At 55.4% G+C, this 142,638-nt stretch overlaps 1 protein-coding gene across 2 annotated transcripts; it reads right to left on the reverse strand.

Annotated features, from left to right (window-relative positions):
* Positions 1-21,484: 21,484 nt before the first annotated feature.
* Positions 21,485-118,352, reverse strand: TUSC3 (tumor suppressor candidate 3). Of its 2 annotated transcripts, XM_029076407.1 has the most exons (10): positions 118,223-118,352; positions 94,648-94,817; positions 86,027-86,144; positions 81,384-81,524; positions 80,061-80,201; positions 72,444-72,533; positions 51,031-51,094; positions 37,012-37,086; positions 33,137-33,227; positions 21,485-22,183 (listed from the first exon to the last, which is right to left on the reverse strand). In XM_029076407.1, the coding sequence occupies exons 1-10, from the start codon at positions 118,349-118,351 to the stop codon at positions 22,168-22,170; spliced, it is 1,035 nt and encodes a 344-aa protein (XP_028932240.1). In that variant the 5' UTR covers position 118,352; the 3' UTR covers positions 21,485-22,167. The 2 variants fall into 2 exon arrangements, with proteins under 2 accessions (XP_028932240.1, XP_028932241.2); XM_029076408.2 differs by lacking the exons at positions 21,485-22,183; positions 33,137-33,227; positions 37,012-37,086; positions 51,031-51,094 and adding an exon at positions 54,223-54,399.
* Between the last annotated feature and the right edge of the window lie 24,286 nt (positions 118,353-142,638).

Raw genomic sequence — 142,638 nt, forward strand, 5'->3', positions numbered from 1 at the left:
ACTTCCAGGAAAATGGAAAAAGTCACTCTTCAGCAGAATTTTTCATCTCTATAAAGGCAATTTGCATCATTTCATAGGTAACTGCAAGCGTGAACTCTTCTCTTCCCTTTATTTGTTGAATAATCCATAACATGCCACACTTTCAGAAATCCATATCCACTTTTCTTCATCTGCAAGATGAATATGTTTAATACGAAACTAGAGCTTAAATTATCAACAGTTTCAGTTAACATGCTAACCTATAAATATCCCTAGAAAGAATATTGATCTCGAAGCAATGCGCACGGGCCCCGTGGCAGGACGGTGACAGACAAACTAATATCGCTGACAAATGTTAGAGCCTGAAAGGAGGGAAGAGTTTTCCCATTTTCTCGGATCAGATTCGTTCATTCCGTCGTATCGAGCGCTCACGGTGTGCAGAGCACTGTATTAAGCGCTTGGGAGTGTACGATATAGCATTAAGTAGACACAGTCCCTTCCCAGAATGAATTTACGGTCTGAACGGGGAGACGGATGATTATGTGCTACAGTGTCGAGTTGGTTTTTCCACACGTAGGTTAAGTGTGTCTAGACTGTAAGCTCTTTGTGGGCAGTGAATGTGTCCTTTTGTTGTTATATTGTGCTCTCCCAAAAGCTTAGTACACAGTAAGTGCTCAATAAATAGGGTTGAATGAATTAATGATGACCAGCTGCTATCTGTCCCCTGTAGCCGACCACTGCCGGAGTTCCAGCAGCCTGGCCAAGCAGTCGATCACTCAATCTATCGATGGTATTTATTGAGCGCTTACTGCGGGCCGAGCACCGATTTAAGCCCTTGCGAGAGTTGGTAGACACGTTCCCTGCCCACGGGGAGTTTGCAGTCTAGAGGGGGAGACAGACATTAACAGTGCTTGGCACATAGTAAGTGCTTAACAAATACCATCCTTATGTCCATATCCATGATTTATGTTCATAATAAGTGCTGGGGGCTGAGGGTGGGTGAATGCAGGTTGCGGATCCAACTGCAAGAGAGGTGCAGAAGAGAGAGGGAGTAGGGAAATGAGGAAATTAGTTGGGGAAGGCCTCTTGGCCTCAGCCCCACAGCACTTATGTCTGTAATTCTCATTTATATCTATTAATGTCTGTCTTCCCCTCTAGACCGTAAGCTTGCTGTGGGCAGGGAACGTGTCTGTCAATTCTGTTATATTGTACAATCCCAAGTGCTTAGAACAGTCTTAAGAATAGTGCTTGACACATAGTCGATGCTTAACAAATACCGTGGGGAAAAACAAGAGTTCTGCACACAGCAAGTGCTCAATAAATAGGATTGATTGATTAATTGGAGGAGATGTCCCCAGTTTGAGCGTAAGTTCCCCGTGGGTAAGGAACAGGTTGCTTTTTGGCTGTGTGACTTAGAGTCAATTATTTAATGTTTCTGTGCCTCAGTTTCCTCGACTCTGAAATAGGGATTAAATACCTGTTCTCCCTAAGACTGTGAGCCCCATGTGGAACAAGGGCTGTATCCAACATGATTAACTGATATCTACCCTAGTGGTTTAAAAGAGTGGTTATAACATAATAAGCATTTATTTATTGATAATTTATTATTGTTATTATTATTTATATAAATTATTTATTAATTTATTCGATTAGACCGTAAGCCCGTCAGACGACAGGGACTGTCTCTATCTGTTGCCGACTTGATCATTCCAAGCGCTTAGTACAGTGCTCTGCACATAGTAAGCGCTCAATAAATACTATTGAATAAGCATTTAGCAATATAACAATGATAATAATAATAGAAGCTTAACCTGAAGTCTTGCCTTTAGCACTTGTGTTTTCTTTTTACCATACAAAGATACTATCGCCAGACCAAAAATGAGAGAGGCGGTGGCTCTCTTCTGAAATCCAGATCTTCCTGAAGTGTCCTTCAAAACTGAAAAATATTATCTAGGGAGAGCTAAAGTTGAAGTCTCGGTTGTTAGGAAATCAAAGCGATGTCATTTTGGAGGCCCCTGTCTGGGGAACGTCAACTAGCCAATTTTGCTAAATGTTGTAGTGTCCCACAGTCCACTTCTTCAGCACCCCATCCATTCACGGGCCAGGATAATCACTTGTGGGATTCAGCCGTGAAAACCATCTACTGAAGGAAGAAGAAATATCTTAATTAGGATGAATTGACCCTCAACATTAAATCCTTCACCAAACTCTACAGAGCATTAGTTGGCTTTCCTTTCTCCCTTTTCTTAGGGTCAGACATCTTCTTTTCTTCCACTCTGTGCTCGTGGCCCGAACTTTCAGCCTTTCTCCTCTTTTTTTTTTTTTCCTACTCAACCTGCTATCGAGAAACAAGACGGCTTTAGGGAACCCAATTTATAAACCCTGACAGCTAGTGAATGATAGTCACGACTGCCCGTAGCATTGTCCATAAAAGAAGCTGGAAAAGAAGGCCGAGGTGAAATTAACTAGCACCTCCTAGCTTGTGAGCCCCAGGCTAATGGGATTTTCAATAAGATCAGTTATGATCCACTAGTGCCAGAGAGCGAAGAGCTCACTTCCCATATGATTTCCCCCTTTTCACCCTGCAATTTCCTTTCTTTACCACTGATTCTTCTGGGGTTTTCTTTATTTTTGGAATGGGCAGAAAGTCTAGGTTTCTTATAAGAAAGAAGCAGCAGCGCGGCTCAGTGGAAAGAGCATGGGCTTTGGAGTCAGGGCTCATGAGTTCGAATCCCAGCTCTGCCACTTGTCGGCTGTGTGACTGTGGGCAAGTCACTTAACTTCTCTGTGCCTCAGTTCCCTCATCTGTAAAATGGGGATTAAGACTGTGAGCCCCCCGTGGGACAACCTGATTCCCCTATGTCTACCCCAGCGCTTAGAACAGTGCTCGGCACATAGTAAGCGCTTAACAAATACCAACATTATTATTATTATTATTATTATAAAGAAGCAGCGGGGTCTAGTGGAAAGACAACGGAACTGGGAGTCAGAGGACCTGGGTTCTGATATGAGACCTCACATCAGGTTTGACTGTTTCTCTTAATGAGACTTTTCGGGGAGGGGGGGAGCGGTATTTTTTAAGCGCTCACTCTTGCCAAGCACTGACTAAGCGCTGGAGTAGATTCAGGTTGGACACAGTCCCTGTCCCACATAGGACTCACAGTCTCTATCCCCATTTTACAGGTGAGGTAACGAGGTACAGAGAAATTGAATGACTTGCCCACGGTCACAGAGCAGACGAATGACAGAGCCAGGATTAGAAACCGGATGCTCTGACTCCCAGGCCCAGGGTCTTTGATCTAGGCCACGCTACTTCGCTTGGCCAGGGAAACCAGATTCCTGATTCCACTTTACCTGGAGAAGTAAGCAGCATTACCTCTGATAACTAACATTCCCTGCGACCTCGGCCTCCTGCCATTCATTCAGTTGTATCTGTTGAGTGCTTACTATGTGCAGAGCACTGAACTAAGCACTTGGGAGAGTACGATATAACAATAGGCAGACGCATTCTCCACCCACAATGAGCTTCCAGTCTAGAGTCCTTCACTAAAAAGGCGGTCACTCCATCTGGATGTGTGAGAAGCAGCTCGGTGTAATAATGTTGTTATTTGTTAAGTTCTTACTATGTGCAGAGCACTGTTCTAAGCGCTGGGGGAGATACAGGGTAATCAGGTCGTCCCTCGTGAGGCTCACAGTTAATCCCCATTTTACAGATGAGGTAACCGAGGCACAGAGAAGTGAAGTGACTCGCCCACAGTCACACAGCTGACGAGCGGCAGAGCCGGGAGTCGAACCCATGACCTCTGACTCCGAAGCCCGAGCTCTTTCCACTGAGCCACGCTGCTTCCCCAAGAGCCCGGGCCTGGGGGTGAGCGGACCTGGGTTCTAATTCTGCTTCTGCCACCTCCCTGCTGTATGACTTGGGCAAGTTATTTAACTTCTCCAGGCCTCAGTTTTCTCATCTGTGGAATAGGTATTCAATGGCTAGTATCCCTCCTACCTAGACTGCGAGCCCCTTGTGGTGTGATTATCTTTTATCTGCTCCATTGCTCGGTGTAGTGCTTGGCACATGATAAGCAGTTAACAAATACCGCAACTATCATCACTGTGGGTGCAGTGGGCAAATTCCCACTACTTAAGTTCTCTGCCATTTCCACCGTGGAGGAAAGGTTGCTTTGAAAATTCCAGCCCTGCGTATGAGAATATGGCAGCGGAAGAGATTTTTACCTAATAAAGTGAAGGATCCAGAGATAGTTCGGTCTTGCTTCGGGTTATTTATCTACCAATATGTTCGGTTCAAGTCAGCCCCTGACTCTCCAATTACCCTCGTCCCTTGCGCTGGGAGCACGATTCTGAATAAGAAGAATATTCACTGTCGACTTTGGCCAGAAGAGTTGCCAATTATCCCCCGAGAATCTGAGCATAAAGTAGACAGGTAAAGTGAGAGTCTGGAGCCACGCTGCCCAGTCATTTTTGTCTCGTTCAATAAGAGCTATTTTGCAATTTATAAGTCACTCCGGGCTCCGCCAAGGCCGGGCTTGTCTCTGCTTGCCTTGGCAGGCTAAAGTCCCGGTCGGAAGCCCAGCTGTATTTGAATCCGGGTTCTTGGTCATTAGCGTTAAAATGGTCCTTAATCACAGCCTTGGCAAGGAGGGGGCAATTCTAACCTCTCCTAGGGTCGATGTGTTTTTTTCATTTCTTAGCTTAGATTTGCATGGCGTAATGGAAACAACACAGGCCCGGGAGTCCGGGGACCTGGGTTCTAATTCTGGCTCTGCCAGTTGCCTGCTGTGTGACCTTAGTCAAGTCTCTTCATGTCCCTGGGCCTCCGTCTCCTCATCTGCAAAATGGAGATTCAGTACCTGTCAGTCAGGCAGACTACTGTATGAATTGAATGGTTACTGTGTGCAGACCACCGTACTGAGCACATGGGAGGGTACAAAATAATTATAAATGGATACAATCCCTGCCCACAGAGAGCTTACAATCTAGAGGGGGAGACAGACATTAACAGAAGTAAATAAATTACGTATATGGACATTAGCGCTGTGGGGCTGGGAAGAAAGGGAGTAAGTCAGGGCGATGCAGTCATCCCCCCTCCCAGCCTCACAGCACTTTTATGTCCAGGTCTGTGAAGTATTTATTTCTCTTAATATTTGTCTTCCCCTCTGGACCGTAAGCTCATTGCGGGCAGAGAAGGCGTCTGTTTATTGTTATTTTGTACTCTCCAAGCACTTAGTACAGTGTTCTGCACACAGTAAGCGCTCAATAAATACGATTGAATGATTGAATAAAATACCACGGTGATTATGATCAGCGGGGTTGGCAGAAGTCAAAACCAAAAGTGACTCAAAAGGCTATTTTCTTTCTGAGACGGTGTAGAAGGGGGGAATCTAAGAAGAGTCACTTGGGATTTGGCTTTGCAGAGGGGTTCTACTTCAGAGAGAGCGGAGTTGGGGCGGATACGGGGGCGTTTAAAGTTGCCTCGGTGGACGCGGAGATCATCACCACGGTCCTTCCGGCCGCTGAGGAGAAGCGCCACAGTGGGAGGCGAGCGTAGGCCCATCTAGGGGTGAAGGAATGCTTTAAAGTCTCTGGAGTTTTTCTACCCTTACGGAGAAGCGACTGATTTAATTGAAAGGCTGAGCCAAGCCAGGGAGGGAAAAAAGCATCTCTTCGTTACTTTTAATCAAAGCAATATTTTCCAAGCAGACCCAAGTGGAGAAGACAGCCGTAGAAGGCAGTGAGTTCCTGAGAGATGATTTGCATTTAGAATTAGGACTCCTAAGCAGATGTCCACCAGTCACCAAATCCTGTGGGCCCCTTACTGACTCCTTAGGAAACCATAACTTTGGCATAACTTTTTTCTGTGTACATGGGAGGCAATTCATTTGTGTCCCTGAGGAGAGTTATTTATGCTTCTGTTTTTTCTCCTTTCATCGTCCTCACTCAGGGTCATATATAGACTTAAGAGAGTTCCTGCCTTCTCTCGGCTTCGTTTATGTGAAAGTGGAGGAGAGCTCCCATGAAATAATAATGATTGTGGTGTTCATTCGGTTGAATTTATTGAGTCCTTACAATGTGCAGAGCACTGTACTAAGCACTTGGGAGAGTGCAATGTAACAATAAACTGACACATTCCCTGCCCACAACAAGCTTACAGTCTAGAGGGGGGGACGACAGAAGAAATATATGGCTATTTTATATGGTAGTGTGTGTTAGATGCTTCCTCTGTGCCAAGCACTGTACTAAGCACTGGGGTAGGTTCAGGACATGATGATGGGACACGGCACCTGGCTCATAGGGGGCTCATGTTTTATTTTCTAATCTATCAATAGTATTTATCGACCACCTACTCGGAAGCGGAGAGGTGTACTGAAGACTTGGGAGAGTTCGGTAGAGGTAGAGGAGATGATCTTTGTCAATGCTGTGTACCCAGTAAATGCTTAATAAATGTGATTGCAGATTACTGCTCTGGGCCTCAGTGTCCCCATCTGTAAGCTCATTGTGGACAGGGAATGTATCTGTGGTATTGCACTTTCCCAAGCACTTAGTACTGTGCTGTGCACACAGTAAGCGCTCAGGAAATAAGATTGACCAACTGCCCACAAAGAGCTTACAGTCTAGAGAGAAGAATAATTGTGGAATATAAGTGTTTATCACATGCCAAGCAGTGTACTAACCGCCAGAGTAAATACCAGATAATCCAACCCCATAAGGGACTCCCAGTCTAAGTAGGAGGGAGAACAGGTAATGCATCATCATTTTGCAGATAACCGAGACCCAGAGAAATTAATTGACTTGCCAAAGGTCACAGAGCAGACAAGTGGCAGGACGGGGATTAGAACCCAGCTCCTCTGATTTCCAGGGCCGTCCCGTTTTGTCTCCGGATCCTCCCGAGGCTTCCACTTAGTAACAGCTTCTCCTTTTCAGGTCGTGCCCTCCGTGCAGTCTGTTCCTTTTTTCGGCTGAGATGCAGCCTCCTTTTCTCCTTAAACGATAATGATGGTATTTGTTAAGCACTTACTACGTGCCAAGCATTGTTGTAAGCGTCGGGATAGAGTCAAGGTAATTAGACTGACCCACGTGGGGCTCACAGTCTTAATCCCCATTTTACAGATGAGGGAACTGAGGCACAGAGAAGCTAAGTGGCTCTCTCGAGTTCACACAGATAAGTAGCGGAGCCGGGATTAGAACTCGTGACCTCTGATTCCCAAGCCTATGCTCTTCCCACTAAGCCAGGCCGCTTAAAGCATTTCCGCGGTCCTGTAAGGTCCTGGTGAGCAGGGAATGAGTCGCTTGTATTTTCCGAGCGCTCAGTCCAGTGAGAATTCTGCCCAGTGGACCCTCAATAAGAGCCGCTATGGCGACTACTATTTCAGAAATTGCATCTTGGTGTTTTGAACAGCTCGGGGATAGCGAACCTCTCAATCAACAGTACCGAATGAGCGCTTAATGTGTGCAGAACACTGTATTAAGCACTTGGGAGAGTCCACTATAAGAGAGGCATTCCCTGCCTGCAAGAAACTTACAGTTTAGAAGGGGAGACAGACATTAAATCAATAAATACATTAGGGCATATGTGTTATAGAACTGAGAGTAGGGGGAATAAAGGAGCCAAATCCAAGAGCAAGAACAATCCTCTACTCTCATCCTGCTAGGGAGCAGTGCGGCCCAGTGGAACAAGCCCGGGCGTGGGAGACAGAGGACCTGGGTTCTAATCCCGGTTCTGCCACTTGTCTGCTGTGTATACTGGGACAAGTCACTTCACTTCTCTGGGCCTCAGTTACTTCATCTGTAAAATGGAGATTAAGACCGTGAGCCCCGTGTGGGACGGGGACAGCGTCCAACCTGATTATTTTATATCTACCCCAACACTTTGAACAGTGCTTGACGCACAGTAAGCGCTTAACAAATATCATTATTATTATCCTCCACCACTTATAGAATTTCCGCAGGTTTGGGGTCTTCTATCAAGGTGTCTGGACATCTTGGGGTCCTGCAACAACCTTCCTTCCCCACCTCACAAAACCCCAAACTGCTCCCTTCTAAGCTTTCCGGCTGAGATAAGCCCTTCCTTCAGCCAGAGGGTGTCGAGGTAAACCGAGAGCCAAGTTTTTTTTCCCGAAAGGAAGGAGGTGATCTTTTGTTTGTTTCAAAGTGCTCCTCTCTGTTCTCTTCTCTTTTAAGGAGGATTATGCATTAAAGGGATAAAAGGAACTGACTTTTCTAATATTCCATTCTTTTGGTATCTATAGAAGCTCCTTCCAACCTATGGGGCCCGCTTAACCTTGCAAAATGCCATTTTTAGGCCATGGTCATGTTTCTTAAGCCACCTGTTTTATCCAAGACCTTTATTATGCAAATTTCAACATAGATTTGATTTTTTTTTTCTTCTTCCCCCGGCCAAATAGGAAACAAAACCTCTGCTCCACACTAACGGTAGGGGAAATTCCTAAGATCGGATAAAGTAGCCACGACCTCTCTCGTGAAATATGTTGTGATGCGGGTTTCCTTGTTTGGAGTCTTCATCGCCGTTCTTCTGGTTTCCTTCGATCAAATCTTGGAAGGTGGTGTTTGCTTCTCGTTTTACTGAATTTAATCTTTTGGAGGAGGAGTGTGGCCTAGGGGAAAAAGCGTGGATCTTGGAGTCAGCCGACCTGGATTCTAATCCTAGGTCTGCCACTTGCCTGCTGTGTGACCTTGAGCAAGTCACTTGACTTCTCTGGGCCTCAGTTTCCTCATCTGTAGATTGGGGAGTAAATACTCTCCGTCCTCCCTCCATCTTAGACAGTGAGCCCCATGTCACTTGACTTCCCTGGGCCTCAGTTCCCTCACCTGTGAAACGGGGATTGAGGTCGTGAGCCCCATGTGGGACAGGGACTGTGATCGGCCCGATTTGCCTGTATCTACACCAGCGCTCAGTACAGTGCCTGGCACATAGTAAGCGCTTAACAAGTACCGTCATTATTATTATTATTATGTGGGGCGGGGTCCGTGTTGTATCCATCCAAGTGCTAGTACGACGTTCGGCACAAAATAAACCCTTAAGGGATCCCGCAGGTATTGTGATTATGATTATTAATTATCATTTTTCACCCCTTGCGGCATTTCACCTCTTGCATTACTGCGTTACCCAAAGAGACGGGTACTGCAAAGGGCTGAAATTGCTGCCGATATCCCAGGCAGCGGCTGTCAGGCAGGCAGGCGCCGGGCCAACCCCTCCCAAGAACGATCATCATGAAAAAAGCCCACCCTGCAACTCCCGTCACCGTGACCTCAACTTAATTTTTTTTCGGTCCTCCTGCGCTTAACCGAGACGGAACGTACCAGCAGCAGATTCCCCTATTGTTAGCCGACTAATGAGCCCGAGAGCGTTAGGGCCGTTAAGGAACATGTGGATTCTGTAATTTATTTGCACGCAGATGGGCTTTCTTGGCCCTGGCAAACTTGGCCGTCAGGAGCAAAGCGAGGGGCCAGTGGACCCGAATGGAACAGGAGGGGAGGGGCTGTGGGAAATGACTTCAACAGGAAGGACTTGGTGAGGATGAGACTTTTGTGAGGTGTGAGAAATAAATGGTGGTATTTATTAAGCGCTCACTCTGTGCAAAGCACCGTTCTAAGCGCTGGGGGTTACAAGGTAATCAGGTTGTCCCACGTGGGGCTCACAGTTTGAATCCCCATTTTACAGATGAGGTAACTGAGGCACAGAGAAGTCGAGCGACTTGCCCAAAGTCACACAGCTTCCTTGCGTGCCTCTTGAAGACTGTCGTCGTACCTAGTAAAGCGCTCGGCAAATGCCGCCGTTATCATTCCGTGAAATAAAGTGCCCAAGAAGACAAACTACCCAGCTCACGTTTTCTGGGGGATGAACGTCGCCGTGGGGTGAGGGCAGAGAAGGGTCGGCGGACCAGAGAGTGAATGTGGGTAAAGGCGCGGTGGCGCGTGGAATAAATCACTGACGGTGCCTCAGCTCCGCAGGTGAAAAAAGCAGTCCCCGCAGGAAGCAGAGGCAGCCAAAGATGGATGATGGCAAAGGGGAATTTTAATGGGAAACGGCATGGACAGAAATGCTCCAACCCGGCCGGGTTCTCCATCACGCTTCCTTTGAAAATGAGGCACTGCCTCAATAACAATAATAACGTTGGTATTTGTTAAGCGCTTACTACGTGCAGAGCGCTGGGGTAGATACAGGGTCATCAGGTTGTCCCATGTGAGGCTAACAGTTAACCCCCATTTTACAGATGAGGTAACTGAGGCCCAGAGAAACTGTTTCTCTGAACAAGTACTGTCATTATTATTATTATTAAATGGGACGGGGACTGTGTTGTAGCCGTCCGAGTGCCGGTACAGCATTCGGATGTTGTACAACCGACAAACAGAGAAAATGAGCCAAGCCGTAGTTTCCACCTTCTTCCACAGGCAGCCCCCGACCCATTGTCCTCGAGAAGCAGCGTGTCCCAATGGAAAGAGCCCGGGCTTGGGAGTCAGAGGTCATGGGTTCGAATCCCCGCTCTGCCACTTGTCAGCTGTGTGACTGTGGGCAAGTCACTTCGCTTCTCTGTGCCTCAGTTACCTCATCTGTAAAATGGGGACTGTGAGCCTCACGTGGGACAACCTGATTAACCTGTATCTACCCCAGCGCTTAGAACAGTGCCCTGCACGTAGTAAGAGCTTAACAAATACCAACATCATTATGATTGCCCATTTCTTCGCAACCAGCTGGACGTCACCAAGCGCTTCTCAAAGGCCGGGGCACTGTGCCCTGGTGGAAGGAACACGGGCCTGGGAGAAAGGAGACCGTGGTCCTAGTCCCGGCTCTGCCCCTTGCCTGTTGTGTGACCCTGGGCAAGTCACTTGACTTGTTTTTTTAATGGTAGCGTTAAGCGCTTACTATGTGCCAGGCACTGTACTAAGCGCTGGTGTAGGTACAAGACTGTCAGTTCGGACTCAGTCCCTGGCCCGCCTGGAGCTCGCGGTCTTAATCCCCGTTTTACAGATGAGGTCACCGAAGCACAGCGAAGTTGAGATTTCATTCATTCATTCAGTAGTATTTATTGAGCGCTTACTAGGTGCAGAGCACCGTACTAAGGGCTTGCAATGTACACATCGGTAACAGATAGCCCCCGCCATTTGACGGCCTTACGGTCTAATCGGGGGAGACGGACAGACGAGAACAATGGCAACAAATAGAATCGAGGGGGAGAACATCGCATTAAAGCAATAGCAAATAAATAGAATCAGGGTGCTCCGCGCCTCGATTTCCTCATCGGCAAAATGGGGATGAAATACCTGTTCTCCCTCCCCCTTAGACCGTGAGCCCCGTGTAGGATGAGGACCGTGTCCTCTATGATTTTCATTGTGTCAGTGCTCGGCACACAGCGCGAACAAGTATCGTTATTAATATTATCATTATTCTGCTGTTGTAAGGCTCTCCTCGTGAGTGCTGGGCTGATATTATATTAGGAGCGACGCCATTTACTCGCGCTTCAGCTGTTAATCCACTTGCTGCCTTCTTCGAAGGATCGTTTAGGGTCCTCGTGACGTGACTGCTCTCACAGTCGCTACGGATCTGTGTTTGTTAGCGTGCGGATCCGGTGCCGTTGTTTGGAAGTTGAATAGAGTGCAAGAAGAAAGAGGCATTAAAGGACTAAAAGTAGTTCCCCGGGCTGGAATTTATAGTAGAACGCGGAAAGGCTGGGATTCGCTGATAAAACCGAACGAGCGTCTTTGTGGCAGTAGATATCTCCAGGGAGAAATGAGCAATAAAAGGATGTAAGATTATTTTTCTCCCCCAAATCATGTGATTTCTGTTACTTTGGAGAGGCCCCAAAGAAGGGGAGGTGAAGAAATGCTGTCGGAGGCGGGGGAAAGAGCAGAGACGGGATTTCGTTACCGTGGTACCATCCAGGACTGGATTTTGAGTTCTGTGGTACTGGATCCCATTCTGGACACCGTCTGTGTTTGGATTTAATTCACTGTAAGCTTGTGGTTGGCAGGGAGTGTGCCTATTTATTGTTATTTTGTACTCTCCCGGGCGCCCAGTACAGTGCTCGGCACACTGTGAGTGCTAAATAAACACGAGTGAATGAATAGTAGAAATAGCGGTATGTCTAACAACTTTGTTTTATTATAATAATGATAATTTTTAAAGGCTTACTATGTACCAGCCACTGTACTGAGCCCTGGCACAAGTACAAGATAATCAGGCGGGACACAGCCCCTGTCCCACATGGGGCTCACAGTCTTAATCCCCATTTTACAGAGGAGGAAACTGAGGGACAGAGAAGTGAAGCGACTTGCCCAACGTCAGAGCAGACGAGCGGCGGAGCCGGGATTAGAACCCAGATCCTTCTGACTCCCAGGCCCGGCCTCTTTCCATTAGGCCAGGCTGCTCCTCTAATCACGTAGTACAATGCTGTGCACACAGTAAGCACTAGGAAATATCATTGCTAATAGTAGAAATAATAATAGAAGTATCTAGTAAGCTTCTACTCTGGATAAAGCACTGAGGAAAAAAAAGTCCAAGGAGAAAATTAGACACGGTCCGTGGCTCTCCAGGGGCTCTAGGGCATCTCATCGATCAATCAAACAATCGGATTTATTGACTGAATACTGTGTGAAGAACACTGTACTCAGCGCTTGGGAGATTACCGTATAATAAAATCGGTAATAATAATTGTGGTTCTTGGTTAAGCACTCACTATGTGCCAGGCACTGTACTAAATGCTGGGGTGGATAGAAACAAATAGGGTCTCTGTCCCACAAGTGGATTACAGTCTCAATTCCCATTTTACAGATGAGGTGACTGAGGCCCAGTGAAGTGACTTGCCCAAGGTCACATAGGCAAAGCCCAGGATTATAACCCAGGTCCTCTGACTTCCAGGCCCCGGGTTCTTTCCGTTTGGCTGCGCTGCCCCTCTACTTGAAAGAGAAAACCGGCTTCCAATTTCGGTAACTTCCTGCCTCTAGAACTCGGAGACATTTGGATGCTGAAAAACGGTCTGCCCAATCTTGGCCCCGGTCAGAAATCTCCCGGGTGGATTTATGACAGCTGGAGAGTGGATGAACAATAAATTAGGAAGACTGACTGCATGGCCACGGTAGCAAATGTTCAAACTGGGAACACAAAAACAGAAGAGTTAATTGGCCTCAGGAGACGCCGGGCCCCACCAGAGAGGTGGGCAGAAACGCGTGCGACAAGAGGAGGTGGCTAAAATGGAGGCCTGGGATGGAAGACTGGGCCTCGGTGGTGACCCTGGTCCTTGGATTCACTTTTCTGCATTTGTCTTCAAAACTGGCCTCGCTCCCGTTTGGCTGCTCATTACATTTTTAGCCAAATGTGGGAATTTTTAAGTTAAACAGTCGGGTGGACATTTTCCTTGAGTGGCTCCGTCACTTTTCAAAGTTGGGGGTGTCTGACATCGAGAGAAGGAGAAAGGGAGAGATGAGAGGGGAAGGGGGAAAGAACATGCGTGCGTGGGTGCCGGGAAGGAGGAAGGAGATGAGCACTGCCAAGTCTGTGGTGATTGCTGACAGGCAGGCTTTTCATTCAGTTATTTAATCGCATTTATTGAGCACTTACTCTGGGCAGAGCACTGTAGTAACCACTTGGGAGCGTACGACGACCGATAAACAGACCTGTTCTCTGCCCACAATGAGCCTACAGTCTAGAGGGGGAGATGACATCAATAGAAATAAAGAAATGACAGATCTGGACATAAGTGCTGTGGGGCTGGGAAGGGGTGATGAATAAAGGGAGCAAGTCAGGGTGACGCAGAAGGGAGTGGGAGGAGAGGAGCTGAGAACTTAGGGAAGGCCTCTTGGAGGAGATGTGCCTTCAGTGAGGCTTTGACGGGGGGGGGGGCAGAGTAATTGACCATGGCTCCTCAAATCTATTTGACTTTCCCTCAGGGCCGCTGGGTTATTCATAATATTATCATTATTTTGGTGTTTAAGTGCTTACTATGTATCGAGCACTGTTGTAAATGCTGGGGGTAGGTACAAGTTGATCAAGTGAGAAACAGTACCTGCCCCACATGGGTCTCACGGTCCATATTGGAGGGACAGCCGGTAGCGAATCCCCATTTTACCAATGAGGAAATTGAGGCAAAGAACAGGTAGGTGATTTGGCCGAGGTCACACAGCAGACGAGCGGAAGAGCCGGGAATAGAACCCGGGTCCTCTGACTCCCGGGCTCGGGCTCTTATCCGCTGGGCTGGGCCGCCCCTCTTGAGGCGAGAACGTAGACGTACGACGCGCACGCAGACACTCACACGCCTTCTCGGTCTCTCTCTCTCCCCCCACCCCAAATTGGTTCCGATTATTCCATCCTGCTCGAGTTGAAAGGAAAATGCTCCGTATCCCAGAGGGACACATACAAAAGACTCCAAACAGCCCAAGGGTTGATTAATGCTCTTTACATATTGTGCTTATTCCATTACACTCCATTTCCAAGTAACAACCCGGGAGAAAGCCGGACCGATCCTTTTAAAGAGTCCGCCACCACGGGAGCCTTCATTATTGAGTCGTCCCCAGCCACCGAGCCCCGCTTCTACATAATGACAAGATTACACCGGAATTACCGCCGGGCTTCTTCATATTTTTCTTCGAACAGCAAGTTCCTAATTGTTAATCAGTAATTTGGGTTGCCGAGCCTCACGTAAAGGGGCTCGGTTCCCCCAGCACGGTAATGAGAAGGATCCTGTGGAAGCCCAAGAGGTGGAAATGCAAGATTCCCTCTTTGTCTTTCGGGTCTGAAAGGGCGGCAGGGTTAGAGGGTAGATTGCCAGCTGCGGCTGCTGGATTCCACTGGTTCGGGGGTGGGGGGTGGGTCATGTGGGCTGTAGGAATGTGTCCAGAGTCCATGCCAAGGGGAGGTAATAATTCTAATAATAACAATCGTGGTATTTGTTAAGCGTTTATTATGTGCCGAGCACTGTTCTAAGCGCTGGGGTAGATACGAGGTAATCGGGTTGTCCCGCTCCCAGCCTTAATCCCCTTAATCCTTCATCCCGTTTTACGGACGAGGTAACTGAGGCACAGAGAAGCGAAGCGGCTCGCCCAAAGTCACACAGCTGACAAGCGGCGGAGCCGGGATCAGAACCCGGGATTAGAACTCTTTTATTAGAAATAGTCCAGGTGATTTCAGCCATTGTAATGGAAGGTAGGAAGGTCCTGGATTTGGTGTTTTTTGGCAGAACTCGGGCTCGTGAAAGCAGTCTCTGTGCTAAGGGTATTGATAGAAGGTTCCGAAGTGTTTTGAGCGGTTGCCAATATATTAAGCTTATGGCTAAATTAGTGAACTTGCCACTACTGCATTGACACTACTGACATTTCTCCTCGGGTCTCCCCACCGGCTGGGGCGGAGAAGTCAAAGTTAGCCCACATTCGCACTCCCTGACCTGGGATTTTCAAAGCACTTTGCAGCAAGTTTGAGAAGTGCGGTATCCGGCTTCCTCGTCTGCGCCCCAGCCGTGGCCCAGAATAGCTCTTGAACAAGAAACACGGAGAACATAAGGGCAGACACATTGTCTTCTGACTCTCCGGCTAGTCCAAGGAAGAAATCCCTTTAAACGTTCAGCTGTGGGTGTCTCATTCTCCTTCCCGGTGCATTATGGCCCAATCCGGGGAAAAAGGTGCCTTCGCATTAAACTGTCCTTATTCTTTGGATTTAGTTAGGCCCGAGGTTAAAGAGCGCCGAGCCGATCTCTTGCTCACCTGCTCCTCGCTGCCTGGAACTTCCTCCCCCTTCATATCCGACAGCTCGTTTAAACCCAGCTTTCAGCAGGTTCATTCATTCGTTCAATAGCATTTATTGAGCGCTTACTATGTGCGGAGCACTGTACTAAGCGCTTGGGATGGACGAATTGGCAACAGATAGAGACAGTCCCTGCCCATTGACGAGCTCACGGTCTAAGCGGGGGAGACAGACAAAAACGATAGCAAACAATAAAGACAATAGGTTGCGTGTTTAGCGAAGCAGCGTGGCCTAGTGGGTAGAGCACAGGCCTGGGAATCAGAAAGACCTGGGTTCTGGCTCTGCCACTTCTCTGCCGTGTGATCTTGGGCAAATCCCTTCACTTCTCTGTGGCTCAGTTACCTCATCTGTAAAAGGGGGATTAAGACTATGACCCCCATGTGGAACAGGGACTGGGTCCAACAGTATACACACTAAGTGCTTAAAAATAGCACGATTATTATTATTTTATCATTATTGTTATTATATGCCAAATCCAGAAACAGGGCAGGTAGTCAGAGAGCAGAGCCGAGAGGCTGGAAAGCAAGTTGGGGATGGGCACGGTAGTCGGATCGCTAGGCAGAAACTCGCCTGGATAATTGGTTGTGGATGGATTTCGATTTCAGGGTAGGGTGAGGAAGTAATTGGTTGTTATTTGGAACCAGCTGGACTCCAGCGATCTGTGAAGGGAGGAGATGAAAGCCTTCCACTGCCCAGGGAGAAGGGGGAAAGATTATGGGATTGGCCAATGCCGAGGAAAACGCGTGGGAGGAAAGGCCCAACTTTCAAATATCGAGAACATCCCTTTACTGGAAGAGCTTTGTAGCTCCTCCTGGGAGGACATTTGGTCGATGGAGAGTTACTGCTGGGAGGAATGCCTTCTCCCCACGTTTCCTTCTTCTAATTCTGTCGTGGGGGACGGGGCGGCTCCCAGGGTGATTGACCCACAGTGAGATGGGGAGGTTGAGGAGGCTGAATTTGAACAAGGGCTCTTGCCTACTGGCTCGCTGTACCTTTCTCTGAACTACATCTACCTCTTCCAGATTCCACCACGCTCCACCTCTTGCTTGCTGCGTGACCCTGGGCGAGTCATTTAACGCCTCCATGCCTATTTCCTCGTCTGTAAAATGGGGATGAGATCCCCACTGACCCTCTGACTTGGGCCGCAAGCCCGCTGAGGGGCAGGGACCGGATCCAACCTGATTATCTTGTACCTACTCCGGCGGTTAGTACAGTGTTTGGCACATAGGAAGCGCTTCACCTCCGGTCCCACCACTGGAAGAGGATCTCGTGATCCAAGGAGTCTTCCTAAGCAGATCGAACGGAGCTTTTAGGAAAGGAGGGTGAGAAACTGGAATCGCTCGTGCTAAATGTGTATTTCCGGGACAGTTCGGGGGCATTTCCAGATTGCTGACGATTCCTTTAAAATCCCAAATACGTAGTTGGGTCACTTGCCGCTTTAAAGCTAGCAAGCCGTAACTCACTGTTCATGAACTGAGTCCTGTTAAGTGGCTAGGCTGGTTTAACCCCGTTTCTCTTGTTTGCGAAGGAGAGGAATCTGAGGGCTAAAGCCTGGGATCGAAAGTCTTGGAAGGGACCGTTCGGATGATTTCTTGCACAAAGGCAGCCCCCGACGGTACCGGATCATCGAGCAACCTCCGAGCCGGAGAGGCTCAAGACGGGCTCCCTTTCTTAAATCTATTCAGTCACTCCCCGGGAAGGAGGAGGCTCAGGGATGCACGATGCTGAGACACGATCCTTCCTCCCCAAGGAGTCTTGCAAAACGGTTGGCTCCCAAGGGAAAAAGTTGAAAAAGGTACTGGGATGCTAAAGAGAGCGGGAGAAGTGGAGGTATCTAGCTCCATTGTGAAGGAAAAGGTTAGTTCTTAATGGGGAATCAGTCATCCTCCGTGCTCATGGGTGGATAATGTCCCGTAGCCATGCTGGAAAAACAAAATGGGGAGAAAATGGTTCCACGTGGCAGAATAATGGCTTCCATCAAGTAGCATTGACTTTGGGAGTCAGTCAGAAGTGTGTGTATATATATATATATATAGAGAGAGAGAGAGAGAGAGAGAGAGAGAGTCTAGAGGGGGATCCAAACATTAATATATTTAATTATAAATGTATCTAATAAACATGCATATTATATGCATTTATAATCGTTTATATTAATGTTTGTCTCCCCGTCTGGACTGTAAGGTCGTTGTGGCAGGGAATGTGTCCGCCAAGTCTGTTGTATTGTACTCTCCCACTAGTGCAGGGCTCTGCATGTAGTGAGTGCTCGATAAATAGTCGTATTGTTGAGCACTTACCGGGTGCAGAGCATTCGTTCATTCGATCGTATTTATTAAGCACTTACGGCGTGCAGGGCATTGTACTAAGCGCTTGGGAAAGTGCGGCACGGCAATAAAGAGTGACCATCGCTGCCCACCACGAGCTCACAGTCTGGGGGGCGGGAACAGACATCCACACAAATAAATGGACATCACTGAACGGACAAATACAATAACAGATATGTACATAGGTGCCGTGGGGCACCGTGTTAAGTATCTGGGAGAGTACGGCATAATAGGCACGTTCCCTGCCCACCTCGAATCACCACCGATGGTGATGTATTTATACGCGCATGTGTCTGTGTAGATATATAGGCACCATCAACGGTGAAGATCACCTACACGAGTGCGTGGGGAGCTGAAAAAGCCGATGGGGGACCCACAGCCCCGGCCACATTGGCCGTACAGAAAGGCCGTCTTTTGTTGTGCCGTGTTTCATGTTGGCAGCGCCCGGGATGGTTTGCTATTTTTCTGCCCGTCTGGTTCCTTACAGAGTTTTCACTGGAGAGGAGCGGCTGTGTTGTCGCCGGCCGGGATGAGAACCCAGGTCCTTCTGCCTCCCGGGCCCGGCTCTAGCCGGGAGGCTGGGCTGCTTCCCTGCTGTAAGTTTGCCGTGGTAGAAGCCACCCCCGGTTTCCAGCGGGAGACGTTCAGAACCGATTGCCGTAGCCAAGGTTAGAAAGCCATGCAAATGGGCAGGCGTCGCAGTGGGCATCCCAGCTGAGTTTTCAGCTCTGGGGCACTGACCTGCCTATAGCTCTTCTAATAACGACTTAGCCGGAGGGTCGCTCGTCTCTCCCGAGACGTTTTCCCGCCCCGCCTCCCGCAACCAAATCGGCCCCGGGGGAAGACGCGTTCTCCGCTCCCGAGAAATCGATTTAATCATTGCCCCGTCGTTCGAGGTTTGCCGTTTCTTTCCGACGGCTTGGCCCTGGGCGGACTGAGGATGCCCAGATTGGATCAAAGCAGTCGTGAAGACAGAAGGGGTCGGCTGGCTAAGGTGGAGATTTCCCCACACGCTGGGGGAACGGGAAATGGATCTTGAACGTTGATCACGTGCGGAAGGAAGAAGTGGGGAGCTTGGCGGGAGTCTGATTTGAGGGGCTTAAGAGCAATCGGTCGATTATATTAAGCATCTGCCGTGTGCAAAGCGCTGTACCGAGCGCTTGGGAGAGTACAACCGAGTTGGTCGACAAGTCCCCTGCCCACAGTGAGCTCACAGTCTAGAAGGAGAGACAGACAAGTACAAAGCTGTAATCTATTTGTATTAATGAGTGCCGTGGGACCGAGGAAGGGGCGAATAAAGGGTGAGAACCCAAGTGCAAGGAAAAGACAGAGGGAAGAGGAAATGAGGCTTTAGTCAGGGAAGGCGTCTTGGAAGAGATGTGCCTTCAGTGAGGCTTTCAAGGTGGGGGAGTGATCCGTCTGCCAGAGAGTAGATCTCATTTACGTAGGCCAAAGAATGGAGGAGAGAGCGAGCTACGTAGATGTCCTTTGGTGGGCCGGGAACGTGTCTGTCGTATCGTACCTGCCCCAGCGCTTAGTACGGGGCTCTGCCCACGGCGCTCAATAATTCGATCGACTGTCATTGCATTAGAAGAAAAAGCCCGCCTCCAAGAATAAGCTAACGAGGGACTCTGCACTCTGTGAATGTGCAAAGGTTGTCCTTTATCGTGCTGGAGCGTTTGAAGTTTTCAAAGCCTGGAGCTGTTTTCAGTGTCACCTCTTTTCTCGATACGACCGTCTAAAGACCGTCTAAAGCCCACAGCCGTCTCCTAGGTTTCAGCTCAGGTGCTCCATTATTCATCCGATCGTATTTATTGAGTGCTTACTGTGTGCAAGGCACCGTAGAGCTGAGGCTTTATCCCACCACAACCTTAAAATGCCTCCTCTTCCCTCCCGCCTCGCTCTTGGCCACCCAGTTTCATCTCGCCGCAGCAGTGACGGTACCCGTTGAGCGCCTGCCTTGCGCGGTGCCCTGTGCTGAGTGCTTATGCCCGGAGAGAGGCGGTCAGGGTGCCTCGCTTTGCCTTTTCCGCAGCTAGCCTCCTCAGCCCCACTAGCGTCGTGGGCAGAGCGGCTCCGGCGTGTTCGGGCCCAGATTCCCACCGTGTTGTCCGTCATCAGGTCTGGCCGCCCGGCGTGGAGTTGAGTCTGTGAGCGACCCCGGCGGGACCGTCCGAAGGTTCAGTTGTGCGATGTCTACGGGGCGATGGGCGGTGAGGGGAATCCCGTTTTCCCTACCGTAGGCAAGTTCCCCAATTAAACCACCTGCCTTACAGCTCCCTCGATCAGTGGTATTTATTGAGCACTTACAGAGCACTCTTCTAAGCCCGGGCGGGAGAATACAAGCGAATAAGCAGACGCGTAGCTCCTTTGTGGGCGGGGAACGTGTCTGTTACTTCGTACTCTCCCAAAGGCTTAGAACAGTGCTTTGCACCTAATAAGTTCTCAGTGAATACAGTTGACTGACTGAGGGACTGACATGTTCCCCGCCCTTAATGAGCTTACGGTCTCGACCCCCTTTGGCTGAATGATGCCGGGTTTAAGGCTGGAAACTGTGGGCAGGGAATGTGTCTGTTTATCATTCTGTTGTTACGCTCCCAAGCACTTAGAAGTACAGCGCTCTGCACACAGTGAGCGCTCAATAAATACAACTGAATGAACGGCTTGCCTCTGAGTCATCGCTCACTACCGTAGAGGGACGGGGTGTGAGGAATTATGCCCTTCTGGTGGGTTAGTCTAAGGATAAGGATGCCCTGCCTTCCAGGCGTAACTAAATTGGTGCCCGTGAGACTGTACGTTCCTTAAGGGCAAGGCTCGTGTCTTCCGACTCATTCAAACTCTCCCAAGCACTTAGCATTCTGTACACTGGAAGCGTTCGATAATTCCCACTGATTGATTGCTTACCCTATCTTCGAGGCTCGCCTGACCTGAGCGAAACAGGTCAACACCGTTGTTTTAATGATCGTCTTGCAGTCGGTGAAGTTTGTGAGTTTCTGAAAATATTTACGGTTACTGGGGTTGAACTGTGAAGGCAGAGGCAGGACTTTGGTTTCTCGCGAGAAAGATAATTTTTTTGATTGTCAAGAAACAGTATGGTCGACGGGAACCCATAAACCCTTTAGGAGTTTGAGAAATAATGGAAATCTTTTTCGCGCGTTGATTTCCATTCCTGGATTGATAATTATTTTTTGCTTTCCCTGAAGCTTTAGAAGTCAGCCATTTCCCTTTCTTTGATCCCCAATACTTAATGGCACCATTTTTTGGAATTACATTGCCAGGTTTACAGAATTCGAAATCTTTGATTTGGTATTTGATGCATTTCAATGTAAGTCATTCCCAAACTGGCCATGCGTCAGTGGAAAGTTGTTCGGTTAGTCCCTCTGAGGGAATTTTCAGCTTTACGATTCCTGAAAAAACAACCACCTTTGTAATTCTACTCTTTATTACTGATCCCGTAGTCATTATCAGCATCGACAGAATTTACCGATCAGTTGCTATGCACCGAGAACTGCCCTAAGAGCTTAAGGGCTGTACGGAGAAAGTAAAAAATAAATGTCGTCCTTCCTCTTAAGGAGTCTAGTCTACTGGGGAGAACAAGCAAGTAGACAAGATGACTTTAACCGTCAAAAGCAACCAGCATAGATCAAAATAACAAACACATTTCCAAACCAGGAGTCTATTACAGAAGTCATGCATATTACTAAGTTTGCCTGTCCAGGCTAAGAACCCTCTAAATACAATGGATCAGCATAAAGTCTTAGTTTCTCTTACTAGCATTTGGTTTCCTCTATCCATCGTATAAAGCGAATTCATGACGATATTGCAATTCAAGTCGTACACAACTGAGTAGACCGTAACGAACTAATGCTCCTCCGTACGGACTTTTAAAAAATCTACACATGAATGTCTATAAATTAAACTGTGAACGGTTTTCACCGTTTCAAGAAAACTCCCAGTTACTTAACGAGCCACCCTGAACATCTCACAATCACCAGTCGGAACAATTCGGGGATTGGGAATAAATAAATACGACGTTCGAGAGGAGATGGGATCGGGAACAGTTTATCTTCGGGGAGAACATCTTTCGTATGCAAATCCCTCTTGCCTTCATTTAATTAAGAAGCTGGAAAAGAAAGGGAAAAAAGATTAAATGATTAAACGATGAACAGGATGAGCGAGCATAACGCTTAGCCTTCCTGAAAGCTCAGGGAAACAACAAAAACTAGACCGTAAATATTTAAATTCCCTTTTATAAATTATTCAATATTTTTCCGATGGATGATACACTTAAAAAATGCCAAAACAAACCCCGCTTTCTCCTCTCATTCCTTCCCCTAACTTAAGTCCACCGACATCCTTACAGCAGCTCGTTCTCCCTAACACAGTGAGAGGGTTCCGGTCAGCTTCTCCCTTCAGAGCTTCACGGCTTCCTTCCGAGTCCAGAGCGTTTTAAAATTTAAAACACACCACCGAGTGCCTCTGCCTCTTTCCTAAATGCAGCCACTGGCATTCGTTTCACAGGGAAGCTGCTCAGCAGGGCGCATTGCGCTAAGCACTCGGCACAGCCAAGTGTGATAAAGGAGCATTTCTTCATTTTGAAAAGCTTTCATTCCCTTGTCCTGAATTAGTTTTTCAGCTGAACAAGTGGGTTTTTTTTTTTTTTTTTTTGTTGCTGTTGGTGGTTTTAAGGCGGAATAAAAATAACTGGTTATCGAAAGTCGCGTCTTTAAACTGGGCACAGGGCGGAGTCTCGAGATCTTGTGGCTTTGGTTGGAGCTCATTTTGGGCAGGGAATGTGTCTTCATATTCCGTTGTATCTCCCAAGTGCTTAGAAGAGTGCTCTGCACGTAATAAGCACTCAATAAATACCACTGACTGAATCTTGTATCATTCAGTTGTATTTTCTGAGCACTTAGAATCTGCACAGAACACCGCACTAAGCACTTGGGAGGAAACACTATAACAATATAACGGACACATTCCCTGCCCACCACGTGCTTAGAGTTCAGAGGGGGAGATAGACATTAATATCAATGAATTGCAGAACTACGGATATGTACGTAAGTGCTGCGGGGCTGAAGGAGTGGTGAATAAAGGGAGCAAATGAGGGCGACGCAGAAGGGAGTGGGAGCGAGGGCTCAATCAGGGAAGGCCTCCCGGAAGAGCTGTGTCTTCAACAAGGCTTCGAAGGAGGGGAAATTAACTGTCAGATACGAAGAGTGAGGGCGTTCCAGGCCAGACGCAGGACGTGGGCGAGGTGGGAGGTGAGACAGACGAGATGGAGGTCCAGGGAGTAGGTTGGCATTAGAGGAGTGAAGTGCGCGGGCTGTTGGAGAGGAGCGAGTGGTCTGCAAGAAGCGCTCGGTAAACGCCACTGATGGATGGATCGACTGAATCGTGGGACGGGGCGTCACTACTGAGATCCAAATATGAGCCTGGGTCCCCTCCATCGCCCACTCCGCATTTCCCCAGGTAGCGCCGAGACTAGGCGGCAGTGACAGAGGAGCTTCAGAGAACGGAAAGCCCCGGTTCTCTGGAGAGGCGACCTGTCGCTCTCTCGGCCAGAAGGTCGAGGTCGGCTGTAAGGAGGGGGCGGAGGGTGTATCTTGGGGTCGGGGTAGCTAGATAAAGAAACGGTCCTATCGAGGGATAACGGCCCAAGTGGCCTATTCTTCATCGGCACCTTCCTAATTTGGGGCTCCTGCCCGGTCTCTTGACTCCGGGCTAATCGAGGGCAAGGATGGTGTCGCCTCAGTGTTCTGCGGGTCCTCCCTAGAGCAGTGCACCACCTATACACTCAGGACCCCGGCTGTCTTTTCTCCTCTGAGCAGGGGAGGGCGCGGTCATAAATAATCGTTTATTTATGTGTCTGTTTATGGATATTAATGTCCGTCTCCCCCCTAGACGGTGAGCTCGTTGCGGGCAGCGAATGTCTGTCACTGTACTCTCCCAGCGCTTCCTACGGTGCTTTGCACGTAGTTAAGTGCTCCAATATGTGCCGTGGAGTGGATGAAGGAATGAACGGCACAATGAGGAGAACTGGGCATACCGGCAGTTGGAGGGTTGCATTCGCGGGAGAATTTTTAAAAGTTTTGAAGGACAAGGGGCAACCTTTACGAAGTGATTATGGCACTGAATGTGCACCAGCTATGTGGTAAGTGCTGGCAGGGATATGAGATCATCAGTTAACGGTATCTGTTGAGCGCTTACTGTTTGCAGAGCGCTATACTTAAGTGCTTGGGAGTGTGCAACGCTGGAGAGTCGTGTCCACCAGGAGCTTACAGTCTAGAGGGGGAGGCAGACATTAAATTATGGATGTGTACGTTAGTGCTGCAAGGCTGAGGGTGGGGTGAGTAAAGGGTCCAGATCCAAGCGGCAAGGGTAATAACGATAATGACAATAATAATAATAATGTTGGTATCTGTTAAGCGCTTACTCTGTGCCGAGCACCGTTCTAAGCGCTGGGGGAGATCCAGGGTCATCGGGTCGTCCCACGCGAGGCTCACGGTTAATCCCCGTTTTACAGATGAGGGAACTGAGGCCCAGAGAAGTTAAGTGACTCGCCCACGGTCACCCAGCTGACAAGTGGCAGAGTCGGCATTCGAACTCATGACCTCTGACTCCCAAGCCCGTGTTCTTTCCACTGAGCCACGCTGCTTCTCAAGGGTGGTGTGGAAGGGAGTGGGAGTAGAGGAGACTAGGGCTTAAGTGGGGAAAGCCTCTCCCAAGGACTTGAAAGTTGGGAAGAGTGGTGGTCTGAAGCCGGAGAGGGAGGTCCAGGCCAGAGGTGGGACGTGGATGAGGGAAGCAGCGCGGCTTTGCGGAAAAAGCCCGGGCTTGGGAGCCAGAGGTTGTGGGTTCCGATCGGCCGTGTCAGCCGGCAAATGGCCCAACCTCTCTGTGCCTCAGCGACCTCATCCGTAAAAAGGGGATGAAGCCTGGGAACCCCACGTCGGACAACCCGATAACCTTGTACCTTCCCCAGCGCTCAGAACAGTGCCCGGCATGTAATACTCCAGGCTAATCGAGGGCAAGGATGGTGTCGTCTCAGTGTTCTGCGGGTCCTCCCTAGAGCGGTGCGCCACCGATACACTCGGCACACTGGCTGTCTTTTCTCCTCTGAGCAGGGGAGGGTAAGATATTATTATTACGAGGGGTCGAAATGAGCAAGCTGGGTTGTAGCAGGCAACCAGCTAGGTAAGACCGGAGGGAGCGCAATCCGAAAGGAGCAGGGATCGTATCCCCATTTTCCAGGTGAGGAAACCGAGGCAGCGAGCGGCTCGGTGACCCGCCCGAGGCGACCCAGCAGACCCGTGGGAGGGTGGGGACAAGAATCCGGCCTCCGTGCTCTCTTTCCGCTAGGCCAGGCTGTCTCCCGTTCCCCTCCTCCGGGCAAGGAAGTATTGCCGGCTGGAGATCCTTTAGATGATTGGATTTATTCTGTGTCCGTGGGCAGCTCCTTTCAGCGCTAACGGTCGAGATTCTCGTTTTCCACTTGAACCGCGTGGGGAGAGGTGTTCGGTTCCCCTGGTAAAAGCCGACAGTCGGGCGTGCGGCAGACCAAGGCGGCTGTCGGCCGAATGTAGTCCCACCTGCCCTAGAAGCCGCCGTCAGCTCGCGCAAGGGTGGCTTGGAAAGGGATTGTTTTGACCTACGAAGAATGGAGAGGCTAAGGAGGAAAGCGGAGCGCTCATTAAGAACGAATGCTCCGAATGGGGAACGACAGCCGCAGCGGGACAGGAGCGAAGGGGAAGCGCACGACGGCGTGGAACGCGGGAGGCTCCGTTCTTGTCTCGGGAAGTTCATTAATTTAGAAGAGCGGAGAGGCTGGCTGCTACTGAGAGATTTCGCGGGCGGGCACGGTTCTACGAGACACGGGATGCCCGGAGGAAGCTTTGCCGAGACCCAACACCCTTAGCTACTGGCCTGGTCGTGCCCCCTTTGGTTTTATGGTATTTCTTAAGTGTTTACTATGTGCCAGACACTGTTCTAAACACCGGAGTAGATGCAAGGTAATCGTGTCCCACCTGGGGCCCACAGCCTGAATTCCCGTTTTACAGATGAGGTAACTGAGGCCCCGAGAAGTGAAGTGACTGGCCCAAGGTCACCCAGCGGACGAGCGGCGGAGCCGGGATTACCGCCCGGGTCCTCCTGACTCTCGGGTCCGTGCTTTAACCCCCGGCACACACTGCCTTCCGAGAGAAGCAGGCGGCAACCGATCTAGGGGACTGCCAGGCTCGACAGACGGAGGGGCACAGGCTGGGTGGAGATTTTTTTCTTTCAGAGGAACTACAGGAAAGGCAATTTATTTTTTATTTTGAATTAGTTGCTTTTGTTAGTTGAATTTTAGTTGAAATTAGTTGAATTCTGCGCGTCAGGGGGATTATGGACTGTGTGTCTCTTTGTTTTCCCCAGAACTGGATTTGATGTTATTTCTTGGGGCAAGACTAAATTCTCCCACCCCCCCCCCCCCCCCCAGCTGACAGCTAGGTAGACCTATGCAGGGAGTGAGAAGCCGCATGGCCTAGCGGATAGAGGCCGGGCCTGCCTGGCAGTCAGAAGCTGCCTTGGGCAAGTCACTTCCTTCTCTGTGTCTCCATTACCTCGGCTGTGAAGGGTGGATTTCGATGACCTTTGGATATTTGCTATTCACCCCCACCCTGCGACACTTGTGTATCCTCGCTTTAAATTCTGTCTTGTACATAATTAATTTTTATTCACGTCTGTCTCCCCCTCTATAGTGTAAGCCTGTTACGAGCAGGGAACCTGTCCAGTAATTCTGTTGTATGGTACTCTCCCAAGCGTTTAGTACAGTGCTCTGCACGTAGTAAGCGCTCAATAAATGCCGTTGATTGGTGGCTTGATCGAAAGCCAAAGCAAAATCACTTGGTTTATAACATGAAAGGACAATCTTGTTCGGATAGGGAGGGGAGAAAATGTGTGGTTCTTTTATCATTTTGAGGAATTAGTGGCAAGTCGCTCGGTGATATTTGAAAGAACACGTTTGGGGGATCCAGTCGTGGAATTGAATAGATTGATGTTGATGAATTAATCCTCGCAATAATAAAGCCTAGGGAAGGTTTAAGGGAGCGGGGTGAGAATATCAAATTACTTCCTTCCTCTTTTCCAAACACTTGAACCGACAGAGGAAAAAGAAGAGCTCCTCGGTTGGGCTGAGATCACGCAGAGACTAGGATGAGAGGCAAAGTGATCTATGAATCCGTATTCTCGGCCCTGCTAAGTTTAGGAGTAAAACGTAAGACGGTTGGAAAAGCCATAGGGAAAACTAATGAGGGAACGTGGGTTGGCCACTATTTATTGCAAGCTGGAAGCCAATCAATGGAATGCTTCCTGTGTGCAGAGCACCGAGTAAAAAAGGGCAAAAATGCAGATAGTCATTTGAAAGACTAAGGAGCAGCATGGCCTAGTGGCAAGAGCCCGGGCTTGGGAGTCAGAAGTCGTGGGTTCCAATCCCGGTTCTGCGCCACTTGTCTGCTGTGTGACCTTGGGCAACTAACTCACTTCACTTCTCTGTGCCTCAGTTACCTCATCTGTAAAATGGGGATTGAGACTGTGAGCCCCATGTGGGATAACCTGATTACCTTGTATCTACCCTAGCACTTAGAACAGTGCTTGGCACATAGGAAGTGCTTAACTGTAAACTGCCTGTCGGGACCGACGTTCTCCATGGGACCATGGCTTCCGCCGGGCCAACCCGAGGATTAGTTGGGGATGGAAAGCTGGGGGAGACTTTGGGAGACCACCTCAAGGCTACAAGCACCCGGGGAGGGGCTAAGCCAGGCTCAGCTCCTCAAGGGATTGGGGTCAAAGAGGCAAAAAGACTGTACGCTCACCGTAGCCCACCTGCACTCTTGCGGCATACTCCCCCGAGCGCTCAGGACAGTACTCTGCACACAGTCAGCGCTCACTCAGGACACGTCAGCCCCCTCCTCAAAAATCTCCAGGGGCTGCTTAGCCACCTCCACATCAAACAGAAACTCCGCACCGTTGGCTTTAAAGCCCTCTATCGCCTTAGCCCCCTCCTACCTCACCTCCCTGCTCTCCTTCTACAACCCAGCCCGCACACTTGGCTCTTCTGCGCGCTAACCTTCTCACTGTGTCCCCATCTCGTCTGCCTCGCTGTCGTCCCCTGGCCCACATCCTGCCTCTGGCCTGGAATGCCCTCCCTCCTCAAATCCGAGAGATAATTACTCCCCCCGCCCACCCTTCAAAGCCTTAACGAAGCCACATCTTCTCCAACAGAAACCCCACTTTTCCTCATCTCCCACGCTCTTTTGCATCACCCTCAATTGCTCCCTTTGCTTCCCCACCCCCACCAGCCCCTATGTATAGATCTCTAATTTGATTTGTTTGTATTGGTGTATGCCTCCCCCGCTCTAGACTGTGAGCTCGTGGTGGGGAGGGAATGTCACTGTTTACTGTTGTGTCGTACTTCCTCAAGCGCTCAGTACGGTGCTGTGCACACGGTAAGCGCTTAATGAATACGACTGAATGAATGAATACCACTGATTGATAGAGGGCTAACACCCACACTCAAAGTGACACAGAAAAGGAGCGCCGTCTGAAGGGCAGAGAGCTCACCGTACGCACTGAATTTCATTAAGATAAAGCCGCTGTGAAGAGGAAGTGGAAAGAAATCCTGTAGGACCCATCGAAGAAGCCAGAAGGGATCGCCATTAAGGATGTAACAGAAGGCGGGATTCCCAGATGACAGGGAAATGCGTGAAAACCTAATGGATCATTCGCAGAGGCGGCGGATAGGAAGAAGCCGGGCGCAATGGGTAAGGTTTACCAGAAGTTGAAAGGAAATATTAGAGGGAATCGGGAAGACTTGGGAACGGTTAATTAGGCCGGGAGAATCATTAAGGAGAGATGAAGTCAGATAACGAAATCGAAAGATTCTGGAAAGGACAGGAAATAAAACACTACACTTTGCGGGCAATAGTTTTGTGAGTTCAAAGAGAAAGCACGACAGAGGATGGCACTGTCACTAATTGGTTCTGCTTGCTCTTTTTTTTACGGTGTTCGTTAAGTGCTTCCTATATGCCAGGCACTGTACTAAGTACTGGGATAGATACAAGGTTGGAGCCAATCCATGTCCCCCGTGGGGCTGACATTCTTAAACCCCATTTTACAGATGAGGTAACCGATGCCACAGAAGTGAAGCGACTTGCCCAAGGTCACACAGCAGACAAGTGGCAGGGCTAGGTCCTTCCGACTCCCAGGCCCGTGCTCTATCCATTAGGCCACGCTGCTTCCTCCAGGGGATGCCAGGCGGCCCAAGGAGAACGTCCTGGTGAGCGAGGAGGGCCTGAGACTCTGGGGGGAGGTGGAAGGGAACAAAGGTGGAGGGGAAATTCGGCCTCAAGTGCCTTGATCAGAAAGGAGAATCAGCCCATCGCCTCTATGTTTTATAGGGGGAGAAGCAGCGTGGTGCAGTGGAAAGAGCACGGGCTTTGGAGTCAGGGCTCATGAGTTCGAATCCCAGCTCTGCCACTTGTCAGCTGTGTGACTGTGGGCGAGTCACTTAACTTCTCTGTGCCTCAGTTCCCTCATCTGTAAAATGGGGATTAAGACCGTGAGCCCCACGTGGGACAACCTGATTCCCCTGTGTCTACCCCAGCGCTTAGAACAGTGCTCTGCACATAGTAAGCGCTTAACAAATACCAACATTATTATTATTATTATTATTAGGGGGACGAAACACAAAATTGCATTATCCTTTGGTCTCCCTGTCCTTAGATGGATAACAAATACCACAAAAAAAAACAACTCCAAGCAAATTGGGTTGGATTCAGCGCCTGTCCCCAATTCGCAGATGGAGGTGGAATTAGAGTTATTAAATTAAATGTCTTCTAATACGTTTGTCATTCCGAGGGCCCTGTCAGGTGGTTCCGGAGAACTGACCATACCCTTTAGAGTGTCGGTTCGTTGTGGGCAGAGAATGTGTCTGTTATATTGTTGTACTGGACTCTCCCAAGCACTCAGTCCAGTAAGCTCACGGTAAGAACAGTTGCAACCATTTCCCCTTCCAACCGCCCCGTCCCTTGAGTTCGGCATCCTCAGGGATGACGGTGCTGATCGGAAAAAGAAAAGTGACACGAAATTTCAACTGCTCTAAGATTTGTTGTGCGGCGTACCAGAGAGTGAACTAGTTCCATCTGCATTGCACAGACAGCAGCGTCGATTCAGGTTCTGCTGTGGCACGAGCTGAACGGCACATTCCAGGCTCACTGAGTATCTGGACAAGTTTCATCTTCAAACCGTTGAAACATTTCTAGAGCAGTAGGTTTTCAGAGTCTGCTAGACTCCAAAGCAACGCGTCGAGTGGAAAAAGCCCAGGTCTGGGAGCCAGAGGACCTGGGTTTCTAATCCTGGCTCTGCCACTTGTATGCTCTGTGAACTCGGGGAAGTCATGGCATTCTCTGGGCCTCAAGTTACCTCATCTGAAGAATGGGGACTAAATCTTCCTCTGACGCAGACTGTGAGTCCTATGTGGGACAGGGACTGTGTCCAACCTGATTATATCCACTCCATTGCCAAAAAAACAGTGCTTGACACATAGTGCTTATCCCGCCTCTGCCACTTGTCAGCTGTGTGACTGTGGGCGAGTCACTTCACTTCTCTGAGCCTCAGTTCCCTCATCTGGAAAATGGGGATGAAGACTGGGAGCCTCTCGTGGGACAACCTGATGACCCTGTATCTACCCCAGGGCTTAGAACAGTGCTCTGCACATAGTAAGCGCTTAACAGATACCAACATTATTATGATTATTATTAACAAATACCATTAAAAGATTTATTATTAATAATGATAATAATAATACTCTGGTATTTGTTAAGCGCTATATGCCAGCACGGTATTAAGTATTGGGTGGATACAAGCAAATTGGGTTGGATTCAGTGCCCGTCCCCAATTGCAGATGGAGGTGGAATTAGAACCCATGTCCTCTGACTCCCAGTCCCATGCTGTATTCACTGGGCCGTGGATTTCTCCCTCCGTCCCATCCACATCCCACTCCCCTCAGGACTGAACCTCCACTGCTCTGCCTCATCCCCAACCTGGGCTCCCGGGCGCTGACTTTAGCTGAGGAAATGCTTTCAGGCCAGAGATCCCTCTGGCCAAGACACTCGGGCTACTGAGGCCACTCGCGTGGCTACGGGCCTGTCCTTATAAGAAGCTCGTGCTCTCCCCTTAGTCGCTTGACCCCTTCCCATCTGGAACAACATCACAGATCTTATCCTCTTCCTCCCCAGCCTTCCTACGAGGTTCCCCAATGTTGGCGGGAGATTCCTCTAGAGGCGTGAGCAGACAGACTGGGGACTAAGTGGAATATGCCAGGTTAAAGCGGGGAATGTCAGGAGCCTCTAGAATACCGAACCCCTCTGGGGCTTAAGAATCAGCCTCTGGCTGGAGAGAGGGTGCATGTGAGGTGAGGAAATTTGGGATCGAGGCTTTAGAAGGAAGGCATTTCTGACTTAGCTACTGTTCAGACTCCGGCGTTTTCAGGGTTGCGCTTAGAGACCCTTGGCACTCTTTGGAAAATCTGTGAGCTCTTCATGTCCCCCTCAAGCCTCGCGAAGTGTCATTTTCCAATCCTTCCCCGTAACCCAGGTTACTCGATTTTCATTTACAGAACTATCCAGCTTTGCACGACTTCCGACGCCTTCTATTTCCCAGTTGTCACGATCCTTCTAAACAACTTTCTTCCCGGGGTACTTAACCTCCACCTAGATCTCTGTCATCAGCAATATCTGCGGTCCTTTGTGTTGCCTCATTTTAACTCGGTGGATAAATTTTAGTTCCATTATTCTCGGAGAACCTCGGGTCACGAGTGCCGAAAACTCTATGCCGAATTCAAAGATGACAGAGCGGTGGGCAAGGTGAGGACCGTAATTGTATTGGACCCCATTTTCCTGTTTCATTTTATGTTCCCGGTTCTCTCCTTATTGGCTCTTTCAAGCGGAAGCCAAGTTTCCCTCTCTGAACAAAAGTATACTATGTGTTCTGCAGCTTGTAAACGGACTCGTCTGTCCTGGTACTAATTTATTCTACCCTTCTTGCCACTGTCTTGAACAAGTTTCCCAAGTTTCTCTAAGGCCAAGATGTGTAATTTACTCCTCTGGAGTAATTTAGGAGGCGAGTTCTGTTTCTCTTCCAAAGGGGCTGGGCAGGGGATATTAAACTGCTAAGGACAGCGAAGAGAAACCATTTAAAACTGACCGATAAAGCCTCGAACAACCTCTGAATCACCCATATCATGATGTAGCCCACATCAGGTAGGATGCTATGGCTAGATCAGTAAATTTTGTTGGAGGAAAGAGTAGGAATCTTGCTAGCTCTGTGCTGAATATGTTATTTTTTAGTAAAGTCAGAGGTTCCCAGGTCTTGAGCTATTCATATGCAGAGTAGGGAGGACAATCGTTCCTACCTTTTAGGTCTGATGTTCCTCAAATAAATGAGTTAATTTTTAGAAAGGGCTCTGAGAATCTTGGTTTGAAAGGCACTTTGAAATTACAGAGTATTCCCATTTCCCTTGATTTATAGATTCCATTAGAGCAGACATGCACTTCAAATAAGACTCCTGAAACACCCAGAGAAACAGGATATTCGCCCCCGGAGAAAGTGTCTCATTTTTCTTTGCTATTTCTGCATCTCAGATCTGATTAGCCGGGCAAAGCAAACCATGTTTTTAGGGGGAAGATGAAAACGCCTTCATAAACAAAGACGGGATGTTAGTATGCTTTAGCTGAGTTGAGTGGAGCACTGGTGGCCTAGTGAAAAGAGCTTGACCCTGGGAGTCAGAGGACCTGGGTTCTAATTCTGCCTCTGCCACTCATTTGCTCTGTGACCTTGGGCAAGCCACTTCACTTCTCTGGACCTCGGTTACCTCATCTGTAAAACGGGGATTTAAGAACGTGAGCCGGGACGGGGACCGTGTCCAACCTGATTAGCTTGTATCGACCCCAGCAATTAGTACAGTGCCTGGCCTGTGGCCCGATTTTGTCTTGGTTTCATTTCTAAACAGTCCCACTAGTATCACAGAAAATATTACCTGTAAGGGTAGCCGTGGTATTTGGAGCGAAATATTGACAGCAGAAAACTAAAGAAGAACACCACGAGTCCAAGTCCCACCAGGCAAATGACTGAAAAGTAAGGAGAAAAGACAGGGAGGCGTGAAACAGATCATTCCTTAGTTTTCCCTCCAGGAGACCACCAGTTCAGAAGATTAAAGGTCCCATTCAATTATCTATTCCCAAAGCTGGCAGATCTCAGAAAAAAACAAACCCCCCTCCACCCCCCACCCCCCCCAAAAAAAAAACCATGGATAATGTAGGACAATCTTAAACCAACAGTATCAGTCAAAATTTATTTGGCAAATGGCAACACTGTGTACATTTCCCTTTCTGTTTATCTGTTCTCACAGGAAGAGGTGACGATGAGTAATGAAACTGCCAAAAGCAGCAGCAGTAGGAGAGCAGGTAAAATTAGTCCGTAAATAATCAGGAGTGGCGGTTTCCTTTCATTTGTTGTGGTACTCTCAGATTTTGTGGGAATGTACCACTTGGGATGAACCAGCTCCCCACGTCTCTTTGGAAAATGGCTCTTTGGCAAATGCAGCTATTCTGAACAGGGTAGCCGGTGACTGAGAAAAAATGAAAAATCTTCCAGCGTTTCTGGTTATCGGATCTAAATCGGCTTCTTACCAGAACTTACAGGGAGGATGTGTAAAACACTTTATGTCCCGAGGCTGAAGAAACAGTAATGCTCCTGAAACCAGGGCTCATTCTTGTTTTCGCACCCAAAGGAAGAATTTTGTACTCCAAACTAGTTAAATAAGGAAAGGTATGTGGATCCTTCATCAGAATGTGCTAGGAAGAGTTTTAATGATTGTGATACCTATTTCATTCACTGCACAGTGAAATTTCCTTTTTGCTGGCTTCAATCTAATGTTCGTAATGTTTCAGCCAGATGCTGATACAATTCAACCATCTTGGTCCAGATAGCGCTGGAAAATTCCCGCCAGTGGAAAAGGTTTCTGAGCTCCACTGTATTATCTTGGTAAAAATCAATTTTGTTAAAATACATGGCAGAGCTCTGTAGAAATGACTATGGCCTGCAAATTCTATTCTCTCATTAGTTTCGGGCATTTGCCTTAAATCCAAAAGCATGACAGCCACAAAGTGGAGGGGAGAGAGAGGAAATTGAAGGCAAAGGAGGAGAAAGACAGAACAGATAAACTCCAAACCCCACTCCGAGCGACAGCACAGAAAACTTGATAATTTCCCCCCCTTTCGCTTTGGCTTTGTGACGGTTTAAATCTCTCGCCGTTGAGGACGACAGACCCGAGGACAGCCTTTCTGACATTTTGTTTCAGATAACATCCCTGAGAGGAATTTGAGGTGCACAATGGCAGGAAGTCAAATAGCCCCAAGGAATAATACTTTCGGATGGGCCATCCCAGGAATAGAGAATTATTAAAGTTCTGTTCAGGAACAAAAAACACTTAAGGGTATAATAATTCATAGCTCCCGAGGTCAGAGACCCCCGTCTTTAACTTCTATTGTGAAGGCCCAAGTCTTAGTACCCCGGGGGGAAGAAATACAATTGATGATTTGGCAAGGTTTCTTTTTACAATTGTTTTTCTTAAGGAAACACTCAATGCCGTGCGCACTTAGGGGAAGAAATCCGCTGCCTCGGATTCTGCGAGGTCCAGGGACCGTTTTCTGGATAAAGTCGCTCGTCTGGGCCTGCGGGTTAGCCACCCGGGCCTGAAGGGCAAGGAGACCCTCGCGGAATAGAGTGAGTAAACCAAGCAGGTGGTTTACGTGCTGTAGAAACCGGAGGGCTCCGCTTCCTTCCCTGCCCGACAGCGAAGCCCTACGTTAACAGGTAAATGAGTGCCCCATGAGTAGCTGAGTCACCATGATAGACAGCGGCTTCCAGGGGGAACGGTGCTCCCGCCAATCCCCTGCATGGACACAGGGGACTGACCCCAATCATCCACTCGGGCGGGTGGTGGGGTACGGGGCAGATGTTCTTCCTGTTTCCCGAAAGAAACGGTGAGGCCCGCTTCCCGCGCAGAGGTGATGGTGGCTATTCTTTTTATTTTTCAGTGGTACCCATTAAGCGCCTACCGTGTGTCAAGAGCTGTTCTGAACACTGGGGCAGATAGGAGCTCGTCAGGTCGGACACAGTCCCTCACGGTCTGAGTATTGAATCCCCATTTTACGACTGAGGAAACGGAGGCCCAGAGAAGCGAAGTGACTTGCCCAAGGTCGCGCAGCAGGCAAGGGGTGGATCCGGGACTAGAACCCAGGTCCTCGGACTCCTAGCCCGTGTCCTCTGGGCAAGGCACTGCAGTGAGTTTTCAGGAGCCCAGCCGGCATCTCGGTTTATGGCTGGGCTTGGGCAGGGCACGGAGGGATGGTGTGCCCTTAAGGTGGGGCATCCGCTGTCCTGTTTCAGAGATCTCCGCAGAGAGGCTGGACCGATGCCCAGCCAGCGGTTCCGGGCAACCGCGTCCCTACAACAGGGCAGGGGATTAGCCCGGCTGGGCCGGGATCCCTTGCTCGTTGGGGGGGCAGGAGCCCCAAGGAGAGTCTAGGCCCAAGGCCAGGCTGGAGCGTCAGGGGTCAGTTTAATGAGCTTGTAGCTTCTCTGACCGACCCCCTCTCAGGATCACACCTGGAAAGTTTCCGGTCCTCTCCCAGTCTCGGCTGCGGGAGGGAGAGTGAAGCAGAGGCCTGTCCGTTCCATTCCTAGCTCGGGCAGTGGCTAGCGAGCGGCAGGCCATCTGCTCCAAGTCAAAACTCCCCCTTGCCGGGCAGCAAGAAAACATTTTTCCTGCTAAATATTTTTACCAAGAAGACATTATGGATCCACTACCCGAACCACGGCAGGTGGAGGTGGGGTGTCCTGGAGTAGCTGCGTCCACGGAGTCGCCAGGGGTTGGAAGAGACTCGACGGCATAAGACAAGACGAGCGTCTCTCAAACCTGCTGTGTAGACTCCGGACTGCCGCCGGAGGATTAATTCAGAACAGTCAGGATCATCTGGGATCACGGCAAAAAGCCGCGGGGCCCAGGTGAGGAAACAGCATCTGGGCTCTCGTCTCGCTTTCCAGATTCTCACTGAGAATACAGCACTGAGAAGCAGCGTGGCTTGGTGGAAAGAGCCTGGGTGTGGGAGTCAGAAGTCGTGGGTTCTAATCCTGGCTCCGCCACCTATCAGCTGGGTGGCTTTGGGCAGGTCACTTCACTTCTCTGTACCTCAGTTACCTCATCTGTAAAATGCGGATCAAGACTGTGAGCCCCACGTGGGACAACCTGATGACCTTGCGACAACTCCAGTGCTTAGAACAGTGCTTGGCACATAGTAAGCGCTTAAATACCATTATTATTACTATTATCACCACCACTGGGCAAAGATGTTACCTGAACTTGCTCTCCCGGGGGCTTTAGAAATGCAAAAGGAATCGAATCAACCGGCTCGATCTGCCAGGCTGGCTTGAATAATAACAATAATGGCATTCGTTAAGTGCTTACTATGTGCCAAGCACCGTTCTAAGTGCTGGGAAGAAAAGAGATTTTACAGTGCCGTCTGAAAGACTTTTGCGTTTGGGCACTTGCCTCGGTTAAACAGTCGTCCACCGTCTAAGCTTCCCTTTGGAAGGTTCCATGTAACAGTTCCCAATGATACTTCCCCTTAGTACAACTTTCGGGAAATTCAAAACGCTCAGAGGCCATGTAGCAGAATAGGCTCAACGGGGCCCAAAAGAAGACCGAGAGCCTGGTAAAGACACCCCCAAATTTAAGGTTTCTTTGAAGACTTAATCCACCGGCTTTAAGGAAAAGCGTCTGAACGGCGTCTCCTATAAGTCCTAGAGATTTCAGTACAATTAAAATATAATTGGCTGTGGGTAACTTACTTCTCCTTTTTCCAACATCCCCTTTGGAGGTTGCAGCTTCGTTTAGGAGAACCATCCCCATGGTGATAGCAGCATCTACGGAGGTTGTCAAGGAAACGGCAGAACTGTGGAGATCAGGGTGAGCCTGTGTAACCTGATTTCATGTGGTATGAACCAAAAACGTCAAAAACGTCCCCGTCCGGCTTGCAGAATATGGGTATTACAGACCTTTAAATATCAAGGTAATTTCCTCCGTCTAATATACCCGGTTCGGGTGCGCACGACATACCTGCGCACACCTGACTTTTTTTCAGCAGTTATAACCCGAGATCGGCAAAGTTGGAAAACGTTTAGGAAAGCCTGTCGATGTTTCAGTTTTAAATGAAGCCTTACGAAATCCTACGGTGGTTGGGAACTGTGACATTTCAGAGAGAACACCCAGGTCCACGACTGTTTGTTCAGACCTTGACTTCAGGGCAAAGCATTTAGAACTAAAAGGCAGCACGGTTTTTCCCTCCCCGCTTCGCGATTCCCGGCTTAAACGTCCCCGCGAAAACAACGCCCGGGCATTCGTTTCTTCTTTTCTGGAAAATATCAAGGAGAGAGAGACTTCTGATAACGGATAGCTTTACAAAGGCACACATGATGATCAAAAACAATCTAATATATCGTGACCCAGAGCTACTCAGTTGATTGAAATGGTGAGAGAGAGAGAGAGAGAGAGAGAGAGAACGGTCACTGCCGTACTTAACGTCCGTTCTGAAGGGGAGTGAGGAGGGAGTGTGCCATATTGGAAGATGGAATGAAGAAAGAGTCCTCCCCCTCGAGACTGTGAGCTTTCTGTGGGCAGGGATCACGTCTACCAACTCTACTGTACCGTTCCCTCCCAAGCACTCGGTAATAATCATAACGGGACTCGTTAAGCGCTTACTTTGTGCCAAGCGCTGCTCTGAGTGGTAGGGTAGATACGAGCTAATCAGGTTGGACACAGTCCCGGTCCCCCACGGGGTTCACACTCTTAATCCCCATTTTCCAGATGAGGTAACTGAGGCCCAGAGAAGTTAAGTGACTTGCCCAAGGTCACACAGTAGAGATGTGGGAGAGCTGAGATTAGAACCCAGGTCCTTCTGACGGTCCCAGACCAGTGCTCTATCCACTAAGCCATGCCGCTTCCCGGTAGCAGTGCCCAGCGAATACTACGGGCTCAATAGATGGGACTGATCGAAAGTCAGGCTTGAGATTTTGTCCTGCGGGATTTTTTTGAAAATTTCTGGTGGCGCTAGCAGTTAGATCACTTTCTACCCCGTCACTTCCGGAAAGGGCTCGGAAGACCTTCCTTTAGGTGTTAACTGCTGCTTTGATTTTTGCCTAGCGTTTCCCAATTGACCTGTGCTGTGTATAAGGTTGACATTCAGTAACCTTAATTGCCCTGAGTATTGATCTACTGTTAAGAGCCAAGACTGTCACGCCTGGTAGCACCTGCCGGCCCATTTCATTTCAAGGGGTTCTACAGTGCTGACATCCATCTGACAAGGGCTGAATGGGGCAGAGCCTGGGCTTTTTTGAAAGGACAAGAAATCCGCGGAACCGAGACGTTACCCGGCGGCGGAAATTCCAAATTTTGGGGGTAGGTGTTAAGCGCTTGCTAGGTGCCAGGCGCCGTACTAGCTGCTAAGGGAGATGTCAGCTAATTGGGTTGGATGCAGTCCACGTCCCATGAGGGGCTCAGCGTTTTCATTTCCATTTTACAGATGAGGGAACTGAGATCCAGAGAGGTGAAGTGACGCTCCTGAGGTCACACGGCATACAAGTGGCGGGGCCGGGATTAGAAACCAGGTTCTCTGACTCCCGGGCCCGGGCTCTTTCCACGGGGCCACAACTGCTTCCCTAAATGAAGCTCATCCCTCTCCCATGGGCTCGAACTGGCAACACCAGCCCTCGGCTGAGACTGTAGAATCGATCTCCTTCACTGGAAATCTCAAACTGCAGCCCCAGCCCTTGGTCGGAGTTGAACGAGATGAGGTCTTGGATTCTTTTGGTGACATGAAAACATCTGCCTTTAAAGAAGCATGCCGAATCGTCACCGGGCCCGCCACCGTAAATGACTTCCCGGAGCCGGAGGCCCCCATCGGACACGGCAGGCCTTCCGCCTTCAGCTCCGGAGATTTCTTAGTTTTGTTTGCGGACCGGGCCCAACTCCTCCAAGAAGCCTCCCCCCGCCACGACCACTGATTGACACCGAATTCCACTCCTGTTCAATTTCTTATCTTGCAAGGATTCGACGCTGCTTTTCTTGCTGGTTGGCTTTTCCGGTATAAATATCGGGCGGCGGCGGATGGCAGTGGAAGAGAAATGAACTTTTGAGAGAGCAGAAGTCTCAAGAAACTTCAGACTGTCTCCAGCCTATATAATGCGCTCATTCCCACCTCATGCCCCTGTGGCTTGTAATATCAGGATCAGCAAGTAAGGAGGAGATGGAGAGGAAGGCGGCGGGTGGTGATCTGACAATTTAAAGGCCCCAAAGACCTCTGACGTTATTCTAAACCTAGATGGAAGGATGGGAGAGTCACTTCGGGGGGCTAACTGTGGCAAACACAACTGTTGGTTGGCGAGCACGACTTGGGTCATTCGGCTCGTCCGATCCACGCGAGCAAACTGGTAAATCCCTCATTCACCCCACGATGTCTGGGTAATTAACTTCTGCTTTTCAGCGTCCTCGAAAATAACAACACTGCCTGTCTCTCTAGTTAGATGACCGTGAAATCGGAGGGGCTAACTGGGGCGTTTGCTAGGAAGCCAAGTGGCTACCTACACCGAAACAACCGATAACGAGGAAATTAACTGGCGAGTACGAAGTACCTGGCCGGACACTGGCATCGGGAAGGAGAAAAGCCCAGGTGGGCTTCCACAGTTCTTTCAGCTTCCCGGCTCTCACCTTGTGCTGAAACCCGGGGCTCCAGGGAGAGGAGCACAAGAGCAGTGCGGCCTACTGGATAGAACGGGGGCCTGGGAGTCGCCACTTGTCTGCTGGGCGACTTTGGGCAAGTCGCTTCACTTCTCTGGGCCTCAGTTCCCTCATCTGTAAAGTAGGGATGAAGACTGTGAGCCCCATGTGGGACAGGGACCGTGTCCGACCTGATGAGCTTGTATCTAGCCCAGCGCTTAGTCCAGCGCCTGGCGCCCAGTAAGTGTTTACCAAATACCGTTAAAAAAAAAAGTTGCAGAACCTGATCATTTCTCAAGGAGGAGCTACCCAAGATCCCTTCAACCCAGCATCGGACCTGCCTCCCTTGGACCCAGCCCCACGTGGTCTCGGTTCATTCGGTCGTATTTACTGAGCGCTGACTGTGTACAAAGCATTGAACTAAGCACTTCTGAGAGTACTACAGCACAACAGACGGACACGTTCCCTGCCCACGACTAGCTCACAGTCTGTGGATCAAAGGAAAGCTCCATGTCTGGAAAATCAGAAAGCATTAGGGAATGGTTTATGCTTCTTCAGAGCTATTTTATCACCTCCGTCTCTATGCTTTTATTATTCAGTTCTAATACTGAAGAACCACTTTACGCCATTAAGTCTCCAATATATCGCCGTCCCCATCTATATCATTATATTCTCACTAAATATATGGTTTCGCTAACTACTCCCCAACGTATTCGGGCAATGCAGAGTCCCCCTTATCTATCATTTTGCTTAACCTGCACAACTTGACACTTGACTGTCCCATAAAATCCTCATCTGGAAGATTGAAGTGCTATGGAAAATGAATATCTCCTCTCCTTTGGGATTAAAAATGTATAAAAACTTAGTGAATTTAGGTTCCTGGTTTAAGGTGCATTCCAACCATAAGAGGAGGTTTCTTAAATCTTTCTGTTGTCTCCAGTAAAATGAACTGACTAGAGAATGGAAATGATATTACTCTCAAAAATTCAGTCTACCTTCTGAGAGATTTAACTGGGGTTAAATTACATCTCTGTGCCTCAGTTTCTTCCTCTAAAATATGGGGGTAAGATACCTGCTCTCTCCACGACCGTGAGAGCCCCATGTGAGACATGGACTCTGTCCAATCTGATTACATTGTGTCTACTCCAGTGCTCTGCACATAGTAAATGCTTAATAATAACTGTGGTATTTGTTGAGCACTTTCTACGTGCTGTTCTAAGCGGTGGGGCAGACATAAGTTAATCGGGGGCCACGTGGACACCTCACAATTTAAGTAGGAGGGAGAACTGGTAGAGAAGGGGAGCAGTGTAGCCTAGTGGGTAGAGAGCACAGGCCTGGGAGTCAGAAGGACCTGGGTTCTAATCCCAGCTCCGCCACTTGCCCGCTGTGTGACCTGGGGCAAGTCACTTCACTTCTCTGTGCCTCAGTTCCATCATCTGTAAAAGGGAGATTGAGACTGCGAGTCCCGTGCGGGCCAGGGACTGTGTCCAACCCGTACCCGCCCCCGTGCTGTGCTTAGTACAGTGTCTGATACTTAGTAAGTGCTTAACAGATACCATTATTATTATTATTATTATTATTATGCAGATGAGGTAACTGAGGTAGAGAGCAGTGAAGCGACTTGTCCAGAGTCACACCACAGGCAAGTGGAGGAGCTGGGATTAGAACCCAGATCGTCTGACTGACAGACCCGTGCTCTTTTCACTAGGCCACGCGACTTAACAGACACCCCGCAGATTAGAGTGGTTAACCTATGCTCTACGTGAAGGAAACTTCCAGATAAAGGATCATTTCTTTTTTCTCCTCCTGCAGCACCGGCGCTTAGAACAGTCCTCGGCGCTTAGAACGGTGCTTGGCACATCGGAAGCGCTTAAATACCGCAATTATAATGGCATTTGGGTTGGAAATCTGTCAGTACCTGTCAGGCTTGGTCTGCAGCCCCGAGATCCAGATCTGTCTCGGCTCCACCGGCTCTCGTTCTGGAACTTCTTCCCTTCTGGGCTCTCGGCATCCAGGCGGCGCCGGGGAGAGGGCCGGAACGACGCGCTCAACCTCTCCCACGTTGCATTTCTGAGGCTGTGTCCCCAGACTGCGACTTGAAAAACAAAAGGAAAAAGCAACCAACCTGGACGCCGACTCTCCGGTTCAGCTTTGAATGCCCGGCCGACGGGGAGCCGTGGGGAGCCTGACACGCAGACACGCCTAATCTGACTTGACGGAAGTAACTGCCGGCTGGGAAACGAGGGCCCTCAATTTCACAGGCAGGAAGGGAAAACAGGATGAATGTCAGGTATTTACCACCTTCGATGCATTTCCGTTTGGCTTTTCTGTCAGATCGACATTCCCTTGCGGATATCAGTCGATCGATCGTATTTACCACACAGAGGACCTCAATCAAGCGGCGTGGCCTAGCGGAGAGTGCCCCAGTACAGGAAATACTATTTAAAACACACACACACACACACGCACACGCAAAGGAACTGTAGGTTCCATTCCCATTCTACTGCACCTCTGAACTGGTGGGCTCATTTTCCTTTCACAGAGGAAGGAGCGTGGCCTAGGGGCAAGAGCACGGGCTCAGGAGTCAAAGGTGGTGGGTTCTAATCCTGCCCCCGTCGCCTGTCTGCTGTGTAACCGTGGGCAAGCCACTTCTAATTCTTCTCGGCACGAATCTGGCTAGATAGGAATTTCAGTTCACGTTTCTTTTCGGGGGAACGTGCGCGCACACGCATAGCTTTTAGTGAAAGAAAGCTTCGAACAGATCAGTCAAGAAAAACCAAGTTCGGCTAATCGCTCAAACGTTCACCCCACAGACAGGTTCCGCTTTAGGAAAGGCGGCTGTATCGTGAGCATCTAATTATTCCCGGAGTAAAATATATTTCTCCCGTTGAGTACATGGCGTGGTTTCTCCACTGATTTTGTCCATCACTTTCCTGCTGCTTAGAGTCAAAATATTGACGTGAACTGCCATATGCCAGAAGCTGTTATTTGTGGAAATTGCCCACGATACCCAGAGGCGCTGAACATCTTACTGAACTGTTGACAAATATGTTTACATTACATAAAACTCCATTCTAAATTGCACATGATAACAGGCTACAGTGGCTGCTGGCAAGGAAATGGTGACTTTGTCAATTTAAAGATAAATGAGAACAGCTGTTAAAAATGCTAGTCTATTACAGAAGATTTAAAGGGATCTAAATCTGAATTGACTTCACCCTTCGCATCCGTATTTAGCTTCCTCCTCTAGTATGTCCGTCTGTAGGTTCTGCGCGTTAAAAGAAAACCACCGGCGGCTCTCTAGCGCTGATTGGCAAGGAACGCTGCCGGGCTGCCGTTTCCTCTATAAAGCGTATAGACTAAGCCCATCTCTGGGCTGTAAACTTGACGTCGGCAGGACATGTGTCCGTTTACTGTTATACTGTACTCTGCAAGCACTCGCTATGGTAATAATAATCATAACTATGGTATCTGTTAAGTGCTGTGCTAAGCGCTGGGGTAGATACAAGGTAATCGGCTTGTCCCTCGTGGGCTCACGGTCTTCACCCCCCTTTTCCAGATGAGGTAACCGAGGCTCAGAGAAGTTAAGCGGCTTGCCCAAGGTCACACAGCAGACACGAGGCGGATCCGGGATCAGAACCCATGTCCTCTGACTCCCAAGCCCGGGCGCTTTCCGTTAAGCCACGCTGCTTCTCTGCACCCAATACTCTGCAGCCAGTGAGCGCTCAACAAATACGACCGAACCCCCGAATGACTAGAAAACAAATGTGTCTTTCTCCCAGAAGGGAAGCCCAGGCTGTTGCTCAGATGGAGAGAGGCAGGATCTGAACTGTAGAAAGATTTTCCTTCTGCTGCTATTTTGCATAAAACGGAGTCTTCTTCTAAATCGCAGACTTGTTCTTTTTCTTTGATTTTTTTAACCTAGTCTTTTCCCTACGAGGAGGACGCCGGCAGCTATCAGAGGTTCTAACTTTTCATCTTGAATGACGGCGCGGGGCGAAAGGAGGCGGAGAATCTAGGGGGTGTGGAGACAGGAAGGGGGCAGCTTTCGTGGTCCCTAAAAGCTAGAGAATTGCCACCTGGCGACTCAGCAGCCTCGAGAGGAAATCCTCCGGTGAGAGACCTTCCCTGAGGGACGCTGAGAGCGATGGCTCCCTTCACCCTTCCGGAGTTGGCACCTCTGGCATCAGCTGTGGTTGTCCTCATGGTGCGGAAGGGAGACAGAGGCACAACGAGGCATCGCCTTCCTTCAGGGCAGGGCCAAGAGGAGACCCAGTACTCCTGCCCCCGAATTCCGGTCCATCCGCTCGAGCGGGTGGGCGGCGGCGCCTTGGACTGGGCCGCTGGTAAACGGGGAACGTTTCCGCCTGTGTTGGGACAGAGATGCTCACGGACATGGAGCGTGACAACTAGAATTTAATTTGGGTTTCCAGTGGACTTGGACTCCCCCCGCTCCACCGTGGGAGGCGTGACTAAGGAGAAAAACTCCAACTGATGAAATCCCACACCTCTACGAACTCCCGGACCTGTGAAAGCTCCAAGAGATGTTCCTGTACGGAATCACAGTTTCACCCGGAACTTCATAACAGCTTCGACTGCGTCACTTAATAAGACTGTTGTGGGGTTTTTTTTAAGGTATCTGTTAAGCGCCAACTCTGTGCCAGGCACTTTACTAAGCCTCTAGCGAAGGTACTGATAACTGTGGTATTCGTTAAGCGCTTATTGTGTGCCGGGCTCGGTACTGAGTGCTGGGGTGGATACAAGGAAATTGGGTTGGACGTTGTCCATGTCCCACGTGGGGCTCACACGCTTAATCCCCTTTTACCGCTGAGGAGACTGAGGCCCAGAGAAGTGAAGTGACTTGCCCAAGGTCACACGGCACACAAGTGGCCGAGCCGGAATCAGGCCCCAGGTCCTTCTGCCTCCCAAGCTCGTGCTCTACGCGCTAGGCCACGCTGCTTCTCAAGCTCGAGGTAATAATGATGATGATAATGTCGGTATTTGTTAAGCGCTTACTACGTGCAGAGCACCGTTCTAAGCGCTGGGGGAGCTACGGGGGAATCAGGTGGTCCCACGGGAGGCTCACAGTCTTCGTCCCCATTTTACGGGTGAGGGGACTGAGGCACAGAGAAGTGAAGCGACTTGCCCCCGGTCACACGGCGGCCAGGGGACCGAGTTGGGATTCGAACCCATGACCTCTGACTCCCAAGCCCGGGCTCTTTCCCACTGAGCCACGCTGCTTCTAAACGTAAATCCCAAGCAGTAGCTGGGAAGCAGGAGGCAGAGGGGAGGCCTGAAGATGGGGGGGGCTTACAGTTACTCATTCGCTACTTCAGTTGTATAGCCTGAGCGCTTACGGTGGGCGAAGCACTGTACCGAGCACTTGACAGATGAGACTCCTCTCCATCCGAATGCTGGTCAACTACCGGTTCCGTCTGTTGTGATGCTCATCTGCAAAAGTGGACTAGGCATCCGTGCCCAACCCCGCAAGGGTGAAACCAACTCTGTTTTGGAGCTGGGCTTTGGAATATCCACTGTGCTGAAGGTTTTTCTGAGGAATCTCGGGCACTGTCACACCAGAATATAACATTGAATTCCACGACGCAATTGGAAATAGGACACAGACTCGAGGACAGTGAGATTATTAAGAAGACCACACAGATGGGCGTTTCAAGGAGCAGTAATAATAATCCTCTCTGAGGTAACTGTAAGTGCTTACCTCGTGCCGAGAAGCAGATTAATTGCCGGGGTAGGTACGGGATAATCAGGTTACGCATCTGGGCCACACAGCCTAAGTGGGAGGGAGAACAAGGCTTTAAATCTCCATTTTGCAGCGGAGAAGAGTGAGGTCCAAGGAAGGGAAGCGACCTGTCCAAGGTCACACAAGCAGGCAACAGGCAGAGCCGGGATTAGAACCCAGGTCCTTCTGACTCGCAGGCCTGGGCCCTACCTACGCTTTCCCCTCCCAGACGGGCCTCAATCCTCCAGATCTCTCTCCACCTTTTCCAAATGTAGGGGTGGAAACGACAGTAAACCCAGTAAATTTAGAGAAGCCCTTATCCTTTGGCAGTATAAATCCAGAACGTTTAATAACCGGCCAATACTGGGTCTTAAAATAGGAAACTTCAAATTTCTTTCGCCTGAAAACTGCAAGCAAAGGGGGGAAACACTCTTTCCCCTTTAAAGGAGTAAACCCTGTCTGCTAAAGTGAGAAACATGTAACGGTTCATTTTCCCTGTTATCACAGGGCAGAGGGAAAGAAGCAAAGTGCCAGTAAAGATGCATAACTAGTAAATGCTCATACAGATACACACACGCACACATCTATCTACAGGTTTAAAATTTTGTTTCTTTTGAAATTTGATGAGACAGACCACCGTCACCTGGACGCTTTTCCCACCTTCCCTCTTCGTCGTAAATGCTCCCTGAATAAAACAATGCAATTAGGCCGCAGCTAATAATTACGGCCGGCAGGAAGGGGGGAGAGGGGACGGTCGTTTGTTCGCGCGGAACTGTTTACGTGTCCGTGTCAGGCTTCACGCCGCTGGTGAAATTTCCTTCCGACCCAAACCTCAGCTTGGCTGTACTGAGCCGTGAAATGAAACCGCCGCCGGCTCTCGCCGCGAGATGGAATGAGCGCCCCCCCCCCCCCCCCCGACCGTCCGTTCCCTCGCCGGGGGACCTCCGCCGCGCTCCAGGGTGCTCGCCGCCCTAAACGCCGGACGCCCCAGAACGTCCGCTACGGCCCGAAGCCCGCGGACGATCCCAGCTACCGCAGACGGAGCAACGGGCGAGGGGTCGTTCCCTTCGGCCCGAGGCACTGACCTTAACTAAGCGCCTTCACCTGGGAACTCGATCCTCTCATTTCTTTTCAAATGGGGGCTTCCAGGGAGAGAGACGAAAATCTAGTCCGGGAGCTGGGGCTTCCCGTCATCACGAGGCGCATTCAGGGGGCGGGGTGTCGTTCTCAATGCCCAGAGCGTTTTCTACTTCGCCTCCGTCATTCCGGTGAACGACGAGACACGCGGTGGGAATCCCATTCTACGGATGGGGAGATGAAGGCCGGAGAGGAGGCTCTTAAGTCCCCGGTGGGGAAGTCGGACCGTCGGGACTGGTACCCAGATCTCCTCGTTCTAATCATCACGGTCTTTATGGGATTTGCTGAGCGCTTACTGTGTGCCAGGCGCTGTCCTAAGTGCTGGGGAAGATACACGGTAATCAGGTTGGACGCGGTCCCTGTCCCACGTGTCTTCACCCCCATTTTCCAGATGAGGTCCCTGAGGCCCAGAGAAGTGAACAGACTTGCCCAAGGTCACACAGCAGACATGTGGCAGCGTAGCGTAGTGAAAAGACCATGGGCTAGGGAGTCAGAGGTCATGGATTCTAATCCTGGCTCTGCCGCTGGTCAGCTGTGTGACTTTGGGCAAGTCTATTCACTTCTCTGGGCCTCAGTGACCTCATCCGGAAAATGGGGATGAAGACTGTGAGCCCCACATGGGACGACCTGATCACCTTGCATCCCCCATCCCCCCGCCCCCAGCACTGAGAACGGTGCTTTCCGCATAGCGAGCGCTTAACAGATACCACCATCATTATCAATCCCGACTCCGCCACTCGTCAGCTGTGTGACTCTGGGCAAGTCACTTCACTTCTCCGTGCCTCAGTTCCCTCCTCTGTAAAATGAGGATTAAGACTCTGCGCCCGGGCGGGACAACCTGACTACCCTTTCCCTCCCCCAGTGCTTAGAAGGGTGCTTGGCACGTAGTAAGCGCTTCACAAATACCATCGTCATTATTATGACGACGATGGTGTGGCGGTGCCGGAATCAGAACCCGGGTCCTCCTGACTCCCGGGCCCGGGCTCTTTCCGCCAGTCGGGCTGCTGCTTGGATGGTGGCGGGTGAACTACAGCGGTGGCTCCTCCCTCTCTCACGACGTTCTCCCACGACTCCCTCCCTCCTAGTTCAGGCCCGTCCCCAACAATCTCGTGTCCGTACGGCTATTTCCCACCCGCTCCGACACGTTCTCCTCAACTAATTCCCCAGCCGCCCCCTTCTTATTACCCCTCCAGCCCCCTACTGCGCTTATTTACGTCTGTGCTCGGCGCTCGTGCGTACAGGCGCTTACGTCCACACCCGTGGTTTATTTACTGCCCTTCAGACCCGTCTCCCCCTCTAGACCGAAGCTTCCCCGGCGACGACCCCCGCGTCTACCGATTCTGTTGAACCGTGCTCTCCTCCCAGGCGCTCAGGGGAGTTCTCCGCGCAAGGTAAGCGCTCGTTAAATATGACCCACTGATATTGCCGGGTCGGTCTCCCCGGTTAGACCCGAGCTCCCCGTGGACGGGGGATGTGTCTTGCAGTTCCGCGGCACGTCTGCTGATTCTGTTTTGGACTCTCCCAAGTGCTCAGTACCGTGCCCAGCACATAGTAAGCGGTCCTTAGATACCACTGATTGATTGATAATGATTAAAACGACGATGGTATCGATACCACTGGTGATATCTGTAAGCTCTTACTACGTGCCAAGCGCGGTGTCGAGATCTGGGGTCGGCACATGTGAGGCTCACCTCCTCCGAGAGGCCTTCCCGGACTGAGCTCCCCCCTTTTTCCCTCTGCTCCCTCTACCCCCTTCACCTCTCCGCATCTCTAAACCCTCTTCTCCCCCCCTTTCCCTCTGCTCCTCCCCCTCCTCCCTCCCGTCCCACCCCCTCGGCGCCGTCCTCGTCCGCTCGACTCTATAGATCTTCCGCACCCTATTCATTTTGTTCAGTGAGATGTCCGTCGCCCCGATTCTATTTATTTGCCGTTGTTTTTACGAGACGTTCTTCCCCTCGACTCTATCTGTCGCCATCGTCCCCGTCCGCCCGTCTCCCCCGATTAGGCCGTGAGCCCGCCGGAGGGCGGGGACCGTCTCTATCGGTTGCCGATCTGTCCGTTCCAAGCGCTCAGCACGGTGCTCTGCCCGTAGGAAGCGCTCGATAAATACTATCGAATGAATGAATGAACGAACGTATAAGAAAACCAGGTCGGCCCCGTTCCCCGTCCCGTCTGCGACCCGCCGTCTTAGTGGGAGGGAGAAGAGGGATTTAATCCCCGTTTTGCAAATGGGAAACGGCGTGGCCTCGTGGAAAGAGCACGGGCTTAGCACAGGGGACGTGGGTTCTTATCCCGGCTCCGCCACTCGTCTGCTGAGTGGCCTTGGGCAAGTCGTTTAACTCCTCTGGGCCTCAGTTCCCTCATCTGTAAGATGGGGGTGAAGACCGTGAGCCCCACGGGGGACAACCCGAGTACCTTGTCTCCGCCCCAGCGCGTCGAACGGTGCTCGGCACCTAGTAGGTGCTTGACAGATAGCATCACTGTTACGATTAAATGAGGAAACTGATGCCCAGAGGAGTGATGTGACCTGCCCACGGTCACACAGCGGGCAAGTGGCAGTACCAGGATCAGAACCCAGGTCCTCCCGACTCCCGGGCCCGGCCTCTTTCCACTTGATCACGCTGCTTCTCGATAAAAACCGTTCCCGTTACCTCCTCCGTTCCTCGGCCCGTCACAGAGGGGGGCGCGCGACCTCACGTCAAGAGCAGCTGTCTGCCTCGACCCCGTGGAGCCCTACGGGGTCCGGAGACGGGGTCTCAGCGTCCGGCTGCGAGGGTTGCGTCGCGGTGACCGTCGGACGGACGCCGGGTCGGCCAAGAACCTGTCCCCTTGTCTCCGGGATCCACCTTAGCCAGCTCCGCCACTGGGGAAGCGGGCGACATTTGAGGCCGGACGTCCCTAAATCTCCTCGCTCGCAACACCGGGGAGGACCTAGTCTCCCTCAGGAATGGATCCCAATCCCTCCCTCCTTGAATCCTCTATCTTTCAGCCTTCCCGGCTTCCCGAGGGAAGGAATTTCATACGCTCGACCTCTTCTACGGCTCGATCCGAACCAAAGGTAGGCTCATCCCTAGGTGGTAAGCGCGCTAAGGGCGGGGAACGTGACTGCCGATTCTGTTGTTCTGCAGTCTCCCGAGCGCCTAGTACAGTGATCTGCACACTAATGAGTGCTCAATAAATACCACTGAATGACCGCCTCCGAGGTTCGATTTTCTTTCTTTTACGGTATTTATTAAGCGCTTACGGCGTGCCCCGCCCTGTATTAAGCGCTGGGGTAGATACGAGCCGATGAGGCTGGACAAAATCCAGGTCCCGCGGGAGGCTCTTAGTCTTAACCCCCACTTCACAGGTGAGGTAACCGGGGGCCAGATAAGTGAGTCGCCTTGCCCGAGATCACCCGGCGGACAAGCGGCGGAGCCAGGATCAGAACCCAGGCCTGCCCTCCCATGTGCCAACTCTGTGGTACCGTGCTCTCCCGAGCGCGTAGGACGGCGCTCAGTACCACCGACCGAGCCGACGCAGCTGCGGGGGACCGGGTCGCCACTGAGTCGGCGATGGCCTTGCCGGTACCTTCAGGGGCCGGGGACTTGAGTGGCGTTCCCTCTCGGCCTCCCTGCGCCACCGTGCCCAATGTCGTTCCGAGTCCTCTCCGTTTCCGGGCGGGTCAAGCGGGAAGATTTCTCGGACTTCCCGGAAAGGGGCCCTGGAGAGTTAATGAGACGGTGAGCCCTTCCCCAGGCCGAAGGGTGTCCGTTTTCCTTCCCTTCACCGGTTCCCTTTGACTCACCTCGACCTCTGCGGAAGCACAGCTCTCGAGCTGCGATGCTGTGCCTCCTCTCTTCTCACCGCGCTACCCGCCCTGCAAAACAGTGTTATTTCCGCCCCCGGGAAGACCTCGTACGCTTCTTGCAGAGAAGACCGACGCGGGCTGAGGGAAAACGCTTTCAAACATCAATAGTCGGGGGGAGAGAGGAGAAAATTACAGTGGGCGGCTGACGCAAAAATCAAAGAAAAATCAAACAGCGTTTCACCCCGGAAAGAGTTGGGAAACGACATTCTCTCCCGACCGGTCGCTACCCGCTTAATCACAGAGTAAGTAAACGGAAAATGGAATGCCGTTTCTAAGCCTCAATAACACTCGCTGTCAGAAAAGAAATGGATTTGAGAGCGCCGGTGGTGAAGCTCGCCTTTCCCCATTGACCGGCCCTTTAAAGGATACTCAGCAGCAGGATAATGTGAGATTCTGCCACAAATTGAGCCTGACTGCTCCCGTGTATGTAACTCTGCAGGGCGAGAAAGGAAAAAAAAAGAGAGAGAGAGAGAGAGAGAGAGAGGCAGAGAGAAAAAGAAACAGAAAACGAGAATTACAGGGTGAAAACCAAATTCCTTTCTGCCGTGGAGTTTACCAACTTTGGGCTCCAGGACTAGCCTCGTGCCTTCGGGAACGTTTTCACTCATTCGGCCGTATTCACCGAGCGCCGGGAGATGAGATGATAATACGACAGACCCATTCCCTGCCCACAACGAGCTTACAGTCTAGAGAGGGGCAACGAATCTCTTCCGAGGCTGACGCACGAGGACGGGAGATTACAGATGTCCGTCAGATCCTGGTTCGGGCCCTTAACGGAGTCCCGGTTTCACCGTCAGGGATCCCGGTGCTAGACGGTGGCTCGATTCACTGGGAAGCCGGAGGGCCGAGATGCCAGCGGGCCAGGCAGAGGTGGATCGGCCAATGGGCCCAAGCCCGGATGCCAAGAGACCTTGCGATCCTCGCGGAATTCCCGAAGGAGTTTCCACCGTGGAGTTGGTCCTGTAGCGTCTCTCTGCTGATTTCCCTACGGCTTCTACCCCTCTGCTTTCAAACATGCTTATGTGTCCCCTGGCCTTAAAAAAAAAACCCCTCCCTTGACTGAGCGCTCACTGTGCGCAGAGCACTGTACCGAGCGGTTGGAAAGTACAATACGGCAATGAAAAGAGACAATCCCTGCCCACAACAGGCTCAGAGTCGAGGGCGGGGAGACAGACAACACAAGTAAACAGGCATCAATGTAAATAACTATAGAATCATAGATATATACACATATCCGGCAGCACCATTATCCTCCCTATCTCTTAAACCCAGAACCTTGGCGCTGTCCTCGACTCATCTCCCTCATTCCACCCACATATTCGACCTGTCACCAAATCCCGTCGGTTCTATCTTCACAACGTTGCTAAGATCCGCCCTTTCCCCTCCCTCCAAACTTCTACCATCCTGCTCCAAGCACTTATCCCGTCCTGCCCCGACCACCGCATCTGCCGCCTCGCCGACCGCCCGGCCTCCTGTCTCTCCCCATTCCAATCCACGCTTCGTCCCGCCGCACGTCAACGGAAACGTTCGGTTCACGTTTCCCCACTCCTCGGGAACCTCCGATGGCTGCCCGTCCACCTCCGCATCCAACCGAGATTCCTTACCGTCGGCTTTAAAGCCCTCAGTCAGCTCGCCCCATCTTACCTCACCTGACTGATCTCCCACTCCGGCCCGGCCCGCGCACTCCGCTCCTCGAGCGCCAGCTTACTCACCGTGTCCTGCTTTTGCGTATCTTGCCGCTGACCCCTTTCCCAAGTCCTCTCCCTAACCTGGAACCTCCTCCCTGTCCATGTAGGCCAGACCACCGCTCTGTCCACCTTCAAACCATTTTTAGGGTCATCTCTCTTCTCCAAAAGGCCTTCTGCAATTAAGCCCCCTTTTCTCCGGCTCACTCTCCCTCCTGCGACATCAACTTATGATGTCTGGACATTGGATATTTGCCCCATCCCCACAGCACTTACGAACACACCTTTAAATTATATATTATAAATGATTTGTTCACTCATATTGTCTGTCTCCCTCCTTAGATCCTAACTTCAATGTGGGAGAGGAACGTGTCTGCCAATTCGGTTGGACTGTCCTCTCCCAAGCGCTCAATACGGTGCTCAGCACATAGCGAGCGCTCAATAAATACGATTGGTTGGGAGGTGGCAAGGAAGGGAGGAGAGATAAGGTGAGAGAGGTGAGTGAAGCCCCATCTCCTCCAAGAGGCCCTCATCTCCCACTCCCTTCTGCGTCTCCCTGACCTGCTCCTTTCGCTCTCCCCCGTCCCTGCCCCACAGCACGTATGTCATTTTATTTATTTATATTGATGTCTGTTTATCTGTATTAATGTCTGTCTCCCCCTTTCTAGACCGTGAGCTCGTTGCGGGCAGGGACTGTCACTCTTTATTGTTGTATTGTACACTTTCCTGGGCGCCCAGTACAGTGTTCTGCCCACACTAAGCGCTTAATAAATACGACTGGGTGAATTAATGAATGAATGAGCGTCGCCGGATGAAAACGGGCCTCCCGGATTGGCTCCCAAGCGAAGGGACCGCCGGTGCTTGCCCTTCTGGCCTTTTGGCCTCGAGGCCGTTCTCTGGGGGTCAGCGGCACCGACGACCGCGATGGTCTTTGAGGCGACCTGGGCCCAGCGGAGCCAGAGGAGGGCGGCTGTGGACAGAGGGAGCGTCCTGGGCAGTGGGACGACAAAAATCCGCCCTATCGGGGGATCGAGAGAGCGTAATGGGCACTGGCTGACAACACGGAGGACGTGCCGGGCGGGAAACTCTGACGGAGTTCTCTCCCGCTGTTCCTCCTCTCTTTCCCCGCCCGTCGCCACCACCTCCGGTCTTTCCCTTCCACCCCCACCGAGGCGCCTCACCTTCCTTCTCTTCCGCCTCGTCTCTTCCCGTTTCCGGGGGCCGCGCCGTTCCTCTTCCGTCCACTTCCCCCATCCCGACTCTCGAGGCCCTTCCGAGATCCGGTCTGTCCGGAGACAGCCGCGGAACCACGGAGCGGTGGCGGCGCCTCTTGGAAGGAAGAAGAGGAAGAAGTGGGCGGAGGAGGAAGCTGCGAGTCTTCAGGAAACAGAGGAGGAGGTGGGGGGACAGAAGGGGAGAACCAAGGGAAGAAAAGCCAGAAGGGCGAAGAGGTGAGAAGCTGTGACGCTCCGGAGAGGCTAGAAACAGAGGAGGCCCGGCCTGAGGCGCGGCGTGGCTAGGGGAAAGAGCCCCGACCTGGGTTCTGATTCTGGCTCTGCCAACTGCTTACTATCTGACCTTGGGCAAGTCGCTTAACTTCTGTGGGCCTCGGTTTCCTCAACTGTAGAACGGGGACTCGATACCTCTCCTCCCTCCTGCTTAGACTGTGAGTCCCGTGGGGAACAGGGACCTGATTAGCCTGTAAGAACTCGAGTTCTCAGAACAGTGCTGGATGCATATTGATGAGCAAATGCCATCTAAAATAAAAAAAGAGAGGAAAAAAATATACAAACGAAAGAAAGGAGGACTGAGGAGAGGGAGCCCAGGTGAATCGGCCTCATCTCCTCCCCTGCTGGGTTTAGCTCTGCCCCGTCCCTTGGGCCTTCCCTCCCTACCAGGCAGGTTTCATAACGCTAATAATAATATCTATGGTATTGGTTAAGTGCTTACTATGTACCAGGTACCGTACTGAGTGCCGGCATGGCTGCAAGCAGACTGGGTTGACGTGCGGACGCCGCGGAGGGAAGGGGAGCATCTCGCGCCACGGCGTGATCTTGTTCGCGGCACAGGGAACACAAGAGAGACCCCGAATTAGACCGGTTCATCTTCACGATTCTGAGCATTTTTTAAAAAATGAATGAATGGCCTATCGGAAAAAAAAAAAAACCATAAAGCCTCTCCCTTCCACGTCAGCCGGGCTCCTGCTACGGGAAGGGGTCGGCTTTATTAATGCACCACGGCTTTTATCTTCACCATTAAGGCAATTAAAATTGATTTCTAGAAATGCGAGAATGATTTAAAATGCCCCTACCTCACGGAGGAGATTCATCCCCCTGGAAAAATCGTTACGCGGCCCGACGCCGAAAGTAGCTTCCCTCATCTGGAGGCCCCGGTGAGAGACAGCGGGCCTCCCCGCTTCAGTCCTAGAGGTTTCTTCGTCTTGTCCGAAGCCCGGGCCCATCTCCTCTAAGAAGCCTCCCCCGACTAAACCTTCATCTCCCCTTTTCCCACTCCCTTCCACGTCACCCTCGCGCTTGGATATTCCCCTTTATTCACCCCTCCCTCGGCTCCACGCCACTTGGGTACATATCTGTAATTTTTATTTATTTATGTCTCTTTCCCCCTCTAGATTGTAGGCTCCCGTGGGCAGGGACCGTGTCTACCGACTCTGTTATCGTGTACTCTCCCAAGAGCTCGGTACAGTGCTCTGCACACGGTAAGTGCTCAGTAAATACGACCGACTGACTGAACAGGTTTTGGGGCGTGAGACCCTGAGGGGGCTTCTCTCGCTCCGGCCCTAGCCAACGAGCGGTTCGCCTAGCCGTTAGGCGGGCTGGGACCGTCCCTCAACCCCGTGTCTCGCTCCTGCGGGGTTCTGCCGAGGGCTCAGTACAGGGTCTGACCCTTAGCGGGTGCTCAGTAAACGCCTCTGATTAATCCAAGGATTGAATACCTCTCGATAGAGAGGGGCTCTGCCAGAGGAACAGGTGGAAAATACCCCCCCCCCCCCGGCCGGTGAGACGTTAAATCCCTGGGATTTAAAAAACAAGCTTGAGGACGCGGTATGGCCTGGTGGAAAAAAAACAAGGGCCTGGGAGTCAGAGGATGTGGGTTTTAATACCGGCTCTGCCAGTCGCTCTTGGGCCTTGGGCCAGTCGCTTCACTTCTCGGTGCCTCAGTTTACTTCTCTGTAGAATGGGGATCTAAATACTTGTTCTCCTTTCTACTCAGACTGTGAGCCCCACGGCGGACAGAGACTGCGTCCGACGTAATTAACCTGTACCTGCCCCAGTGTTTAGAACAGTGTTGGACGTCAATAAGTACTTAGCGAATACCATGAAAGCCCCCCCCCCCCCCCAAAACAATGGGGTTACCTTTAGAGGCTCTCTGGCATTGAAATTGTAAGCTTTCATTCTCCTCTATAAGCTACAGGAGACTAGCTTCTCTGCATTAGTGCGTTCTGACATCTAGAAACAGCCGTATTAAGTCATTTGGAAAGGCAGCTTCATTTAACGCTCGCGCGATACTTTCCACTAACGAGAAAACGGATCCAAATGGATTTAAAGTTCCCCAAACTGCCCCTCGCCCTCGCCAAGAAGCCGAAACCGAATTCCAGCGCAGACTGCTTCGGGCCGCCTCGTCAATTCAACTGATCCGCCGCCTAACCAGCAAGGAGATGAACAGCACAGACAATTAATCGACGGTATTCACTGAGAGCTTACTGCGTGCGGAACCCCAAACTAAGCGCTGGGGAGAGTACGATATAACTGGGCGGGTGACACGACGAGTATGTCAGTGAATGTTTTGAAGACATTTGGGATAACTGCAGTGAAGAAACGGTAAACCCTTACCGTGTTACTACAATTCTAGGATACAGAGCGGGGTTTTCCAGGGAAGGATTTCCTCAGATTATAGGTGCATTATAATGGCACGTAAGTGCTTACTATGTGCTGAGCACCGTATTAAGCGTTGGGGTAAGATAAGCAGGGTCTCACGTGGGGGTTACACGCTGAGTGGGAAGGAGGACGGGTCTTGAATCCGCATTTTGCCGACGGGGAAACGGAGACACAGAGGAGTTACGTGACTTGGCCCGGGTCACCCAGCAGGTGAAGGGGGAAGTCAGGTTTGGAACCATTCATTCAATCATACTTACTGAATGCTCACCGTGTGCAAAGCACCGTGCTAAGCTCTCGACCACATCCCCTGACTCCCAGGCCCGGGCTCTTCCCGCTAGGCCACGCCGCTTCTCGTTGAACCGCTTCAAGCCAGGCATCAGGAAACCCAAATACACCCAGCAGCTCTGCCGTGGCCCGTGTCGAAATGGCTGGCGTTTCATTAGGAGACCCATCCGTGCAGTCCGTCCTCCGCTGGGGCCCCTAACGTCTGCCGAGCCCGCCGCCTCTAAATCCTCGCTCCGGGGGACTTTATCTTGACGCCCGCCGGGAAATACGGCCCCACGGCGTCATAAATGAAACTCGTCCGGGAGACAGATGCGGCAGCGACGGACGACTCGGATCTCACGCCCGTACGGAAGGCTTGACGGCGCCCCGGCTCCCTTGACCTTGAGCGGGAGTCGAAGCTTGACGGACGCTCGGTGCCCTGATGCCCGAGGCTCCTAATCTACCGAAAGGCACCCGTTCTCTTTTCTCGAGGCCGTCGACTTCTCCGGCCACAAGGGTCCGGCCACTCTAGCGGGTGGGACTCTCCCAAGCGCTTCGGCGTCACTCGCGCGTTCGTTCGATCGGTCGTATCTATTGAGCGCTTACCGTGCGCAAAGCACTGTACTGAGCACTTGGGAGAGTATGCTGCAACGACAGACCCGTTTCCTGCCCACGGTGAGCAAGCAATCCAAAGGGGGAGATGGACATTGACGTGCATAGTAAATCGGTCGGCGCCTAATGCCCACGTGAAACGCTCGATAAATTCTATCGGCGTTCTCCCACCAGCCGATATCGCTACTACTGATGATGATGATGTTGGTATTTGTTAAGCGCGTGCTGTGTGCCGTTATTACCATTAATGATGATAACCGTGGCATCTGTTAAGCACCTACTAAGTGCCGGGCACTGTCCTGAGCACTGGGGTAGATACAGGCTCATCGCGTCGGACCCGAGGTCACCCGGCAGACGAGTGGCGGGGCCCGGGGTTAGAACCCGGGTCCTCCTGCCTCCCGGGCCCGGGCTCTGACCGTTAGGCCCGCTCTGCCTCCAGGGTTAGTGCTGGCCGGAGAGGAGAAGACGGAGGGTGGGGATGGGAGGGGGGGAAAAGATAGAGCAGAGGCCCCGGTCCTCTCATCCTTGTTTCATTCGCTGCCGGACGGAGACGGGAATGAGGGGAAGGGTGGGGGGGGGGGGGGGGAGGGGGAGCTCCCCTCGGCCGTTCTGGGGGCGTGATGCGGGAGCCGCCCCCGCCTCCTCGGCCCGCACCCAAAAACCATTCCTCATCGTCGACGACGACGAGGTGAGCTCTAGACCGTAGGCCCGTTGGGGGCGGGGAACGGATCTGTCGACTCTGTCACATCAGACTCTCCCAAGCTCTTACTGCAGCGCTCCGCGCCCCGTAAGTGCTCGACACGGCCGACCGAGTGACTGACGGTGACGAAAACGGAGTGGCTGGCAGAGTTTATAGCTAGGTGGGAACTCTTTCTCGACCGTCTGAAAATGCGTAAACATTTCATGCGGATTCGATCATTTTCTCTCTCTAATTTCCCTGTACCTCATTCTCCCCTTTTACTGATCGAAATGTATTTTATAAAGACGGAAACTAACCTCATTACGGGAAAGTTCCCGAGAACTGCCTGAGCCGTGTCTCCTTTAATAACGAAACTAAATAAAACTGCGAGACCGGAAACACGTTTAAATGATTATCTATCTATATATATATATTTTTTTTCTACCCGGACGAGAGTTTCTGAACTCATTAAATCATCGTTTTTTCAAAAGAAGGAGCGAGTCCAAGGATTTAAAGTTCCACGGTGCGTAACTATTGATATTCGGGCGTTATCCTTTCCTTTGCTAGCTATTCGGTTCAGAGTCGGAGGTCACGGGTTCGACTCCCGGCTCTGCCACTCGTCAGCCGTGTGACTGCGGGCGAGTCACTTGACTTCTCTGTGCCTCAGTGACCTCATCTGGAAAATGGGGATTAACCGCGAGCCTCATATGGGACGACCTGATGACCCCGTATCTACCCCAGCGCTTAGGACAGTGCCCTGCACCATAGGAAGCGCTTAACAAATACCAGCCTTATTATTATTATTGTTATTAACTTTCCCAGCGCTGCCTCGATTTCCTGTCTCTGCGTTAAGCGTTCGAACAGAATCTGGTTTCCGTACGGCTGCGCCTTCTCGAGGGAAGGTCGAGAAATCCGGCATTAAGGACTGTTAAGGCTGGAGAGAAATCTGAGTGACGGGTCTCCGAAATGATTCTGCAAACGCGCATCTCCATCCGTTCAGGCTGGGATTTTTCTCCACCCATTTGCCCCAATTTAGGGAGATCTTAGTAAGTAAGGACTAAAGTCAGGGTGAAGCAGAAGGGAATCGGAGGAAAGGAGAAGCGGGCTTAGGGAGGGGGACAGATATTAAATCCCCATTTTACAGATGAGGGAACTGAGAAAAGTCGAGACTGGCTCAAGGTCACAGAGCAGGCAGAGCCAGAATTAAAAACCAGGTCCTCCGATTCCCAGGCCCGTGTCCTCTTACTGCATTTGGATCTTTGACATTCGGACACTCGATATTCGCCCCCGCCCCCCCCGCCAGAGCACTCCTGTATATACCTGATAAACTCCATATTATAAACTGCTTCTTTATTCATTTTAAGGTCTGTCTCCCCCTGCGGACTAAGCTCACTGTAATAATGTTGGTATTCGTTACGCGCTCACTATGTGCAGAGCACCGTTCTAAGCGCTGGGGTAGACACGGGGGAATCGGGTCGTCCCACCTGGGGCTCACGGTCTTCATCTCCATTCGGCAGATGAGGGAACTGAGGCACAGAGAAGCGAAGCGACTGGCCCACGGTCGCACAGCTGGACGCGTGGCCGCGCCGGGATTCGAACCCATGGCCTCGGTCCCCCAAGCCCGGGCTCTTCCCACTGAGCCACGCTGCCTCTGTCACTACGGACAGGGAGCGTGTCTGCTAATTCCGTTGTACTGCAGAGCGGCGCAGTCGTCTTTAAAGAGCGCTTACCGGGCGCAAAGCGCCGTACTAGGCACTCGAGAGACCGCAGTGTGACGACAGACAGACACATGCCCTGCCCACATCGAGCTCCCGATAGTAACTTGTTCTCTCCCGAGCGCTGAGAACAGTGCTCTGCACATAGTAAGCGCTCAGTAAATGTTACCGATGGATCTCACGATAACAGAATGGGATGATCAGGACGTGACCGGGGGGGGTTACCGTCTACAAAGTAGGCTTTAACAGCGGGCGGCCCAGCCGTTTTAACTCACGGGTCCGTTCCTCGGCTGGGCAGGCGCGCTTGGACGTTCCAAGCGCTTAGTACGGTGCTCTGCACGTAGTAAGCGCTCGATAAACACTACTGAACGAACGAATGACCGGCCAACGAGGAGGCTTCTCTGACTTTGTCAGGGCAGAGTCTCCTACCAAGCCAACGGCTGGGGCTTCCGCCAATAATGACGATGATTTTTAGCATCGGTTAAGTGCTCGCCACGTGCCAGGCACCGGCCCAAGACCTACGACCTGAGCGGATCGGACGTCGGCCCTGTCCCAGATGGGGCCCGCAGTCTAGATGTTACGTCTTCATTCTACGGATGAGGAGACTGAGGCAGAGAGAAGGTAGGCGGCTCGCCCGAGGTGACAGAGCAGGCACGTGGCACAGTAAGCGCTGAGCGAATACGGCAAAGCTGGGATCCGGACCCGGGACCTCCCTTGCCCGTGCTCTTCCCACTAGGGCCTTTCTCTTAAGGAACTATTCTCTTGAAGTTGTTTTTGGTTACGGGTAGCACGGGTTTCAAAAGGGAATCCCGACTCCGAGCTTTCGAGGTCCAGGAAGAGTAATCGTGTTAAGATGCTTTCTCGGCGGTAGCCGCGACCCGCAGCCCAGGTGAGCGGCTGGAGATTTTGTGGCTCCGTCTTCTCTCGGCGCAAACCGCATTTTGGGTTCTAATGCTGCAAAATCATGGTTCCTTTCCTTACCCTCCCGACAGAGGATCGCTGCGCATGAAAGCTTCCCTGATTGGCACTGTTCTTCAACACGCTAGCTACATTACAGCCAACTGTTACTTCGTTAAAATCTAACATTCAGCGGGTGATTCTGACTACGTGACAACAGCAAACTCCCTAAACTCCCCCTCCCAAAAAACCCCAAAACCCCACACCGTCGGTACAATAATAATAATCGTATTTGTTAACCTCTTACTGTGTGCCAAGCACCGTTCTAAGCGTTGGGGCAGCTACGACGTAATCGGGATGTCCCACGTGGGGCTCGCAGTCCCCATTTTACAGAGGAGGCGACTCTGGCAAAGAGAAGTGGCTTGCCCGACGTCACACGGTAGAACAGACTGCATTTCCAGCGTGTGCTAATGAACCGGAATGACTGGCTTTCTCCTGGCACGAGAGGAGACGGAAAGTTTCGTTCTGATGGTAGTAATCGACACTTGATCCGGAAATCTGATGATTCTGACGCAAAGGCCAGAAAGCAGGAGATTGCAAAGGCGGTGTTGATGAAGTTGGGGGAAAACGATTCGGGAGAAACACCTCAAAGAGGCGACGAAGCCAGACTTCAAATGAGAGCGCGCAGCAGTGGGTGGCTGGGCCCCGGCTGCCGGAAGCACGTCGGCCCCGGGAGACAGCGATCAGAAATTGGGCAACTGGCCGTCAGTCGGTCACCTGTATTTATCGAGCGCTCACTGCGTGCGGGGCGCTGTCCTTCAGTCTCCAGTATTTCTCGAGCGCGTACTGTGCGCAGAGCACTGGACTGAGCGCCTGGAATGGACAATTCGGCAACAGAGAGAGACAATCCCTGCCCACCGATGGGCTCACAGTCTAATCGGGGGAGCCGGACGGACAAAAACGAGACGGCTTGATCGCGATGAAGAGAATCAAGGGGTTGGACGCCTCACTAATAAAATGAACAGGGTACTAAAGATCTATAGAAATGAGCGCAGTGAGGGGCCGGGAAGGGAGAGGGGGAGGAGCAGAGGGAAAAGGGGGGAAAGGGGGCTTAGCTGAGTGGAGGCGAAGGGGGAGCAGAAAAGGGGAAAAGGGGAGGCTCAGTCTGGGAAGGCCTCTTGGAGGAGGTGAGCTCTCACTTGGGAGAGTACAACGGAACAGAATAACGGGCACACTCCCTCCCCGTGAGCTCGCAGCCCAGGGGAGCCGAGACTCTGTCTGGGGAAGAAACCATTCTTAGAGCTGAGACTCTGGGAAAGAAATCGCGAGCCCGAGAGAGAGAGAACCATATTCGCGATAATTATAACGAGAGCAATTACAACAGTAGCCACAGCAACTGGGGCATTTACGAAGTGCTTCCAGATGAGGAAACCAAGGCCCAGATCTTGCCCCACGTCACCCGGCGGGAGAAGCGGGAACCCGGATCTCTCGCTTAATAATAACGTTTGGTACGTGTTAAGCGCTCGCGACGTGCCGAGCACCGTTCTAAGCGCTGGGGGAGATACGGGGTCGTCGGGTCGTCCCACGGGAGGCTCACGGGGAATCCCCATTTTACAGACGAGGGAACCGAGGCGCAGAGAGGTGAAGTGACTCGCCCACAGTCACACAGCTGACTCCCAGCCCCGTGCTCTGCTCAGATACTCAGCACAGTGCTCTGCCCACGGTAAGCGCTCGGTAAATGCGACCGACTGATCGTCCACCAGGCCGCGATGCCGCACAGGGTGGGGTGAGGAGCAGTCGTGCTGGGCGACACACGGATTACGGAGATTCACTAGGGTCCTTTATCCGTCTCCTAATTATCAGACAGCACTTTGTCCCGGATCCGGCGATTCTAACAAAACGTCCCGCCAAATGACAGGAATGTCAACTCGCGGAATCGTGAGCGATCAGCAGCCCGGCTGCATGTAAAAAACCGAACTTTTGACAGGATCATTTCGATCGCTTCTAGGGAATCAATGATATCGTTAGCACGCGGAGAGTTTAGTCATTGGAATCGTTTTTCATTTCTTCTTTGGCATCTTCTGTTAGGCACTTGCTATGTTCCAGACGCGGTTCGAAGAGCCGGGGTAGATGCAGGCCGATCGAGTCGGACACAGTCCACGTCGTCCCCCCCTCCCCCCGGGGCCCACCGTCTTTATCTCCGTTCTGCAGATGAGGCAACTGAGGTCACACAGCAGACAAGCGGCGGAGCGGGAATCAGAACCCCAGGTTCTTGCGACTCCCGGGCCCACGCTCTAACCGCCGCGCCACGCTGCTTCAACAGCGCGGGTCTATCGCTGTGTGATTTACCGCACGGGCTTGGGAGCCAGAGGTCGTGGGTTCGAATCCCGGCTCTGCCACCTGTCAGCCCTGTGACTGTGGGCAAGTCGCTTCACTTCTCTGGGCTCTGGAAAATGGGGATTAAGACTGGGAGCCTCACGTGGGACGATCTGATGACCCCGTTATCTCCCCCAGTGCTTAGAACGGTGCTCTTCGCATAGTAAGCGCTCAACAGATACCAACGTTATTATTATTTACTGGCAGAGGGGTGTGACTTTGGGCCACCGATTTTGGGGACGGTGCTCTTTTACTTTAACACGATTTTAAAATGCGGCACGTCCAGCGAGTGCTGCGCTTCTAAAAAAAAAAAAAAAACCAACCAACCTTTGGGGGTGGGGGGGGGGATTTACAGTTCTCTTTTTAACTGACCCGTGACTTGATTCGAAGGACGGCTTATTTTAAAGAAATTAAAAAAAAACAAAAAACAATCCCCAAACACTCACAGAGTTGATTGGGTAATTTTCTCCTTGAGCAGGCCCCGCTTTCAACGAGACATTTTTCTAGGCAAGTTTGAAAGTAGATTTCAGAAACAGTGACAATTCATGAATCTTTTCTTCGGGAAACCCGGCATGTTTTTTGCTAAGGAGAAACACCCTGGCTCCACTCAGAAATGAAGGAAGGCTCCGGAATGGGGTCCGAGCGTGGCTTCCGAGCTCACCTGGGAAACGGGGACTCACTCTTGCTCCCTTCTACTCAGGCCGGGAGCCCCGCGTGGGATAGGGATCGTGTTCAACTTGATTAGCCCAGTGCTTAGGCCGGCGCCGGGCACGAGAGTAAGCACTCAACGAGTACCGTGACGTTAAAACGTAAAAACGCTCAGGGCAGCTCGCAGCACCTCCTGTTACGGAGGTGCGAAAACGAAAACACGGCCCGACTTGGGGGCATCTGTGCATTGATCGTCCTACCGTACTCTCCCGAGCGCTCAGTACAGTCCTCTGCACAAAGCAGGCGCCCAACAAACGCGACCGAACGAACGAACCCACGGCTGACCCGCAGCGAGGACGTTCGCTCCTCGAGGGCAGGGACGGGGGATTCTCCCAAGCGCTCAGTACACACCATCGACTGACAGGTGGGCTGATGTACCTGAAGTCCCGCTCCCCGGACCCTCGCCACCTCACCAGATACCAACATTATTATGACGATGATGATGATGATGATTAAGAGTGCTTCAGGGCAGAGATAGAGCAAAAAAATGCCTAGGGGCAGATGGGAGGACACGAGCTGGCGAGCTGAAAAGACGAGGCTGGGGTCCACCAAACCGGAGACTAATAAAGGAACTAAGCAGCGGCACGTTCGACCTGCCGACGTCAGAGAACGAACCGACGACACTGTCCGGTACCGGTGGTTTTCACGGATGTCTGCCCGACGTCATCGGGGTCATCCCGGCAGCGAGGGAGGTTTCTCTCCCACCTCGAGAGGCCCGGGCGTCCTTTCTCTGGCCTCTCCCCCGTGTGCGGAGAACCGTCCGACCCTCTTGGGAAAGTAACGATGATGATGCCAGTAATTGGTAATGATACGGTATTTCCTCAGCGCTTACTTTGGGCCAAGCACTGTTGCATAATAATAATAATTATAATGATGTCGGTATTCGTTGAGCGCTCACTAGGTGCCGAGCACCGTTCTGAGCGCTGGGGGAGACACGGGGGAATCGGGTCGTCCCACGTGGGGCTCACGGTCTTAGTCCCCATTTTACAGATGAGGCGACTGAGGCACCGAGAAGCGAAGCGACTCGCCCACGGTCACCCGGCTGACGAGTGGCCGGAGCCGCGATTCGAACCCGTGACCTCGGACCCCAAAGCCGTGGGCTCTCTCCACTGAGCCACGCCGCTTCTCTAACCTGTACCTGCCCCAGCGCTCCGGACGGCGTTCGACACGTAGTAGGCGCTTAACAGATGCCGCCCCGAGACAAAGACAGGCGCTCGGTCCAGCGCCGTGCACACGGTAAGCCCTCGATGAACACCAGCGAGCGGGTAGATGGACGGCGTCCCGCTGGGCTGCGGATACGATCCCATCTCCCCAGGGCAGAGCCGTGAGGCGAAGATGTGGGTGCCGGTCTGGTGGAATTTATTTATTTAGTGCTTCCCAGGTGCGGAGCACTGTGCCGAACGCCTGGGAGAGCACCGTACAACAGAGTCGGTAAGCACGTTCCCCGCCCTCAGCGGGGAAGGGAGAACGGACGTTCAGATAAATCGCCGGAGGGATGTGGTCCCGCTGAGCTTCCCACAGTGAGAGGTGTCGTCAGGTTTCTCTGAAAGATCTGGGTCGTGACCTCCTTCTAATAAGCCCGCGTTTAATCGGCGTATAAACCGCAAGTCGAGCCTTAAATCTGATGCGGAACGGATAATGAATGTCTTCGATTACGCATGTATTTGCTCGTAACGACGGGTAGTTACACCACCACGACGCAGTCCTCTACGATCCAACCTAGCCTTCTGTGCGTCCGGCATTTTTACAGAGCTTAATGAGCGACGCAGTGGTTTCTCGATCTTCGCAGAATGGATAGCGTTGTAATTCGCACTAACTGCTTCTCTGGATGATAATTACAGCATTTTCGCTCTATCGGCACAGCGGTCTGTCGGTCTGCCTACAAGCCCCGTCGTCGAGGGTTGGACGAAGGTTATTTCGGCCACTGCAAATTACCACAGGTAAATACTTTTTTTTTTTTTTTTAAAAAAAAGGGAAATAGTTTTGACGATAGAAACTCCGGATCGTTACGGTTGCGCACGTGTTAAATCACGAGGAGAGTATAAACTTATAAGAAAATTGCACGCCTAGGTCATCCGATCGATCGGAAAAGGGAGTTCGGGGACGTTGTTCCGACGGCCCGGGCCCGTCCGGATTCGGGGCGCTTCAGGCTTTACTCTGTAGGTATAGGATGGCCAATTTGATAATGACAACAACGTTGGTGATCTGCTAAGCGCTCACTACGTGCAGAGCACCGTTCTAAGCGCTGGGGGAGATACGGGGTCATCGGGTCGTCCCACGTGGGGCTCACAGACTTGATCCCCATTTTCCAGAGGCGGGAACTGAGGCCCAGAGAAGTGAAGCGACTCGCCCGCGGTCACCCAGCTGACGGGTGGCGGAGCCGGCCTTCGAACCCATGACCTCTGACTCCCAAGCCCGGCCTCCTTCCCCTGAGCCACGCCGCTGATTGAGCTTCCTCGAGATCTGGGACGGCGTGTTGGCTACGACGTAGGGCGAGTTCAATTCGAACTTCATTTCTGTGCACCCCGAACCGCATCTCCACGTCAACACGCGCCGGACTCTAAATACGACGCTAGACGTGGTTCACCCCTCCCGTTTAAACCCACAGAAAAGCCCAGGGGAGCGCTTAAGGAGCAAAGCCCAACTTCCAGGGAAGAGGAGATGCGGCGAATGTCATCTGGAGCCAGTACCCTGATTTATACCCGTCTCAGGGTGGCGCCCGGAGAGTTTCCAGTCCTCTCCCAGTCTCGGCTACGGGAGGGAACGTCGAGCAGAGGCCCGTCCGTTCCGTTCCCGGCTAGCGAGCGGAAGGCCATCGGCTACCAGGCGAGAGAGTCGAGGGCGGAGACTCGAGTTAACCGCGCGGAACGAGGCGACGGTCAACCGCCTCCGGGTTTTTACCAAGAAGACTCTACGGAACCACGACCGGAACCATCGCAGAGCGCGCGCGCGGGACGTTCTGGGAGAGATGCGCCCGTGGCGTCGCCGTGGGGCGGAAACGACGCGACGGCACGAGACGAGACCCCCCCCCCGCTTTACATGAGCTCCCCCGTCCGAGAGCGTTTTTTCTAGCGTGCCCTCAAAAATATTCCCCTCTGCAGGTGCGTCGGGTCTGAAGTCTTTATGCGATTTTCAACTTGGATGACCTTCCGACACACACGATGGGATGAACTTCGAGCGGTACTTAAAAACGTAATTCACAGTATCATTTTACAGAACGGCCGGATCGATTTAGAAGCCGTACGCTTTAGATGCCGCATTTTTTACTTCAGCCCTCTGGCACCAAGAGCGCGACGAGGGAAGGTTAATCGCGGGCGACGGTTAGCCGATACGAAGTCAACGACGGCGGTGAGAAAGAAATCTCGGCCTCCCGAATTATTCCCGGTTCTCCTAGGATTGCCCTGTATCGACCCCCGGCACTTAGAACAGTGCTCTGCACGTAGCCAGCGCTTGACACATACCGTAATCGTCATCATCGGTATGGGACTGACCGACCGAGACCCGGAGCAGTGAAGTGACTTGCCCCAAGTCCCACGGCAGGCACGGGGCGGAGCCTGGATTAGAACCCAGGTCCTGTGACTCCCGGGCCTGTGCTGTCGTCACTAAGCCGCGCTCGCTCTGAATTCTCACGAATGGGGAACTGGCACCGCCCCTCAAATTGTCGCTATCTGTTAGGCGCCCACTATGTGCCGAGCACCGTTCTAAGCGCCGGGGTAGACCCGGGGGAATCGGGTCGTCCCACGTGGGGCTCACGGTCTTAATCCCCATTTTCCAGGTGAGGGAACTGAGGCACGGAGAAGCGAAGTGACTCGGCCACGGTCCCACGGCCGACGAGGGGCCGCGCCGGGATTCGAACCCGTGACCCCGGACTCCGAAGCCCGGGCTCTTTCCCCTGATGACGACGATGATACTGCTGTAATAATACTGATACTTGGGATCCCTGGCCCGTCGCAGTTGGCTTTAAAAGAGGCAGCTGGCTAAATTCTCCCTCGACTGGCTTTCCGTGTCGGTCCATTCCCTGGATAGTCGCTCCACCTTCCATTTTCCTTCGGCCACCCAGAGCTGGCCGAGGAAAGCGGAGAAATAACCCAACCGGATTTAACGGAGGACGCCTGCCTCCATTTCCGCCGGGTCCGGGGCCCGAAGAACCTCGTCGGACTGTGACGGACCGCTGAAGGGGTATTGTTTTTTCGGGATCGGGGAACATCTTTTAAGGTTTACCCATCTCAGATCCAAACAGACTGGTCAGCCGGAATCCCAAAGAACACGGGCCTCCGTCGATCCGTTTGATAGAGGTTTCCTTCCCTGCTTGAATGGGGCACAAGTAACGCTTTCCTTTGGGGGAAATACATACGAAGGCTTTGTCCCCGCCGGCTCCGTGTGGGCGGGGGACGTATCTCTCCCCAGGCGCTCGGTACAGTGCCCTGCACGCAGTAGGTGCTCGGTAAAGCTCCCGAGCACTTGCCACGATGCTCCGCACCCCGTAGGCGCTCAATACGCGCCACTGAACGAATGAATACCACTAGCTGATCGAATTCAGCGCCCCCCCCCCCCCCCCAAACAGATGAAGGGAACCGAGGGACAGGGAAGCGAACTCGCTTGTCCGAGGTCTCCCGGCGGACAGTCGGAGGAGCCGGGATCGGAACCCAGGTAGGTCCCTCTGTCTCCCAGGCCCGCGCTCTCTCCGCTAGGCCATTCCGATTTACCTGCAGTCGTATTTATCCGGTGCTTACCACGGGCGGGACGCTGTACTAGGCTCTGGAGAGAGTACGATACAACCATAAACGTATTCCCTGCCCGCGACGAGCTTGCAGTCTAGAGGGGGAGTCAGCCACTACAGGATGACACAACTGTAACCTTAGCAGGGACTCGAAGAAGAGGACCTTCGTAAACCAGCCCCAAATCTCCCCCCGGTTTGTTGCCCAGGCGCCAAAAGCGAGAAGAAGTCACCCTGCTGCGTAATATCCCGCCTTTAGGTACGTTCGTTCAGTCGTATTTTGTGCGCGCTTGCTATGTGCAGGGCACCGGACTAAGCGCTCGGGATGGACGATTCGCCAGCAGGCAGAGGCGATCGCTGCCCGGCAGCGGGCTGACGGGCTGAGAAGGGGGGAGAGACAGCATAACAAAGAGCCAGGGATCGATACCATCAAAATAGATAAATGGAATCAGAGAATTCCGCACGGGAAGAGGAGAGTCTGCTGGCGATGAGGAACGAAACCCAGAGTGGGCCCGGCACACGCGGAGGAATCTGAGGCGAGCGCCAACCACCAAAAGCTTCCGCGACTCCGGAGGGGGAGAACGCGGCGATGGTTCGGTACACGGCCTAAGTACGGGTCTTGTCTCCGCGGGTGCCTTTCCCGGGGCGAGACCGTTCTTTCGCGGGGGGCGGGGGGGGGGGGGAAGAAAAGGAAACAGACCCAAAACCCCCAAATCGCTTATTCTGAGTCCCATGTAATTGTACGGTGCTCGAGTCCCCTCAGGCTCTTCGGTAATGACCGTTTCCGTGAAGACTTTCACGCCCTTAAGTGGATCGTTTGCACTTGACTGTGCCGTAACAAAACACCCGAACAGAGACAAACGCATAAACTTTCAAAACGACACGGCACCGTACTTCTTGGGCTATTGATTTCCTTTATATTCGGCTCTCCTGGGTAATTCATATTTTAAGTTTCAATTTAACGGGACTTATCGTGCGGAGAACCGAGCGGGCTTTCGGCCGTGCGGGACACGGTTGGAAACCGTCGTCCCTCGTAACCGTAGAAGAGATCTGGGCCGACGGAAAAAGGGGAACCCCATCATTTCCTCCTTTCCCGCTCCCTCCGGCGGCGTCCCGACCTGTTCCCTTTATTCACCTCCCCCCCCCCGACCCGGCCCCACAGCACTCGTATCCGCGTCCGTACTTCGTATTAACGTCCGTCTCGCCCCCCCCCGAGACCGTGAGCCGGCGGTGGGCAGAGAACGGGCCCGTTAGATTACCGGGCCGCGCTCTCCCCGGGGCTCGGCGCGGCGCTCGGCACGCACCGAGTGGCTCAGTAAATGCGCGGGGTGGACTGATGACGGTAACCGGAGTCCGGGTTTCTCCGTGTTTGAAACAGGCTGCTACGCGGAATCCTCGGAGAAACAGAAGTGACAGAATCACCGGTGAGCGGGAGGGTGCCCGGAGAGGGGAAGGTAGGCGCCGGGGGGAATCGGAGGGCGAGACATTCTTCCTCTTGGCGGATCCACCCGGTATCCTCCCTGATGCTTCTGGAATCCAGCCCTCCTCCCAGCCCCGCGGCACTTACGTCCAGAGCCGTCTTTTTACGTATTTACTTACGTGAATACGCATGCCGATAAATGCGTCTCCCCCGCTGTACCGTAAGCTCACTGCGGGCAGGGGATGGGTCTGTCGTCTTGCTGGCCCGTACTCTCCCGAGCACGGCGCTCTGCACACGGTAAGCGCTCAACAGATCTGACTTGACCGACGAGTTGCTTCCCAATCGTGACGTCGGAAGCCCCGAGGAAGCGACAGCTTGGGGGCCCGGGAATTTATGAGGGGTAAATGCAATGGGAGGAGATGATGATGACGATGGTGGTATCTGTCAAGCGCTTACTAGGTGCAAAGCGCCGTCCTAAGGTGATCAGGTTGTCCCACGTGGGGCTCACGGTTTCAATCCCCATTTTACAGACGAGGTGACTGAGGCGCAGAGAAGTGACTTGCCCCAAGTCACACGGCTGGCAAGCGGCGGAGCTGGGATTAGATGTCTCGTCCCAACGGGCAGCGCCGCCTCCACCCCTCCTCTGACCCCACCGTGTCCCGTATTCATTCATTCGATAGTATTTATCGAGCGCTTGCTACGTGCAGAGCACCGTACGAAGCGCTTGGAATGGACAGATCGGCAACGGACAGAGACGGCGCGTCCCCCGTCCCCCCGCCGCCTTCGACGGGCTCACGGTCTAATCCGGGGGGGACGGACAGACGAGAACGATGGCGATAAATAGAATGGAGATTCCAGATCCCCTCAGCCGGTCCCATTCTGGAGAAGCAGCCTGGGGTAACGGCCAGAGCCCGGGCCCCGGAGTCGGAAGGCCGTGGGTTTCTGATCCCGGCTCCGCCGCTCTTCCGTTACGTGACCTCGGCTAAGGCGCTTCACTTCTCCGGGCCTCAGTCGCCTCCGCTGTAAAATGGGGGTTGAGTCCGGGAGCCCGTCGCGGGCAGGGAAAGCGTCCATCTGTTGTTTTACCGTATCCTCCCCGGCACTCAGTACGGTGCTCTGCACGCAGTGAAGCGCTCAGTCGGTACGATCGGATGAACGAACGACAGGGACCGCGTCCAACCCCATTTGCCGGTATCCACCCCAGCGCCCGGCACGTAGAAGGGACCCGGCAGATACCAGGATCGTTACGGTTACTGTGGAGCGCCTACCGTGCGCAGGGCACTGTACCAAACGGTCGGGAGAGTCCAATATAAAGGTAAAACATTCCCCCATCGCAACGGGCTTATATTCTAGAGGCGGGGATCGGCATTAATGTACGGAGATAAAGCTACAGACGTGGACGTAAGGGCCGTGGGGCTGGAAGGGAAGAGGAACCAAGGGAGCGAGTCCGGGCGACGCGGAAGGGAACGGGAGGAGAGGAAAGGAGGGCCCGGTCGGGGAAGGCCCCTTGGAGGAGGCGGACCGCCGCTAAGCTCCGAACGGGGGCCGAACGGCACAGGAGACGGTGAGCGCTTGTCCGACGGGGCCCGTTCCGCCCAGACAAACCGGAACTCACTGGCTTGAGCCGCCGTCCGTAGAGCGGAACACCTGCCGCGTGAGCCGACAGGCCGGAGGGGCGTTCTCCGCGCTTACCGTTGGAAAACAACGGGCAAAAAGAAGTCCGCCGTGGGCAGGGATCGCCTCTGTTGCTGAACCGTTCTCTCCAAGCCACCGGTATAGCGCTCCGCACACGGTAAGCGCTCGATAAATACGATCGCACGAATAGGGACTACCCGGGGAGGCCCCAAGTCACGTCGCTATGCGGTACAGGGTTCGGCCTGCCGCCTCGCGGCCCCAACGGGATCCCCGCAGACGCCATTAAGAGCACGAGCGAGGCCGGCGGCGGGTCCGGCCGCCGGCCCATCCGGCCGACTCCCATCTCGGCAGGAGCCGTGGGTGGTTCTCCCGGCCCGCGGCCCCCGAAACGATCGTTAGGAGAGGACCGCTCCACCGTCCCCCCATCTTCCCTCCACGGCCCCGACCGTCCCCCAGCGGACGGTCGGGCGGTCGTCCGATCTTCCGTTCGGTTATTTATCCGGACCCCTCCTGTGTCCGGCCGACAACGCTGCTAATGACTGACGCTTCGGGGAGGAGATCGGGCTCCTCGTGATTTTCTGGGCTGGGGAGAGAGAGAACGTCACCCATTTCTCCCCACGGGACCGCTTTACCTGGAGACGTGCGACCTCCCGGGGACCGGCGAGAACCCACAGAACCCACAGGTACTCTGCTCTTTTAACGCACGGAATCTCTGCAGATTAGCTTGCCGACCCACAGTGCCGATCGTAACACCCCGCCGTTGAGGACGGGGTCCTCGTGAGGCGGGACCCGCGGACGGATTCTCTTCTGGCCTAATAGGTTACTTACAGCAGAGACGCCGGCTAAATCGATACGTCCCGAATCGCCCCCCCCGCCCGTTTCTCGCCGATGATCCGGCACGCCGTGAAAGAGGAGAACGCGAGGTACGCGCGATTGTACCCGAATGGGATTTCACAGATGAGATCCCTCAGGAATGACCGATGACAAAACGATGGAATACTTTTAAGGTAAATCCGCTTAACTGTAAATGTCGTATCAAGATGAGGGCGCGAATTACACGGTGCAATAACAGCAATGAAATGCTGAGATCTCGTCACCGCCGACTCCAAACCGGCGGCGGGTCGTCGAGGGGAGCCCGGAGGTTCGGGGCATTAAAGGTCTGCGGGACGAGCACTCACCACCTGTCCGTTCTGGGGGTTCTTGTGGGCATACGGGGGTCCGCGGATATGATTCCACATCTGGCCCGAAGTCATGGCGAACACCACGCACTGAAAAACAAGACAAGTCGGGATGACCGCGAAGAACGGGGGAAACGCGCCGGAGGTCCGTCTGGGAGGCCCACCCCACCCTCCCTTTATTCGCCCACGCCTCCCAGCCCCACGGCACTTAACGTCCGTATCTGTCATTTCCCCGTTTCTATTCATTTCCGCCTCCCCCTCTAGACCGCGGGCTCGTCGTAGGCGGGGAATGAGCCCGTTCACCGTTCCATCGTCCTCTCCTAAGCGCGCAGTACGGTGCTCTCCAGGTGCTCAGCAGATACGGGAATGAACGAACGGCTACACGACCGCTACGCCGGGGGCAAGCGGCGTCACGTACGCGGCAGGTCAGCACGACGGCAGCGTCCTGACGGCGCGCCCCGGCCGGGACGAGGCGTGGGAAAGCGACGTGACTTGCCCCGGGGTCACCCAGAAGGCAGGAGGAGGAGCCAGGATCAGAACCGCGTCCTCCTGACTATTAAGCCCAAATCTCCATCCGCTAGATCGCGCCGTATTCCCTCAGTGACGACGGATTCACGGAAGCCTAAGTCTCCTGCTTGATACTCTTCTTTTTAATGGCGTCAGTTAAGCGCTTACTCTGCGCCAGGCACTGTTCTGAGCGACGGGGTGGGAACAAGGTAATCGGGGACCCAGTCCGGGTCCCACGTGGGGCTCACGGTCTCCGTCCCCGTTTTACACACGAGGTAACCGGGGCACAGGGAAGCGGAAGGACTCGCCCGAGGTCACGGAGCAGAGCGGAGAGAGCGGAGCTGGGACTAGAAGCCGGGTCCTTCCGACCGCCCCCCCCCCCCCCGCCCCGGGCCTGGGCTCTCTCCGCCTAGGCCTCGATGCCGACGGGTCCTCGGAAACCCAACCCTCCTGTTTCTTCGACACCTGAGGTGTATTCGCTTCAGCCTCTCCCGATACTAACTCGGGGGCTTCTGGGCCTCTCCCCATAACTTGGAAACGCCCGCGTGAATCCTTCCGTCCGGGACATCAGATACAGCGACCGCATTTCCCGCGACCGAAGTCTTCCCGGGCGAAGTTGGGTATCTCTACTCGTTCCAGTGTGCAGAAATGTGATAAGGAAACGTCTCCTCTAAGATTACCCGGCGTAGAAACGATGTTCCTCCTCCCGCCGCCCCGCCGCCGATTTATCTTTATCTTCGGAAAATCGCGCGTGGTGAGGACTTCGGGGAAAGAGACCATTTCCTGCATCTCGATGTGAGAAATCCGGCGCGATCCATTATTTTCCACAGAGACCGATTCTCCGAACTTAACGTGACCAACTCCCGTTGCCGCATCAGAAGATCTGCGGTGTCCGTGGAAGTTTATAGCGCAGCGGTCTCGTAGAGGTCCAACGTGCTCGGGTCATTTTGAAGTTACCCGACGTCAGAAGAAAAGACTAAATAAGGAATCCGCCGCAGTGACCTTCCCTGACCCCTGAAATGTTTCGAAAATGAAACGCCTTCTTGGCGAGACGATTCATCCGGGGGATGACTTCCTTTCTGGCCAACCCACCCTCGGCGTCCGCGTTCCGCAGGAATCACCCGGTGCGCACTCCGGTCACGCGCCGGGGTGGGGAGAAGATCATCAATCAAGTCGGACACAGTTCCCGCGTGGGGCTCCCGGTGAAAGGGGACGGGAGGACGGGTATCTTTGATCCTATTTTGCGGAGGAAGAAACTGAGGCACAGAGAAGCTGTGGCTTGCCCGAAGTCGCACGGCGGGCAGGCGGCTCGGGGCACCGTAGCCTCCCGTCACCCGATTCTGTCGCACGTCCCGCGCGATGGAGCCGGGTCCTGCCGTCTGATGGGAAGCGTGGCTCACGGGTCAAAAACCGAAGGGACTGCTCAGGACACCGGAGGCGCCTTGGATCTACCCCGCCGCTTAGGACGGCGCTCGGCACGTAGTAAGCGCTCGAGGAGGACCGTGGTCGCTCTCGGTAGGCGGTGCTGGAAGCGCCGGGACCGGGTCTCCGGGGACCCGGAACCCTCGTGACCGTGGCACCGGTTACCCGCTCCGCTCCGTGTCGGGCACTGTTATAATGATGTTGGTGTCGGTTACGCGCTGGCTCCGTGCGGAGCACCGTTCTAAGCGCCGGGGGGAGATACGGGGTCATCGGGTCGTCCCACGGGAGGCTCGCGGTGAATCCCCACTTTGCAGAGGAGGTAACTGAGGCCCAGAGACGCGAAGCGACTCGCCCACGGTCACACGGCTGACGGGCGGCGGAGCCGGGAGTCGAGCCCGGGACCTCCGACTCCGAAGCCCGGGCTCTTTCCACCGAGCCGCGCCGCTTCCCATTTTACGGACGCGGGAACTGAGGCCCGGAGACGTCAAGCGGCTTGACCAAATTTGCGGGAAGAGGTTTCGGAACGACGTGGGAAGCTCCACCGGCACCGGTTATCGCCCGTCGCCCCCCCGGAGGACGGGGCTCTCTACATGAGAGGCGGCGTGGCTCCGCGGAAGGAGCCCGGGCTTCGGAGCCAGAGGTCCTGGGTTCGGATCCCGGCTCGGCCACTCGTCAGCCGCGTGACCTCGGGCGAGTCGCTTCGCTTCTCGGTGCCTCAGTCCCCTCATCTGGAAAACGGGGGTGAAGACCGTGAGCCCCAGGTGGGACGACCCGACTCCCCCGGGTCTGCCCCGGCGCTCGGCACCCAGTAAGCGCTTCACAGATACCGACATCGTTACTGTCATCATCCCATCCGGTTTCCTCCCTCGCCGCCTGCCCGCGCATCACGGCGGCACGAAGATCCGCTGGGTCACGATCCGTCGGTAGGCGTACTGCCGTTTCTCGGCACCTGCCGCTTCCCGATACTGTCGCTCGGGTGACGTCATCTCAGGGAACGGAAACGCTGTCGACCCCTTCCCGCCGTCCTCTCTCACAGGGGTCCGAAAGATGCTGTTTGGAGAAAATGGGGTCTGTGCGATGTGGCGCTCGTCCAAGACTCACGACCAAATTCTTTCCCTCCACGTGACGCGGGGCGAAACCTCAGTAAAAAAACGCCCAACTCCCAGAGGAGACGCTCGCGCGGCGAGGAAACGACGGCTCCGTCAAACCGACGCGCTGTAGGTGGTGAGAACGAGCTCTTCCATCCGTTCCGTCCCGGATATGACAAGGACTCCCCGGGCCAGGCGACTCGAACGGCCCATTTCGTCAGGAAACCCCTCGATCCTACGAGGAAATTCCTCCCGTGGCCCCTCGGGGAGAAAGCAGCGAGGTCGAGCGGAAGGAGTGCGGCACCGGGAGTGCGGAGAGCCGGCTTCTAATCCCGGCCCCGTCACCTGCCTGCTCCGCCACCGTGGGCGAGGCCCTTGACTTCTCCGTGCCTCGACGGCCTCGTCCGTAGAGTGGGGATTCAATCCCCCTCCCTTCCTACCTCGACCGAAAGCCCCACGGGGGACAGGGACCGTGCAACAACCCCGGCGCTCGGCACGCGGTCAGGACTCAACGGACGACGACGACGACAGTGATGACGATAACGGCAGTAGGAAGAGGGATGTACATCGACGACTCCGATCGCCTACAGTCTAATTCTAGGGATGCTGAGGTAAAGGGCGGTTTTCCGTTTTACTGTTTTGCAACCGAATCCTAGGGAAGTCCTGAGCGCTTCCAGGGCGCCGTACAAAGCGCTCGGAAGAGAACAGCAGAACGGTCAACAGGCACGTCCCCCGCCCGCGGCGAGCCTTCGGTCTAGGTATTTCCTGCGGGCGGGGTACGGCGCTGTCGTACTACACTCTCCCGAACGCTCGGTACGGCGCCCGGCGGACACCGGATGATAACACTGATAACGCTGGTATCCGTTAAGCGCTTACTGCGTGCCGAGCACCGTTCTGAGCGCTGGGGGGGGGGACGCGGGGGCGTCGGGTTGTCCCACGTGGGGGGGCTCCCGGTCTTAATCCCGTCTGCCAGACGAGGTGACCGCGGCCCGGGGAGGTGAAGCGACTCGCCCACGGTCCCGCGGCCGCCGAGCGGGGATCGGACCCGTGACCTCCGACTCCAAAGCCCGGGCTCCTTCCACTGAGCCACGCCGCCGACGGACCCGCCGCTAAATGGCAGGCTCCTGACTGCGGCCTTCCAAAGCGGCTGCCGGTGGGCACCTTCTCTCTACCCCGTGGCTCCTCCGCCGTTCTCAAACCGGCCGCCGCCGCTCCGGCTCCGTTCACCTCCTCGACGGCCCCGGAGGCGATCGCTTTGAGCCACTGGCTGTCTCCCTCCCTCGAAGGCCACCCCCCGGGATCCGGCAGTCTCCGAGCAGCCGAGGGTCCGGGGACCGTTTCCCGGCTAGCTGGCGATCTCTCCTCCCCGTTCCCCTCGGCACCTTTTCGTACCGACCGCGGTCGGGAACCGCGGGGAATTCCAGGTCGGTCGGCAACGCGCGCCGAAGGCGTGACGCGCCCACGGTTCCGCGCCGCCGGGCCCGTTTCCCGGCGCCCGCGTCGATCCCGAGGCACGGATGCCGCCCGGCCAGGTCGGGACCGGCGAGCGACCCCGTTCAGGCAGTCAGTCGGGGGTATCTATCGAGCGCTGACTGTGGGCTGAGCGCTGCCCCGGGCGCTCGGGAGAGTGCGGTACGACAGAATTGGAGGGCAGGTTCCCTGCCCCCGAGGAGCTTCCGGTCTAGAGGGGGAGACTGACAACGCTCTGAATGATTTAAAATGTAAAACTGAAAGAGACGCCCACGAGTGCCGTGCGGAGATACACGGCGCCGGGACAGATCCGAGCTAATCGGTCTTTCTGGGTTCGGTCCTTTCTCCCCCCTAGTATCCCGTAAAGCGTCTACTACGCGTCAGGCGCCGTACGCGGTGCTGGGATCGACCCCTCGGTCGCCCGACGCTGTCCGTCGAGCGCTTCCTGTGTGCGGAGCGCCGTCCTGAGCGTCTGGGAGAGGACGACGCGACGGGAAAAGGGCACGTTCCCTGCCCGCGGTGAGTTCACGGCCCAGGGGACCGTAAAGGGTTGGTCACGGCACACGGCGGAGGAGACGGTGGTCCGTAGCCGCGCCGGCCAGCCGGCTGGTCTGGTGGGCGGAGCCCGGGCCCGGGAGTCGGGGGACGTGGGTTCTGATCCCGGCTGCTGGGTGACCTCGGGCAAGTCGCTTCACTCCTCTGTGCCTCGGGTCCCTCATCTGCAAAGGGGGAATTGAGTCCGCGACCCCCACACGGGGGGGACGGGGACCGCGTCCAACCCGACCACTCCTCTGCGTCCATCCCAGTGCCGAGAACGGTGCCCGGCACGTAGTGGGCGCTTAGCTAATTCCACAATAACCGTAACTATTATCGTTACTATTGCTGTAGTAGTCATCACAAGGCAGAGTTGGCATCACAACTCAGGTCTCCCGATTTCCAGAGCAAGGGCTCATTTCTCTGGGCCGGCCGCAGGGCTACTGAAGTTCTTCCTCTTCAAGAAAGAGAGTCCTTGCGCGGGGGGGAGAAAGAAATCGACTTTCTCGTTCATCTTTAAAGCAGGAAAAGGCGCTCAAATCCAGTCAACTACTACTTGTTGGGGAGGGCGAAATAGCGATCGACGGGGACGGTTTAGACTGTCTGCTGCTTGCGTGCGGGGAATACGTTCATTCATCCATCAAAGGTGTTTACCGAGCGCTTCCTCTGTGCAGAGCACTGTACTGAGCGCCTTGAGTGGTACAACGCGGCAACGGACAGGGACCGTCCCCGCCCGGTGACGGGCTCGCGGCCTCATCGCGGACGGACGAAAACGAGACAGCGTAATCACGACACGTCTGCGTGTCTCCCAAGCACTTTTACAACAGTGCCCTGCCCCCGGGAAGAGCTCAGTAAATACCACCGATCGCTCGACGACCCGTATTTTAAAGCCGTACGGGCTGCGCGAATAAGACCGGACCGGCGTCTGGGAAGTAGATTGCACCTTGAACGCCTCTTCGCGACACAGGCTGCTTTTTGAAGAGAACTTATGATGTAGTCTAAATTGTAACATCCGGGGGGGATATTTATTTTTCAAAGATTAAAATGCTCTTTTATATCTTCTCGGGCTCTGGCGGTAGAACGCTGGCTCCCGCCAAAAACGGTATGAAAACCTCCCCTCGACAGGTGAGAGGAAATGAAATGAAGCCCACGGGGGGGATGATGTGAGAAAACTGCCATTTGAAATTAGAATCAAAATCTCCGCGTTTCACTAGTAGCTGCCGAGCACAAAAAGCCAAATGAAACACACAGTCCTTTCGGGGAGAGGGACTATAAAATGTCGACAGATCACAAGCGGGGGAAGAAACCCAAGTCACAGAACGCTCTGTTCAAGTAACGGCAGAGAAACAAACTCCGTACTGCCGCGGCGGGACTGGGATCCCGCTTTCCGAAACCCCTCTTTTTACGGTGACTGTCGTTTCAGCCTGCCCGACGCTTCGGGTATCTTAGCCACGGAATTTGATTAGGCCTGCGGTCGCGATCGGTCCCGAGGCGCTTCTGGATTCCCGTGGCCCTGACACGAGCGGATGTGAAACCGATCGTCGTTCTCTTCGGAAGGGCCGCGGCGGCCCAGAAGCGAGGCAGGTTTATCGGGACCGAAAGCAACCGACCGGTCCGGGTGGAGCCCGCGTTAATTACGGCCCCAGGGGACTCTACGGGCAGTACTGCACCCACCGACCGGGTAGAGAAGCGGGGCGACCCGGTGGGCGGGGCCCGGGCGTCAGAAGGAGCGGGGTTCTAGACCCGGCTCCGCCGCTTAGCGACTGTGCGACCCTGGGCGAGTCTCTCGACTTCTCTGGGGCTCAGTTCCCTCATCTGGAAAATGGGGGTTAAGACTCTGAGCCCCACGTAGGACACGGCCTGGGCCTGGCGCACGGCCAGCGCGTGACAGATACCATTGAAAAAACAACAAGCCGGGCTTCGCGATATCACGACCCGAAGCCGGACGACGGAGGAGTCAATCGGGGAGTGTCCCGAGACCGTCGTCGGTGCGGCTCGGACCGAGAAAGGGAAAGCCACCCTTCAGTGTACGAAGGGGGCTCGCCGCGATCTAGGGTCTGGCCAGATCACGCTCTGGGCTAGGGGCTCGGTCCGCAGCCCATGACGACGATCGTGGTATTTGTTAGGTGCTTACTAGGTGCCGGGCACTGCACTGAGCACTGGGGTGGATACAGAGCGCATCAGGTGGGACACGGTCCCCGCCCCGCCCGGGGCTTCCAGTCCTAATCCCCGTTTTCCAGATGAGGGAGGCGGGGCCCGGAGAAGCCAAGCGACCCGGCCCAGGCCACCCGGCAGACAGGTGGCGGAGCCGGGATTAGAACCCAGGTCCCTCCGACTCCCCGGTCTCCTCCGGGGCCCGCCTCAATAGCCATGACCGAGTCAGGCGGCGGTAGGGAAGATGCGGACGACGCGTTCCCTGAGATCCCGAAGGGCTCCCTCCCTCTTAGCCGGGGGTCGCGGCCGAGCTGCCCGGTACCTGCCCCGGCACTCAGCGCACCGCCCGGCCCGGGGCCAACCCCTCGCTAAGCAGCGGAACTCCGATCGTTCTTCCGGAGGCTGCGGGCGTCCGAAGACGGAGCGCCGGATGATGCCGTACCAGAGCTGCCATGGCCCATCCCGTCTTGTTGTAGACGAATTCCAAGTTGTTCCTCCTCAGGTAGAGTAAGCCGCCCACGAGGGACACGAGGAGGGCCAGGGCGATAGTGCCGGAGTAGTTAGGGGGGCGAAAGACCCGGATCTGCAAGACAAGAGCAACGACATAAAAAAAGGCCGAGGTGAGTTTGGGCGAATAAAGGGATCGACCGCCGCCCCCCCCCCCCCGACGCGGGATAATTCTACCTGAAAAGACGGGCAACGGGAGAAGAATCTTGGGGCTACGCCCGTCCCTCTGGAGGAGACCCGAAGAGACCTAGTTGGGGATCTCGCCTCAAAAACCGGCGAGGAGCACCAATGTAAAAACGGCCGAGGTGAGTTTGGGCGAATAAAGGCATCGACCCCCCCCCGCGAGACACGGGATAATTCTACCTGAAAACAAGGGCAACGGGGGAGAAGAATCTTGGGGCTACGCCCGTCCCCTCTGGAGGCGACGCGAAGAGACCTACTTCGGGATCTCGCCTTAAAAATCGGCGAGGGGCGACAACACGAAAAAGGCCGAGATACGTTTGGGCTGATGGAGAGAGCGACCCCCCCCCCCCCCCCCCCCCAAACACGGGAAAATTCTACCCGAAAACAAGCGCAACGGGGGAGAAGAATCTTGGGGCTACGCCCGTCCCTCTGGAGGCGACCCGAAGAGACCCAGTTCGGGATCTCGCCTTACAAATCGGCGAAGAGCAACCACCTAAAAAGGGCCGAGATCCGTTTGGGCCGATGAAGAGATCGACCCCCGGAAACACGGCACAATTCTACCTGAAAACAGGCGCCACGGGAGAAGGATCTCTGGGATACGCCCGTCCCTCTGGAGGTGACCCCCAAGAGACCTAGTTCGGGATCTCGCCTTAAAGACCAGTGGTTCGTCCACCGCCGCAGCCATCTTGAACATTTTTGAACGTCTTGCCCTTTGCATTTCTTTATTTAGACATCTACCTATACGAACGCAGATAGACGAATGCCCTTCCTGAAGACGGCGTAAGGAACGCCCAGCACGGCGGGCGGTGGGTAACTCCGATTCGCCGATTCTTAACGTAAACGTAAAAATCTCTCGAGTGGATTCGGATCCCCAGACTGAGTTCGGGTGAGAAGACTGACTTCAGGGGGGCCGTATTTCTACGAAACCCCGAGGCGCCCCGGCTACCGCGGTACCGGGGGCCGGGGTGACGTGTCCGTCACCGCCTCCGAGCGCGTCCGTCGGACCGAGCCCGCTTCGAGAGGAACCTCGGGCCCGGCGTGGGATGGGGGACGGGCGCGCGGGGGAGGCACGTACGTGAACGTCCGTTCTGTCGGCGATCCATTTCGCCATCTGCTCCGCCGCGAAGCCGATTCTCTGCAGGTCAAAGGTGTCGGCTCTCTTGGGCTTGCCTTTCGGGGGGAAGTGCATGAAGGTGGGAGCGGAGTTCATGTTCAGCTACGGTGGAGAGAAGGGAGAGTCAAGCTGCGGGCCCGTCGAGGGCGGGGGACGTCACCGTTCATTCTGATGGCGTACTTTCCCGGGCGCTCGGTACGGGGCTCCGCACGCCGTCAGCGCTCAGTAGGTACGACTGAACCAACGCGCAACATTCAGCAGGACGAACCCACTTGGGACAGTAACGATAATAACCAAGACGGTGGCGGTGCTTTCAAAGAGCTTCCCGTGTGCCAAGCGCCGTTCTAAGCGTGGGACAGATACGAGTCTCGTCGGGTTGGAAACAGTCCCTGACCCCCATGGGGCTCACAGTTCTCGATCCCCACTTTACAGACGAAGGAACTGAGGCCCGGAGAAGCCAAGCGACACGCCCCAGGTCACCCGGCAGACGCGCGGCAGAACCGGGATTAGAACCCGGGTCCCTCCGACTCCCGGGCTACACTATGCCGTCGGGATGACCCTTCCTTTTTGGGGGGGGGACAAAGCACCACGGCACCAGACACAGTGGTGGAGGCCCGGGACGTCGACGATGGTTGTCGCGAGTCGCCGGGGGGGAAACGTCTCCGGAGCGAACCGGGGAGGAGGGGAGGGTGGACCGTTGGAAGGATGCCCTTCGCGTCCCTTCGTCGGTACGCCCGGGCGTGCGCGCACGCTCTAGGGGGCCCACGGGACGACCGCGCCCGTGTACGGACCACGGATACGCGTCGCCGAGAGTGTGCGTGGACGGCACTTCCCAGAAAACGTGCCCGGCACCTGCGGACGTCAGCGGTACCCGCGGATTCTCACCGCACTGACGCTGCGTCGCCTGAGAGAAGGGTTCGCCGAGGAGAAGAGAAACGGAGGTTGAAAAGGGGGCACCTTGGACTCTCTCGCTGACCTGCTGTTTGACCTCAGGCAGGTCACTGACCCTCTGAATGCCTCCATCTCCTCATCTGTACAACGGAGAGCGTGACGGCCTCCGTCTCCTTTCCCGTACGGTGGAGATCGTGACGGCCGTCTCCCCCGGGGTTGTCGTGAGAGCAGATGAAATCCCCCAAAATAACGTACACGCATCTGGGGAAACGGAGGCCAGTCCGGGGTCCGATTTCTCTTACTACCTGCAGCGCTGCGCCAGGTATCCCTCGGTCGACCCAACGTGCGGCGGAGAGCTTAAAGCCGGAAGATTCGACGTGGCCCAACGGTCGCCGAGAGCCCAACCATCTAAGAAAAAAACCCAACTCATCCCCGAGGATGATCCTAAGCATCAAATCCAGTCCTGGTGCTAGGCGTTTTTTCTGACCCCTCACCTTTGCCGAGCAAAACTCTGGCCTTGGTGAGGCCGTCCAACTGAAGTCATCCCGTGAATCGATTTCGGTTTCCGCAAGTGTCCCCCCCCCCCCCCCCCCCACCCCCACCCGGGCTTCTGATGACCGGGCACTCGTTGCTTTCCACTACAGGGGAAGCATCGCTGCCGGGCGCGAGCCTGGGCGTCGGCAGGACCTGGGTTCTGATCCCGGCTCCGCCACTTATCTTCCGCTGGGTGACCCTGGGCAAGTCACCGCACTTCTCTGGGCCTCAGTTCCCTCACCTGTGAAACGGGGATTGAGACTGTGAGCCCAACTTGGGATGGGGACCGTTTCCCAAATGATTAGCTGGTATTTAAAAAAACCCTACAGAGCCACACATCGTAGTCAAACAGCATTTGGGCGACTCCCCCAGTTAATGTAGCGAGGGGCGGTGGGGGGGGGGGGGGGGGGGGTGACACGGTCCCTCCCTAATGTGCTTGAGGGGACCATAAAGTTGGGCAGAACCAAGCCCCGTTGTCACTTCTGGTTAAAAAATCTTGAGGTCCTCATCACGTGACCGGAGAGTTTCCGTCTGCAGAGCGGTTGCTGTCAGAACGCTACCCATCTCTACGATCGGCGGCCACTCGTTCTGTTAAATAAGTCCGGGAGGAAGAGGCTGCTGTGCTTTTAGAGGACTGTGCCATCCATCGCTCGATGGTGATTCCTGAGCGGTCACTGGGTGCACAGCGCTGGGCTGAGCGCTCGGAAGACTACGATCCAACAGCGTCGGCGGACGGGTTCCCCGTCCCCGGGACCTTGGCGGCTGCAGTAGGAAAATCCAGGCATTTTTCCAGTTCAGAAAAACACCCTCCTGGACATTTTGAGGTCGGTAACTCAGAGGACTGATTTTTTGACTGAGAACGCGCGGTACAATCCCACTAGACTAAAAGCGCCTCGAGGGCAGGAACTGTTTCTCGTCTGCTCCCAGACGTTCGGAACCGTGCTCCGCGTACTGTAAACGTTCCGTAAATATCACCGACGGAGAGAGAGCAGAAGATAGCGGCGCAGCCCACGGGGTACGACGCGAGAGCAACATCCCTCGCCCGGAAGGCGCTCACGCGCTTAACGGGGACCTGACGGAGAGACACGGGTAGGGTATTTTTGTTCTCTCGGCACTCCTCGAGTCGTCTGCGTGCAATATCTGCGCAGTAAAAAAGTTCACACGGGCTGCTGTTGAACCGACAGTGAATTCAATTACCTTATCGAAACGCACGTTGACACCTCAGATGCGTTTTCCTCTTCCTAATTTTACCTTTCCAAAAATACCCCCGGCATAAAAGATAATTGAGCAAATTGCATTTGTCAAAATACACTAAACTATCCCGTCCGCTAGCCGAGTATCTCCTGATTTAGAGCGCTCACCGTAACAGCTGAATAAATCACGTCTGACGAAGTTTAGAACCCTTCCGACGAGAACACCGCTTCAAGGCACGTCTACGGGACGCGTGGTACCGAGTCTGCCAACCACTTTACCCTTTATACGTTAAAGAGACTGAAGGGCAAAAAACCCCAATTCCGTGGCTCACACCTTGGCTAGTGACGACGATCGCTGTATTGATCTATTTTCTCGGCCGTCCGTCTCCCCCGATCAGACCGTAAGCCCGTCAGACGGCAGGGACCGTCTCTATCCGTTGCCGACTGGTTCATTCCGAGCGCCTGGTACAGTGCTCTGCACACAGGAAGCGCTCAATAAATACTACCGGACGAACGAACGGATGAACGTTTAATTGCACGCTTATAAATCTGATACTACGTGGTAGTCGTTAAATGCTCCAACACCGTACTGAGCGCCAGGGTAGCTTCGCGTTAATCGGGGGCCGCGAGGGCCAACGGATACCGAATCCCCATTTTGCAGAGGAGGAGACCGAGAGGCGGGAAAGTGCGGCGACTTGCCCGAGGTCCCCGAGGGGGGGGACGACGCGGAATCCAGAGCTGCCCATTCCCGGCTCGGCGTTCTTTCCACTCGGACCCCGCTGCCTCTCTGGGACGGCAGCTGAGATCTGACGGAGGAAAACGGCCGTGAGAACGTCGCGACCGGTAATGAGGATATTACCGTCCCGGCTCAACGGCCTTGAGCGCCCTAGTCAAAGTCGGAGCCGCTGCCCCGTCGGATGACCCCGGAAGGCTCGTACAGCTTGACCCGGAACGATCGGGTGTTCCAAGGGAACTGTGCACACCCTGAGTTCCCGTGGCTGAACTCAAATACTTTCACGAGCACCTGACGTACAAACGTGACGAGCGTTGCTCCCCTCCAAGGAGTAGACCTAACGCAAAACCGGGATAGTAAAGTCATTTCTTACCGTTCTTCAGGAGGAGGGTTATTTACTTTCTTTTCGCATTTGGCAGATTCAGATTTCCTTCCACTGATCAAAACCCAGCTTCTAGTCTTTTTTTCCCCACGTGCTTAAACGTAAGCTCCTAACGCCGACAGGAGCTAGGCAATGGGGAAAGCAGAACGATCCCGCGTCCGGGCGATCCCTCCCTCCGTTTCGACCTTTTCAAACCCCTCGATTCAAGCGGGAGCTGGAGCTTCATCTCGACGCCACGGAGCAGAAAGAAATCCCTCCGTTCTTCTGAGCCCGAGCGACCTCGGAAGGTCCTCCTCCATTTCCCGCCCCTTCCGGGGCAGCGTCCCAATAGAGACCGACGCCGGAACCGAGTCGCGACGATGGGCCGTGAGGCCCTATCGGAAAAGCGCTCGGTGACCTCTGGGCCCTGGTGCTTTCCAAGCGCTCGGTCCAGCGCTCTGCACACGGCGAGCGATCAAGAAATACGATGCAACGAAAGAACGAATGACATCTGCTATTCATCCCATCTTCAACCCCACGGGACTTAGCGTGGCTCCGTGGGAAGAGCCCGGGCTTGGGGGCCAGAGGACGGGGGTCCTAATCCCGGCTCCGCCGCCCGTCTGCTGCGTGACCTCGGGCAGGCCACTTAACTTCTCCGGACCTCAGTTCCCTCATCTGTCAAATGGCGATTAAGGACGGAGGCCCCGTGCGGGACAGGGACTGCGTCCAACCTGACTTGCTTGCATCTACCCCAGCGCTCAGTACGGCACCCGGCACACGGAGAGCGCTTAACGAATACCACAGTGATTATCCCCGACAAAAAATACGCCGCCCCGTAATGGCGGCTCTCGATCGATCGTCTGCAAGAGAGACGGACGGAGGGCGTCCTTACCTGTTGGAAAACATCGGCCCCCTCGTCGTAGTCCACTATCGTGAAGAACAGCCTGTTGGAAAAGGCGGACGAATAGCGCCACGAGTTAGCCAGCACCTGGTACTCTTCGTTCGCCTGCCTGTGGAGGACGACAGGGGTAGAGTTGGGGCCGGTTAGGATTTCAGAGCGGATAAAGGTTAGGACGAGGCGGGTCGTTCCACCCGAAGAAGACGTCGTGGAGCTTCTCCTCGCGGGACCACAGCCGTCTCTGAGCGCCCGGCTTGACCGTGGCCGGGGATCGCGGCCGCCGGCTCGGTTGCATCGTTCTTTCCCAAGTGCTCAGCGCGGCGCTCGGCACACGGTAGGCGTCCGGTAAACGCCGTGGACTGACCGATCTCCGTTGGACGCGGGAGAGGTAGCCAGAGAACACCACCGACTGACCGACTGAGAGGTTTTTGGGAGGGAAGACACGCTGGGGAAGTGGGACGTCGCCGTTTTTGTGCTTTCTTTCGCTCATCCGTTCCTGACCCGTCCTCTTCCCAGATGACGATGAAGCTCAAACCAGCTGAGATAGAAGATCTCTAATAAGGTAGATCTGGGGCCGCGGGGAGCCCGCCTCATTTTTGGCAGGGGGAGGGGGGGGGGAAGAGGGGAGAGGAGGCACTGATCGTCGGTCACTCGTCAACCTTGCCACGGGAACTCTGGCGCTTCGTGACGTTCCCCTGGGAAACGATTCTGCCACCACGGTAGGTAGCGAACAGATCTTGAACGCACACCTTTTTGTACACGGTGAAATATGAGGGGACCCGGTTCTAACCCTTTCAGGTGATCGGCCATCCCAAGCTACGACGGCGTAGGCGGGGTTTCGCCGTTCCTGGACGCCGACGGGACGCGACGGGGCAGCTGTTGCAACTTCTTAAAGGACTCCAGGAGAGGCGGGAGGTCAGCAGAAACTGGCATCCCTGTGGGGGCGAAACACTCAATAATGAAAATCCCGCGGGGGCGGGGGGGGGGGGGGTTGATACCTCATGCACTGGTATCTGTGCCCGGCGACGTGGAATGACACAGAGGGGTCTTCTCCTCTGCGTGTGAGGGGGATTGGCGCCTTACCCTGCCTGACCCTAGACCGGGTTCCGTTGGGTACCGGGTAGCGGTTCGAGCCCGGGCCGGGGAGTCAGGTCGTGAGTTCTAATCCCGGCTCCGTCGCTCGGCCGCCGGGTGAAGCCCCTTGGCTTCTCTGTGCCTCATCCGATGAGCGGGGATTGAGCCTGGGAGCCCCGAGTGGGACAGGAACTGTGTCCAACCTGATTTAACTTGTACCCACCCCAGCGCTTGGCACGAAGTAAGCGCTCAACGAGTGTCGTATTGTCAGCGTGACCGTTACCGTTATCAATGGAGAATTTCTCCCCGAGCCCTGGAGGAACTAGGCGCGGCCGAGGATGGGGAAGAGAGGGAGAGAGATTTCGCGCTACGGATGAACCCAAATCTCCCTGTCTCCTCGGAGTACCGATGACCGATTCTGTAGCTTACAGTCATCAACGGTGGGAAGCGCGGCGGACCCTCTTCTCCCCACCTCGCTCTCCCTTCCGCGTCACTCGGATCGGCGACCTTGGGCCGTTTGCTCTCCGCCCCGCCCCCGAACGCAGGGCACTCATCTACGCACCTCGAAATGGCACCCCGCCGAACGTCGTCCCCTCTCGACTATAAACTCGCCGAGGGGCAGGGGACGCCCCTCCTAGCTCTTTCGGGCCGCGCTCTCCCCACGGCTTCGTAGGGCGCGCCCGGCAGGCGCTCGGTAAACGCCGCTGACCGACCGACCGCTCGGAAACTGAATCCCACCCACGTCGGTGGATCCGTGGCCGGATTTTTGCCCCCGTGACCCGGAGGTCCTGCTTCCACCGAGGGGTGCGACGTGTTATTCCTCGAGGAGACGCCCTGACTTATCTGCCGGAGTCCTGAAGGTGGCAGGCAAGCGGCGCCGAACGATACGGGCCCGTCTCGGCTAGGGCGATAACTGGAAGGCGCTCGTTCCGTTAAACCCGTTCTATTAAATCCTCACCATTTGCATTGGGAGAACAAGATGATAACATCATTTCATCTCGACGCTACTATTCCCTTCGCGCTGCGCCTCTTCCCGGGAAGGGTTATTCATGTAAAACTCCCAAGGGTCTTTCGAAAGCCGGTTATGACCCCCGACGCCGGCTCCTTTACGTGTACGCAGGGAAGGGGACTTTATCGTTACAGCGTACCCGCTCCAGTGTCGGGTCCGGCGCTCGGCACGCGGAAGGCGCTCAGCGAATACCCTCCGAAGCACTTCTGGTACATATCTCGGCCGTATCTGTGATTTTTATTTACTCGTATCGACGTCCGTCTCCCCCACTTCAGACGGCGAGCTCGCTGCGGGCAGGGAACGTCGCTGTTTATCGTTGCGATGTCCTTTCCCAAGCGCTCCGCACGGTGCACGGTAAGCGCTCGATGAGCACGGCCGAGCGGGTGAATGAGATGTGACTAAATGGTCGCATGAATGTATGTAGGTACGTCCACACGAGCGTATATCTATCTATCTATCTATCTATCTACGTATTTCCTTAGTATCCGTTAAGCACTTACTACGTGCCAGACACTGTAATAATAATCACAGCGATGATGTTGGTATTTGTTAAGCGCTCACTACGCGCAGGGCACCGTTCCAAGCGCTGGGGTAGATACAGGGGAATGAGGTACTACGTGCTGGGGTAGATACGAGCTAATCGGGTCGGACACGGTCCCGGTCCCACCCGGGGCTCACAGTCTTAACCCCCATTTTACAGAGGAGGGAAGAGTGACACGGAGGATAATAATGACGTTGGTATCTGTCAAGCGCCCACTACGTGCCGAGCACCGTTCCGAGCGCCGGGGCAGACACGGGGGAATCGGGTCGTCCCACGTGGGGCTCACGGTCTTCGTCCCCATTTTACGCACGAGGCGACTGAGGCCCCGAGAAGCGAAGCGACTCGCCCACGGTCACCCGGCTGACGGGTGGCCGAGCCGGGATCCGAACCCGCGACCTCCGACTCCCGAGCCCGGGCTCTTTCCCCTGCGCCACGCTGCTTCTCAAGTGAACCGACCCGCCCAAGAACCCAGGTCCTTCCCGCTCCACCCACTTGGCCACACGGCGTCTCCGCTTCTCGGCGTCCCCTCCCCTCCCTTCCGAATGCGAACCCGACATTCTTTCCGGAACACTTAAACGTCCCGGCGGTCTTTAAGATTGATTTTCGGTCCCCTCCCCCCTTTCGCCGTGTATTCGTTTAAATAATCTCCCACCCCGCCTCCAAGTAGGGCTCATTTTGATTTCTATATGACCTTAAAAGGAAGACCCTTTCCCATACCGTTCTGGACAGAGTAGCTGAGAAAACAAGCTACAACCGGCGACGAAATAACTAGGTTCGGGGTATTTGGCCTGACGGTACAGAGAAGGCGGTCTACAAACGGCACTCGGGGCCGAGCTCCCCGCTCGCTCCCACGGACGGAAACTTCCCCTCGGCGGCACCGGCTCCGAAACCTAAGCCCCCGAAGCATCCGCGACGCCGGGAACCGAACGCCGCCGCCAGACGGCCGCGATCCAGCTCTCCGGAGGCTCCGTCCGGATTCGGCGAGGCCGTGGTTTACAGTACAGCTTCCGATGAAAGCTCCCGACGGGCGGTGGGTACGGTGACGGAGACCGTTTCGGATATTCTCACCCTTAGCCGATACACCCGAGTCACCGGTTTTCGGAAGAGAACGGCGGATGTGGCACCGAAAGGACCGTGCCCGCTTTCGCGGGGCGTTTCGCGTACCTCCAGCAGTTAGGAAAGTTAGGAAGCTCCGCTTTCTCCCTGAAGAAAATATCGAAAATTATTACTCGAACTTCGATTCCTGACAGCACGGGCGAGGGGCCCGGGCTGCTTTCCGGTCGGGATGGAAGCATCGAACGCTGTTTTCCGACAAGCCGGGGTACGGATCGGGACTCATTTCGTCGTCGTTACGACGACGACGACGACGAAGGCCATCTGTTAAGCGCTTACTGTGCGCCAGGCACCGTACTAAGCGCTGGGGTGGATACGAGCCAACGGAGCCGGACACGGTCCCGGTCCAGCACGGGGCTCGCAGCCTCACTCTCCATTTTAGAGATGGGGTTAATGATAATAACGTTGGTATCTGTTGAGCGCTCGCTATGCGCCAAGCACCGTTCTAAGCGCCGAGGAGGCTACACGGTAATCAAGTCGCCCCACGTACGGCCCGCGGTCTTCATCCCCATTCGACGGATGAGGGAACCGAGGCCCAGAGAAGTGAAGTGACTTGCCCAGGGTCACCCAGCTGGCCGGCGGCGGAGCCGGGATCAGAGGCCACGACCTCCTTGCACCGAGCCGCGCCGCTTCCCGGGCCGACCGGCTGGAAACCGAGTCCCACCCAGGTCGGCTGATCCGTTACCGGATTTTCGCCCCCGTGACCCAGAGGTTCCGCTTTTATGGAGGGGTGCGATGTGTTCTTCCTCGAGGAGATGCCCCGACCTCTCTGCTGGAGGCAGGTGGTTAACCGAGGCCCGGAGAAGTGAAGTGACCTGCGCAGGGCCGCGCGGCAGACGAGCGGCGGAGCCGAGATGAGAACCCACGACCTTCTGACTCCCAGGCCCGTGCCCTAACAACCCCTGTGCCGCGCCGAGCCCGTCCCACCCCGTACCGGCCCCGATTAAGGGACCCCCACCGAGCAGCGTGAGAAGCGGAATTCCGCGCCCGGGGCAGGTCGCCATCGCGTCGGCCGCGGGTCTCCGAGCTCCGGGAACGGACACGGGCCGAGCTCCCGACATCCCGGTCCCGCGCCCCGCGCTCGTCGCAACCGGCAGGACCCCCGCCACAAACCGACGCCGTCATCTCTCGTCACGCGGGAACACTCTGAGCGTTCGGGAACGTCACCGGAGGCCGCGGCGGTTGCCCGTGCTTGCCATCCGTAGCGACGTCCCTCCGCTAGAAACAAAAAAACAGCGGGCCCGTTCTTACGGGAGCGACGCCCCGCGTCTCGGCCGAGGCGAGGCTCCGTTTCCTGGGTCTGCTTCCGCCGAGGAAGGCGGGCCACGGACGGCGTCTTTTTAATCGATATCCATTCTTTCCGGCGGACTCTCGACCTGGAATCCCGGACGGGTCCGGGGGCTAAAAGGCAGTGCAATCTACGTAGGAGCACCCGCAGGATCGACTTCTCGGGAGAGGCCTTTTTCTTCCGACCGGTCAGGGGGCACCGAATCCGCAAGCGACGCCTCGTAACCTACTTCTGGACTGAGGTGACCGGGCAGCGGGGGAGTCGGCCGAGGGGCACGGGTACCGCCCGCCGCCGCCGGAGAGACGCCGGAATCAAGACGGAACTCTTGAAACTCGGGTGTTCCGGTGGACCGGCGCTCCTTTCCTTCCAGTCCCTGCCGGTTACGGGTCTAGCCGCTCCGCTGGACTGTATTCTCCCTAAGCGGTCGGCACGGCGCCGTGCACGCGGTCGGCACTTAGAAAACACCACCGACGGGGCCACCGACTGTAACCAACTCGACGATACCATCATCGCTGTAAGAATACCAGAAGCAGCGTGGCTCCGCGCCAAGAGCCCGGGGCCCGGGAGTCGGAGGCGGTGGGTTGCGGCCCCGCCCTCCGCCGCCCGTCGGCTGTGTGACTCCGGGCGAGCCGCCTCGCTTCTCCGGGCCTCGGTGACCTCATCTGGAAAATGGGGATTAAGACCGGGAGCCCCACGGGGGACGACCCGATCACCCCGCATCTCCCCCGGGGCTCAGAACAGCGCTTGAGGAAGCGCTTAACCGACACCACGGTCATTATCGACCGACCGACCAGTTATTGAGCGCTCACGACGTTACCGTCGTTGGTTTCATCGCATCCGTTGAGGGCAAACTGAACGCAGGGCGCCGGACTGAGCGCCCGGGCGAGTGCCGTGTGACAAGGCGCCGACGCGTTCCCCGCCCACAACGGGTTTACGGTCCGGAGGGGGAGGCGGACATTGGTGGTAACGACAGTAATGCCGGTGACCGTTAAGCGCTCACTACGCGCCGGGCGCCGTACCGAGTGCCGGGACGGATCCGAGCAACTTAATCCGGACACGGTCCCGTCCCATACGGGGCTCACGGTCTCCCCGGTCCCCATTTCACGGATGAGGGAACTCAGAGAAGCGACTCGCCCGCCGTCACCCGGCGGACGAGCGGCAGAGTAGGAATCAGAACCCGGGACCTTCTGACTCCCAGGCCCGGGCTCGATCCCCGTCCCGTCTCGCGCCGTCGAGCCCTCTGCGACCCACCGGGCCGCCACGGACGACACACCTCTCCCGGCGCACCCCGCCTCCGTCGGCCATCGTTCCGGTAGTATATCCGTAGAGTTTTCCCCGTGTAAATCCGGGAGCGGTCTTCCGTCGCCCTCTTCCGCGCGGTGAACTCGAGTCTCCTCCCTCGCCTCTCTCCCGTGCCGCCGCCGCCCGGCCCGGGGGAGTTCCGACCCGTAGCCGACGGGCCTTCCGCTCGCCAGCCACGGCCCGGGCCGGGCATGGACCGGGCGGACCTCCGCTCGACTCTCCCTCTCGCTGCCGGGACTGGAAACTCTCCGGACGAGACCCTGAGGGGGGACTGCCGTCCCCCCGATTCGATTCATCGCGATTAAGTCGCCTTGTTTCCGTCCACCCGTCTCCCCCGATTAGACCGTGAGCCCGTCGATGGACGGGGGCTGTCCTCTCTCTGTCGCCCAACTGTACGATCCAAGCGCCTAGCCCGGCGCTCCGCACAGGGTAAGCGCTCGATAAATGCTACGGAATGACTGCTCCGTCCACCGCGCCTCAACCGCCTTCCCCTCGACTCTATTTATCGCCACCGTCCCCGTCCGTCTCCCCCGATCGGACCGTGAGCCCGTCAGACGGCGGGGACCGTCCCTACCTGTTGCCGACCTGTTCGTTCCAAGCGCTCGGTACAGCGCTCCGCGCAGAGTGAGCGCTCGATGAATACCACCGAATGAACGAAAGATTCAGATGCCAGATCCGGACCTGAGTGCGGCGGGGGAGCAAGTGCGGGAGCGACGGAGAAGGGGGCGGGAGAAGACGAGAGGCCTCTTGGAGGAGACGTGCCTTCCGTTAGGATCCGGTCCGAGGGTCAGCTCCGTATCCCCGCGCTACGGACCGTGGGAACGAACAGCGGCCCCGCCGCCCCGCTCGGGGGGAACGGCGAAATCACCGAGAGGACGCCAGAGGGACAAGGCGTCGGTCCCTGTCGGTTAAGGCCGCCGATCGCTACCGTAGCACCCAGGAGAGGAAAGGTGAGTTAGTCTTCTCGCTAAGTAAGACGCAGAGCGACGCGCATCTCTGTTTCCTTGAATAGCGTCTTTCCGACAGTGAATACTGACTTTGAAGTCCGCAGGTGAATTATTTTACCCATGAGGTACGCCTCTCTCTCTCTCTCTCTCTCTCTCTCTATGTATATATCGTTTCACAGGAGAGAGCGAGAGAGAGCAAGAGGTTGTGTGAAGACACCGTTTCTACGCTCGTCTGCTTGGGGACGGATTAAACGATCACACCGATCTGAAACCCGCGATATCAAAAGCAGGGGATGGAATGGAGAGCGAGGCGCCAGATGCCACGGGGGGAATTTCTAACTGTGATCCTTCTCGCATTCGGACAGGTCGAGGTGTGACGCCAGCATCTCCGGGCGACGGGCTTTCGGAAACGGAGGGGTAGGGGGCCCCGTCGTAAAACTCCCTCAGAGCCCGGTGCGGGCGGGGAAGCGCCCACGTGCATCACGCTCCCTGAGATCGGCCTCGGGTGGGGAAGATCCGTCCGACGGATCCGAGGAGGGAAGGCGTCCCTGGCCGGAGGCGGGATTGGGGCTACGTGTCGGCGGCGAGACAGCGGAGACGGACGAGGAGGGGTGAGAAGGTCAGCACTAGGGGAGGGAGGTGCGCGGGCTGGACCGCAGAAGGAGGGAACGCGAGGCGGGTCGGGGGGGCGGCGAGGCGGTCGACCGTTCCGAAGCCGCCGCCGGGGGGTCTCTGTTCGACGCGGAGGTGGGCGGGCCGCCGCCGGAGATTTCCGAGGGGGCGGGGGCCACGCGTCCGCGACGTTTCCGTAGGAGAACGGCCCCGGCAGCAGAGCGGGGTACGGCCGGGAGCGGGGGGGGGGCGAGGCGGGAGGGGGAGGCTGACGCGGTCATCCGGGCCGGGGGGGGCCGCGTTAACGCGGCAACGGTCCGGACGGAGGGGGGGAGGGGGCGGATCTCAGCCCCGTCGCGAAGGGGGCACCGACGGGGTTCAGTGACGGATCCAATACGCGGGTGGAGCGACAGGGCGGAGTCGAGGATGACGCCGAGGGACGGGCCTGGGAGACGGGAAGGTGCCGTCCGCGGCGGGGGGGGGGGGGAGAGTCGGCGGGGGGGGGGGCTCGGCCGTCCGTCTCGCACGACGTCGGGTCCGAGGTGACGGGAGGACGTCCGAGTAGAGACGTCTCGAAGGCAGGAGGAGACGCGAGACCGGACGGAGGGAGAGAGATCGGGGCCGGAGACGGAGATTCGGGCATCGTCCGCGCCGAGCGGCGCCGGCGGACGGGCGCTCCGGGGCAAGCGGGCGGAGGCGGAGAAGGGGAGGGGACCCGAGCCGGCTCACCTGCAGACGGAGCACTGTCTCTGAGGCTGCAGCGCGGTGAACATGACGATCACGGAATAGTTGCGGGGCGGGGCCTTCAGGAACCTTCGGAACTTGTCTCCGTTCATGCGGATGACGGACCGTCTCGAGCTCCACTCCATCAGCTGCTCCACTTTTTCGGCTAAAAGGTTCTACGAGCGCGGGCGGGAGGAAAAAAAAGACGGGGGTTGGCGGTGGGAAGCCCGTTCGGTTCCCGCGGCCCCGGGTCTGCGGTGGGGCGACCGCCCCCCGCCCCCCCCCCCCCCAGAAACCGAAACACGCAGCAGCGGACCCTTCCGGGCGCGGAAGGCGTCCGCCGATTATCACCGTTCTTAATAACAGTCATCACAACTGTGGTATCCGCTGAGCGCTCACTACGTGCCGGGGACCGATCCCCGTCCCACGTGGGGCTCGCAGTCTGATCCCGTCGGACGGCCCTCTCCTAAACGCTCGGAACGGTGCTCCGCGCGTAGCAGGCGCTCCATCGATACCGCGGGCCGACGGATCCGTTGGGCGCCTCCCGCCTGCCGGGCACCGCGCTAAGCGCTGGGGGGGGGTGGGGGGGGGGGGGGGAGACGCAAGCTAATCGGGTTGGAGACGGGCCCCCGTCCCCTCACGGGGCCGGCGGTCTCCGGCCCCGTTTCACAGACGGGGTCACCGAGGCCCAGGGAAGCCACGTCGTCTGCCCGGGGTCGCGCGGCGGCCACGTGGCCCAGCGGGAATCCGGACCGGTTCCTCCCGACCTCCGGGCCCGCGCCCGATCCACTGGGCCGTGCCGCTTCTGAAGAGGGCTGCGTTAAAAACTCACCTCCCTGAGAGAGAGCGCGGAAACCGCCCGAGCAGCGGGGGATGCGAAACCCAGGTTCGGGGGCCGGCTCCGCCCGGCCCGCCGGGCGGGAGCTTCGGGCCAACGGCTGACCCGCGCCGTGCCGCGCTCTCCTCGCCCGCGAAATGCGGAGATCGGGCCTGGGCCCCCGGAAGGAGACGGTTCGGATCCCGGCCCTGCCCCTCGTCCGCCGGGCGACCCCGGGCGCGTCGCTTCGCTCCTCCGCGCCTCAGTTCCCTCCTCCGTCGGACGGGGATGAAGACCGGGAGCGCCTCACGTGGGACGACCCGATGACCCTCTATCTACCCCAGCGCTCGGAGCAACACCGAGGCGATGACGATGATTATTATTATTGTTGAAGGGGGGGGATCGGGCCCGCGAGCTCCGTGTGGGACAGCGACCGCTCGCCTGGAGCCACCCCGGCGCTTAGGACAGCGCCCGGCGCACGGAGAGCCCTTTAACAGACGACACCGTTATCGTCACCGCCCTCCGAGTCTCCCTCCCCCTTAGACTCCGAGCTGCGGCTGAATCCCAGAGGGGTTAGGGGGGCTCGACGGTCCGTTCCTGACGGCCCTCCGGACCGCGACGGCCGCGACGTTGGCGTCTGTTCAGCGCTTACCGCGCGCCCAGCACCGTTCTGAGCGCCGGGCTAGACGCGGGGGAATCAGGATGGCCCACGTGGGGCTCACGGTCTTCATCCCCATTATACAGATGAGGCGAGACCGAGGCACCGAGAAGCCGAGCGACTCCGCCCACGGTCGCCCGGCTGACGGGTGGCAGAGCTGGGATTCGAACCCGTGACCCAAAGCCCGGGCTCCTTCCACCGAGCCACGCTGCTTCTGTACCGTAAGCGCGTCGTGGGCGGGGACCGTGTCCGTTAGTCGACCGACCCCTCCCAGGCGCTTCCAACGGTGCTCCGCGCCCAGGAAACGCTCAGTAAGTACGACCGAACGAACGAAAGGACCGCGAGGAAGGCAGTCTCCGTGGCCAGCCAGAGAAAACCGCCTCCGGAGCGTCCCGTCGGCAATGTCGGGCGGTCTGGCCGGGGACGGCTTCCCTTACGCTCTTTCGGCACAACGCCGGGTTTGTCGATGGTCCGATTCTATTTGTCTCGATTCGATTCACTGCCGTCGCCCTCGTCCGTCCGGCTCCCCCGGCCGGACCGTGAGCCCGTCGGAGGGCGGGGACCGTCTCTACCTGTCCCCGACTCGTCCTTTCCAAGCGCTCAGAACGGTGCTCCGCCCGTAGTGAGCGCTCAGTAAATACTACCGACCGGACGGACGGACGGACGGACGGACGACGATCATCAGAGTCTCGGTTACGCGGTTATTACGCGCCGGGCGCTGCACTCGGCGCCGGTGCGGGTACGAGGGAATCGGGTTGGACGGAGCCCCCGTCCACGTAGGGCCCGCGGTCTCAATCCCCCGGATGAGGTAACTAGGGCCCAGAGGAGCGAAGCGCCTCGCCCCGGGCCGCCCGGCAGACGAGTGGCGGAGCGGGATTAGAACCCACGACCTTCCGACTGCCGGGCCCGTGCTCTATTCCACGCGGCTTCCCGTGCCGCTGGGCGCTTACTCCGTACCGAACGCCGCGGTCGACGGCAGCTGATTAAATCCGGCCCCCGGCCCACGTCCCCCGCGGGGCCGGCGATCGACCCCCATTTTACCGTCGGGTAACCGAGGCCCAGAGAAGCCGAGTGACCCGCCCGGCGTCCCGGAGAACGACGGCGGTGGAGCCGGGATCGGAACCCAGGTCCGTCCGGGTCCCCGGTCCTCGCTCTGCCTGTTAGCTCGGGCTGCTTCTCCCAAGCGTTTCGCCCTTCGTAACTTTCAAAACTAGAGACGTTACCACGGGGTGACCCTAAAGATCACAGAGAGCGTTCATCCCAAAATCCAGTAGCCGGGACCCGCTTCTCCAAACTGTTCGGTCAACGGGTTCGACTCCCGGCTCTGCCACTTGTCAGCTGTGTGACTGCGGGCGAGTCCCGCCGCTTCTCTGGGCCTCGGTCGCCTCATCCGTAAAACGAGGATGGAGACCGTGAGCCCCACGTGGGACGGCCCGATTCCCCCGCGTCTACCCCGGCGCTTACAACGGCGCCCCGCACACAGCGAGGGCTTGACCGACACCGTCGTCGTCATTATTATTATTACTACGGTATTTCTCGCTCGATAACTTTCGAACCTAGAGACGTACTACAGGGTAATCCTAAAAATTACAGAGAGCGTTCATCCAAAGTCCAGTAGCCGCGACCCAAACCGATAACTTATGAACGCCCCAGGAAAACAGGTCGCTCTCAAATGAACGGTGTTTCTAACTATTTAGAGGGATCCCCGTCATCTCCTTTAAAGGCGGGGGGGGGAGAAAAGACAACTGGTCTCATAAAATCGCACTCGGCATTTTCTCTCGCTGGTATGTACTGTTTTTACACCGTCTCTGCGGAAGGTGCCCGGTGGGAAGAGTTCCTACATGAGGCAGCGATAGCATTCCGTGACTTTTGTTCTCTGTGCTGTCACGTGTAAGGTTGGGTCGGCATTTCTACTGCGGACGTGTATCTTCAGTCCCGCCGGTATTTTCCCTGGTTAAAGACTTGGCGTTCAACCCTCGCGTCCGAAGAGCAACTTCTCACGGGGAGGTTCGGGAGAACAATTTCACCCGACAAAATTCTCACTTAGGGGAGCATCGGAAAGAGCCGCTCTCCGGGCGCCGCGGCCCCGCCGCGCCGCTCTCGACGTCCCCACTATCAAGGCCCCGTGTTCTCCCCTTTCCGTGTCTTTCGGCTCCCTCCCCGATAGGGCGAGCCGCCGTAAAATGAGAGAAATCGCCCCTAAATCCCCCCTGGACAGTCGACCGATTCGCTCGGCGGCGGAGCCGAACCGAGGATCCTTGAGGGTCGGAGTCCGGGGCCGAGTCCGCGGGGTTGACATGACCACAGCGACCCCCCGGCGGAAGGATGGTCGTCTAGCCCCTTCTTGTCGTAAGGGCATTGCCAAGGGCCGGTAATGATAACGCCGGTATCACGTTAAGGCGCTCACCACGTGCGGGAGCGCCGTTCTGAGCGCCGGGGGGGATACGGCGGGGTCATCGGGTACGTCCCACGGGAGGCTCGCGTTAATCCCCATTTTCCAGATGAGGTCAGAGAAGTGAAGTGACTTCGCCCACTGCACACAGCTGCCGAGTGGCGGGGCCGGGAGTCGAACCCGTGACCTCTGACTCCGAGGCCCGGGCCCTTTCCGCTGAGCCACGCGGCGTGTGCCAGGCACTGGGACTCATTCGTAGTATTTACCGAGCGCTTACTACGGGCAGAGCGCCGCACTGAGCGCTTGGGACGAACAAGTCGGCGACAGACGGAGACGGTCCCCGCCGTCGGCCGGGCCCACGGTCCGATCGGGGGAGACGGACGGACGGGGGCGGTGGCGACAGACAGAGTCGAGGGGAGGAACGGCTCGCGGAAACAACGGCGACTGAACAGAGTCGGGGCGACGACGTACGTCTCGTTAACCAAACGAACAGGGTGATGAAAACACGTACAGGTCGAGCGGACGGGTACGGCGCCGAGGGGATGGGAAGGGAGAGGGCGAGGAGCGGAGGGAGACGGGGGGGGGGCGGGGGGGGGGGGAGAAGAGGGTTCGGCCGCGGAGCGGTGAAGGCGGGGCGAGGGGAGCGGAGGGAAAAAGGGGGGAGCTCAGTCCGGGAAGGCCTCTTGGAGGAGGTGAGTTTTAAGTAGGGTAAGTCTGAAGTAGACCTATTACGTGCCGGGCACTGTGCTAAGCACCGGGGTAGACGGATACGGGACAGTCGGGTCGGACACGGTTCACGTCCCGCACGGCGACCGGTTTTATTACTCGCTCAGACGCTTTTTCCGTAAATACGCCGGTACGCGTCTCGACAAGACGAAAGGAAGTGAAAGGTACACGGACCGTTGGTTCCCGGATGCCACGGCCCCGGATAAATAAGACGGGCAGGAGCAGCGCGGCTCGGCGGCAGGAAGCCCGGGCTTGGGAGTCGGAGGTCTCGGGATCGAATCCCGGCCCGCCGCCCGGCGGCCGCGCGACCCCGGCGCGTCGCTTCGCTTCTCCGGGCCTCAGTTCCCTCGTCTGTCAAGTGGGGAGTAAGACCGCGAGCCCCCCCCCCGTGGGGCGACCCGATTCCCTCCGTGTCTCCCCCGGCGCTCAGAACGGTGCTCGGCACATAGCGGGCGCTTAACGGATACCCACGTTACCGTCGCCGGCTGAGCGCTTACTACGTGGCGGACACCGTGCCGAGGGCCGTAGCAGAGACGGGTTCCGCGCGTCCACCTGGGACTCGCAGTCGGAACGCCCGTTGGGCGGAGGAGGTGACTGAGGCCCGGAGAAGCGAAACCACTTCCCCGAGGTCACACGGCGGCCGAGCGGCGGAGCCCGGGTCCTTGGGACCCCCGGGCCCGGGCTCTGTCGGCTGAGACGCGCCGCTCCTCGAGGCCGAGGTCCGTATCCGCGAAGGCACGGATCGAACGAGGTCTGCTCTCCGACGTGGCCACCCTCACGGTACGGTTCTATCAGCGGTTACCCTCACACCCCTTTTCTTTTGACTCTTTCTCTCGGGCAACGTTTACTTCGCTCACGCTGTCGTTATCGTTATAATCCTCACCGTTGCATCTGCCGAGCCCACCCGCGTCAAGTGCCGCCACGGCTGGGACGCCCCCCCCCGACCCGCGTGGGGTTCACGGACTAAGAAGGGGGGCCGACAGGTCCCGAAACCTCATTTTCGCCAAGGGGCAGGCCGGGGGCACGGAGAAGTTAAGCGGCGGCCAGGTGGCGGAACCAAGACGAGAGCCCAGTCCCCCGACTCCTTGCTGCTCTGCCTCGAGGGACGTCGTCATGAGCCGGACTGACCCAGAGAAGCGGCGCGGCGGAAGGAGCCCGGGCTTGGGGGGGTCGGAGGTCACGGGGTCCGCATCCCGGCTCCGCCGCTCGGCGGCCGTGCCACCGGGGGCGGGTCGCTTCACTTCCCCGTGCCCCGGCTACCTCATCTGTCCGACGGGACGCGGGGCGACCCGATCGCCCCGTATCTCCCCCGGCGCTTAGAAGGGCGCTCTGCCCGTGGTGAGCGCCTAACGGATGCCGACGTTATCGTTTGCACGGGCCTCTCTCTCGTGAAAAACATGGCCCGTTTCCACCTGAAAGCACGAGGTCGCCATCCGCGCTAAACCTCTTGGAGAGCTGCTTTCCCGATTTGGTGGTCTGGAGGATGCGCGTTGGCACGAGAATTGGGGAGTTCAGTCCAGGGACGTCCGCACGTCTAGCGGCGGGGGTCGATTCGGTCACCGGGGTCTTCCCTACGAAAGGAGCCAAGGTGATCCCAAGGGAGACGGCCGGAGGGTAGACGTCTCGTTCACTCATTCGATCGTATCTTGCCGAGCGCCTGATGTGGGCCAGAACACCGTCCTAAAGTGCTTGGGAATAATACCGTGGAACGACAGACACTTTCCCCGCCACGGCGAGCTCACAGTTCGGAGGGGGCGACGAGACAAAGCCCGGGCCTGGGGGTCGGAGGGTCACGGGTTAGTTCTCCTGCTCCGCCGCTGGTCTGCTGTGTGACCTCGGGCGAATCACTTAACTTCTCTGCGGCTCGGTCACCTCGCCTGCAAAAACGGGGGTTAAGACCGCGAGCCCCCGCGGGGCGGGGACTGCGTCCGGTTACCTTGTATCTGCCCCGGCACTTAAAACGGTGCCTGGCGCGTAGCAAGCGCTGACGAATGCCATGGATAGATAATGATAAATATAGAAACAGCATAAACTGTGCAGAATATAGCGATAAACCATTACAGAGTTCCCTTGATCGTATTTCTCTAAAGACGTACAGGGGACAGTCTGCCCTCCTGTAACGCAGAGAAGAGGCAACCTCTAAGAACCACGCGTTACGGAAAGAACGCAAAAGAACGCCTCCACACCACCTCCGTGGACCGGGTTTTCACGCGCCCCGTCGGCAGGAACGTTTCTTAATCTCCCGGTGAAGAACTCCGCAGACCGCGGAACCGAAATTCCCGTGTCGGAGGAAGTGAGCGCTTAACAGGTACGACGGCGCGCGTGAAAGAAAGTGACGGCACCGTAGTTCCGTGACCTGTGATCATCCGCTAAATCTCCAGTGTAGAATCGCGAGGGTACCGTGAAACTCTCTCTTCTTTTCCCTATCATTCCCGCGCAGGAGCAAACGGGGACCGGATTTCCTTGATTGTCCTTATCCGTTAACGACCCCGGAGGAGTCGTCACGTTTTCTGGCACGGGGGAATGTATCGGAAATTTGCCGCTGACCAGAAGCCCACCGCCGCCCGCCGGGCGTCCTTCCGCGTTGGAGAGGGCCGAAGGACGCGGTCTCTACCTCTGTCGCATAAAGAGAGGAGGAAGTCTGCCCAGATGAATGACGGGTAAAATGGCAACGTATCCCGAAAGGGCCCAAGCCGCAGCAATAACCCAAGTGGAGGACAATGAAGCCGGCTCCGGGGATTTTCTATCCTTAGGTGCCAAGAGCGATAAGTGGAGAAAATGACAAATCGGTGGTCGGAAATGAAAGAGAGGAATCCAGGCTAGGTGGAACGGCGAAACGGCATAATGGCCGGAATACAGATCGAGCGGTTCCTAAGGTACAGTCGTCGTCGCCGGCAGTGAAGAAACCGGGTCGGGCGCGAGGCAAGGGACGGAGGAGACGGAGGTACTTTTTTAATGATAACGTTGGCGTCCGTTAAGCGCTCACTATGTGCCGAGCACCGTTCTGGGCGCCGGGGTAGATACGGGGTCATCGGGTCGTCCCACGTGAGGCTCGCAGTTAACCCCATTTTACAGATGGGGTCACTGAGGCCCAGAGAAGCGAAGTGACCCGCCCGCAGTCACACGGCTGACGGGCGGCCGGGCCGGGATTCGAACCCATGACCTCTGACTCCCCAGCCCGGGCTCTTGCCGCTGAGCCACGCTCCTTCTTCCGATGGGGCACCGCCCACCGACGCGGCCGGCTGCGGCTTTATTTGAACCGTTTCGCGCGCTCTTTCACTACGGACTCAAGAAGGCGATAGTAGCAAATTTTAAATCCACTCTACTCGGTCTTTAGAGCGGAGCAAAAAAGATGCTAGAAGTCAATAAAAACTTAATAACTGAATCCATCTCTCTAGGTTCGATCGGATGAACGTCTAGAGCTCTTCGGCGGGAAAAAGGCGCCACTTGGGCCCCGTCTAGACAAAATTTAAGGATTTAATATTCCTTCAAAAATAGCCGGAAGCGGAACGTACGCCAAAGTCCAGCTGTTGGGGTGTTTCGGCCGAGGAAATGACTCATTGCGGGGTTTCCGTCTTCTCACTCCGCTGCGCTCCTCTCGACTGCTTAGCGTGGCGCGCTCTGGAGAGTCGGTGCTCAATAAGTATCATCGATTCACTGAATTACTCCGGCCTGCAAGCCCTTATCACGGTTCAGGCTCTCTTATTCAAGAGAGCGCCGGTATAATTAGGCAAATCTATTTACGTCTGGAAGAATTAGGGTTTGGCAGGTCATCAGGATAGGCTGTAGATTTCTAAAGCATTTCAAAATCATATATATATATATATATAATATATATATATATGTGTGTGTGTTCGTTCCCCAAGTCTGTCGGCTGCACGCCGGGGTTCCAAGCGCTTGAGCATCCGAGGCGCTGGCAGAAGGTTTGGCGAGGGCTCTTCCGACCCGAAGCGGACATTCCAAGAGACCGGATCCCCGATTTAGGCCGCGCAAGACCGATTATGATGATAACTATGGAATCTGTTAAGCGCTTACTAAGTGTCAAGCGCTGCACTGAGCGCTGGGGGAGATACAAGACTGACGGGTCCTATAACAGGGCTCGCGGACAAAATAGGGAGAACTAGCCACCCTGTTCCATTTTGCTGACGAAGGAAACGGAGGCTCAGGGAAGTGACGACGGTTCATTCATTCGACGGTATTTATTGAGCGCTTACTAGGTGCAGGGCACTGTACTAAGCGCTTGGAACGCGCAATTCGGCAACGGATAGAGACGATCCCTGCCCCCCTCACAGTCTGATCGGGGGAGACGGACGGGCAGAAACGAGACAACTTGATCACGATGAACAGAATCACCGACTCGATTCTACGGTGCTCGATTCTTGGGCAGATGACTCGCCCGAGGTCCCGTGGCAGGTGCGAGGCGGAGCCGGAATGAGGACCCGGGTCCTCCGACCCTTCCCACTGGGCCGTCGCCGTTCTTCCGCAGGAGCGGACGAAAGGAACGAGAACCTCATTCGCCGGGACCTGACACCGGCGTGCGTTCTTCAGGGGTTCTTTCGATCCTTCTTACAGAAAGGCACGACTCTATCACGAGGAGGGGAGCGGAGACTGAAGAGACGGATGGACGCTCAGCTCTGCAACTGAATCATCAGCCATTTCTGTACCGGGCAAGACTGTCTTCTCATCAAAGAATCTTAAGCCCAGACGTTTCTCAGTGGCGCGGACGGACGCTTCCTCATTTTCAGTGGAAGGAAATGATTCTGATTTGGTTTCCGTCGACGTTCCCGTTCCTCGGGATCCTCTCTTTCCCCATCCCCCCCGCCCCCGACCCCGGAATCGGCCGACACGGGATCGGGAGGCCGCGGGGCCAGGACCTGTCTTTTCTCCTCCCGGGATAGAGTGTCATCGGGACCCGCTCCGGAACGATCGTAATGATGATTGTATCTGTCAGCGCGGACTACGCGTCCCCCACTGTTCCGAGCACCGGGGTAGAGCCGGGTCGATCGGGTGGGACGCGGTCCCCCCCCCGGTCTGTCCCGCGTGGGGCTCACGCCCTCGATCCCCGTTTTCCAGAGGAGGAGGCTGAGGCCCGGAGAAGCGACGTGACTCGCCCGAGGGCACCCAGGGGACGAGAACCGGGCTGGACCGGCACCCCCCCCCGAGGGAGCGCTCCTTTCCTCCGAGGAGAAAGTGACACCGGCACAACTTAAATACAGAAGAGACGCGGAATGGGCGCGACCTGGTCCGTCACAGGGAGATCCCACATCCGATCACTCGGGTTTAAGCGGGGAGTCAGGCTTCGAATGAAGCCCCGCAGGTGGACCGGAGGGAGCTTTTCCACCGGAAGAATCTCCGATCTGCATCCGAAATAATAACGGTGGTATCCGTTGAGCGCTTACTAGGTGCAGGGCGCCGTCCTAAGCGCCGGGGGGAGGTACGGGGTCAGCAGGTTGTCCCACGTGAGGCTCAACAGAGCTAGTGAATCTTCCCGTTGGCACTCCTCAAGGCCTGATAACACAGCAGCAGCCTTCGCCCTTGGCTTAAAGCCCTTCTCTTTCCCCCTCTCTGAAGAATAACGAGGTCGGTATCCCGGTAAGCGCTACTAGGTGCAGAGCACCGTCCCCAGCGCTGGGGGAGATACCGGGTCGTCAGGTCGTCCCACGCGAGGCTCGCGGTCCTCGTCCCCGTTTTCCCAGAGGAGGGTCACCGAGGCCCAGAGAAAGTGAAGTGACGCGCCCACGGTCACCCAGCTGACGGGCGGCGGAGCCGGGAGTCGAACCCGGGACCTCTGACTCCCAGGCCCAGGACGCCGCTCTGTCCCACGGGGGGGCTCACGGTCTCAATGCCCCATTTTACAGATGAGAGTAATAACACTTGAGCGCTCACTACGTGCCAGGCGCCGCACTAAGCCCCGTGCTCAGTTACGGATGAGGCGACTGAGGCGCCGAAAAGTTAGATAGCTTGCCCGAGGTCCCAGAGCCGACAACTGGGCGGAGCCGGCCGGGACTGGAACCCAGGTCCCCCGACTCCCAGGCCCCCGCTCCTTCCGCTAGGTCGCCCCCGCTGCTCTTTCGCCCCGTCGGCTTTGGGGAGAAAAGCACGATCTCCGGACGATCCCGAACGGTAAGAAACCCGGCCGCGCTCGTCTTCACTCCGAAGACCCTCCCGATTGAGCTCGATTCTCCCAGTCCCTCCCGGGGAGTGAACTGGGCACGTCGGGAGGAATATTAAAATCCGTAGACCGCCGGAAAGGGCTCACTCGGTTCCCGGCACGGTAGGAAAGCGCTAACGCTCCTTCGGAGGTGCTCAACCCGACTGTCACCGGGAGTAAATCTGGACGCTTGAAGAATCCGGGTTCAAGACTTTCCGAAAATCATATTCCTGAGGATTTAGGAAATTCCAACAGGATCCTCCCCAAGTGCCAAAGAGAGGTGGGCGATAGAGATGATGTAGAAAATCGTATTTCGTTTGTTGGGTGCGTCGGTTTTATGTCACTTCAAGGACATTCTAAAAACCAACACGGACAAATATCCCTTCCCTTTTCTCCTCAAGTGGAAATTAAGCCAAAGGGTTTGGGGGGGCGGGGGGAGAGGGGGAGGTGCCGGTCAGATTCATGGATCGTCCAAAAAAAAAAAAAGTTACCGCAAGTCCGTTGATTAATTACATCGGAGAATCCTACGGAGACGTCTCCCGTGCTATAAAACCTGGGACGAACGGTTACGTCGATGCGTTCAAACGCAACGGTGGCGATCTCTCGGATCTTCGCTCGCAAACGGCTAAACCGTGGCGGGGAAAGAGAACAATCCAAGCTCTTCCCTACACCGAGGCCGTTCGGCTAAAGCCACTACCTATTCTGTTTGAAAGATAAGAGCCCATTTTTGGCGTTCTAAAACTCGAACAGTGAAACGGGTAAGCTAAGAGCGCCGGCTAAAATGACCGCCTCGCCTTCCATTAACGACCGTTTCAACGGAACACGGCTATTAAGGGAAACCCTTAAAAACCCACGCAGCGATGCTCCGGCAACGTCTGAAGAAGCTATTTAGCCCGACTGGGTCCCGACGCAAATTGGATTTTTCCTCTTGGACGTTTCCCGCATTCCTTGCCACCCGAAGATGACGCCGGCTTTACTCGAGGGGAAATTCCGCCCCCTTTGTTTCCTACCCTTGTCTGTTTCCTATCCTCGTTGAGGTGTTCCTATCTTTCTTTTCTTTTTTTTAAGGATTCTCTCACTTCGAGGATTTCATCCACCGCTCCCGGTTCTGGATCCAAGCAGTGTGGCCTCATGGACAGGGCACGGGACCGTCTCTCTCTGTGGCCGAACTGTACGTTCCGCGCGGTCGCTACGGTGCCCTGCACGTAGTGAGCGCTCGATAAATCCTATTAATGAATGGACGAACGAGTCCGAAGGACCCGGCCCCTAATCCCGGCTCCCCTACTTGTCCGCTGTGGCACGCTGGGCAGGTCGCCTCCTACTTTGGTGCCTCGGTTACCTCATCGGCAAAGTGAGAACTAGAGACTGTGAGCCCGAAGTGGGACGCGGACCGTGTCCAACCCAATTAACAGTAATAACGATAGTAGCGATGGCATTTGTTAAGCGCTTACTATGTGCCGAGCGCTGTTCTAAGCCCCGGGGGGGGGGGGGGGGGGGGTCCGAGGCAATCGGGTTGTCCACGTGGGGCTCACGGTCTTAATCCCCGTTTTACAGATGAGGTCACTGAGGCCCAGAGAAGTGAGGTGACCTGCCCAAAGCCACACAGCCGGCAGGCGGCGGACCCGGCTTTAGAACCCACGACCTCCGACTCCCAAGCCCGGGCTTCTTCCCACTGAGCCAACCGCTTTCGAATCCCTGGATTCAACAGATACCGTAAAAAGAGAAAAAATGACAAACCGCTTTTGTCCCACCGCCTTAGTCCCGTGCAGTGCTAGCAGATGTAAAGAACGCGACGAGACGTGAGCAGAAGCAGAGGCCTCCACCCGCTGATTTCGGCGTCGCCGTCCCGCAGCTCTACCGAGCGGCGTGGCTCGGCGGAAAGAGCCCGGGCTTGGGAGCCGGGGGTCATGGGTTCGAATGCCGGCTCCGCCACTCGTCAGCCGGGGGACCGCGGGCGAATCACTTCACTTCTCTGTGCCTCGGTGACCTCATCTGTAAACGGGGACCAGGACCGGGAGCCTCACGGGGGACGACCTGACGACGGCGGTATCCGTTAGGCGCCCGACTACGTGCCGAGCGCCGTTCTAAGCGCTGGGGCGGGTACAGGGTCATCAGGTGGTCCCACGTGGGGTTCACACGTCTAATCCCCGTTTTACGGAGGGAGGGAACCGAGGCACAGAGAAGTCAAGTATCCGTTAAGCGCTCACTACGTGCGGACCACCGGCCTAAGCGCCGGGGGAGAGACAGGGTCGTCAGGGTCGTCCCACGGGAGGCTCCCGGTCTTCATCCCCATTTTTACAGTTGAGGTGACTGAGGCCCAGAGAAGCGAAGCGACTGGCCCCCAGTCACCCAGCCGACGGCGTGGCGGAGCGCTCACAGCTCATCCCCATTCTGCAGACGAGGAGACTGCGGCGAGAGAGCAGTGACGTGACCCGAGAAAGGGACCCTTTCACGCACCGGAAAGCGCTCCGTTCCATTCTGCATCGCGTCGCCCGGGGGGCAGGCGGAGGGACGTGGCCAGTGGGAGGGTGGCTTATTTAATCTTGCGTTAAATGATCAGCGTGGCACTTGTGTAGCGTCTACCGGGAGCCGGGAAGCCGTCCCGAGGACCGGGAAGGTACAAGGTAATCGGGTCGAACACAGTCCCTCTGCGCCGCTTCTTCGGGCGGCCCGGCGGACGGAGCCCGGGCCTCGCGGTCCGGAGGACCGGGGGGGGGGGGGGGGGGGTTGAGACCGTGAACCTCGTATGGGCCCGGGACTGGTGTCCAACCCCCATCCGCCTGCACCCGCCCCGGCGCTCAGCACAGTGCCCGCACCTGGCGAGCGCTTAACGAACGCCACGACCGTAAGCGTCCGCGGCTCTGCCCTCGTCGGCCGGGTGACCTCGGGCAGGTCACTTTCCCTCCTCACGGGTCTGTCACCTTCCTCCGGAAAACGGGGATTTCGCCCGTGAGCCCCGCGTGGGACAGGCACCGCGCCCGACCCGATTGGCGTGTACCCACCCCGGGGCTTCCAACAGCGCCCGGCACGTAGTGAGCGCTTAAACGCCTTGGGGGGAGAAAAAAGAAAACAAGACGCGCTGGTTGGTTCATTCGTTCAGTCGCGTTCGGTGAGCGCTTACCGCGTGCACGGCACCGCGCTGAGCGCCTGGGAGGCACGATTCGGCACCGGACAGGGACGATCCCCGCCCGACACGGGCTCACGGTCTAGTACGGTCCGGTCAATCCGAATCGGATTTTACCGACCACTCTGCGGGCGCCCACCGGGTCTTACCCCGTCCAGAATCCTCCCGCCCGTTCTCCCGCGGGCAGATCCCGTCATCCGTACCCCCGGCGATCAAAGTCCCCCCGGCTGTGAACACCTTGAGATTCGAACACACTCGATCCTTTTTGTCGGCCCGGAAATGAGCGGGGTGAGTCATTCTCTTCCTTTCCTCTCCGCTGCGCAGACGACGCAGTCGAGAGGAGCGCGGAAAAGAACGGAAGGGACGCGGAGAGAGACGATCGAGGCGGAGAGGCCGACGGGGTCGACGGCCCGGAAGTACGGCGGGGACGACTGAGCCAACTGAGACGACCGGTCTCGTGAATCGGCACGATCTCCCGCCGAACTGGCCGGTTACGTTTCCGACACGGGCCCCTCCCTCAGGTCGGCAGGTACGCCCGCTTGTCATTGATAACCTCGGTATCCGTTAAGCGCTCACTACGTGCAGAGCACCGTCCTGAGCGCCGGGGGGGGATACGGGGTCATCGGGTCGGCCCGCGTGGGGCTCACGGTCATAATCCCCCATTTTCCAGATGAGGTCGCCGAGGCCAGAGAGGCGAAGTGACTCGGCCCCCGGTCACCCGGCCGACAGGGATTCGAACCCGTGGCCTCCGACTCCCAAGCCGGGGCCCTTGCCACCGGGCCACGCTGCCTATCAGTATTCGACTACGACGTTCCGGGCACTGTCCTAGGCACCGGGGCGGAGGCGGGATAACGGGGTTAGGACGCGGTCCCTGTTCCACACGGCGCTCACGGTCTCCATCCCCACTCCACAGACGGCGACGGGGCCGGCGTCTGTCCGGCGCTTACTATGCGCCGGGCACCGTTCCGAGCCCCGGGGTAGACGCTTGTCGTCGGGTTGTCCCACGCGGGGCTCCCGGGCTTCACTCCCTGTTCGCAGACCAGCTAACTGAGGCACAGAGACGTTAAGCGACACGCCCCCCGGTCACACGGCCGACCGGTGGCAGGGTCGGGATCAGAACCCAGGTCCTTCCGACTCGCAGGCCCGGGCTCGAGCCGCTGGGCTCCTCCTCTCGTATCCTGCGTGACCGCGGGCATGCCGCTCCGCCTCTCTGGGCCTCAGTTCCCTCACCTAACCTACGACACGCCAGTGGAAAGAGCCCGGGCTTTGGAGTCAGGGGTCATGGCTTCGAATCCCGGCTCGGCCACTCGTCGGCCGGGTGACCGTGGGCGAGTCACTTGACCTCTCTGGGCCTCAGTGGCCTCATCCGGAAGACTGCGCGCCCCACGGGGGACGACCTGATTCCCCCGTGTCTACCCCAGCGCTCGGAACGGTGCCCCGCACGTAGCGAGCGCTTGACGGGTACCAACACACCGTGTCCAAGCTTAGTTTGCCTCTACCCCGGCGCTCGGTACGGGGACTGGCACGTCGGAAGCGCTTCGCCGGTACCGTTAAAGCAAGCCGTCGGGGAAAGTCTCGGGAGCGACTCCGAGACGTCGTCAAGGCCCCAGAATCCGATACCGCGGGAGAAACCCGCACCGCCCGCGATATTTTCCGAGAACCGGAGTACTGAACTGGCCCGGGTGGAGATGAATCTTTGTTGAGTTTAGCCCGTCACATCGAATAAGGATTCAAGTGCCGAGCCATCTCGCCAGAATACGACAATGCAGTTCCGAAATAACCAATACCAGCAGCTTCTTTTACCGATCCGAGTACCCACCTAAACAGTTCAGTGACCTAGGCTCCGGCCCCCGCTTTTCATCCGAGTTCCCTGGGCTCTGACAGCAGCCTGCTACGGAAAACTGCTTTTTCCGCTCTCGCCGAAGTCAGCCGGAATATATCATTCAGGTGGGTTTCGGTTTTGTCTCTAAATCTCCGCCGACCGAGAAACGAACGGATGGCTGAAGAGACTTGGGTCTGATGATTAAACCCTCCAAGCGCACGGCTACCTTTCTGCGTTTCGGACCCCCCCACATCAACAGTTGGCATTTATTCAGCTCCGCCGGTCGCCGCTTTCCAAACGCTCGACGGGTACTCAGTTCTCACCGCACTCTGCTGAGTGACGATGGGGTTTTTTTTTTCCTTAATCCTCACAAACCATTAATGAACGTTAAAGGAGGAGGAGGAGAGTGACGGAAGTAGCCAGGGAGGTGACGGAAGCAGGAGAGGAGGAAGAGAAACCGAGGTCGGAGCCCTTTCTCCCGAAGGGTCGGTCCCCGGTGTCAGAGGCGACGGAGAGGCCCAGGAGAATTTAGGCAGAGGACGCTCCTTCGGATTAGGTGACCAGCAAACCGTCGACAATCTTGAAGAGAGCGGTTTTAAGAGAGTGGAGGGAGCAGACGGCAGATTCTGGGTCGAGGAGGGAGTTGGAGGAGAGGGAGCGGGTGGAAACTGCAGGATCGGGGAGTTCAGACACTCTCCCGAGCGCTCGGCCCGGTGCTCCGCACACAGTGAGCGCTCAGTAAATACCACTGACCGGAGGAGCGAGTGAGAGGAGGGAGATGACGGGTCGCTAGGCTTCAAGCTCGTTCTAATAATGATGATGATGATGACAACAACAACAACGCCGGTACTGGTTAAGCGTTTACTACGTGCCGAGCACCGTTCCGGGCGCCGGGGGGGGGGGGGGGGGGGGGGGGGGGGGGGATACGGGGTCATCGGGTCGTCCCGCGGGAGGCTCACCGTTAATCCCCATTTTACAGAGAAGTCAAGCGACTCGCCCCCAGTCGCACGGCTGACAAGTGGGGAAGCAGCACGGCTCGGGGGAAAAGAGCCCGGGCTTCGGAGTCAGAGGTCACGGGTTCGACTCCCGGCTCCGCCGCCCGTCAGCTGTGTGACGGCGGGCGAGTCGCTTCACTTCTCTGGGCCTCGGTGACCTCGTCCGGAAAATGGGGACTAACCGGGAGCCTCCCGTGGGACGGCCCGGTATCTCCCCCGGCGCTCGGAACGGTGCCCGGCACGCGGTAAGCGCTCGGCAGGTACCGACGTCGTTATTAAGTGGCAGGGCGGGGACTCGCACCCACGACACGCAGCGTGGCTCGGTGGAAAGAGCCCGGGCTTCGGAGTCAGGGCTCATGGGTTCGGATCCCGGCTCTGCCACTCGTCGGCTGTGTGACTGTGGGCGAGTCGCTTCACCTCTCTGGGCCCCGGTTCCCTCGTCCGTAAAATGGGGACTAAGACCGGGAGCCCCACGTGGGACGACCCGATTCCCCCGTGTCTCCCCCGGCGCTTAGAACGGCGCTCGGCACGTAGTGAGCGCTCGACAGATACCAACGTTATTACATGCGACCCCAGAGCCCGGGCTCTTTCCACTGAGCCGTGGAACGCGTCCGCTGATTCCGGTATACCGTCCTCTCCCGGGCGCTTAATTCAGTGCTCTGCACATGAAGAAGGCTCAGGAGATACCACTGACTGCTGTGCTTCGGGCTCACTTCTGTGGCCGTCGCAAACCCCCCTCCCCTCGATCGCTCCCACGGCGGGTGGCCTCCGACGGGCGGGCTCGTTTTCCGGTGGCTCGGTCGAAATACCAACGGGAAGCGGGTCGCCTCAAAGCTTGATTCGTTCGACGGTGTTCACGGAGGGCCTGCCACGCGCGGAGCACCGTGCCGAGCGCTTGGAACGGGCAATTCGGGCAACGGATAGAGACGGTCCCTGCCCCCCGACGGGCTTTGTGGACCCGAGACGCGCTTCCGGAAGTCAAGAGGCATCTGCGCTGCCCCGGATCCCGGAGTGAAATAGCGAGCGCTTCCCCTGAGCGCTAACTACGTGTCGGGGGACCGTGCCGAGCACTGGGAAGGACACCGCGTCATCGGAAGGGACGGGGCCCCCGTCCCAAGTGGGGCTCGCCGTCTGAGAGGTTAGGAGAGCGCATGGTTCAGTCCCATTTTACAGGCGGGGAAACCGAGGCCGAGACGAGCCGACTCGCCCAAGTGGGCCGGTGGCGGGGCTGGGACTCCAACCGGTGTCTGCCGACCTCCTGAACCGCGCACTCGCCGCCGATTCGGTAACGCTCCTCTTGAGTATTCCTCTTTCGTCCCCACCGTCCCGAAAATTGCCACCGGTTGCTCCGTCTTCCCGTAATTTAGCACACTCCGTCTGACGGCAAATAGGCAGAAGGACGGCCAGCGTCAATAGAAGGGCTCCTTCGGGACGATGCCCGCGTTGCCGAGTGCACCGGTCATCATTAGGGGACCCAGGTCGGGAAGCAGCGTGGCTCGGTGGCCAGAGCGCGGGCTCGGGAGCCCGAGGTCAGGGGTTCGAATCCCGGCTCCGCCGCCTGGCAGCTGGGTGACCCTGGGCGGGTCGCTTCCCTTCGCCGTGCCTCGGCGGCCTCATCGGGAAAATGGGCAGGAAGACCGTGAGCCTCGCGGGGGACAACCCGATGACCCCGGATCTCCCCCGGCGCTCAGAACGGCGGCTCTCTGCGCGTAGTAAGCGCTCAACGGCTACCGACATTATTACTGCTATTTCCCGGCCACGAAAGGCGGTCGTTACAGACGGGGCCGATTCTAAACGGAACCCGTCGGTCCATCAGCCGCTTGCGTTTATCGGGCGTTCACTGCGTGCGGAGCACTGTACCGAGTGCTCGGGAGAAGAGGAAGAGAGGTGGTAACGCGTTCCCTGACCCCGACGAGCTTCCGGTCTGGAGGGGGAGACGGAACACCGATACGGATCATGGGTGGACGCGTGACTGTCGTGGGGCCGAGGGGGGGGGGGGATAGCGCGTGGCTCAGTGGACGGTGCCCGGGCTCGGGAGTCGGAGGTCACGGGTTCGAATCCCGGGCTCTGCCACTGGTCAGCTGTGCGCCTGTGGGCGAGTCGCTTCACCCCTCCGGGCCTCGGTGACCTCCTCTGGAAAATGGGGGTGAAGACCGGGAGCCTCACCTGAGACAACCTGACGACCCTGTACCGCCCCCGGCGCCTGCAACGGCGCTCCGCACACGGGAGGCGCTTCACAAATACCGACGTCGTCGTTATTCTTAAAGGGGGCAGATCCAACGCAGAAGGGAGAGGGAGAAGAAGAAACGAGGGCTCAGAGAAGGACTCGGGCAGGGATTAATTCCTAAGAGGCTAACGACGGGAGAATGCGAGAAACCGTACGGAGGGGACAGGGTGAGGCTCCGCTCCTAGGAATGAACCGCTGAAGAGACCGGAGTCCTCCGTGCAGTCACTCCGGATGCGCGGCGTCTTCAGAGGTTACGCTTTTTAAGCACTGCGGTCAGCCTGACTGAGGAAGATGGCCTATCGACAGCTCCCGTCGGTCCTTTCCATCTCACCGCTTAACTGTTTCGCGGCGCAAAGGGGCACCGGGGGCCACCACGGAGCGAGAACGTTTTAAAGAAAGAATAGAGCCGAGCAGGGCAACGCCGTGCAACCGCAGAGCTTCTCCTCCGGAGCCCGAGGCCCGGGGCCCGCAACGGGTCTGCCGCGTCGAGCCCCCCGGCGAGCGGCCCCGTTTACGACGACCGCCCTCGTGGCCGTGGAGCGAACCCGGGTGCTCCGCCGACCGCCGGCACACCGGTGGACTCGAGCGTCGTCCCGAAGGGGCCCGCGTGTCCTCGCTGTTGGCCACCTTTCCGCTCAGCGGTCGTTGGCCGGAGTGCGCTTGACCGTGGGAAGATGGAGCGACCGGCAGCATTTCTCGGGAAGGCGGGGACGTGAGGCGGATTGGCCGCGAGGACCGTTCTCAACGCGGGGTCCGGGGACGGGCCGGGATCGGGCCGACGACAGCGAGGAAGGGACCGACCAGGGCGCCGATGGGCTCGACCGGCCACAGGTGATCGGGTGATTGCCGGCCCGTGGGGGTGGGACACGGCGGGGAGGGTGGGCGTGCCCTCCTCTCCCCGTTCGGCCCGGTGACGGGCCCGGACCCATCAACGACCGCCCCGTAGAGCCCCAGCTGCCTCCCCTAAAGCAGACAGAAGGCCCCGTCCGACCGGCGGCGGAGCCCCCGCGGGAAGGTGCGGAGGGAGCGGCGCCGAAGGGCGAGGAGAAGAGAGCGGCGGGAGTCGGAAGCGGCGAGACGAAGCCCCGGCGGGATCGGGCTCCCTTGAGCGGCGGGCTGGTAACCGGACCCCCGGCGGAGGGCGTGTGTCTAAACGGGTCCTCCCTCGCACGTTCGCGAAAATCCAGTAAGGAACCTCCCCCCCCGCCACCCCGGCCGTCGGCGGTCTGACGCTCCTCCGCGTCACCGAGGCTCCCCCCCGGTCCGGGAGGATCCCGGCGGGTACGACGCGCGCTACCGGCCCCCGAGTCCGGTCGGTCCCGCCCCCGCCGCGTCGCTAAAATCCGCCCTTCGTCCTCCACCCCCAACTCCCACGTTAACTCGGTGGCTTATCCCTTCTCGCCGCGATGCCTCCGCCGGCCTCCCGTCTCTCCCCACTCCGGGCCGTCCCCACGCTCCTGCCGCTCGGATCGCTTCTCTACGGAAACGCTCGGGCCACGTTCTCCCCGCTCCTCGAGGGGGTGCGTCGGTCGCCCGCCCACCTTCCCGTCCAACGGGAACTCCTCACCGTTGACTTTAAAGCACTCCAACAGCGTTGACGCTGAGCGCTTCGTGCAGAGCGCTATACTAAGCGCTGGGAATGCACAAGTCGGCGACAGATAGAGACGGCGCCCGCCCGACGACGGGCTCCCCAGGCCGAATCACCTTACCTCCTACCCTCTCTCTGCTCTTCCGCCACACCCCGGCCTGCGCGATTCGCCCCTAATGCCACCCCGGGTCACCGTACGACTATCTCGCCGCCATCCCCTGGCCCGCATCCTGCCTCCGGCCGGGAATTCCCTCCCTGTTGATATCTGACGGGCGATTCCTTCTCCCCACCTACGAGACTTTATCGAAAGCCTAGTTCCCCCAAGAGGCCTTCCTCCAATAAACCCCCATTCCCTCCTCTCCCGCTCTCTCCGCTTCACCTTCGCACTTGGATTTGCACCGTCCACTGACTCCCCCCTCGGCCCCGCAGCGTTTCCGCGCATATCCGTCGTTAATTTAGATTAACGTCTGTTTCCATCCGGACGTCCGCCAGTTCTACTGGACTCCCCCCAGACGCTTCCTAGTGTTCTGCACGCACTCGGCACTCTAGTCCCGGCTCCCGTCCCCCGTGTGACCCTGGCCGAGTCATCTCGCTTCCCTGGGCCTCCGTGACCTCACCTGAAAACGGGGATTAAGACGCGAGCCCCGGGGTGGGACGAGGACCGTGTCGGACCTGACGGGCCCGTACCTAACCCCGGCGCTCAGAACGGTGCCTGGGCCCTAAGCGCTGAACGAATGACCTTTACAGAATCGGTGACGCTGATCGATTAACGCCCGGATGAAGGATCAAAGACCCTGCCCTCCACCTTCCAACTGGAACGCGGGGACGACGTCAGCCGAGTGTAAATGAGCTCATCGAATCAGGACGGAGGACCTGAGGACGGGACGGAATTCGGCCGGATCCCAAACCGAATCGGGCGATGCAGGATCTCCTACCAGTCGGTCGGCTTCAGTGAGCGCTTGACCGCGTGCGGGGCGACGTGCTTAAGCGCCTCGGGGGGGGCTAAACGGAAGCGCCTAGTACAGGGCTCTGCACACAGTAAGTCCTCCTCAATCGATGCTACCGATCGACAGAACGGGAAACCGATTAACTCCACGGAAGCAGCGTGGCTCAGCGGAAAGAGCCCGGGTTCGGGGGTCGGGGGTCATGGGTTCGAATCCCATCTCCGCCACCTGTCGGCTGTGTGACCGGGGGCGAGTCACTTCGCTCCTCTGGGCCTCGGTTACCTCATCTGGAAAATGGGGATGAAGACTGGGAGCCTCACGTGGGACGACCTGAGTATCCTGTATCTACCCCAGCGCTTGGAACGGTGCTCGGCGCATGGTAAGCGCTTAGCAAATACCGACATCGTTACCGTTATTATTATTACGAAAGGACGGAGGGGAGAGGAGCACGAGGCGGGGACGCCGCCTAGAGCAAGGCCGAGACTTGGGGGGGGCGGTACAAGGAGGGTCGGACGTTTTCTTACGTTCAACCGTACTACTGCTAATAATAGTCGTGGCATTTAAGCGCTTACCATGTGCCAGGCACTGTACTAAGCGCTGGGGTGGATACCAACAGATCGGGTTGGACACAGTCCCTGTCCCAGGTGGGGCTCCCGGTCTCGATCCCCATTTTCCAGATGAGGGGACCGAGGCCCAGAGGGTAATGATGACGGTGACGATGACGACGACGACGGCCTTTAAGTGCTTCCAAGGTGCCAGGCACCGTTCTAAGCGCTTGGGGGTAGATCCGGGGCAATCAGGTCGGCCCCCTTGGGGCTCCCGGTCTCCATCCCCATTTTACAGATGAGGTCTCCGAGGCACGGAGATCGATTACAGTACACGATATGGGTATCCGCTAAGCGCTCGCTATGTGCCAGGCACCGATCTGAGCGCCGGGGGAGATGCAATCATAGATGACGATGGTATTTGCTAAGCGCTCGCTATGTGCCAGGCACCGATCTGAGCGCCGGGGGAGATGCAATCATAGATGACGATGGCATGTGCTAAGCGCTCGCTATGTGCCAGGCACCGATCTGAGCGCCGGGGGAGATGCAATCATAGATGACGATGGCATGTGCTAAGCGCTCGCTATGTGCCAAACACTGTTCTGAGCGCCGGGGGAGATGCAATCGTAAATGATGACATTTGTTAAGCGCTTCCTACGTGCTAAGCCCCGTTCTGAGCGCTGGGGGGATGCAACAATGATGGTATTTGCTAAGTGCTTACTATGTGCCAAGCACTGCTCTAAGCGCTGCGGGGGGATGCAATAGTAATGATGGTATTTGCTAAGCGCTTCCTATGTGCCAAACACTGATCTAAGCGCTGGGGGAGATGCAATCATAAATGATGACATCTGTTAAGCGCTTCCTATGTGCTAAGCCCTGTTCTGAGCGCTGGGGGGGGGGGGATGCAATAATAATGATGGTATTTGCTAAGCGCTTCCTACATGCCAAGCACCGTTCTAAGCGCTGGGGGGGATGCAATAATGATGGTATTTGCTAAGTGCTTACTATGTGCCAAGCACCGTTCTAAGCGCTGGGGGGATGCAATAATGATGGTATTTGCTAAGTGCTTACTATGTGCCAAGCACCGCTCTAAGCGCTGCGGGGGATGCAATAGTAATGATGGGATTTGCTAAGCGCTTCCTATGTGCCAAACACTGATCTAAGCGCTGGGGGAGATGCAATCATAAATGATGACATCTGTTAAGCGCTTCCTATGTGCTAAAGCCCTGTTCTGAGCGCTGGGGGGGGGGGATGCAATAATAATGATGGTATTTGCTAAGTGTTTACTATGTGCCAAACACTGATCTAAGCGCTGGGGTAGTTACAATGATAAATGATGACATTTGTTAAGCGCTTCCTCTGTGCCAAGCACTGTTCTAAGCGCTGGGGGGAGAGAAGGTGATGAGTTCTCCCCCCCCCCCGAGAAGGGAAGGGGCTGGCCCCGGGTCCCGCGGCAGCCCGGGAATTAGAACCCAGACCCCCCCGCCCCCCGCCCCCAACCGGCCGTCGGGAGGGGGAAACTGAGTCCCGGACGGGGCCTCCGCGGCGGGCGTTGCCTAGCAACGGGCGTCCAGGCCGGGCGGGCGCCTCACCTCCTTCTTCTTCTGTCCCCCGCCGCGCTGAACGCACAGCAGCAGGGCCAGGAGCAGGAGCCCGGGCAGGAGGCGGAGCCTGCGGCCGCCCCCCGACGCCGCCGACGCCGCCCGGCCCCGCTCCCCCATCGCCGCCGCCATGGCCGCCGCCGCCGCCGCCGCCGCCATCTTGTCGCGCCGCCCTGGCTTCTTCCCCGCCCGGCGCGCAGGCGCGGCGGCGCGCGCCCCGCCCCCCGCGCCTGCGCGGCGGCGCGCGCCCGGGCCTCGCGCGCCCCCCCGCCCGGCTCCACGCGCACGGGCGGCTCCGCGCGCGCCCCCTCGCAGCTCCACGCGCAGGCGCAGCGCCCCGGGCCCCCCGCGCACCTCCTCACCCCCTCCCCCCCCAGCCCGCCGCGCATGCGCGGCCACGCGCGCCTCCGGGCCCCGCCCCTCAAGTGCACGTGCGTCCCTCCCTCCCGCCTCGACGCCAAGGCGGGAAAGCTGAGCATCCTAAGGGTGACGCTGATGCCAATGTAATGATGCTAATAATAATAGTATATTATAATATAATATACATATATCATTATATATTATATATGGATGTGATATCAGTGCTATTATACTAAATGCTAAAGATATTGGGATGCTATCTAGAAGCAGCCTGGCCCAGTGGAAAGAGCCCGGGCCTGGGAGTCGGAGGTCATGGGTTCGAATCCCGCCTGTGCAGCAGCTGGGGGACTGGAGGCAAGTCACTTCACCTCTCTGGGCCTCAGTGATCTCATCTGGACAATGGGACGAAGACTGGGAGCCCCACGTGGGACCACCTGATGGCCCTGTATCTCCCCCAGCGCTTAGAACAGCGCTCGGCGCCTAGTAAGCGCCTAACAAATGCCCACGTTATTATTAATGTGTTAGTAATACATATGACATTATACTATTATGCTATACACTATATTATACTCTGTACCATAATGTGCAATACTTTATTGCGATATGCAATGCAATATATACTACGTGATATGCAATATACTCTAATCGGTATACTCTGATACCAATATACTATAATATGCTATAATAGTGTATATAATATACTATATATTATAGTATGATGATATATGTGTGACATATGCAATATACTAATATAATGTATGAAATTATACCGCTATAATATACTATAAGAGTATATATGTTTCTATAATATACTAGATGTAATACGTATGTAACGTGCTAAAATGGTATATAGCGTATTATATGCAATACTAACATAATACGGCATATTGCGATTGTATAGTACCGTGTATGTAGTATGTAGTATAGTGTATAGGTTATATAGTATAGTATATATTACATGATATGCAAAATGCTGTGTTATAATGTTATATATAATATGCTCTATATGATTGTGATATACTATGATGGTGTATAGTATACTTTATATAATACAGCACATTGCATGTTATGTAGTATACTGTAGCGTACTATGCGATACGCAATAGTCGTATATACTATGTTATAATGTATAGCGTATTCTGTAGAATATACCATAATATACTAGGTGATAGAGTATAATTTGACACGTCATTCATATTCTAATAATCGTATCTGTCAAGCGCCGACTCTGCGCCGGGCACCGTACCGGCCACTGGGGTGGAGGGCAAGTAAATTGGGTTGGACGCGGTCCCCGTCTCACGTGAGGCTCGTAGATCCCGTCCCCACTTCGACGAGGGAACCGGGGCCCGGAGAAGTGAAGCGACCTGCCCGAGGTCACACGGCCGACGGAGCAGAGCGGGGGGATCGGAACCCACGACCCCGACTCCCGGGCCCGTGCTCCGTCCGCTGCGCCGTGAGGGCGCGGCGTCGGGTGAGCGGTGATGGTGTGCCGGGCACCGTCCCAAGCGGCGGAGTGGACGCGAGCAGGTGGGGTTGGACCCAGTCCCCGTCCTACGTGGGGCTCACGGTCTCGATCTCCCTTCCCCTCGGCACTGTGCCCGTCCGCTCATTTGTGTATATTTTTATTCCCCCATTTATTTTGTTAATGAGACGTCCGTCCCCTCGATTCTATTCATCGCTACCTGTCCGTCCGTCTCCCCCGATTAGACCGTGACCCCGTCGGTGGGCGGGGATCGTCTCCGTCTGTTGCCGAATTGTCCGTTCCAAGCGTTTAGTACGGTGCCCCGCACGTAGCGTAGTGGAAAGGGCCCGGGCTTGCGAGTCAGAGGTCACGCGTTCGAATCCCGGCTCGGCCACTTGTCAGCCGTGTGACTGCGGGCGAGTCACTTCACTTCTCGGTGCCTCGGTGACCTCATCTGTCAAATGGGGATGAAGACCGTGAGCCCCACGTGGGACGACCCGATTCCCCTGTGCCCACGCCAGCGCTTAGAACGGTGCTCTGCACGTAGTAAGCGCTTAACAGATGCCAACATTATCATTATATAGTTTTATCCCCCTCTTTATTTCGTTGATGAGACGTCCATCCCCTTGATTCTATTTACTGCTGTCGCTTCCGTCCGTCCGTCTCCCCCGATTAGACCGTGAGCCCGTCGATGGGCGGGGATCGTCTCTGTTGTCGAACTGTCCATTCCAAGCGCTTGGTCCAGTGCTCTGCACCCGGTCAGCGCTCGATAAATACCACTGAGTGGATTTCCCACTTGATTGGATTCCGTTGCTGGCGTGAAGGAGCGCGATGCCCACCACAGACTGAAACTAGCTTCCTCTCGCGGCTTTTGGCGGTGAGGTCGAGTCCGCTCTTAGAGGAAACAGGCGCTGTGTGTCCTCACCCCTACGGATCTGAATTAAACATTGCAACGGACGGCTCCTCGGGCTCCGTTGCTGTGACTTGATTTTTCGTTGTTGGTCTCGACGGACGCTTGGCTTAGGACGTCCCACTTTCCGCTCCTGTCCCGCTTCTATCGTCCGCTTAAAAGCGTACCTCATTCTCGCCCGCGGGTAACAGACGGCACTCTCTGCGGAACAACCCGTGGGAGGATTCGTCCCATCTTTCCTTTCTTCTGCCTTGGTTGCCGAAATAACGTTTCTTCGGTTCAAGTGAAAAGAGGTTGGCCCGGGGAGTGAGGAGACCCAGGTTCTAGTGTCGATGGACCCAGTGAGCGTTCTGAGTGCTCACCTGGGGCAGAGCACTGTAATAGAGAGAAGCGGCGCGGCTCAGTGGAGAGAGCCCGGGCTTGGGAGTCAGAGATCATGAGTTCGAATCCCGGCTCCGCCTCTTGGCAGCGGCGTGACTCTGGGCGAGTCGCTTCCCTTCTCTGGGCCTCAGTGACCTCATCTGTAAAATGGGGATGAACCGTGAGCCTCACGTGGGACGACCCGATCGCCCCGTGGCTCCCCCAGCGCTTAGAACGGTGCGCCGCACGTAGTAAGCGCCTAACGAATACCGACGTTATTATTAATAAGCAATTGGGAGAGTACGACCTGGTCGGTAGACGCGCTCCCTGCCCACAACCAACTTTTGGTATGAAGGGGCGTTAATATAAATACGTGAATTACAGATCTGTCCAAAAGTGGGATGAGGGAGGGGCGAATAAAGGGTCCAAATCCCAGGGAAAAGGTGACAGTCCAGGCTTAGCGGGAGAGAAGATGTGATTTGAGTAAGGTTTTGAGCTTGGGAAGAATAATCGTCGGTCGGATATGGGGAAGGAAGGCCGTCCCGGCCAGAGGCAGGATGGGCGCGAGAAGCCCGCGGCGAGATAGACAATACTCGGGGGGAGTGAGGAGGTTGGTGTTAAAGGGTGGGTCGCGGCGGGAAATCAGGAGCGGCCAAGGCGATGGAGTGCTTCGGAGCTGATGATGAGGAGTCTCTGTCCGATGCCGAGGCGGACGGGCCACCACTGGCGAAGCCTGGACTGAGCAGCTCTGCGGAAAAACCATCCGGGCAGCAGAGGAAAGGATGGACCGGAGAGGGAAGAGACAGGAGGCAGGGAAGTCAGCAAGGAGGCCGATGGATTTATCAAGGCCGGTTGGGATAAGTGCTTGGGTTAATACGGTGCTCAAGCGCTTAGTACAGTGCTCTGCACAGAGTAAGGCCTCAATGAATACCTTCGAACGAATTCATGCGCTAGCGGTTCGGATGGAGAAGAAAGGGCTGATTTTAGCAACGCTGCGAGGGTTGTACCGGCGGGACCAGGGGAGTGGGAAAATACTTGGAATGGGACACCGCTGTAGGTCACGTAAGGGATCCTGGAATACGGTCAGCAGACCCGAGAAGGAACGTAGCCTCCTGGAGAGATCCCTGGCCTGGGAATCGGAAGGCTCTGGGTTCTAATCGCGGACTTGGGCGCTACGTGACCGCAGGCAAGTCCCTTCGCTTTTCTGTGCCTCGGCTCTCTCGTCTGTAAAATGGGGATGAAGACCGCGAGCCCCATGTGAGACAACCTGATGCCCTTGTATCTACCTCGAATCTGCCTGGCACATGGTAAGCGCTTAAGAAATACCGTGGAAGAAGATGTGGGGGCGGGACCGACGACGCCCGAATCCCCGGTTGCAAACGCCGTGAGTGATCGTTTTGTATCTGCAGCCGGGAAGGCAGGCCTTCGAAGGCATCTCGGTCACCGGCGGTTGCTCCGCCACTTCAGGCACACCTGAGGTAAGGTCGAATCACTTAACGGCCGCCCACGCGAGACCCCAGTCTCCGACGGGGAAAGATCAGTGGGAGGTTCTCAGCGGGTGGCCGAGCTGACAAAAATAGAATAGTTTTTTGCCCTGGAGCCAAAATCCTTCCGTCCCCCGGGCCTGCGTCCGGAGCTCCTCCTTCTCTAAAGGCCACTGAGGCCAATCAGTGATGCCCTCTGACCCCTATAAGCGTAACACTCAGGTAGCTGGAAGATTGGGAGGGAGGAGAGATGGAATTTCTTTCTTAATTCGGAAGAATCTGTCGTTTGGTTCATGCGAAGGAAAACCACAACACAGATAAATAAAAATAAACAAACGTTGGTATTTGTTAAGGGCTTGCTACGTACCGAGCACCGTCCTAAGCGCCGGGGTAGACACGGGGGAATCAGGTCGTTCCCACGTGGGGCTCACGGTCTCAATCCCCATTTTACAGATGGGGTGACCGGGGAAACCGCGAAGTGAAGGGACTCGCCCCACGTCACACGGCTGACGAGGGGCCGAGCCGGGATTCGAACCCGTGACCTCCGACTCCAAAGCCCGGGCTCTTCCCACTGAGCCAGGCTGCTTCTCTGATGGTTCTTTGGGAACGCCCAAGTGTGCTCTTTCAAGGCAGGTGAGGAAATGCGCTCCGTTAGAAGTATTCATTCATTCAATAGTATTTATTGAGCGCTTACTAGGCGCGGGGCGCTGGGAATGGACAGATCGGCTACAGGTAGAGACGGTCCCTGCCCTTCGACGGGCTCACGGTCTAATCGGGGGAGACGGACGGACGAGAACAGTAGCAGTGCATAGAATCTAAGTGTCCTGCGATGGTTTAGAGGGTTTCCTTGAGTCGGTTTAGTAGGGTGAGCGCAGAAGCCTTCTCGGGGGGTTGAGAATTTGGGGGAGGGAATCGGTGGACCCGATCCCACCCGAGAGAATATTGCCTCCAAGACCCAGGGATTAATTATCGGCACTGTAAGAATTTGGCATTCGCAGCCAGGGTCAGAGGTGGATAATGACGAAGGCCTTTTGAGACGGCTAACTTTATATCGAGTTTACTGGTGAGCACTGGGGCGGGCTAAGGACAGTCGGACATCATCCTTGCCCCGCACGGTACTCCTAGGCTAAGAGGGAGAAGAGACAAGCTTTTCACCCCCCTTTTACAGACGAGGAAGCAGCGTGGCTCAGCGGACGGAGCACGAGCTCGGAGTCGGTGGGACCTGGGTACCGATCCCGGCCCTGCCGGGCGTCTGCTGTGTGACCTCGGACAAGTCACTTCACCCCTCTGTGCCTCGGCTCCCTTATGGGGAAAATGGGGATTGAGACTGCGAGCCCCATGTGGGCCGGGGACCGGGTCCGACCCGATTAACCCGTCTCTACGGTTAGATCCGAGAACAGTGCCCTGCACCCGGTAAGCGCTCCATAGATGCGATCGAATGAGTGAGGAAAGCGAGGCCCAGAGCGGTCAACCGACTTTCCGAAGGCCACGCAGCGAGCGTTCGAGGGGTCGAGTCAAGGCTATTTAAGGTGATCGAGTTGCCTCTCGACTCTTCTTAGCGTGATTAAGTCGTCTTGCCTTTGTCCGTCCGTCTCCCCCGATTCGACCGTGAGCCCGTCAGTGGGCAGGGACGGTCTCCGTCCGTTGCCGAATTGTCCGTTGCAGGCGCTTAGTGGGGTGCTCTGCACCTGGTAGGCGCTCAGTGAATACTACGGAAAAGACTAAAGCAAGGGTCCCCTGACCTGTGCTCCTCCCATGCCTCCGGAGGCCTGTTATCCGGAGGCCCCGAACTCCGGGGCTGCAAACGCTAGAAGCTCCAAGAGCTGCAAGTCCCCGGAACCGGCGATGCCCCCGACCCCTAAGGAGGAGAAGGATCCGAGGCAGGTCGGACGAGAAGCCCGGCGAAGGGCGGGGACCGTCTCTATCCGTTACCGCTTTGTACATGCCGAGCGCTCAGTACAGTGCTCTGCACGTAGTAAGCGCTCGACGAATACTACCGAATGAATGAAGATGGATGGGGAATGAATAAGCGACTGGGACTGGGAATTAATAAGTGGAAGGTAGAGAATCGAGATCACCCTCGTCCGTAGCATAAAGGATTATAGAAAGGGGGAACCCAGAGCTCCTCACACCTCTTAGACACCCTCCATTCCACCCAGGGTGTCGCTTTCAAAGAGGAGCAGCTCTCGGAGAAGCGGCGTGGCTCGGGGGGAAAGAGCCCGGGCTTGGGAGTCAGAGGTCATGGGTTCGACTCCCGGATCTGCCCCTTGTCGGCCGTGTGACTGTGGGCGAGTCACTTCACTTCTCTGGGCCTGTTACCTCATCTGTAAAATGGGGATCAACTACGAGCCTCACGTGGGACAACCCGATTACCCTGTATCTCCCCCAGTGCTCAGAACGGTGCCCTGCACGTCGTAAGCGCTTAACAGACACCAACATTAATTCATTTCAAAGCGGAGGAGAAAACCATCACCAGCAGGCCCTTCCAGTTATTCATTTGGCGGGATGGCCTTACCTCTTTTCTAAATTTGTAAAATGAAGTCTAGGAGGAGGTTTTGCTCTCCCACTTTACAAACACAAGCAGTCTTAAACAGAGAATGAAGTTAGAGACTTGGGATTTTCCCGGAGTAGGCAAAATGTCAGGTTCGGGATTTACGCACTTGGTATTTTTGGATTATCGGCACTTGGTCGAGAACGATCGAAGGCCGCTTTGGACAGCAGCCATTATGGAAAGAATAACAGGCAAGTCGTTCGAGAAAGGGAACGCCCACCCTCTGGGGAGAAAACTCCCAATTAGCTTGTAGACCGCGAAAACAGCCGAGCCCTTAATCGTCAAACATTAGAGAATGAGATATCGGGTTTATGACAGAATGAGACTCAGTAATCGCTAAGTCGCTAATCGGTCGACCCGCTTGCCCTCTCCCACCTTACCCCCCCGCCGCAGCCCGGCCCACACACTCCGCTCCCCCGGCGCCAGCTTACTCCGCCTACTTCAGTAACGACAATGACGTTGGTATCCGTGAAGCGCTTACTCTGTGCAGGGCACCGTTCTAAGCGCTGGGGTAGATACGGGGTCATCGGGTGGTCCCACGTGGGGCTCGCGGTCTCCATCCCCGTTGGACAGATGAGGTGACTGGGGCGCGGAGAAGTGAAGTGACCCGCCCACGGGCGCACAGCTGACAAGTGGCGGAGCAGGGACGCGGACCCGTGACCTGTGACTGCGAAGCCCAGGCTCTCTCCACTGAGCCACGCTGCCTCCCCTTCGATCTCTTCTTTCTCGCGGCCGATCCCTCTCCCGCACACCCCCCCCCCCCCCGGCCTGTAACTCCCTCCCTCTCCGCATCCGCCAGACCGCCGCTCTCCCCTACTCCGTAGCCCCCCTAAGGTCCCATCTCCTCCCGGAGGCCTTCCCCGACCAAGCCCTCTCTTCCGGGATTCCCTCTCCCTCCTGCGCTGCCCAGGCCCGCCTCCGTGCCCTTTGGGCATCTGCTGTTCACCCCACCCTCAGCCCCACGTTTATATACTAATGTCGGCATCCGTTAAGCGCTTACTACGTGCCGAGCACTGTTGTAGGCGCCGGGGCAGACACGGGGGAATCGGGTCGTCCCACGTGGGGCTCGCGGTCTCCGTCCCCATTTTACAGATGAGGGGACCGAGGCGCCGAGAAACGAGGCGACTCGCCCGAAGTCACAACGGCTGGCAGGTGGCCGGGCGGGGATTCGAACCCGTGACCTCCGACTCCAAAGCCCGGGCGCCTTCCACTGAGCCACGCCGTCTGAATGTCCGTCGTCCCTTCTGGACCACGGGCTCGTCGCCGTAGGCCGGGTACGGGTCCGCTGGCTCCGTCGTATCGTACTCTCCCAGATGCCGCTACAGTGCTCCGCCCTCAGTAAATGCTCATCGGGTACCACTGACAGAGTGACTGAGCGTGGTCACCGGTGTTCCGTGTGCTCATCTGTAAAATGGGGATTGAGACTCTGAGTCTGGCGTAGGACAGGGACGGTGCCCAGCCCGACTTGCTCGGCTCCGGCCCGGGGCTCGGCACGCTAGCTGAGAAGCGGCGTGGCTCAGCGGAAGGAGCCCGGGCTTCGGAGTCAGAGGTCATGGGTTCTGATGCCGGCTCCGCCACCTGTCAGCTGCGTGACTTTGGGCAAGTCGCTTCGCTTCTCGGTGCCTCGGTTCCCTCACCTGTAAAATGGGGTTTGAGACTTGGAGCCCGTGTGGGACAACCTGATGGCCCCGTATCTCCCCCGGTGGTCAGGACAGTGCTCGGCACATAGTAAGCGCTTAACAGATACCAACGTTATCGCTGTTATTATCTGGCACAGAGTAAGTGCTTGACAGATACCGTCATAAGCATTATTATCCTTTCCCCCCCTCTCTGTTCCTTCTCTCCGTGTCCACCCAGCTCGGCCACTCCCCACCGACCCTTTTTCTTCCTTCCATCTCTTCCCCCACCCTCCCTCACTCCCCAGTCCTGAGCGTGTCCTTTACCCTAAATACTGATTTCCTTGAGTCCTCGTAGCATAGGTTCCGTAATCAGAGACACGGAGAAGCAGCGGGGGCTCGGGGACAGAGCACGGGCCTGGGAGCCGGAGGGTTATGGGTTCCGAACCCGGCCCCGTCGCCCACGTCTGCAGTGTGACCTTAGGCGAGTCACTTCGCTTCTCTGGGCCTCGGTGACCTCATCTGTAAAATGGGGATTGAGACCGTGAGCCCCACAAGGGTCGGGGATTGTGTCCAGCTCCATTTGCTTGTATCCACCCCGGTGCTTAGTGAAGTAGCCCGAGGTGCAGCGTGGCTCAGTGGAAAGAGCACGGGCTTGGGAGTCGGAGGTCATGAGTTCGGATCCCAGCTCTGCCACTCGTCAGCGGTGTGACTGCGGGCGGGTCACTTAACCTCTCTGTGCCTCGGTTACCTCGTGTGTAAAATGGGGATTGACTGTGATGATGACCCTCTATCTCCCCCGGCGCTTAGAACGGTGCTCGGCACGTAGTGAGCGCTTAACGGATACCGACATTATTATTAAAATACTTCTAGGCGCATAGCGAGCGCTTAACAAATACCATCAGAGTCATTATCTTTCATTCACGCTTTTACTCTTTATCCCTCTGGAGTATTATAAGAAGTGGGACCTTTTTTATAGCTGTAAAATAATAACGTCGGTATCTGTTAAGCGCTTACTGTGTGCCGAGCACTGTTCTAAGCGCTGGGGTAGACATTGGGGAATCAGGTCGTCCCACGTGGGGCTCCCAGTCTTAATCCCCATTTCTCAGATGAGGGAACCGAGGCACAGAGAAGTTAAGTGACTCGCCCGCAGTCACACGGCCGACAAGTGGCAGAGCTGGGATTCGAACTCATGAGCCCTGACTCCAAAGCCCGTGTTCTTTCCACTGAGCCACGCTGCTTCTCTAATACACTGAGCTACATTAAAACCTTCTTGGAATTACCTATCTTGCTGAATTCCGTGGGACAAGATGCGTAGGGATTCAATAGATGGGAAAAGAATCGCTTTCATATCAGCGTAGCAAGAATCAGTGACCCCTTAAAATACGTGATGTTTTTAGCACAGTACTCCAAGTGAAATGCTCTCCCTCTACCCATTTTTTAGAGAAGAATCAAGATGATATGGGTAATAGATCGAGGCATTTTGTGGAATGTGTTTTCCTCTCGATACTCATTTAATCTCTGTTGACTGAAATGAGAATTGCTCACAAACACACGCGTTAAAAACAGAAAGTGTCCTCAGAGCTTTACGTTCGAAAAGGCCGGTGCACGTGAATGAATTGCGAATGAATTAGATCTTCAACTTCCATGCCCAGAATGCAGAGAGTTACTATATGAACAAGCAGTTATTTCAGCAAACTGTGTTATGCCCATTAAAAGCTAGTTTGGGACCCAGATAATTAAGACATTTATTCATTTATGAGGCTTCCTATTTTGACAGGTCGGTTTCCTGAGCGTTTTCTATTTTAGAATGCCGGGAGCTCACTCGCAATGGGTTGTCTTTCCCCAGACAGACAGTTCACGGGGCAGATTTTAGCGTAAAGGGGAAGATTGTGTTTCTGTTCAGCGCGGAGAATTTTCATGCCCTGAATTCCTTCCCGAAAATTAAAATAAATACGTCCTCCGAGTCAACGGAACTCCCCGTTTTAGGTGCCGGAAACCATCAGAATCAATGGGTGGGATTTATTGAGCACTTGCGGCGCGCGGAACCCTGCACTGAGCACTCGGGAGAGTACGATCCAGTGGAGTTGGTAGGTACAATCCCTGCCCGTAAGGACCTCGGAGTTTAGTGCAGATTATGCGGATGGGTCTCCGGCCTAATTTCTAAGTGAGACATTTCCAAAGTTGCCCGGTCAAGTTCCCCTGGGAGAGTCATTTCCTCGTGGTGACTGGAAAGAGCCCAAGCCTGAGAGTCAGGAAACCCAAGTTCTAGTTCCGGCTTTGCCACTGGACTCCTGTGTGACCTTAGGCATTTCGCTTCCTCTCTCTAGGCCTTAGTTTTCTCGTCTGTAAAATGGGGGCGGAATCGACTGTGAACCTCCCGTGGGAAAGGGGCCGGATCCAATAGAACGACACCGTATCGACTCCAGTGGGGAGGCCACACTAAGCGCTTAACGAGCACCGTCATCGTCCGGGGTGTTTAGCGAGGGCTTAGCGTGTGCAGAGCACTGTACTGAGCGCTTAGGAGAGGACGATACGGCGGAATTAGCGGCCAAGTGCCCTGCCCGACCTACTGTGTCACCGCTTCCCCTGCTTCACTTGGGGAGGAGTGTGGCTTCGTTGAAAGAGCCCGGGCCTGCGGGTCAGAGGACGTGGGTTTTAGTCGCGGCTCCGCCGCTGGTCAGCTGTGTGACTTTAGGCGAGTCGCTTAACTTCTCCGTGCCTCGGTTACCTCATCTGGAAAATGGGGATCGAGACCGTGAGCCCCACGCGGGACGATCTGATCACCTGTATCTCCCCCAGCGCTTGGAACGGTGCCCGGCACATAGTAAGCGCTTAACAGATACCGTCATCGTCAACATCGTCGTTATTATCTTTATGGGGCCGGTGACCGTTGCCCAGATTGTATGAACGTGAAATGCCTGAAACAATTTAGGGATTTCTGAGAAGTTGTTTTATTCCCTTCTCTTCTTCGATCAATTCTCGTATAGGTGTTTCGATAGGAAATCCTAGGCTTGTCAGTATGAAAGAATTGTTCCGCTTTCTGTTGAATCCCGGATTTAAAAAAACTCCGCCTCCACAAGAAAAGCCGTAATAACAGCAACGCCGAGAAGCAGCACGGCCTAGTGGGTAGAGCCGGGATCCAGGAGTCGGGGGGATCTGGGTTTGAATTCCGGCTCTGCCGCTTGTCCGCTGTGTGACCTGGGGGGCAAGTCGCTCGGCTCCTCTGTGCCTCAGGTCTCTCTTCTGTAGAATGGGGATGAAGACTGCGGACTCCGTGGGTGACACGGTCTGTGTCCGACCTGATTAACTGGTATCTACCTCAGCGCTTAGTACAGTGTCTGGCGTAGATAAGCACTTACCATAGACATAAAAAAAAAAAAAATCCCCCAAAACGCTGTATGTTAGAGACGCAGCGTGGCTCGGTGGAAAGAGCCCGGGTTTGGGAGTCAGAGGTCATGGGTTCGAATGCCGGCTCCGCCACTTGGCAGCTGTGTGACGGTGGGCGAATCACTAACCTTCTCTGTGCCTCAGTGACCTCACCTGTAAAATGGGGCTGAAGACTGTGAGCCTCACGGGGGACAACCCGATCACCCTGTATCTCCCCCAGCGCTTAGAACGGTGCTCTGCACATAGTAAGCGCTTAGCAGATACCAGCGTTATTATCGACTCCATTATAAGACAGACCGGACTGTGCTTTTTATGGCTTAAAGAAGTGTTCATTGATTCCTGATAGTTTTTTTGGTTGTTCTGCTATATCTCAAGCTTTCATCTGTGGTCTAGTAACAAGAGCGCAGGCCTTGCGGGTCAGAGGACCTGGGTTCTAATCCCAGCTCTACCAATGGCTTACCTGCTGTGTAATCTTGGGCAAGTCACTTGACTTTTCTGTGCCACCGTTTCCTAAACTCTAAAACGGGGGTTCAATACCTGTTCTCCCTCCTATTTGGACCGTGACGCCCGTGCGGGCCGGTGACCGTCTGATCTAACTGACCTGTACCTACCCCAACGCTTAGAATAGTATTTGACACATAGTTAGCACTAAACAGATACCATGGAAAGGAGAAAGAAATTATCCACCCTGGCACACCATTTTCTGCATGTTATCAGTTCCATAACCGCTGTGAATTCAAAGGACTGTAACCACGGATAAGTGAACGGCAACAGTGATGATCATGGCGTCTGTTGAGTGCTTGCTGTGTACCAAGCGCTGTTCTAAGTGCCGGGTAGATAATCAGCATGGACAGAAATTCGTTTTTAATAGTGTTTAGACCTTAAAGTAGTTTTCCGGTAAGGATTTCTGTGAAGGACCGTGTCTGCTGTGTGAAATACGATCCCAGAATCCGGTCCATTTCAGAATAGGGGTAGCGATCACCCTTAATAATGGATGGTTTTCTTCACGCCTCGAGGACGAAGTCTGAACGGACATATTTTTCCACGGCTTGTTTTCCGTCAGTCTCTCCACGTCGCGGACCTGGGCCGTCCAGCTGCTCCGCTGGGAAACGCTTCAGCTTTCCGGTAAGCCCGACTGTTGGGAGGCTTTCCCGACATTTAGCTTCCGTTTTCCTCCAGCAAGTTCTGTCCAGTTTCGGGGACTGGTGGTAGCTGGTTTTCCCCTGCCAGGAAGAGGAAGAGTGAGGGGTGGGGAGATCATTTGGTTGAACATAGTTTTGTGGGTGAAAATCCACGCTGCTCCTGGGATTAAACGATTTTCAAATGAACCACCGTGCCCCTCCGGCCTTTGGTTCTATTTGCCCCTTCGTCTCTTTATCCATTTCTTTCATCTGTTAAGCGCTTACTATGTGCCAAGCGCCGGACGTAGCTCTGGGGTGGGTACAGGCAAATCAGGTTGGCCGCAGTCCCTGTCCCACGTGGGGCTCACGGTTTCGCTCCCCATTTTCAGACGAAGTAACTGAGGCGTAGGGAAGTAAAGTGACTCGCCCGAGGTCACTCAGCAGACACGCGGCGGAGCCGGGATCAGAACGCGTGACCTGCGGACTCCCGGGCCCGGGCTCTCTCTACTGGGCCGTGCTGCCTCCCCACTGTTTTTCCGTCGGTTTGAACGGTCCCGGAATGAGCTGCTTCAGCCTCCGTGTGGCTAGAGAAGCAGCGTGGCTCAGTGGAAAGAGGCCGGGCTTGGGAGTCGGAGGGGGTGGGTTCGAATCCCGCCGCTGCCCCCTGTCAGCCGCGTGACTGTGGGCGAGTCACTTCACTTCTCTGTGCCTCGGTCACCTCATCTGTAAAACGGGGATGAAGACCGGGAGCCTCACGTGGGCCAACCCGATCACCCTGTATCTCCGCCAGCGCTTAGAACGGTGCTCCGCACGCAGTAAGCGCTTAACGAATAGCAACATTATCATTCCAGTGTCTGATGTCACGTGAGACAGTGGGATCTAGTGGAAGGGGTCATTCTCCTGGGAGTCGCCTCCTCTCCACGGCTCTAAAGCCCTCAGTCAGCCCGTCCCCTCCTGCTTCGCCTCACTTCTGTCCTGCTACAACCCGGCCCGCGCCCTTCATTCCCCTAATGCCAACCAGCGCGGCTCAGTGGAAAGAGTCCGGGCTTGGGAGTCAGAGATCGTGGGTTCGAATCCCGGCCCCGCCACTTGTCAGCCGTGGGACTGTGGGCGAGTCGCTTCGCTTCCCTGGGCCTCAGTGACCTCATCTGGAAAACGGCGATTGACCGTGAGCCTCGGGTGGGACGGCCCGATGACCCCGTATCTACCCCAGCGCTTAGAACGGTGCTCTGCACATAGTAAGCGCTTAACGGATACCAACATTGTTAACCTTCTCGCTGTATTTCGATCCCGTCCGGCTCACCGCCGACCCCTCATCCACGTCCCGTCTCCATCGTGGAGCGCCCTCCTTCCTCGTACCTGACAGATAATTCCTCTCCCCACCTTCGAAGCCTGATTGAAGGCCCACCTCCTCCAAGAGGCCTTCCCTGACCAAGCCCTCCTTTCCTCGTCTCCCACTCCCTTCCGACTCGCTCTCTTTATTCATTCCCCATCCCCCGGCCCCGCCCCCCCCGGCACTTATGGCCGCGTCTGTCGTTTATTTATCTCTGCAGCGTGGCACGGTGGAAGGAGCCCGGGTTTGGGAGGCAGAGGTCATGGGTTCGAATGCCGGCTCTGCCACTTGTCAGCTGCCTGACTGCGGGCGAGTCGCCTCACTTCTCTGGGCCTCAGTTCCCTCCTCTGTAAAATGGGGATTAACTGGGAGCCTCACGTGGGACGACCTGATTCCCCTGTGGCTTAGAACAGTGCTCCGCACATGGTAAGCGCTTAACAAATACCGACGTTATTATGATTATTTCGAGTAACACTGGTCTCCCCCTCTAGATTGTTAGCTTGTTATGGGCAGGGAATGGGTCTTTTCATATTGTTATATTGTACTCTCCCAAATACTCAGTACAATGTTCTGCAGAAAGTAAGCGCTCGACAAATACCACTGTCTTACCGAGTCAGGAGAGTTAGGTTCTAGGCCCAGCTCTGCCAACAGCCCGCCGTGTGCGCGTCCTTGGGCAAGTCACCTAACCTCTGTGCCTCATTCTCCTCATCTGTAAAATGGGGAACGGGGAACTCAATCCGACCGGATGATCGCGGCTCTACCTCAGGGCTTAGCAAGTGTTTGTGAATGCTACGATACTAATAATGACGGCTTTCAGCGTACAGTTCCAAGTGGAAAGGGCACGGGCTCGGGAGTCAGAAGACGTAAGTTCAGCTCGGCCGCTTGTCTGCCGCGTGACCTCGGCCAAGCCACGTAACCTCTCCGCGCCTCAGTCACCTCATCCATAGAACGGGGATTAAAACTGTCGACGATCCCGTTACAGGCTTGAAGCTAAATGGTTGTTTTCCGCCATTAGTGTGTAGTTCTTGTCACACGCCTCTGTGAAAGATCTCCCTCCTACTATGGAATGAACATGATATTAATATTTTAAATGTTTCAAGGGTCTTCTAAAATCAAGCTAGTTAATTCCTCTCTCGTTTGTCTGCCGCAGTAAGTTCTTTTAAATTACTTTCTTGTCGGAATTGATATCGGAAACACCTTCGGCTGCTGTGTTTATATTTAATCGATGCTGTGTACACAACTTTTTGATCATTAATAAAGCTGTTAATAGTAGGCTTAATACCCCGGTGGATAGCATATTGCCATTTATATTATCTTTTGTTTATGATCTTTCAGCCAGTGTTTAATCTGTGTGACAGTATTTATATCCAATCCAATTTGAATTAATTTTTCAAGAGGAACCGGAAGAATTGACGTTCTAAAAGAGATGAAGACCCCTCCCCCCCCCCCAACAAGTAAGTGTTTGAAACTGGAGTTTGATTGTGTTCTTCTCCTCCGCTGGCCCCAGAAAGAACTTCGTTTTGGGGGCTTTTTTCTTAATGAAATGTTTAACGAATCAGTTATCTCCAAAGAGCAGCATTTCACTCGTCTGGTCAAGAAAATCCTTGAATCTGGAAGGACCCGGAGACCGTGCTTTAGGGCCACAAGCTCTGTTTCAGGGGATGCTTTGGCTGGCGGATGGGAGTGGGAAACATTATTCTTGGGCAATATGATATGGATCTGATTCTGAGGTGAAAATCTGGAAGGCAGGTTGCTTCTTGGCTAGGATCATCTCGAAACGGTCTGGAGGCGCGGAGGTCTTTCAGGCTGCTTGATATAAATTATTCGGGAAAGTAGTACTGTGGATAAATATTGGCAGCCATTCTGTTTGAACCACCCTACCCATTTCGCTAGAAGAGAAAGGAATGAAAGAGGGTCAGAGGAATGGACTGAGATCATCTCTGAGATATTGGATATAAGTGAAGAAGTATTCTGCAGAGTCACCAAAGCATTGGAAAGGAAGTTAGGAAACCAGGTGAGCCATGGAGATAATTTCACGATACGGCGCCTCGTTGTGCCTGACGTCGTCCACGATCAGACCGATGTAGGTTGGCGAGGGAATGTTTCACGGTGCGTTAACGATAATGTTGGTATTTGCTAAGCGCTTACGATGTGCAGAGCACTGTTCTAAGCGCTGGGGTAGACGCAAGGGAATCAGGTTGTCCCACGTGGGGCTCACAGTCTTAATCCCCATTTAACAGATGAGGTCACTGAGGCCCAGTGAAGCGACTTGCCCACAGTCACCCAGCTGACAAGTGGCAGAGCCGGCATTCGAACCCATGACCTCTGACTCCAAAGCCCGTGCTCTTTCCACTGAGCCCCGCTGCTTCTCTCCTGCGTCATGACGAGTGGTTCTTCCGATGAAAGAGAGGTCTAGCCAGATTGGGGGACTTGCTGGGAAATGAGGGATGAATTCAATCTATTTCCATTTGCTTTTAATTGTCTTACACTAAGCTTCTTCTTTTAGAATGAGGGCATTGATTAGAGCGGGACTCTGCCCGCCGCTTATTCCAAAAAGTCATTTTTAGTCATGAGGTTCAGAAGCACGGTTCGACTTTTCTACCCCCGATTTTTTTTATCCCGGGGGAAGATTATTTTACGGTTTGAATCTCAAGTATTTCAGTAGGCAGGGAAGGAAAAGACAAAATAGATTCAAATGTCTTAAAAGCCGGGAAGCCGTTAGATCTGTTCTCTCTTCGGATCAGGCAGGAAAGCTTGATCTTTGATGGAAATTTTCGTCACTGGTTAGGTGTTATTCACACCTAATAGACAAACCAGAGAGATCTTGTATCCTCCCTATCTTTTCCAGTAGAATTTATTGAAGCGACGGGTGGGTATAGTATTGTATTCCTCAGGGAGGTGACGGTGACTCTTCAAATATCAGCTGATCGTCCTTCATAATTATGCTTATGTAACAGATCCCTATTATATCAGTGGCACAACATTTCTCCGGGAGCAAATATCACCAATTGTACCTTTAGGCAATGCAACCCAAAATGGAAATAGTTGTAATAGTAGAATTATTAGAAGTAATAGCAGCAGTAGCAGTAATCACAATGATAACTGTGGTATTTGTTAAGCTCTTCCTGCGTGCCGAGCGCTGTACCCGCGCTGGGGGGATCCAACGATTCGGCTTAGGCACGGTCCCTGTCCCACGGGGGGCTCACGGTCTTAATCCCCATTTTACAGGTGAGGTAACGGAGGCACAGACGAGCGAAGTGACTTGCCCAGGGTCACACCGCAGACATCTGGGGGAGCCGGGATTAGAACCCATGACCTTCTGACTCCCAGGCCCGGGCTCCATCCTCTACGCCATGCTGCTTCAGTAGTAATGATCTTCATTAGCACTTCCTGAGTGCAATGCGTTGTGGCCAAAGTGCTGGGGAAGTACAGCAGGGCCATAAGCTACATCGGGAGTCGGGGGTCGTGGATTCTAATCCCGACTCCACCACTAATCAGCTGGGTGACTTTGGGCAAGTCACTTCACTTCTCTGGGCCTCGGTTACCTCATCTGTAAAGTGGGGATTAAGCTGTCTTGGCACAGTGGAAAGAGCCCGGGCCCGGGAGGCAGAGGCCTAGGGTCCCAATCCCGCCTCCGCCACTGATCAGCCGTGTGACTCTGGGCCAGTCACTTGACTTCTCTGGGCCTCAGTTCCCTTATCGGTCAAATGGGAATGAAGACTGTGAGCCCCACGTGGGACAACCCGATGACGTCGCATCTTCCCCTGCGCTTAGAACAGTGCTCGGCATGTCGTAAGCGCTTAAATGCCATTGTTATTGTTATTATTACGTGAGCGCCACACAGGACAACCTGATTTCCTGGTATCTACCCCAGCGCTTAGAACAGCGCTTGGCACATAGTGAGCGCTTAACAAATACCGTCATTATTGTTATTACCTCTAATGAGGAAACTCACTTTCCCCAGCCAGAATTTACCATCCTCCAATCCTAATGCAATTACGTTTTGAGATGACCAAATATAATATTCTGCAGGCCAATGGAAAAGGGCAATGGCGAAATGATGAATATAGCCTTAGGAGGAACAGAGTTGATCTAGTCAGTCACTGATCAAATCAATTCCCCGCTTACCACAGAACACTTTACAGTGGAATATCGCAGAGCGAGAGAACGAACCATAGTCCTCATCCTCAAGAAGCCTACAGTCATGGCGGAGGATAGTAGAGCCTCATTGACCACCGCACCGGGGCTGAGAACCCTCCTGGGTTGAACCGGTTGGGCTTGGTGGAAGGAAAGGTCACAGATGAGCGGATGCTCAAGCCAAGGAGACCTGATTGATCGGAGTGGCAAATGGAAGACATTCCAAGAAGTGGAGCCAACCCGGGAGCGGGAAGGTTGCGTGGGGGAGACCGGTAACTTAACTGGAGCCCAGAGCTCCAGCCGGGGTGAATAAATGAGAATCTCCGAGGCCGCAGAAGGATTCCGAGGGTGGTGGCCTGAGAATCTCCAAGGCCCAGCGGAAAGAGGACGGCTCTGGGTGTCAGAAGACCTGGGTTCCGATTCCAGCTCTGTCACCTGCCTGCTTTGTGACCTAGAGCAAGCCACTCAACTTCTCTACGCCCATGTTTCCCCATCTGTCAAATCAGGATCCACTACCTGTTCCGCCTCGTTCTTATGAGCCCCATGTGGGACGGGGACTGGGTCTCGTGTAATTATTCACCCCAGCACTTAGGAAAGAACTTCTTCACAGATGCCAGGATTATTATGTTTGTTACTACAATTAGTATGCCAGACCTCATCGCGTCGTATAGACCCGTCAGGGGTAGTCATCCGGGGATGTGGTATCTCTCGTAACCAATTATAAGGAGGAGCAGGGTGACCTGGTGGGTAGAGCGTGGACCTGGGTTCTCAGCCCAGCTCCGCCACCTGTCTCCTGCGTGATATTGGGCAAATCACTTCATTTCTCTGGGCCTCAGTTACCTCATCTGTAAAATGAGGGTGAAGATGTGGGACAGGGACTCTGCGTCCCACCTGATTGACTTGTATCTACTCCAGCGCTCAGAACCGTGCCTGGCATGTAGTAAGCGTGTATCAGCCCCTCTCCCCCCCCCCCCGAAAAAGGGAAGGATTATCAGGGAAAGTGGTCTATTCTCCATCGCTTTGAATCTCTAAGAATAGAGGCCGTTCCTTTATCTGATTTGGTAGTTGTAGGGCTGTCCGGACCACATGAGACCGGGAATCCTTTTCAGCCCGTGTGGATGAGTGATTATTTGGTGAAAGATCTGTTTGACTTGGATGGAGAGAGAAGAGCTGTGCCTTTCACTTGTAGTGAATTCTCCCCATCCATTAGGACAGTGCTCTGCGCTTTCTAGGTGCTACGTAAATATTATCGAATACATGAATAAATCATTCAGGAGGAAGTGGGGAAAGAAATGAGTTACGCAACGTGGTTTCTGGGCTGCATCCCTCAGACGACATGGTTTCTCTCATCCCCCAGAGTTTGCGAGTAGTGTTTTTAGCTAAAGATTTTTTTAAAGCAGACGAAATTGGCGAAATGAGAAAAATAAAGCCGAATCATTAGTCTCCCAATCAAGAGTCCTCCATCACGCTTCAACAGTTTAATTAAAGGATGGGTAATAAATCTTCTGTCAGTAGACGGGCGCATCACTGTGGGCGAGAAGCTAAATCAATGAGACAAAATACAGCACCGCGGAACCCTCTTGTAACGCCGTTCGTAGGGTAAACAAATGCCACTTCGTAACTGTTATTTCCAACCAAACAAGACTTCCAATCGTCGATTGGATTTGGGATGAGAAGTGAGGTGTCACGATCGTGGTCGAGGAAGCGCTATCAAGTAGAAAATGGAGAAAGATGTCATTTTACATTGGATCGTTCCAGGTTCCATCAAAAATTGAATAGCTTCTGCTAATTTGAAAGCAAGGACGAGAAGCCGCGTTAGCAACTGATTTTATCTTCAAACTGTGAAAGCACTAGGGAATGATCACTAGCAAGTTCTACGTTTCTTTTAAGCGTTATCATTCTGGTCTCTGTTAAGCGCTTACCGTGTCAAGCACTGATTTAACGAGTTGCTCGGGTCGGACACAGTCGCCATCCCCCGTGGGGCTCGGGGTCAAAGTCGGAGGGAGGACAGGATTGAAGTCCCCATTTTAGAGATGAGGAAACAGGTACAGAGAGGTTAAGTGACTCACCCAGGGCCGCACAGCAGTCGGGGCCAGAACGGGGATTAGAACTCGGGACCGCTGGCTCTCAAGCCAGTGCGCCTTAAGCTTTGTCTGTAAGGCACACCCGTGAAAGGAGTATGGATTGGTCCCCCAAAAGTAATGGCTCCGTGCGTTTCCTTACTTTCTCATTTGCGTTGCCCCGTAAATAACGGCCAGGGAACGGAAGATGCCATTTGTCTATCTAATCAGACTTTCTCCTCGGCAACATCTATGTGCTGCGTCCTGAAGAGAGCTACCATAAAAGGAGCACGACCTAGTGGATGGAGCACGGGCCTGGGAGTCGGAGGACCTGGGCTCTAATCCCGGCTCTACCGCTTGCTTGCTGTGTGTGGCCTTAGGTAAGTCACTTACCTTCCGTGTGCCTCAGTTACCTTATCTGTAAAATGAGGATCAGGCCTGTGAGCCCCATGTGGGACATGGACCGTATCCAAGCTCATTAAGTCGTACCGCTCTCCCTCTAGACTGTACGTTCACTGTGGGCAGGGAACGTGTCTATCAGCTGCGTTATACTGTCCGCTCCCAGGGACAGTGTCCTGCCCGCGGTAAGTACTCAATAGATAGGATCGATCCATCGACTGGTATCGACCCCGGTGCTTAGAAGACTACTGGGCACATAGTAAGTGCATAACAAACTCCATTTTTAAATAGAGAAGGAAACGTTAGGCAAAAAATATTCATTTGTCGAAAAGGGCCGTTGATTTTTCAGGAAAGGCAGTCCCTGGAACGAGAGAGTCATCCCCTAAATGAACTGATCCGGGGCCGACGTTTGGGATCCGTACGTCAGGTCGCTGAAGAGAAGGGCCTTCCCATCCCGTCCCGGCTTTCTCCTCGATTTCTACCTTACCGTCTCCCGTCCTCATCAGCTCCTCGTAGGGTTCTTGGAAATTCTACTTACGTTTCCTTCGCCTGACTAAAATTCTGAAGAACGTGACAGTTGCTATTTGGTAAAGGAAATCATATCTAAAGCCAAAAATAGGCCTTTCCCCACCCCGTGAATAGGGAATTGAGAAATCCACGCCGTCGGATGATTGCGGAACGGAATTAACAAGGAAGAAAATGACGGTGACGATGAAGAGTAGAACGCAGAATTAGACGCCCAACTGAAACGACTCACGGTGTTATTGTCGGCTAGGCAGACTGCCATTAAACGTATCACCGCCGTAGCACCCGGAGCTCAGATCAAAGAGGCTTAGGGAAATACCCTGTCTTTGAGGGAGAAAAAAAAATTCCCCTGGAGGAGGATAGCCGTATGCTCCTTTAGAAAGTGATTTTCCCCTTTTTATCATTTTTTTCCTCACTGACCCAGGAATATTACCCTTTCAGCAATGAGGAGTTGGACTGATGTGAGTCCAGACCCGTGAAATGCTTTCTGGCAATCTAATCTCTGTCTTCCTAGGATTGGGAATGCGCTGCCAGGAATTAAATTTTAGACTACTAGGAAGGAGACTTCTCTCTCAGGATCACACCGGGAGAGTTTCCGGTACTCCATCAGTCTTGGCTTCGGGAGGGAGAGCCAAGCAGAGGCCTACCCGTTCCATTCCCAGGTTGGGCAACGGTCAGTGAGCGGAAGGCCGTCTGCTATAAGTCAAAACACTGCTGGGCCGGGCGGCCCGCGGCACGGGAGAGAGTCGAGGGCGGAGACTCAAGTTGACCGCGTGGAAGGAGGCGACGGTGAACCGCTTCTGGACCTTTACCAAGAAAACTCTATGGATCCACTGCCAGGCCGACTGCAGATGGCAGTGGGGCGTTCGGGGAGAGATGCGGCCAGGGCGTCGCTCTGGGTCTGAGTTGATTTGATGACACAAGACAAGAAGGGGACACGGCGCCAGGCCTGATTATTTTTTTTTGATTGATCTCTTCGGGCTGAGGAGGACAGAGAGACTCCCAAGGGTGAGCTCCCAACAAAATCCGCAAAGGCCCTACCTCCAACTAAACCTTGCGGTCAGTCAGTAGCGAGAGCACGGTCTGTCAGGTTGAGTGTCCGGGGCACCGCCGGCCACTGTGGAATGGGCCAGGGCAGGGCAGCGTCATGGTCAGAGTGGTATTTATGGAGCGCTTACTGTGTGCAGAGCCTGTATTAAGCGCTTGGGAGAGTCCCGAAAGCAAACAGAGCCGACAGAAACGTTCCCTCCCCACAGCGAACTCGCCCTAACTCACTTCCTCCTTGTAACTCAGACTCGATTCTTGTGCTCCAACTCCCTGCTCACGTTTTTCCTCCTTCCTCTTCTTTCATACCCACTGGACCACACCTCTCCCCACCTCTAAAACCCTGCCCAAATTGCACCTTGTCCAAGGGGCCGTCTCTGATTAGTTTTCTTCTCGCCAGGTCACATCCTTCCAACTACTGTGCGCTACCTCGCCCACGTCCGGCCTCTGGCCCGCTCGCCCTCCTTCCTCACATCTGACAGTGACTCTCCTCGCTTGGAAGCCTAATTGAAGGCCCATCTCCTCCGCGAGGCCTTCCCTGACTCATTCCCTCTTCTCCCAACTCCCTCCCGCATCACCCTGACCTGCACCCCCTCCCAGCTGCACGACGCTTACGTCCGTACCTGTCATTTATTTGTTTCTAATAAATCATTATTATTTTTGGTACCTGTTAAGCGCTCACTACGTACCGGGCGCCGTACTAAGCGCCGGGGTGGATACAAGATAATCAGGTGGGACCCAGTCCCCGTCCTACGAGGGGCTCACAGCCTCAAGGCCCATTTTCCAGACGAGGTAACCGGGGCACAGGTAAGCCAAGAGACTCGCCAGAGGTCACACAGCGGACAGGTGGCGGAGCCGGGATCAGAACCCGTGACCTTCTGATCCCCAGGCCCGCGCCCTCTCCGCTCTGCCGCGCTGCTTCTCGTGAAGTTGCCGGCGGCGGGGTCGGATGAAACCCGATCGAGCAGTCCGGTTTTGACCATCCGAACGGACTTGGCGTTCTGAACGGCGGCTGGTGACGCGTTCGACCCCGAGGGTCCCAATCGCGGGGCGCCCCGGTGCCCCGTCTCTCCCGCCCGTGACCCGGACGGACTCGATATGTACCGTTTCTGATCTTAATGAAGAGCCCACGATATGAGGCGGGCGGTGAGTCCCGTTCGGTGGGCGGACCCGACAGGGCATTAAAAATGACAAACTATAAAAATCGATAGGAACGGTAACTCTTGGTACGTTCTCCCAGTGTCCCCGGCAGGAGTTTGGCCCTTCATCACTCACTCGTTACCATTCTAAAACGATGCCGAGGGCCGGAAGGAAGCTCTCTGCTGCACATGAAGGACCCCGCTCTCCCCTCTCCGTGGGAGGAGATGAGGACGGGCGTTTGTGAGGCGTGCCCGCTGCGTGTCGCCGAGAGGGAGCGGACGATTCGTGCCGGCAAGTGCCCGCTTATTCCAAGAACCGAGAGGCCTACGTGTGCCCCCCGCTGACGTACCTGGCGGGGTGATGAGAGCCCGGGCCTGGGAGACAAAAGAACCTGGGTTCCAATCCCAGCTCTGCCGCTCGCCTGCTGTTTGACCGTGGGCAGGACACTGGGCCTCTCCGTGCCTCAGTTACCCCATCGGCCAAACGGGGATTAAGCCCCCGAGCCCCCCGTGGGA

Source organism: Ornithorhynchus anatinus, chromosome 12 (assembly GCF_004115215.2).
Source record: "Ornithorhynchus anatinus isolate Pmale09 chromosome 12, mOrnAna1.pri.v4, whole genome shotgun sequence".
Lineage (NCBI taxonomy): Eukaryota > Metazoa > Chordata > Mammalia > Monotremata > Ornithorhynchidae > Ornithorhynchus > Ornithorhynchus anatinus.

Coding starts and splice junctions, on each gene's coding strand:
- TUSC3 (XM_029076407.1), bottom strand. CDS start 118,351: ATGGGGGAGCGGGGCCGGGCGGCGTCGGCGGCGTCGGGGGGCGGCCGC. Junction 80,202..81,383: donor CCGACAGAACGGACGTTCAC/GTACGTGCCTCC, acceptor CTTGTCTTGCAG/ATCCGGGTCTTTCGCCCCCC. Junction 37,087..51,030: donor TCACATTATCCTGCTGCTGA/GTATCCTTTAAA, acceptor CAACCTCCGTAG/ATGCTGCTATCACCATGGGG.